At 38.3% G+C, this 144179-nt stretch overlaps 1 protein-coding gene across 1 annotated transcript; it reads right to left on the bottom strand.

Moving 5' to 3' along the window:
- Nucleotides 1-27831: 27831 nt before the first annotated feature.
- Nucleotides 27832-119009, bottom strand: SLC15A5 (solute carrier family 15 member 5). Its single transcript, XM_030841294.2, is given in 11 exon segments — nt 27832-27979; nt 33922-34030; nt 55986-56117; nt 65771-65872; nt 65875-65958; nt 73743-73929; nt 85401-85621; nt 94678-94847; nt 108797-109019; nt 118651-118922; nt 118924-119009. Coding segments are annotated over 11 exon segments (1734 nt in total).
- Between the last annotated feature and the right edge of the window lie 25170 nt (nt 119010-144179).

Here is a 144179-nt window from a genome sequence, read left to right as displayed (position 1 = left end):
AGTTGGAAGTGAAATATCATGAGAAGGTCTGAATAGAACAGAGCTACTAAAATAGCTGCAGTGCTGGGTACTGCTGCAGTGTTTGGAAGCAGTTCTTATATAAAAGTTAGGAATACAAATGATTTGGGGGGGTCCAGGATACCTTGATGGTAAATTTGGGATGATAATGGGAAAATGCAGGGAAAATGCTGAAAGAATTATCCAAATAGACTCTCCTGGAACAGAACTTGTACACGTACCATAACTCCTTGGAAAACAGCTACAGCATAAGGTGTGCTGTACAACCTTACCTGCTGGTCCTAGCTTGGAATAGAAAAGTAAGCAACCTAGGTTCTGTGACCTTTCCAGCTCCAAAATCATTGCTTAATTGCACTAAGCTTCCTACTCTGACATCCTAGATCGTGGAAGTGGTCTCTGACTTTTATTTTAGTTTTGCTTCCTGGAATCCATTTACCTACTTTTGGAGACTGTACCCCAGTTTTCCTCTGAGGACTACTCTATTCCTGATGTTCTATCCATGTGCTTCCTTCCTAGGAAGTCATCTCCATCTCCAGCTTCAGAGATGGGCAATGAGATAGAGCCCTGGGTAGCTGGAGAAGGATATTGCTGTGGTCACAGTGCTTGGTTCAAAAATGGGCACCTGCTCCTTTGGAATCTGTGAGATGTACTGAGACAATAGCTAGGACTTTTGAGAAAGAACTCTATCTAGCTTGTTTTCTGCAGCCATCAGATAACCATGAAATAAGACCCTGGCTGAGAATAAAGCTGACATGGAGGCGAGTAGAGACAGATAACAGAAAAAGAGACACTGAGTTCGGATGCTATCATGAGCTTTCCATAACATCATATCCAGGGACCAGGACTGGTTTCATGGGTGTATGTCCTATGTGGTTGCACAGGGTCTCGTGTTCAGAAGGGCCCTGTGCTGCGATTAATGCTCAGCTGTTGCTGTTCTCAAACATCTTAACATTTTATTATTGAACTTGCGTTTTGTAAAGGAAGTCTAATGGGGCAATGGGTCATGCAGGTGAGCAGAGTAGTACAGGTAACGTGTGTCTGCCACTCCCTGCTACCCCGTTTGCACAGAGCATTCACGATGACCCAGAAACACAGAATTCCAGTGAACCCCACCATGTGTGGATGCTCATTGAGACTCCAAGTGAGGACAAGGTGAGCCTGTCAGGTCTCTGGCAGGGTAAGAGGGATGCTGACGCTCCTGAGAAGCCATGCTTTCCCTTTGAATCAGAACTTGCTTCAAATGCAGAAAGAAGGCAACTGCATTGCAAGAAACACAAACGAACAAAGAACCCTGGCAGATCCTCTCTTTTTTGAGTGCTACTTCCCTGTAGGAGTCAACCATTTATGCTGAAAATAATGACATAGAAGGAAAAGGAAAGAAAGGACAACCTTCAGTTCCTTTTCCTTTCTGTCCTTCCACACTCATCAATAAATACATAGAGGAAAGAGAGTGTCGTAGAATGTGTGTGTATCAAGAAGTAAAGTAAAAACAGTTGAGTTAGTTTCTGCAGCATTTCTACTCTTCTGATAACAATAGTCTACATATGCATCTAAAGGGCATGAGAGATGAACTGTGCAATTTGGGTGATTCTGCACGTGAATTAAGTGTTCTTATATTTGCGTTTGAAACTGCCATTGTACAATAGAGAGATAAATGGTAAAATTCATGCTAATAATTTAACATTTTAATTTTTCTTTGCTCGGAATCACCTAAAATAGCAAAAACAATCAAAACCCAAAACCCCCAAACAACAAATCACCAGAAGTCAAAGAAAGAAGAAGGGGAAAAAGCTTAATGTTTTAGTATCTTTAGTGGCACTTTTTTCCTGCTTCTTAAACCAGGGTACCACATTTTCATTTTTCACCAGGCCCCTGCAAGGACTACTATATTAAAACACCAGACTGGGTGGCTCAAACTATAGAAATGTAATTTCTCATAGTTCTGGAGGCTACAGATCCAAGATGAAGGTGCTGTCAAGGTCGGTTTCCTCTGAGGCCTCTCTCCCTGGCTTGCAGACAGCCACCCTCTTGCTGCCTCTTCATTCGGTCCTCCCCCCTTGCATGTGTACCCTGGGTGTTTTCTTTTGTGTCCAAATTTCCTCTTCTTATAAGACCAGTCAGATTGGATTAGGACCCACCCATGTGACCTAATTTAACCTTACTTACCTCTTTAAAGACCCAATTTCCCAAACAGTCACATTCTGAGATACTGGCAGTTATGGATTCAACCTATGAATTTTGAGGTAATACAATTCAGTCCGTAACTAGACTTTTCAATGGCATAAGCCCATAACTTCTGGTTTCTTTATGTAATTTAGGTTGGCTTTATTTTTGTCACTTAGGATTTGAGTCTGAGACGGCTTCCCAATGCAACCTCTCTCCATGGACAAAATTTTTTTTTTTTTTTTTTTTTTTTTTTTTTTGCAGTACATGGGCCTCTCACTGTTGCGGCCTCTCCTGTTGCGGAGCACAGGCTCCGGACGCGCAGGCCCAGGGGCTATGGCTCACGGGCCCAGCCCCTCCGCAGCATGTGGGATCCTCCTGGGCTGGGGCACGAACCCACGTGCCCTGCATCGGCAGGCAGACTCTCAACCACTGTGCCACCAGGGAAGCCCCGACAAAATATTTTTAATGTTCTTAAGAAACTTGGAAATGAGGGAAGAGAGACAGATAAAGTTGTCACGAAGTACAACTAGATGCTTATGAAAATATACCTTCACACTATGTCCATGAAGCCTGAAAATATTAGTGGCAGTGGAGATAAGGTATCAGCCCTTTCATTTTCACAGAAAATAGAAAGGGAGCTTGAGGAAGTCCAATTAAATCCACAGAGCTTGGGAGCAAATACTAGGACCCACATCTATGCCTAGATCAGAATTCTTTCCATCCTTCTCCATGGTATTTACTTCAATTATCCATAGTACAGAGATAAAGGGCATAATTTTGATCCCTGAATTGACTCACCTGTGTGATAAAAAATTCACCTCCTAGGTGATCTTTGATTACAATTTTTTTTTTTTTGTCTGTGTTGGGTCTTTGTTGCTGTGCATAGGCTTTCTCTAGTTGCGGCGAGTGGGGGCTACTCTTCGTTGTGGTGCACAGGCTTCTCTTTGTGGTGGCTTCTCTTGTTGCGGAGCACGGGCTCTAGGTGCACAGGCTTCAGTAGTTGTGGCACATGGGCTCAGTAGTTGTGGCTCATGGGATTAGTTCCTCTGCAGCATGTCGGATCTTCCCAGACCAGGGACTGAACCTGTGTCTCCTGCACTGGCAGGTGGATGCTTAACCACTGCGCCACCAGGGAAGCCCCAGCTGCAAATTTTTTAAAGCAAAGTATTGTTTGAATGAAATATGCATCAATATATCAAGACCCCTGACTAAATTCAAACTGGCAAAATACATGTGATAAAAAACTGTTTTCTCATTTGTAAACAAATTCTTTTATAGAAATAATGCAAATAAATGCACTTTTCATTCAGGAAAAATTCACAAATGCTACAGTCTAAACTGGGATCTTTGTAGATGTGACTTCATTTCCAGTATGTGAGAGGTAATCAATAATTATAGAAGGAAACTTCTCTAAGGCAATATTGGGCTTCAGAACCAGGACTGAGTTTTGAAATTTAGAACACCCTCTACCTATCCCTGGAGGCCATTACAAATTCAGGGAATAGTCTCTGGTCTCAAGAATGAACAGGGAGCAGAAAAACACTATTTTATTTGCACAATTTTCTAAAGAGGAATCACGTACAGGGTGGATGGATAATTTTTATTTATTGAATGTACTCAGCATTTCTCATTGGTGTCTCTGAGCGGCAGAATTAAAATCAGTAGAAAGGCATAAAGAGATAGCCTCATCCACCAGAGGGCAGACAGTAGAAGCAAGAAGAACTACAGTCCTGTTCCTGTGGAACAAAAACCACATTCACAGAAAGATAGACAAGATGGAAAGGCAGAGGGCAATGTACCAGATGAAGATAAAACCCAGAAAAACAACTAAATGAAGTGGAGATAGGCAACCTTCCAGAAAAAGAATTCAGAATAATGATAGTGAAGATGATCCAGGACCTTGGAAAAAGAAAGGAGGCAAAGATCGAGAATATGCAAGAAATGTTTAACAAAGACATAGAAGAATTAAAGAACAAATAAACACAGATTAACAATACAATAACTGATATGAAAACTACACTAGAAGGAATCAATAGCAGAATACTGAGGCAGAAGAATGGATAAGTGACCTGGAAGACAGAATGGTGGAATTCACTGCTGTGGAACAGAATAAAGAAAAAAGAATGAAAACAAATGAAGACAGCCTAGGAGACCTCTGGGACAACATTAAACGCAACAACATTTGCATTATAGGGGTCCCAGAAGGAGAAGAGAGAGAGAAAGGACCAGAGAAAATATTTGAGATTATAGTTGAACACTTCCCTAACATGGGAAAGGAAATAGCCACCGAAGTCCAGGAAGTGCAGAGAGTCCCATACAGGATAAACCCAAGGAGAAACACGCTGAGACACATAGTAATCAAATTGGCAAAAATTAAAGACAAAGAAAAATTATTGAAAGCAGCAAGGGAAAAACGACAAATAACATACAAGGGAACTCCCATAAGGTTAACAGCTGATTTCTCAGCAGAAACTCTACAAGCCAGAAGGGAGTGGCATGATATACTTAAAGTGATGAAAAGGAAGAACCTACAACCAAGATTACTCTACCCCGCAAGGATCTCATTCAGATTCCACTGAGAAATCAAAAGCTTTACAGACAAGCAAAAGCTAAGAGAATTCAGCACCACCAAACCAGCTCTACAACAAATGCTAAAGGAACTTGTCTAAGTGGGAAACACAAGAGAAGAAGAGGACCTACAAAAACAAACACAAAACAATTAAGAAAATGGTCATAGGAACATACATATCAATAATTACCTTAAACGTGAATGGATTAAATGCTCCAACCAAAAGACACAGGCTTGCTAAATGGATACAAAAACAAGACGCATATATAGGCTGTCTACGAGAGACCCACTTCAAACTTAGGGACACATACAGACTGAAAGTGAGGGGATGAAAAAAGATATTCCATGCAAATGGAGATCAAAAGAAAGCTGGAGAAGCAATACTCATATCAGATAAAATAGACTTTAAAATAAAGAACATTACAAGAGACAAGGAAGGACACTACATAGTGATCAAGGGATCAATCCAAGAAGAAGATATAGCAATTATAAATATATATGCACCCAACATAGGAGCACCTCAATACATAAGGCAACTGCTAACAGCTATGAAAGAGGAAATCGACAGTAACACAATAATAGTGGGGGACTTTAACACCTCACTTACACCAATGGACAGATCATCCATAATGAAAATTAATAAGGAAACAGAAGCTTTAAATGACACAACAGACCCGATAGATTTAATTGATATTTATAGGACAATCCATCCAAAACCAGCAGATTACACTTTCTTATCAAGTGCACACGGAACATCCTCCAGGATAGATCACATCTTGGGTCACAAATCAGGCCTCAGTAAATTTAAGAAAATTGAAATGAAATCAAGCATCTTTTCTGACCACAATGCTATGAGATTAGAAATGAATTACAGGGAAAAAAATGTAAAAATCACAAACACATGGAGGCTAAACCATATGTTACTAAATAACCAAGAGATCACTGAAGAAATCAAAGAGGAAATGAAAAAATACCTAGAGACAAATGACAATGGAAACATGATGATCCAAAACCTATGGGATGCAGCAAAAGCAGTTCTAAGAGGGAATTTTATAGCTATACAAGCCTACCTCAAGAAACAAGAAAAATCTCAAATAAACAATCTAACCTTACACCTAAAGTAACTAGAGAAAGAAGAACAAACAAAACCCAAAGTTAGCAGAAGGAAAGATATCATAAAGACCAGAGCAGAAATAAATGAAATAGAAACAAAGAAAGCAATAGCAAAGATCAATAAAACTGAAAGCTGGTTCTTTGAGAAGATAAGCAAAATTGATAAACCATTAGCCAGACTCATCAAGAAAAAAAGGGGGAGGACTCAAATCAATAAAATTAGAAATGAAAAAGGTGAAGTTACAACAGACACCGCAGAAATACAAAGCATCCTAAGAGACTACTACAGGCAAATCTATGCCAATAAAATGGACAACCTGGAAGAAACGGAAAATTCTTAGAAATGTATAACCTTCCACGACTGAACCAGGAAGAAATAGAAAATATGAACAGACCAATCACAAATAATGAAGTTGAAACTGTGATTAAAAATCTCCCAAGAAACAAAAGTCCAGGACCAGATGGCTTCACAGGTGAATTCTATCAAACATTTAGAGAAGAGCTAACACCCATCCTTCTCAAACTCTTCCAAAAAACTGCAGAAGAAGGAACACTCCCAAACTCATTCTACAGGGCCACCATCACCCTGATACCAAAACCAGACAAAGATACTACAAAAAAAGAAAATTACAGACCAATAACACGGATGAATATAGATGTAAAAATCCTCAACAAAATGCTAGCAAACAAAATTTAACAACACATTAAAAGGATCATACATCATGATCAAATGGGATTTATCCCAGGGATGCAAGGATTCTTCAATATACGCAAATCAATCAATGTGATACACCATATTAACAAACTGAAGAATAAAAACCATATGATCACCTCAATAGATGCAGAAATAGCTTTTGACAAAATTCAACACCCATTTATGATAAAAACTCTCCAGAAAGTGGGCATAGAGGGAACCTACCTCAACATAATAAAGGCCATATACGACAAACCCACAGCAAACATCATTCTCAATGGTGAAAAACTGAAAGCATTTTCTCTAAGATCAGGAACAAGACAAGGATGTCCACTCTCACCACTATTATTCAACAGTTTTGGAAGTCCTAGCCATGGCAATCAGAGAAGAAAAAGAAATAAAAGGAATACAAATTGGAAAAGAAGAAGTAAAACTGTCACTGTTTGCAGGTGACATGATACTATACATAGAGAATCCTAAAGATGCCACCAGAAAACTACTAGAGCTCATCAATGAATTTGGTAAAGTTGCAGGATACAAAATTAATGCACAGAAATCTCTTGCATTCCTATACACTAATGATGAAAAATCTGAAAGAGAAATTAAGGAAACTCTCCCATTTACCATGGCAACAGAAAGAATAAAATACCTAGGAATAAACCTACTTAGGGAGACAAAAGACCTGTATACAGAAATCTATAAGACACTGATGAAAGAAATTAAAGGTGATACCAACAGATGGAGAGATATACCTTGTTCTTGGATTGGAAGAATCAATATTGTGAAAATGACTATACTACCCAAAGCCATCTACAGATTCAATGCAATCCCTATCAAATTACCAATGGCATTTTTTACGGAACTGGAACAAAAAATCTTAAAATTTGTATGGAGACACAAAAGACCCCGAATAACCAAAGCAATCTGGAGGGAAAAAAAATGGAGCTGGAGGAATCAGACTCCCTGACTTCAGACTATACTACAAAGCTACAGTAATCAAGACAATATTGTGTTGGCACAAAAACAGAAACATAGATCAATGGAACAAGATAGAAAGCCCAGGGATAAACCCACGTACCTATGGTCAACTAATCTATGACAAATGAGGCAAGGATATACAATGGAGAAAAGACAGTCTCTTCAATAAGTGGTGCTGGGAAAACTGGACAACTACATGTAAAAGAATGAAATTAGAACACTCCCTGACACCATACACAAAAATAAACTCAAGATGGATTAGAGACTTAAATGTAAGACCGGACACTATAAAACTGTTAGAGGAAAACATAGGCAGAACATTCTATGACCACAGCAAGATCTATTTTGACCCACCTCCTAGAGAAATGGAAATAAAAACAAAAATAAACAAATGGGACCTAATGAAACTTCAAAGCTTTTGCACAGCAAAGGAAACCATAAACAAGTCGAAAAGACAACCCTCAGAGTGTGAGAAAATATTTGCAGATGAATCAACGGACAAAGGATTAATCTCCAAAATATATAAACTGCTCATGCAGCTCAATATTAAAAAAACAAACAATCCAATCCAAAAATGGGCAGAAGACCTAAATAGACATTTCTCCAAAGAAGACATACAGATGTCCGAGAAGCACATGGAAAGCTGCTCAACATCACTAATTATTAGAGAAATGCAACTCAAAAGTACAATGAGGTACCACCTCATACCAGTTAGAGTGGGCATCATCAGAAAATCTACAAACAAGAAGTGCTGGAGAGGGTGTGGAGAAAAGGGAACCCTCTTACACTGTTGGTGGGAATGTAAATTGATACAACCACTACGTAGAACCGTATGGAGGTTCCTGAAAAAACTAAAAATAGAATTACCATATGATCCAGAAATCCCACTACTGGGCGTATACCCAGAGAAAACCATAATTCAAAAAGACACATGCACCCCAATGTTCATTGCAGGACTGTTTACAATAGCATGGTCATGGAAGCAACCTAAATGCCCTTTGACAGACGAATGGATAAAGAAGAAGTGGTACATATATACAATGGAATATTACTCAGCCATAAAAAGGAACGAAATTGGGTCATTTGTTGAGACGTGGATGGATCTAGAGACTGTCATGCAGAGTGAAGTAAGTCAGAAAGGGAAAAACAAATATCATATATTAACACATATATGTGGAACCTAGAAAAGTGGTACAGATGAACCGGTTTGCAGGGCAGAAATAGAGACATAGATGTAGAGAACAAACTTATGGACACCAAGGGGGGAAAGTGGCGGGGTGTGTGTGGTGGTGGTGTGATGAATTGGGAGATTGGGATTGACATGTATATACTGATGTGTATAAAATGCATGACCTATAAGAACCTGCTGCATAAAAAAATAAGTAAAATAAAATTAAAACTTTACAAAAAATAAAATAAGAAAAAAGAAAGGCATAAAGTTGCAAGATGGGAATGAAAAATGAGATTACGAGCAATGCTTGTAAAAATGCAAAGATATCTGTGTGAGAGGCAGTGGAGGAAGTGTGACCCAGACTCTCTCAAGCTCCCCTCTGTTCTTGTGTGACAGCACTGATGCCATGGCCCTCTTGAGAAAGCCCTTTCTAAAGTGTGGAGAAGTATATGGCATGTGGAGCTTGAGACAGTGACAGAGAACATGCAATTTTTGGAGAAATGACCGTTCAGTCAAAGTTGAGATTTTCGTCACTGCCCTAAATACCTAGGACTTTAAAATAATGTGACTGTGGGACTTCCCTGGAGGTCCAGTGGTTAAGATTTCGCCTTCCAATGCAGGGGGTGCAGGTTGTATCCCCAGTCGAGCAGCTAAGATCCCACATGCCTTGCGGCCAAAAAACCAAAACATAAAACAGAAGCAAAATTGTAACAAATTCAATGAAGACTTCAAATAATAGTAATAATAAATAACGTGGCTGCATTTTTGGGTTGGTTCTTGTTTTCCACAAATATACTAATACGTTCAGATGAATGTTCTCATTCGAAATAGTCACCTAATAGTACATGTATTACAATGCAATAGCCATTGCTCAAAGCATCTTTGCCATTACTTATTTTTGAGTATATTGAGAGCTAATAAACATGTCTGTGGAATTTTGGAAACTGCCAGAAGCCTGCAAGTACCATGTTTGGTAAATAAAACCTTGATTTAAGTGGATCATTTTTTTTCTCTTTCTTTCTCTTACAATTGATAATCAAACATGGAGGGTAAATATAAACTAATGGAATTGATTTTCTTGTATGGTTTATAAAATGATGCTGAAGGCTTAAGAAAGAGTTGGACAATGACAACACCATAAACAGAACCTTCCAAGGTGGCTATTCTGAAGGGTCCAACGTTCAAGTACATTTGGCTATGTTTGTAAACACACACTCACACACACACACAGCTTGTGTACAGGTGGCAGTGTTTTCAAGTGTCTTGGTTGTGTAGAAAATAAAGCTTTATTTATTTATTTATTTATTTATTTATTTTATTTTTTTTTTTGTGGTACGCGGGCCTCTCACTGCTGTGGCCTCTCCCGTTGCGGAGCACAGGCTCCGGATGTGCAGACTCAGCAGCCATGGCTCACGGGCCCAGCCACTCTGCGGCATGTGGGATCTTCCCGGACCGGGGCACGAACCTGCGTCCCCTGCATCAACAGGCGGACTCTCAACCACTGCGCCACCAGGGAAGCCCAATAAAGCTTTATTTTATATAATTCAACTAAATATGCATTCAAAGACACTATTACTCTCTGGTTATAAACAACACAATCTAAGTCAGTTCTGTGTTTTCCCTATTTCTGGTTTAAACTCCATTAAGTCATAGTTTCTCCTTTTTCTTGGGACTAATCTAAGCTCATAGCACAGTGTCATAGCAATAGTGGCGAGGCAGTACCTACTCCTTGGTCTTCACCTGTCCTGCGCTTGTCTCTCCTGAGATAGGCAATTCTCCCATTTGGTCCTCCACGCTGCTTTGTGCTTATGTGACCCCTCATCATGACCGCAAAGCGCATTTGGGGACACTTGTTTGCTCTCTCTCTCTCTCCTTTCTTTCAGAGCTATAACTTCTGCATCCTGAAAGTTGGGGAAGAGGGGGTGCTGGAGACTTGCAGATACCTTGGGCCCTCTGCCCCAGACATCCCATGAAGCCATTCATCTCTGCTGCTACCTTGCTTTAGTGCTATAAACAATAACAAAAAGCCCTGTACAGATACACCTGGCACACAACAAGGATCACTCTGAATGTTTGTTGATTGGCTGACTGAATGTATGCAGATGCTGTCTCCCAGACTTCCAGAAGAACTGAGTTCTTTTGGAGTCCCCAGATCATCCCAGAATTCTATTCTGTTCTCCATCTCTTTGAAACTAATCATGGGATGAGAGTGGAGAGAAGAGCGTGAGGCCCCTTCTATGAGACCTCTTAAAAATAATTCTAGATCTCCAAGGACTTCACTTGAGGAGCCTGCCAAGTGTCCCCCATTGTTTGGTTATATTATCCTCATCTTTCAGGGTTTAGATGATACCTACCCCTTGATTCTTCCCTAGACTGTATGCTCCATGAGGGTGTCTTCCTCACCTTTGTATTATCAGGTACTATCCTGGGCATATCAGCAGTCAATACATATCTTTGAAATAATGTGAACATGAATAGTTGAACTATTTGAACCAGGCTATTTTGACATTTCAGAGGGTTGCTGGTGTTTTCTAGATTTTGCTAGTTCAGTTATCTTAGAAGAATAGAAGTATTGTCTTAGCTCTGGCTGCATCTTTGCAAATCTTGAGATAGTGGGTTAAGAGGGAAAGGTTACTATTCCTAAGTAAACATCCCTTATACAGCCCCCAATTTAAGGAGATAATTGGGTTTTAAGATTCCATTTATCTAACTTTTCAGATAGATGGTTAAAAAAATTTTTCTGCAGACATTTAAGGTCCTATTAGAGTGCTCTGGGGCAACTTGAGATCTGACAAAGTCAGTAATCCCATGTAAAATTTTGGTTATATGACCAACAGTCCATTTCTTACTGTTCAGATTCTTCAGTGACCATAAATCACTTTGAAAGGAAGAGTAATCCTCATCAACTAGTACAGGGAAACCTCCAAAGGACACTTTGCACATTGAAGATTAGGAATGGCTGATAAATCTTTAATGGACAATTGGCTCCATTCTTCATGGGTTTATGAGAACACCAAACTAACTAAATTGAAATGTTCTGTATTCTGCTGAGAAGGGTCAACTTTTCTCTTCCTTTATTCCTCCCTCTCCCTCCTCCTCCCTTTTCTCCTTCTTTCATTTCTTCCTTCCTTCCCTCCTCCCTCCTTCCTTCCTCCCTTCCTTCTTTCCTTCCTTCCTTCCCTCCTTCCTTCTTCATTTCTTTTAATTTTTCTTATTACATTTCTAGCTACCATGTCTTTAGTAAACTAGTTTTGCATAGAAGTAATTCCACCTATGATCGGCACATGTGAGGGTGAGAAGAGTGCTTATTTCCACTTGTTTAAACCTCATCCATATCCAATTCAGCTGTACCTAGGAGCTAAATTTTTTTAGGGATGAAGAATAAAGTCCAAGGAAGATACTAGTTCTCTGGGATTTTCTCTGGACATATGCCTTCCTTGTATCAGATACCAAAGACAGAGAGCTATTATATATCCTCAAAGTCAAGACAAAAATTTAGCATATGTGTGTGATATTTGATCTTTATTAACTTGGGTTCATCACAAGGAGGCAGCACAACCAATAAGAAGGTGGGAATTAGAAGATGTTAGTTCTTTATCTTAGATTTGGAGCAGATTATTTAACTATAGTTTTGAAATCTGAAATTTCAGATAGGTTGCCTTTTCATTTTGTTGCTTTTTAGTTTTATGTAGTCTTACTTTATTTTTGTTTTTGTTGCTTGTGCTTTTGATGTCATATCCATGAAATTATTGCCAAGACCAATGTCATGAAGCATTTCCCCTATGTTTTATCCTAGGAATTTTACAGATTCAGGCCTTGTGTTTAAGTGTTTAATCCATTTTGAGTTGATTTTTGCATATGGGGTAAGATAAGCATCCAGCTTCATTCCTTTCTATGTGGACATCCAGTTTTTCCAACACCATTTGTTGAAGAGACTATCTTTTATCCATTGTGTGTTCTTGGCACCTTTGTTGAGGATCAGCTAACCCAATATGTGTGGATTTATTTCTGGGTTCTCTATTCCATTTCATTGGTCTGTGTGTCTGTCTTTATGTCAAAACCATACTGTTTTGGTTACTGTAGCTTTGTAATATATTTTGAAATCAGGAAGTGTGATTCCCCCAGCTTTGTTCTTTCTCAAGATTGATTGGGTATTCATGGTCTTTTGTGGTTCCAATGAATTTTAGATTTTTAAAAATTTCCGTAAAAATTGCCATTGGGATTTTGATATGGATTACATAGAATCTGCATATCACTTTAGGAAGTATGGACATTTTAAAAAATATTAAGTTTCCCCATCTATGAACATGGAATGTCTTTTATTTGTTTTTTACAAATAAATATATTTGTGTCTTTTAAAAAATTTCTTTCATCAATGATTTGTATTTTTAAGTGTACAACTTTTTCACCTCTTTGGTTAAGTTTATTCCTAAGTGTTTTATTCTTTTCTATGCTATAGTAAATGGGTTTTCTTAATTTTGGATAGTTCATTCTTAGTGTATAGAAATGCAGCTGATTTTTATATGTTGATGGTATATCCTGAAAATTTAATGAACTTGTTTATTAGTTCTAACAGTTTATTGTTGTTGTTGTTTTGTTTTGTTTTTTTATGGAGTCTTTGGGGTTTTCCATATATAAGATCATGCCATCTGCAAAGAAGGACAATTTTATTTCTTTCTGATTGGGATGACTTTTATTTCTCTCTTTAACCTATTTGTTCTGGCTAGGACATCCATTTATTTCTTTTTCTTACCTATTTGTTCTGGCTGGGACATCCAATACTATGTTGAATAGCAGTGGTGAGACTGGGCATCCTTGCTTTGTTCCTGATCATAGAGGAAAAGCTTTCAGTTCTTCACCACTGAGTTGATGTTAGCTGTGAGCTTTTCATATATGGTCTTATTTGTGATGAGGTAATTTCTTTCTATTCCTAGTTTGTTGAGAATTTTTATCATGAAGTGGTGTTGAATTTTGTCAAATACTTTTTCTGCATCTATTGAGATAATCGTGTGATTTTATCATTTATTTTGTTGATGTGTTGTATCAAATTAATTCATTTTCATATGTTGAACGATCCTTGCATCCCAGGGATAAATCCCATTTGGTTATGGTAATCCTTTTAATGTGCTGTTGGATTTGTTTTGCTAGTATTTTGTTGAGGATTTTGCATCTATTTTTATCAAGAATATTGGCCTATAATTTTCTTTTCTTGTTGTGTCTTCAACTAGCTTTGCTAGCAAAGTAATTTCAGCCTCCTGAAATGAGTTTGAAGTGTTCTCTCCTCTTTATGTATTTGGAAGAGTTTGAGGAGCATTGGTGTTAATTTTTCTTTGAATTTTTGGTGGAGTTCACTAGTGAAGCTATCTGGTCCTAAGCTTTTCTTTGTTAGGAGTTTTTTTTTTTTAATTTTTATTATTTTTTTACATTTTATTTATTGATTTATTTTTAAAAAATTTTTAAGTTACTAATTCAACCTCCTTACTAGTTATAGCTCTCTTCAGACTTTCTACTTCTGCATGAATTAGTCTTAGTAGGTTGTATGTTTCTAGAAATTTATCCATTTCCTCTAGGTTATCCAGTTTGCTGGTGTGTAATTGTACATAGTTGTCTTTTATGATCCTCTTTATTTTTGTGGCATCACTTGTATTGTCTCTTCATTCTGATTCTGTTTGAGTCTTCTCTTTTTTTTCTTAGTCTAACTAAGGTTTTGTCAATTTTTTTTTTACCTTTTCAAGAAATGAACTCTTTCATTGATTTTTTTCTATTGTTTTCTATTTTCTATTTCATTTGCTTCTGCTTTCATCTTTGTTATTTCCTTCCTTCTGCTAATTTTAAGCTTAGTTTTTTCTTATTTTTCTAATTCCCTGAGATGTAAAGTTAGATCATTTATTTGAGATTTTTCTTCTTTTCTAATGTAGGCATTTATTGCTATGAATTCCCTGTAAGTACTGCTTTTGCTGCATCCCGTAAGTTTTGGTATGTTGTGTTTTCATTTTTATTTGTCTTGAGGTATTTTCTAATTTTATTTTTAAATTTTTCTTTGATACAATAGTTGTTCAAGACTGTGTTGTTTAATTTTTACACATTTGTGAATTTTCCACTTTTCCTTCAGCCATTGGTATCTAGTTTAATTCCACTGTGATCAGAAAAGATATATGGCATAATTTCAATCTTCTTAAATTTGTTAAGACTTGTTTTGTGACCTAACATGGAAAAAGATCTATCTTGGGAAAAACCATGTGTGCTTGAGAAAAATGTGTATTTTTTACTGTTGGGTGCAATGTTTGGTATAGGTCCATTTGGTCTATAGCGTTATTCAAATCCTTTGTTTCCTTATTGATCTTCTGACTGGGATGTTCTATCCATTACTGGAAGTAGATTTTTGAAGTATTCTACTTTTATTGTATTCTTGTCTATTTCTCCCTCAGTTCTGTCAATATTTGCTTCATATATTTAGGTGTTCTGACGTTGGGTGTGTGTGTGTGTGTGTGTGTGTGTGTGTGTGTATACATATATATATATATTGTTATGTCTTCCTGTTGAATTGGCCATTTATCATTATGTAATGTCCTTCTTTGCCTTTTGTGACAGTTTTGGACTTAAAGTCTATTTTGTCTGATATAAGTATAGCCACATTTGCTCTGTTTTGGTTATCATTTGCATGGAATATCTTCTTTCATCCCCTCACTTTCAGTGTATGTGTATCAAACCTAAAGTGAGTTTCTTACAAATAGCATATAGTTGCTTTTTTTTTTTTATACATTCAGCCACTGTACGTCTTTTGATTGGGGAATTTAAGCCATTTACACTTAAAGTAATTACTGATTGGGAGGGATTTATTAATGCCATTTTATCTGTTTCCTGTTAGTCTTATAGGTCTTTTGTCCTGCATTTCTTTCCTTGGCATCTTCCTTCGTGTTTTACTGATTTTTGTGTGTATGTGTGTTGATATCTGTCTTTTGCACAGTTCAGATAGGAGAGTTAAATGGGGTTTGGTGAGAATCATCATATCTGCATTTTTCAAGCCCTTCATGGTGGGACTAACTTCTGCAATCTCTCCAGAAATGTAGTATTTCTTTTGGTTTACTGTTTTCCTATGTGGAGGCAGTTCTAATGTGTTCCACTGGCCTTTCCAACCATAATAATCCTCAATCTATAGGAGAGCGAGCCAATGTGGAAATTGTGCCAGCTGCTAAGTATGTCTATTCCAATTATGCATTCTGGAACTGGGTCAATAACCACAGGGTGAGTTTGGGAACACACTGGACCCACTGTGAATTAGACTTGAGCTAAAACTCCATTGATCACCCGGCCTTCATAAGTCCCTACTCTGACTTGTGGGCCATAGTGATGTTTTGGGTCTCCTGGAATCAGTGTCAGCTCAGAGCCAGTATCCAGTAGTTCCCCCAAAGTTTGATCATTTCCTTATCCCCAGTGTACAAGTACTCTGGTAAAAGGCAGTAGGTACCTTTTGGGGGGGCCTAGGAGGAAAATTAACAGTATATTTCTGTAGTGTACTGGGGTCCTTTCTCAAGGGAACCTGCCCCGCACCAACTTCATCCAAGTGGTTCTGGGTCTGTAAGGTGGCTCAAGCCTGGAAATGGTTCAGATGGCTGTGACTCTCTGTTTTTATGATTCAGATTAAACTTGTGTCCACTTGACCTAGAACTTTTCTGCCGATACACATTAAGTACGAATTTAGCATCTTATGTCTGGGAACACCATGATCAACTAGCCAGTGCCATAGGTCTGCATGAGTCAGGCTATCCTGATTGCTACTTTGACTCTGCTGTCCATTGTGGTAAGAAGGCTCCCCCTGCCTTTGGTGGTTGAGTGCTGTCGCTTGGCCTCTGTCACCCTGGGGTCCAATCACTCCCATTGCATTTAAGTTTCCTGATTCAGTGACTGCAGTTCCCAGTGTAAGGTCTGGCCTACACAGAAGAGTGATCACAGAGTTCTTCAAGGACGCTGGGGCTCCATCACTACCTTATTTCTCATAGTATTGGTGAAAGGTATGTCTTCCGGGCCCTTCTAGTGTGGGTGAGTAGGTCTTAAATGACAAATCCACACTAACATTCCAACCTTTCTCTCTAAGCCTTTGAATCCCTTCCTATACTTTAAACCAAGGCAGGTTGGGATTTTCCAGTTTGCTCACTGTGGGCCACTCTTTGGTCCATGTTTCAGCCAACCAACTGAACAAACTGTTAGAACCCTTTCTAACTTCCTGAGCTGTAATATTTAATGTATAATCTTGATTTAGTGAAACCATATTAATAAATTCTGCCTGATCCAACTTTGTATTTCTTCTACCTTTATCTCATATTCCTAATACTCATGCCCATACATGTTCCCTGTTTTCCTGACTGTATAAATTAGAAAACTCATGTAGTTCTTCTAGAGTGTAGTCCATTACCTCCCCTTTAGGAGTCTACTAGGACTTGAGTCCAGTTACAGGTCTAGAGGCGAAGAGGGGTGTAGGGGTGGGTCCTGAGGATACTCAGCATTGTCTTGCTTGGCAGCTGCCTCAGGGAAAGGCCTTAACAGTTTCCTCAGGCAATGCAGGGTGAATCCCCTCAGACTGAGATGGAAAGGTCTGGAGAGGCTAGTTCCACTGGGGGGTGGGGAGACCTCTTCCACTGACAAAGATTCATCAGAATTTAGAGGCTCCATGTCTCCAGCTCCCTCAGGGTCTTCCCAGATGACCCCATCCCAGCTTCCAGGATCAATGCCCAGACGTTAACAAATTGCATCGTAATTCATTCCCAGGATGATTCTGCATTGATTTTCAAATTGTCAGCCCTGCAGCTCCAGGAAACAAGAATCTCCCTCAGGACACACAAAGAAACTCTTAGGTTGTTTATGTGGTGCTTGAACTGGGAATTTAGACCCCTGAGTTCATCCTTTTCTTACACTACTTTGTCCAGCAACATTAGAAGCAACCAATGTCATTGTATTCATTCGTTTTAAAAAAATGAAAGTATCCTATGTAGTGCACAGAGTTACCTAGCTTCTTGATTCTTATAAGTGAGTGCCCAGTGAAGATGGTTTGCATATGTCTATTGCCAGATCATGCCGTGGACTTTCAGCCCTCTCTTTACTACCAGAAAAACTCATTAGCAACTTTAAATCTAATCACATTAGACAGCCAATTCCATAAACTCTGGAGCCAATTCAGAAAACTCATTCTTAATATTCTGTTCTTCTAGAACCACACTCAGTACCAAAACCTGTATTAGTCAGGGTTCTCCAGAGAAAAAGAACCATTAAGATATACATGTGAAGATTTATTATGAAGAATTGGCTCACACAAGTAGGAAGCCTGAGAAGTCCCATGACCTACTGTTTGCAAGTTGGAGACCCAGGACCAGTGGTATAATTCCAGTCCAAGTCTGAAGGCCCGATAACCAGGGGAGCAATGATGTAAGTCTCAGTCCAAGGGCAGGAGAGCAATGTCCCAGATCAGCAGGCAGGTAGGGAGGTTATGAATCATCCCTTCTTCTACTTTTTGTTCTATTCAGGCCCTCAGTAGATTGAATGATGTCCACCCCCATCGTGGGGGGACAATCTACTGAGTCTACTGATTCAAATACTAATCTCATCTGGAAACATCCTCATCGACATCCATAGAATAATGTTTAATCTGGGCACCCCATGGCCCAGTCAAGCTGACATGTAAAATTAACCATCACAGTTTCTTTCCATCTTATATAGTGTTTATCTGTATGAAGCTGTAACTCATTTATAGTTCAATTATGAGTACCAAGCAAGAGGAAACTTGTTAACTGTGTATCTGGAGAAATTCCAAATTCCATGAAGACTTGTTACAATGAATCAAGGGACTTTTTGTTCTCATAAATGAGATTTCTACTTCTCCATCTCTTCTAGTCCCCAAATTGGAAGAATTTAAGGTCTGGCATCAAGGTGATTGGTATTAATGCATAAACATTTTTTTAGAGTAAAACAAATAGGAAAGACTAAATGCTTTTTATTTTTCTAAGAGTGAGAAATAGAATATTAAATAATATATACTTGAGAGTAGTTTGGGGAATATAGAAGATATCCAATGAGTATTTGCTGATTGAAGAGGAGGAAAAAATAGCAGGTGACTGATTTATATTGACTATCATCATGTCTCAGGGTTTTTGCCACATTCATTATATATGTTGATGTACAAAGTCCTGTGAAGTATATGTTCTTACTCTATTTTGCAGATGTAGAAACTAAGCCTCAAGGAGATTAAATAGTATGTCAAAGGCTGCCCAGCTACTGCCTGATGGATACTTAGTTCAAATCCAATTTTTTTTTTCTTTTTTTTGCCGTACGCGGGCCTCTCACTGTTGTGGCCTCTCCCGTTGCGGAGCACAGGCTCCGGACGCGCAGGCTCAGCGGCTCCGCGGTATGTGGGATCTTCCCGGACCGGGGCACGAACCCGTGTCCCCTGAATCAGCAGGCGGACTCTCAACCATTGAGCCACCAGGGAAGCCCTCAAATCCAATTTTGTTTGATCACAAAGCCTATGTATTTTCTACCCTACCAGCATCTCCAATGTATAGCAAAGAATACCAGTGCTGAGAAGTATTCTCTGAGCAAAGGACTGAGTGACCACATGAATTTAGAAAACACTGAATAGCAAATCCATTTCTTAGCAATTCCCAATATATATAATAAAGCTTCTGAGAAGTCCTGAAGACATTGAACTAAATTGTTTGTTAAATCCAGCATTTGACTATGGAGGCTTCTTCCCTAATAATTCTTTGGCGAATCCATACTCCAGTGAGCCAGACTGAGTGTCAGAACTCCTGGAAGCTTTACCAGCTAAATAGGTGTTTCTCTGTTTGAAAATTGCATCACCTCTCTGGGCCTAGATTTCCTCATTTATAAAATAAAAATTTGGTTAGATGTTCCTTAATGTCCTTTTAAGTATAAACGTTTGATGACTTAGATTCATTTTTTAAAAAATAAAACAGTAATAAACATTTACTTGTTGCTTTACATATATTATCTTACTTAATCCTCATAAAAACCTTGAGGCCGTAACTGAAATACCCATTTTACAGTCGGGGTAACTGAGACTCAGTGAGGCAGCATATCTTGCCCCACAGGTTAGAACTCTGGCATTCTGGTGTTGATTTCCTATATTGCCTTCAAAGCTTTCCCTTTTAAAACACTTGCACTGTGGGCTATGAGTTTTTCTCTGGCTTCATCCAAAACCTTTGTATTATTCCGTTTTCTCTTTTCTTTATCCAAATCCTTATCCATTTTTGAAGATCCAGGTTATACCTCCTCAGTAAAACATGGTCCTATCACCCCAACCTATCAAGATTTCTTCCTTTTCTGGATCCTTATTTTACTTTCAATTAAGATAGAAACTAATTGTGTGCTGACCTATGACATCTTTCATAGTATTGTCTCAAGTTGCTATTAAAATATTTGTTTAATTTTACTTGTTCACATCTAATGTCTCCAACTAGATTTTTAAACATCGGATTCACTTCTGTATGAACAAAACCCATCATGCCTTGTGTAGATCACCAACAGGGTTTTAGAAATCTCCACTCAACTCCCTACAGACACGTCAAATTCATTATGTACAAACATGTTTACATCCTTTCCACCATCCCAGTCCCCCATCCTCCTGTATGTCTTTCTTTAGTCGAGTGGCATTAACAGTCACTTTGCTGCTTGAATCAGAAACCTGGTAATGATCTTGGACACGTTTTCCTTTGTCACCACCACATCCAATCAGTACAGCTTAAATGTGCGGGCTTCCGTGTTGGACTCTATGAATCCTGGTTCTAATTGTGGGGAAGATGGGTAAGTACCTTGGCTTCTCTCTGTTTCAGTTTCCTAACGTACAAAATAAAGACAGTAATAATTCCCAGATCATAGAGTTACTGTGAGAGCTACCTGAGATAATTAAATGCCCAGTGGAAATCCAATAAATGGTTTCTTCCTATCATTATGCCTTTGAATGTCCTATGTTCTTCCCCTTCCCATCCCCATCCTGCTATCCTAACCTCAGACCTCATTATCTCTTACCAATATTCACTTACACACAGTCACCATCCTGAGCTAACTTCTTTCTAGCCCCTACCAATGTATCCTCTACAATTTTTGACTGAGTGTTCTTTTTGAAACACCAATCTGTCGTACTATTCTGCCCTTGAATCTTGTGCTCCAGTCAAACAACTGCTCCTGTCAAAAGTCCAAACAGGGCTTCCCTGGTGGCACAGTGGTTGAGAGTCTACCTGCCGATGCAGGGGACACGGGTTCATGCCCCGGTCCGGGAGGATCCCACATGCCGCGGAGCGGCTGGGCCCGTGAGCCATGGCCGCTGAGCCTGCGCATCCGGAGCCTGTGCTCCGCAACAGGAGAGGCCACAGCAGTGAGAAGCCCGCGTACTGCAGAAAAAAAAAAAAAAAAAAAAAAAAAGTCCAAACAACTTGCAGTTTGCAGAATAAGCTGTTCCGTTTCACACTTTGCCATGGTGCTTATGCGTCGTCCTAACGTTACCTGAAATGCTTCCGCCTCTGCCCTTTGTTTATCTAACAGATATCTGTGCCTCTTTAGACTAAAAATGTCCACAGCAACATTTGGGGTCCCAAGTAAATTTCTGGAATTTTGCTATTTCTCACAAAGAGATGGAGCTGTTTTCCCTTCTTTAAATCTAAACAGGACTCTCTGACTGCCTCAGCAAATAGAACGCAGTAGAAGTGATGCTGCATAGCCCCTGGCTAGGTCACAAAAGACAATATTGTTTCTGCCTGGCTTTATATCTTTGCGGGGATACTTGCCCTGGGGTACCAGCCATCAAGCTTCAAAGAAGCCCAGAGTAGCCCATATAGAGAGACAACATAAAGCCCACATGGAGAAGCACAGTAGCGTCAGCTACTGACTGGAACCCTCCTTCTGTACATGTAAGTATATGTATATGTATGTGTAAGTACATATGTGGAGATGTAGATCTCCACAAAAATCTCTGTCTTCATGGACCACATCTCTATTATCTTGTGGCCACATGTAGGAAATAAAGATCCTGTAGTAAAAGAGATATCGTCGATGAAGCAAGAAGAGAGGAGAGTATCCTTTTAGCTAGACGAACTCATTAATGTGAAAAATCATTTACGATGTAGCATGGATCAGCAGAGAAAGCTGGAAGGAGAGAAGCCCTTGGATTTTTTCCACCTGCTCATCTAGCCAGTGAACTTCATGGACAGTTATGCAGTCAAGCTTTCTGGTAATTTAAGCCTTCTCTTGTGAGCTGCATATGGTGATCTGGGCCGGCCGTCTGGGATGTGACTCCTGCTTCGAGAGTAACGATAAAGTTTCCAGCACTCACTGTCATTGTGAGAGGCAGACTGTTGTCGAAGTGTTATTATTAATGAGAATTACTACTGGACAGCTTGAACTAGAGGATAATTTATTCTCCGTGAACTTCCAATTGCAGTAAAATGGTTCATTCACTGCCACACTTGTCCATCTTGTTTGTTCCTGTCTTTCAGGCGTGGTTGGCTGCAAAGAAGTAAGGCAGAACTGTACAAGCTGCATGAAGACAGAAGTCTGCACTTACGGAGATGCCGTAGAAGCTGGTCAGGAAGGTTTCACTCATGTAAGAGAGGCGTGGGAATGTGGTAAGAAGCATGGGGTCTGCTCTAGGGGGTCCTAATGAATTCATGGGAATCCAGGCACCTATGCTGTGCAGTGTATCACACGAAAATGGGAAATCAGTGTCTCCAGATGGCCTCTCACTGCTCTGGCTTCTGAAGCTCGCACTTCCTCTCTGGCATTTCTGACAGAGAGCTCTTTCTCTTATTTTAAAATTTAGCATATTCTCTCGACTTGCCTTCTCGTTTTGCTTCCAGAGATTGCTTTGGGAAAATGAAAACTGACATGATGACGACATGTGTGCTTTCTTGGTAGTTTCTTCAATGTTATGGTGACTTCCCCCTGATTTTTGCCAAATTTCCGCCGCCCGTTGATTCCATTTTTCTCCTTCTTATATCCCTGGTACCAGTGTTACCTTGCTCTTTGCGTAAATGTCATTAAATGTGCTCCTGACTTGCTGCTACCATGGTAATAGACACTTGTCATAGGCTCTTGACTCATTACTGTATTTATATGAGACTTGGTCACTTGTGGTTTAGCAAACTGAAGCAACAACCTGATTCCCAGCCAGTAAATGGATTCAAACCTGTCTAAGATGGGTGATAGATTAAGGTTTGGGTGCTATTATTATTTAGTAATTAGGAAAGTCTCTGAGTAGACTAGTGACAATGTATCACTTGGGGAAAAGATCTTGGCTGTCAAATAGCAACCATTCTACTGTAGACAACCTCAGTGGGACACAGAGCCAGAGAGAGAGAGCGCTGAGAGACAGAGAGAATGAGACAGAGAGACAGAGATAGGCAGAGAGAGACGGAGAGGCTGGGTCTTGACATCACGATCCCTGATTATCTTTGACACTTCCACTAAGCTCACTGGAGAGCAGGGCTGGAGGCATCCCAGGAATGTCTGTGGAGAGGCTAAGGAAGTGGAGAGACTAGTTGATCTAAGGCTCCATCTTGATCTAATGATGACTGTCATTTGAGGAACAGACAGCTTACCTTGTGATTTAAGGAACACCCTACAAGGATCCCTACAACAGTTTTTTTTTTTTGTTTTTTTTTTTTTGCGGTACGCGGGCCTCTCACTGTTGCGGCCTCTCCCGTTGCGGAGCACAGGCTCCGGACGCGCAGGCTCAGCGGCCATGGCTCACGGGCCCAGCCGCTCCGCGGCATGTGGGATCTTCCCGGACCGGGGCACGAACCCGCGTGCCCTGCATCGGCAGGCGGACTCTCAACCGCCGCGCCACCAGGGAAGCCCTCCTACAACAGTTTTGAGATAGAAGTACCCACTCACTACCATAGAGTCTGAACTTCTGCCCTTAGAGTCATGCCTTTGGGTGTAAGCAGGAGAACAGTAATTATTCACAAAACGGGAGGGAGGGGGCACTACCTAGGGGTGTTAAAAGTACCTGTTGTTTCCATCCAGCAACGACTGATGGAAGAAGTCACGGTCTTTTGTGCTGGGACAGAAAGAGACTGAAATCCCTTGGGCTAAGGCATTGTCTTTCATGGAATTGCCCCGAGAATACATAAAAATCTATTGTAGACAACAGCTTTACTGAGAGGCAGCTGTGCCCTGGAATCTGTAGTCAGGATCCCTAGGTCCAAACTTTTACTCTGTCCATGCTGCATGTATAACCTTTGGAAAATTATTTATTTTTATTTTTTGGCCACACCGCATGGCATGTGGGATCTTAGTTCCCCGACCAGGGATCGAACCCGTGCCCCCCGGCACTGGAAGCACAGAGTCTCAACCACTGGACCACCAGGGAAGTCCCTGGAAAGTTATTAACTCCTTTGTGCTTCATGTTTCGTACCTGTAAAATGGGGTCTACAATTGTACTTATAGAGTTACTGTGATGATTAATGGGTTAATATTAAATAAAAACACTTAGAACAGTGTCTTGTACTCAGCAAGTACTACAGGAGCCTTCACAAATCTTAATCACATTTTGGGGGGTGAATCTGTTTTTCTTAACCCGTTCTTTCCTAAGCAGTTTGGAATTGACTATAGCACATCTGAGGGCATTTTGTTGAAAGGGGAAGGAAAGGATGCTTTTGAGCCCAAGACCCTCTTTCCCGACCCCAGTGCGGTCAGTCTGGGCAGATCTTTTCAGTAGGGTGCTTCTGGCAGCCTAAAGTCCACATGAGGGTAGTGCCTGGCTCCACAGACAAAGCTGAGGGCAGGGAAAGAGATGTTAGAAACATGCTGTTTTGGGTAACCATTTTGTCAGAGTCTCTGACCCCAGTGTGGTCTTTCTTTTCATTCTTGTTCCCTTTTGGATTATTTAGAGAGTGTTTCACCTGAGTGGCTGGGGATGAGCCAGTGTTGGTGACATTATGAGTGTCATTTGTAGAAGGGGCTGGCTCTTTAGAGACAGAGGGACCGAGGTTCTAGTCCTGTGACATCCAGTATCTCTGTGACTCTTGATAATGTCTCAGAGCTGCAATGTCTCATGTACAAAATGGGCATGCCAAAATGTGCCTACTTCCCAGGATTGGTGCCAACCAAATGTGACGATACATGTGACAGCAACTTGTAAACTGTATAGGGTTGTTATTATGAGTGGGTCCTTTCATTTCCCTGTTCTCTACAAGCAGACCTGAATGTTAGCAGCACCTGTGTGCTGTCATCACTTGGCTGTTGATTTCATTTAAGAACCTTACCCATAAGCCTGTGACCGGTAATTGTATGTCAGCTTCTCTAGCAGTGGCGATGGGCTGTGCCCACCGCCGGACTGGTTCACGGTCCTAATGCTGAAGCTCTTTTCTCATCCAACAAGGGATCCTGACAGTTTTCAGAAGGGGTGGTTCTCCCTCCTTCAATCTGTAAATCACATAATAGTAGTGGGAAACTTTTTGGAATCATGAGCTGTATTTTGGTGATACTGTTACTCTGATAGTCGACAAAACACTTTCAGAAACCAAGAGAATTAGAGGTTGGCCAGAGTGGAATGAATGCTATGGAATGAATGATATATATCAAGATTACCTGAAGGGCATATGAGAGAGAAGGGATTAAACCGAGTAAAGAGATGAGGGGTAATATCCCAGAAGCTTGAAAAAATTTACCAACTCCCAGGAGCAGATTTCTGAGTGTTATTAAAAAAAGTCCCACTGATGGAAACATTTTCACTAGCAAATTTACATAATAAGAATATGGTTTTCTTAATTTTGTATACAGGCTCAATGCAGTGACTTTTGGCTGCATTGGACTGAAGCGTTACAAGAAAAAAAGAAAGAGGAAAGAGATGTGGACGTCAGTTATGGATAGACTCAGCTGGGGTTAGATCTGTGCTCTGCAGGTCACAGAAAACATTTTCAAGTACCTTGCCTTTCAGGTCTCCCTCGTGGACAGAAATAGAGCACCGAAGATGCTTCTTAGGGAAGACTCCATTTTCCCAATCTTTTACAACTGAAAAATGAAGCAAATGAGTAGCTGGGTACAGACCCTTGACACCAAGTGACTGGGAGTCAATGCAACACTGCAGGGACACAGAACTTTGCCAGCCAATGAGCACATTACGGGAGAAATACAGTACAGAACCCAGCAGTCTCCTACAGACAACGCATCTCTTTAAGTTAATTGGTGTTACAGAGAGGCTGAAATGCTCCGCTTATTTACAAAGCTACAGATTTATGTAAAGCAAAACCAATTACACTTAATGCCTAAACTATTCCAGGTGCTCAGCGATAATGTTGCTAAGCACTAGACAAGAAACTAGTGCATGAATGCATCCTGTTTCCAATGGAAGCGTGTGTAGTTCCCGCAATTTAGCTAATCATGAGTGTCAGCCCCGATGTGAGAATTCTAAGCTCTTTTGGTGTTCGCTTAGGGTCATCTTTATAATCCTGTAGCTCTCTTTTCATCTCTAAGGATGAGTGAAAGCATAATGAGCACCTTTTTCTATTAAGATGTAGAAATTAAGGAGAGGAAGGCAAATTTGGGGCGGTGGGGAGGGGGAACAACAAAATAAGGCAAACCCTTTTTCTAATGGTGAGAGGGACCGTTAGAGCTTCTGACTTGTACTGAGACGAGATGTTTAAAGGTTTCTTGATCTTTGGGGTGTTCATTAAACCCAAATCGCAAACTTGGCATTTAGCGTTTTGCAGCAAAGAAAGATTCTAAGGAAGATCAAGGACCGGCCTCAGTGTTTCGTCAGAGAACAAATGCTGAAAAAAGAAGGATTTGAAAAAGTTACGGGGCAAGAATTTTTGTCTGTAAGAGTTTGTCTTTTCATTTGTCCTCAGAACAAACAAAAAATAGTTTGAGTAAGAGAAACACCTGGTGCTTTACAGCTGTTCTTTTGCAATTAAAGATGCATATCACACCCAATCAAGATGTGTAAATCTTTTATTCTACAGATCTAAAATATTTTAGGTCACAAGGGAGGTGCTTAACTGCAGAATCATTTGCAATCAACTGATAAACACCCCTCTCCTATCCAGCTTGAACTGTCCCTTAAAGCAGTGGTGCTCAGATTTCAGGGAGCGTAAGAAGACTTGGGAAGTTTTGTTAGAACTGCCGATTCCTGGAAAAAGGTTTGGGTTAAAGCAGTCTATGGTAGGGGCCAGAAAGAGGTGCCTGAAGCAGGGGGTCCTTAACAAAACTTTGACAAGCACTGCTACAAAGATTTGGGACACTAGTTGTATTTGCCTTTTTTGTTGTTGTTGTTTAAATGAGTTTTTTTCACATTTGTTTGCTCATACGGGAAAAATCTCTTTTAGAAGATAATTTTCTGAGTGCGTCTGAACTGGTAGCAGTGGAGACTAAAAGACATCCTTTGGACTAGGGAATCTCTTTAAGCATTCCTGATTGATTTGGTCACTTGCCCTTCCCCCAACACTCATTTAACCTTCCTTAATTTTCTTCTTTCCTTCAATCGCAATAATTCCATCATTTCCATTTATTTTACAGTTTCTTCAGTATGCGAATATTCTCTTTTTGTTAAGGACCTCTATTTTAGTAGTGTTGCTCTTTGATTCAGAGAATATTTCCTTAATTCATAACTTGATAGTGTAATAGCAAGATGAAGTATAGTGAAATTGTGTATAGGTTTATTATTTACTCTGACATAGACAGTATATGATCACTATGCCTGACATGCAGTAAGTACTCAATAAATGCATTGAAAGAAAGAATGTTAACATACTGTTATTTTGATTCTAAGGACACATGAAAACTAAAAAATGTCATATAGGTTGCTTATAATGGCCAAACCATTGTAAAAAGTTTTAAAATATTGTGATGCATAGGAAATATTAACGTTTTGTTGTCATAGAGTAATTACTTAGACTTTGAAATTACTTCATTAATTCAAAGGCATAACATGTTAATGCAAAAGCGTAATAGTCATAATTATGACTAGAGGAGTCATAATTAGTCTTTGTAAAGGACACAGATAATATTCATAAGGCCACCCTCACACATATTAGCCCTAAAACGAAAACGCATAGTATCTAGCCAAAGAAAACAGTGAATACTCTGCTCATAAGACAGGTTGAGTCAAACAGAGTTTCACAGGGCTGTTTCCCAAAGATCAATACTCAAAGAAAATTCCTGTGTACTGCCATAAAATTTCAGAGACTTTTCATGGAGGGGAAATGTTTCTTCAAGATTACTTCCGCTGATGTTCTGGGCATTAAAATGATTTAGATTACAATATCTAAAAAAGAAAGAAAGAAAGCTTTTTTTAGGACCAGATGTAGAGGACCTGATAAATCATTTACCTTCCTCCTGTGCTTGTCTTACTTTTATTATAGGCCCATAGATACTGGCACAACAGTGATGATTATTTAAGAGCACCGCTCACCAGAACAGTCTTTATAAAACGACCAAAGGAGTTTTAGGACATATTAAGGTGCCTCACGAGGACCTTTAGATGGCGCTCTTTTACAACCTGCAGTGAGTCTGACAGTGAGAGAACTGGAAAGTCTGGAATTATCAACCTTGTAGATTTCATGGCGGCAGGACTCGAAAGATTCATCAGATGCACTGAGGGTTTGTAAATTCGGTGCTGAGACTGTGTGGAAAACACCACTGTCAAAGCAAAAAATCCATGAACATATTTCTAAAATGTGTGCCCTCTATCCTTGACTCAAGGAAAATCTTCTAAGTGCCAGGCAGCGTGCTAGGGTCCAGTGCTCACCCTAACGTACCGAATTCTCACTCTAACCCTGGAAGGGTGGAACCATCCCCATTTCACAGACAGAAATACTGAACTTCTAGGAGGTTAAATAAGTTGCTTAGGGTTTGTATGAGTAATAGTTGGCAGAGCCTGGGTTTGAAACCAGAAGTCTCTTATTCAGAGTCCTGGCCTTTTCCCTCTATGGCACGCTGCCTCTAAAGGCAACTTACTTCTTAAACATTTTTGAAGAAGTTCCAGGAGGAGAGGAATTTCAGACTGCTTTAGTCACTGCTGTATTCCTTGATCAGTGCCTGGTACATAGCAGATGTACAATAAATATTGGTTGAATGAACAAATGGTCAAGGGCCATAAGTTCAATTTTATCAAATGCACCTAAGTCTTTGAGGTCAGACATTTCTTCTTTTTTTGATTTGTGAAAGTTTCCAATGCTAGAGAGTTTTACCTTCTTTTCCTTCTTAATATATTGCTAGCGATAACTGTAAGAAAAGGATATGCTTGAATGACCGGTCATTTTTCTCTGATTCACGTCTCTTTCAATAATCATTGCAGGTTATGCACAAAAGATTACTGGTATCAGTAACAAAATAAGCACAATGATATCAACTTCGTAAGATGTGTTTTACAACATTGGAGGGACGGTGGTGTCAAGTTGTAATAACAAATACGCTTCTGCTCTCTCCCCCCATAAACATCTGTAAATACCCTTTATTTTAGCATTTGATGTAGGATACATAGTTATAGTAAGGACTGTAGAGGTGTTTGTATGATACTTTTCAGCAAGGAAAGACATTTCATCCACCTACTTCCTCCACCCCCAGCCTGGAGAGCCGCAGGTGTGTCATGTCACCACTGCCCTATTTCAGATTTGATTGAGGGGGACTCTAATACAGACAGAGGCAGAGGAAGGGGATTGTTTGTAATGGAAGGTACATCTGGACTGACATTCATGGAACAGTCCTAATTATACTCAGTTAAGTGATCTCCTACTGACCCCTACAAGATTAGTTTGGTTCTAGGACTTACACCAGGATTGTTGCACACTAATATAAACTGGATGGTAGAGTGCCCTCAGGTGCTAACACAAACCTAATTCCACCTGTATATTAGCGAGGCTGCTGTTTCATCATTAATCCACTGGTGTCAAGATCTTGGGGACAAGAATAACTTGGGACTGTCCTATTCTTGATAGATTTGTCACCAGTATCTGGCTCTGAACAAATACACCTTTGGGTTTGGTAAAAATTGGATTGTGATTGGAAGTATATTAAGATCAAACACCATCTGACTTATAAATAATATGTTTCAATAATGCTGTCCCTGGGATGTCTGTGTTTTCCCCTGTTTCTTTGCATCCTATTGTTCGTTAGGGTTTGACAGAAACAATCAGTATAGAAAATAAGCTGGAATCATGCACTTCTCACTGCAGACAGTCGATGCCTTGGATTCCAGATAGTTTTTTGGTTAACTCTTTTGATTTGGCCCCTTGGATCCCAGTGGGAAATAGATACCCAAGGCAATGTGTGCCTTTGAACTAATGTAGTTGGTTCTAGCTACTTAACCTCTGCAGGCAAATTTTTCAGATTCTCCTTTCTTGTGAAACATGACACACATTCTTTTCTTGTGGAGGCCGACCAACAGGTGGTGGTGGGTATAGTTAGCTGAACTGAAGGGACTGGTTTCCTCCCCCACGAGAGTTAAGGGGCCGTCAGGGAGCAGGAAAAGGGCTCCTCTATGGCACTTAGAGGCAGCAGAGTCTAGGAGGAAGTGTATGGGCTTTGGAGACAAAGTAGGGTTTGCATCCTACTTGTGTGAACTTAGTCAATTTACTTGGTTCGATTTTCACTTTAGTTTTCTTACTTATAAAGTGGAATGGTATGATCTCCATAACAGGGAGGGGGACAAACCTGCTGCTTAAGACAGAAATGCTCAACACATGGAAAATTAATTTCTTTCCTTCCTGCTTTGTTTCACCCTCTCTTTTTTACCTTCCCTCAAAAAGTATGCAGGAGAAAAGAAAGTATACAGGAGATGGAGAAGATTTGGTAAGACTCCAATTTCTTTCTGAATAAGCCCTACATTATCCCTTAGTTCCTTCCATCTTTGGTTCCTCCAATCTCTGGTTCTTTGTATTTTTTATTCTCGCCTCCTTCTCTGAACCCCAACTCTACCATCTCTCACTTTACAGTAACTCACTTGCTCGACAGTCACAGAAGAATCATACTTAAATATTCTGAGTACTAGATGCCAGCTCCTTGTAGACCAGTACTTTGTTTTCTTTGGTTTTATTTTTCTAGTGCTTGGAACAATGCTTAACATGTTGGTTAAATGAATGGATAAATGAATAAATGAGTCAGTCCCTGAGCTAGTAGGTTTTTGGTTCCAGCACTAGCTCTACCTGAATTCAGCCCACAATCATGGTCATCTTAACCATATCTCAGCATGAGTCTAGATAAAGAATAAAAAGAAGGGAGCATAAGGCAACATATGAAGCCATTATTATTACTGCTAACACTCTGGCAATTTACTCATCCTCACAGCAACCTTCTGACACAGTTATCATTCTTATTATTTCCTTTTTACAAAGTAGAAATTGAGACTTAGCAGGGTTAAACAGCTTAAAGTTTGTGCAGCTAAGTTGTGGGACTGGATTCAACTGGGCTGCCTCTAGAGACTGCCTTTTAAACTACTTCATGAAAGACAGGGTCAACTCTTACAGTGGGAGAGTAACTGAAATTGAGAAACAACGCAGGTTTGTGAGAATTAGTGGATGGGCACCACTCGTGTTTGGAGGTGATGGACAGAGGGGAGAAAGGTCTTGCCTTCAATTTCAGTTTTTGATGCCAACACATTTTGCTGCAAAGCTGGGGACATTTCTGTTGAATCCTTCTGCAAGAATCTGACTTTCTAATTTGGTTTTCAATCTAAGAATGAGACAGGCATTTTAGGGAAATTATGCATCCTGGAGGGTCACTTCGATAATATACACTTTGGAAGGTAAGAAATTTTAAAATTCAGGGAGCCATTAAAACTTTTGATTTTGTCATTAATTCTGTCTTGCATGAGGTTTAAGTGCCTCTCTTATACTGGACCGTAAGCTCCATGAGAGCAGGGACATAGGTGACACTAAACATATACTGATACTGACTTTATGTCCTTCTAATTTCTTACAGTGCCTATCACATGACTGATGTTCCAAAAGAGATTTAGTAGATGAACAAAAGAATAATTCAGGCAGGGAATAAGTGGCAATAGATGAGATACTAAATAGATGAATGAATGAAAAGAAGTGAGGAAAATAAAAATCTGTTTAGTTCCTGCTATGTGGCAGACATCACACTTGGTCCTTTATCAACAGAGACTCAGAGAGGTTAGAGAATTTGCTCAAAAGAACACAGCCATCCAAGAATACGTCAGTGAGAGGGAGACAGGCTGGCAGTGGATGGATGGTAGATAATATATATTAAGCCACTGAATGGTCTCAGGTGACTGACTGGCTAAATGATTTTGCACAGTTTGTTATTGACCTTGAAATGGTCACTGCTGATTTAAAGGCCTGAATGGAATCCAAATCTTAAGCATCATTAGATTTCTAGCTATTTGTTTAATGATATTTGCTTTTAATGATAATGACTCATTCATTCTTATTATTGATATGGTTATTTCTAACTCTAAAATGGTACTATATGGTGGAGAAAAAAATCTTGTTTTAGAATTGAGCAAAGAACTATTTTATTATAAGGACCAATGGAAAAAGTGAAGTCTATACTGGCACAAAAACAGAAATATAGATCAATGGAACAGGATAGAAAGCCCAGAGATAAGCCCACAAACATATGGTCACCTTATTTTTGATAAAGGAGGCAAGAATATACAGTGGAGAAAAGACAGCCTCTTCAATAAGTGGTGCTGGGAAAACTGGACAGCTACATGTAAAAGAATGAAATTAGAACACTCCCTAACACCATACACAAAATACACTCAAAATGGATTAAAGATCTAAATGTAAGTCCAGACACTATCAAACTCTTAGAGGAAAACATAGGAAGAACACTCTATGACATAAATCACAGCAAGATCCTTTTTGACCCACCTCCTAGAGAAATGGAAATAAAAACAGAAATAAACAAATGGGACCTAATGAAACTTAACAGCTTTTGCACAGCAAAGGAAACCATAAACAAGACAAAAAGACAACCCTCAGAATGGGAGAAAATATTTGCAAATGAAGCAACTGACAAAGGATTAATCTCCAAAATTTACAAGCAGCTCATGCAGCTCAATATCAAAAAAACGAACAACCCAATCCAAAATAGGACAGAAGACCTAAACAGACATTTCTCTGAAGAAGATATACAGACTGCCAACAAACACGTGAAAGAATGCTCTACATCACTAATCATTAGAGAAATGCAAATCAAAACCACAATGAGTTATCACCTCACACCTGTCAGAATGCCCATCATCAAAAAATCTACAAACAATAAATGCTGGAGAGGGTGTGGAGAAAAGGGAACCCTCTTGCACTGTTGGTGGGAATGTAAATTGATACAGCCACTATGGAGAACAGTATGGAGGTTCCTTAAAAAACTAAAAAAGAACTACCATACAACCCAGCAATCCCACTACTGGGCATATACCCTGAGAAAACCATAATTCAAAAAGAGTCATGTACCACAATGTTCATTGCAGCTCTATTTACCATAGCCAGGTCATGGAAGCAACCTAAGTGTCCATCGACAGATGAATGGATAAAGAAGATGTGGCACATATATACGATGGAATATTACTCAGCCATAAAAAGAAACGAAATTGAGTTATTTGTAGTGAGGTGGATGGACCTAGAGTCTGTCATACAGAGTGAAGTAAGTCAGAAAGAGAAAAATAAATACCGTATGCTAACACATATGTATGGAATCTAAAAAAAAAAAAAAAAGGTTCTGAAGAACCTAGGGGCAGGACAGGAATTAAGATGCAGATGCAGAGAATGGACTTGAGGACACGGGGAGGAGGAAGGGTAAGCTGGGACGAAGTGAGAGAGTGACATGGACATATATATACCACTGAATGTAAAATAGTTAGTGGGAAGCAGCTGCATAGCACAGGAAGATCAGCTCAGTGCTTTGTGACCACCTAGAGGGGTGGGATAGGGAAGGTGGGAGGGAGATGCAAGAAGGAGGAGATATGGGGATATATGTATACGTATAGCTGATTCACTTTGCTATACAGCAGAAACTAAACATTGTAAAGCAATTATACTCCAATAAATATGTTAAAAAAAAAGAGAGAAAAGAAAAAGTGAAGTCTAAATGGAAATTTCTTGCTCCGAATATCTGTTAAATTTCTCTAATATGCTAACTGGTCCAGTCATGGAATACAGGATTCCCATTGGCTCAGTGATGGCTCCCAGATCACTCTTTCATGGACTCAGAAATTGTTCATCTTACCACACACTTACTTACCTTTGTGAAACACTCCAGAATCCCAGGACGTTCAACAACGTTAATGATGCCAAGAAGAAGAAGAAACTTTCTAAATTGCCTTTGTTTAATGTGTTTGGAAACCAATTGCCTGTTTGGAACAAATGTAATTGTTATTCAACTGTGGAGTTGTAAGTTTCTGTGAATATTTTATCATGCCATAATTCATAGAGCTTTATTTGCTTGAATAATATCTACAAAGCAAAAAAGCACATCTGAAACTCAGAGTTAAAATTCATTTAATTCTGTAATTAACAGTAAAATAATAAGCAAGGCAGGCCAAATGTTTTGAAGGTCAAAAAAACTTGATTTGCATAACACAATATAGGTGTCAGAAGAGCTGGGTTCTTCTGGGTAACTGGGTAACCCTGATTATGCTGTAATCAGGTAACCCTGATTATGCTATTAATTTGCAGAAACCACATTTGTCTTTTTCATCCTTATATGTCTAATATCTAGAACAGTGCTTGGCACCCCCATAGGGATTGTTTGGTAAATATACATTGAATGTATGAAAAATATTTACCATCACCAGATAGCTGGTTGCATGTGCTAATTGTAAGACTAGTGAGATAATATATGTAGATGTCAGATATTACTTTATTTTGACAACTTAGATAAGATGATCCAGTGTTACCTTGTTATAATATCACAGACCCTGTCAGTCAAATACTTGCAGTCTCTGGTTGATGTGAAGATTTTCTTTTAACCTGATGAGTGATTCCTTCGGTTTAATACCCCTAAGTAAGGAATCCTCACTTCCTTTTGATGTCCAACTGAGTATATATGAAACTAATTAGGATTCAGGTAATTTCTTTTACTTTGCTCCTAAGTTGTGACTTTTGCTTTGGTCTTTGCTAGAACTCTCTTTTCATATCTACACCTACGTATCTATATCCATATTATCTCTATGTCTTACACACACATTCAGTTTTTCTTCAGTTGGTTTTGAGATATCATCAAATACATTACATGAAATATGATGTATTATATCATATATATTATACATGCAGCACTTATTTTTATGCAATACTTTAAAAACAGCAATGGAATCTTAGTATTAACAAATATATCACACATATATAGCATTACAGAAGTTTAAAAGATTGATTAAAAGGTGAAATCTATCTTCAGAGAGAGAACTTAAATTCAATTGCTGTTCTGAATGGGCAGAATATTTCCCCTCAAAATGTTATGCAGTATGAGAGCAGGAATGGATCATCTGTGAACAGTCAGATGCCAAGGTTCTGGGCATTTCCTTGCTTTTTTACAGGAGCGGCTCCTACATTGGGTTGTGAGCAATCTGTCTACATCCCAGTAGACTTGATCTTCAGTGTCATCTTTCGCACATGGGTTATGGGTTGCTTCCTGAACTAGAATATGGTTCTTGGCCTCTCCGTTGACAGTGTATACTTTTAAATGGGGTTTGAATTAAATGCTCTGTTCAAGGTTGATAGTCAGCAAGTGCATAAGCATGACAGCTGTGAATAATTGTGCCATTTCCCATTTAAAGCTGCTTCTCTTCTGTCATTTAACTTCCCAATGACTATTATTATGGACAACCATGAAAATTAGCTTGTGTCCACTATAGTCTAGGACCTATAATGAAATCTGGTACTGAGTTTAAAGCTATTTTGTAAGTTCTACTTCCCCATTTTATTAAGTTGTGTTCCGTTACAATAGAAATGTATGGTTTTATTGCTATATTGACATGCTGCCTTTATCTGATATTTAGGAGACATTTCCCTGAATGTTTCCCTCTATGTCTGTCTGTCGGGTATTGTGTAACCCTCTTAATGTGTGTGTGTGTGTACAGAAACTACACAGTTGATTGTACTTGAATGGGGGAGTCAGGGTAGAGAGGTCAAGGTACGCTGAGATAGCATCACACTTATTTTCAGGAAGAACTAAGCCATCCTGCTAAGCCTATTCAAACAGTCCTGTTTCCTTATTTCTCTTGAATTAATATCCCACTCATATTTTTGTCCTTTTCATTTCACATAAGCACTTTGCATGTCATGCGATTATACCATTTTATCACCGTGTTTCTCTGGCTAGAGTAAAAGGAGTTTGCACAGAGTATGCAAAGCCTCGGAATTAACATGGCATTAATTCTTCCCGGAGCATGCATTTTGGTCCATAACAAGTAATTGGAAAGACTATCTTTATTCTATAACGAAGTCAGCTGAGGGAGAAGAATATCAATTTTGTAAGATCTTTAAAGGTAATACATAATATTTCCAAGAAATTGTGCAATTACAGCGAATACCAGCCTATCAGGAGATGGCGCTAGATCCCCCGGGCATGACGGTGTGCTTGCGTCTCTGTCACTGGGGATGCCGGGGTGGGCACGCATGAGAAGCACTGTGACTTGGCATTATGTGCATGTGGGGTGACAGGAGGATGTCGTACTAGGAAAGTTAAAGGCAGTGGAAATTTACGAGTAACACAGGATATTTTGTGAGCGGAATTATTTTAAAAATAAAACGAAAGAGTGCCGTACCACCTGTTCAGACTCCTGATAATACTCCTCTATTGTTTCTTTATTTCTTTTTAAAAATTTTTATTGGGGTATAGTTGATTTACAATGTTGCATTAGTTTCAAATGTACAGCAAAGTGAATGTTATACTTATAGCCACTCTTTTTTAGATTCTTTTCCCATATAGGCCATTACAGAGTATCGAGTAGAGTTCCCTGTGCTATACAGTAGATCCTTATTAGTTATCTACTTTATATAGAGTAGTATTCTTTCTTTTTTTTTTTTTTTTCGCGGTACGTGAGCCTCTCACTTTTGTGGCCTCTCCCGTTTGCGGAGCACAGGCTCCGGACGCGCAGGCTCAGCGGCCGTGGCTCACGGGCCCAGCCGCTCCGCGGCACGTGGGATCTTCCCGAACTGGGGCACGAACCCGTGTCCCCTGCATCGGCAGGCGGACTCTCAGCCACTGCGCCGCCACCAGGGAAGCCCTAGTATTCTTTCTTAAATACCATTTTCGTGTTCAGCTTTCTTCCTAATGCTGAGCTCATTCCAGCGCCATATTTTGGGCTTCTTTAGCTATAATTTAACATTGACTGTATAGCTAATTTACATGGTGAGCTTTGTGGTAAAGAGAACCGTCACCAGAATTGATAACATTGGAACAAACACTAGCATCAAGTTGGAGAGAGAGATTCTTCATGAAGCTTAAATTTGTTTTATATGTATAGAGCGATTGTGTCTATGTAAAGAGATAGCATTGGGTATAAAAAGATATACCCGATGGAAATAGCATGGGCTTTGGAATCAGAGAGACTTTGAAGTCTCTGTTATTTAATAGCTTTGTTGTTGGGCATTTGCTCAACTGGACCCCTTCAACCTTGGTTTCTCCTCTCTAAAATGACAGCAGTACCTCTCTCACTGAGCTGTTATGAGAAGTAAAAGAGATAATAGAAGTCAAGGGTTAGGCACAGAGGAGGCACCCGTAAGAATTAGGCTATCACCTCTCCCCTCTTTAGAGATGCTCATATAAAATCACGTAGCCTCAGCTTGATCTTGGGCCCATTTCCTGTTAGATACTTCTTCATGTTCTGTGTGCCTTCTTTTTTTTTTTCTTTTTATCATTATCCCAGGACTGGTTGTAAAATGTTCCATTTAACATTGTCAGTTGACTCAGCTCTTAGGCACTATAACTTTATTTTAGGAGCTTATAAACTTTTATTGTCATCATTCACATTTGTGCCATTTTTCATCTGACATTTCTGGTACCTGGTTGAAATCGGGAGTATCCTTGCAAAAGGAGACAAAGTGAAGACTTTAGGTCTCGAATGGGACTAACTAGACTTCTCTAGATCTTAGCTGGGGTGGACAGGCAGGTTATCAACATGAGAAGAAAATAGCGACGTAAAGAGTCCAAGGAATGACAAAGTGCTATTTGTTAATGCTGACAGTGGGCCCCAGTTACGTACTTTAATTGTATAACCAGCTAGTTAGTAATGAGTGTTAGGCTGTTGAGGTAATAGAGCACTCACAAAATATTTGGCATTGCTCACAGTTTCCTCAAATATCTCTTGCTCAGCTAGGTTTATTTGTTCATTTGAAAATCATTTGTTAAGAAATTTTTATGTGCCAGGAAATGGGCATTCCAAGTTGCTTAAGAAAGGGAGCTCATGGGTTAGTAAGGGAGACACGCACACCTCGTTTTATTGCACTTCACAGATACTTCATGTTTTACAAACTGAAGGTTTGTGGCCACTCTTGTCAAGCAAGTCTATCAGTGCCATTTTCCCAAAGGAATTATTTTTTAATTACCGTATGTACATTGTTTTTTATACATAATGCTATTGCACACTTAATAGACTACAGTACAAGGAATGTACAGTGTAAACAAAACTTTTATATGCACTCGAAACCAAAAAAATTCACATGACTTGTTATTGCTTTATTTGTTTTACGAACCTGCAGTGTCTCCGACGTATGTCTGTAATTACTCTCAAGCATTAGACTTTATAGATACTAAATAAAATATTTCTATTTATCTTAAATGATCATGGTCATTTTAGAGATAAACAGACTATAGACTTATCTAAGCTAGTTCTTGTATGTTATTGACTAAAGGGTGAAGACACAGAGAGGTAAAGGGAATCATGGCTCAGCAGAACCCTCACTTCTTACCCTCACCACTGCACGAATACAGCCCCCTACTGGCGCTAACAGAACTACTAATTTTATGACTTTCCTTAGCATCTCAACAGTTTAAAAACATCTGGACAGCAGTCTTTGACATAGCTTACCCCAAATAACGTTTAAAATACCTAAGATGGCATTTCCACCTAAATCCTGGGATTGACCTATCGTGAGACTCAACCTATCATGAGACTCTTGCGGTAATTTACACTAAATTTAAGGCTTTTGGAACGGGATTGAAAAAATACATACGGTGACCCACACATGCTATGAGGCTATAAACAGCGCAAAGCTGCTGACGTGAAAGAGGAACATACTTTATTCCTGTCCCATCTTATGCCCTGGATTATAAGGCCTAACATTTCGTGTGCTGCCTTTCCGTCTTGAGTGTCACAGGGCCCCAAGGGCCTGACCACACATTTCCCTGCTTCCTTTGTCAGATATGTTCCCCACACGGGGATATCGTCCCCTCCTAGCTAGTTCCCTATTAGCCAGACCAGCTGCACTCCACTCGGTCCTCAGCCTAACAGATTTCACTTCCTTACCAGCTTTCAACATTATTCAGACCAGTAATCACATCCTCCTGTAGATCACCTCACTGCTTTGTTGCTACAGACCCTGCTTGTTCCCTCTCTTCCTCAATGCAACCCCACAGGGCCAGGCATGGCATGCTCTGGTCCCCTGGGCTGTGAGCACAGGTGATGAATAAACTGCTGTCAGTCTCATCTGCCCACGTATTCAGCCTTCTTATGCTATTTAGGGGGAGGATTCTTCCCTCCCCAATGGGGTGAATAGGAGGTGATCAGGAAGTGCCCCTACCACAGAAATCAAGGTCAATTCTAGACAGAATTATAGTATTTGATGTTGATCTAATGCATAGTTACTGTTTTGGGGAGGAGAAGTCCTCCCCTACATCTCTCTAACCAGTACCCAGCACCAAGTACCTCTGCTGCTAAACTATTGATACATGGGGGAGTGGAACTTCCATTAACCCTGAGACAAGAAGTAATGGGAGCACAGCACTGTAGTTCTCAGAAGGAAAGCATTACAGTTGAACGTGAGCGAGAGTCAAGTATGCTTGAGACTGCAAATTATAATCACACTGTCTGATCAGAGTGTTGGAGAACCAGAAAATGCTATAGATAACGTTCTCACTTTATCTCAGCAGTCTGCTTGTTGCAGTAACTTGGTTTTAATGGGGCACCTTAACAGAAGATTTTGGCAAAAATATGGAATGTGACCAGAGGTAAGGAAATTGGTATACATTCTCAGTTAGTAGATACTGCCTCTCAGTAAATCTCTACCTTGAAGATAAGTAAATAGAAAAAAGAAATCCATGTGAAGGAGGAAATGTGATGATAATATATATTATTACTGTTGCTTACAAAACACCCCAACACAAAATGACAAAGGTTAAAATAATAATAATAGTGAGAAACTCATAATAAAAATGAGAAACTCATAATAATAAAAATGAGAAACTCATAATAAAAATGAGAAACTCATAATAAAAATGAGAAACTCATAAAATAATAATAAAAATGAGAAACTCATAAAAATGAGAAACTTTGCCTCATAAGGCAAAGATGAAAATAAAATAGCAGAAAATACTGATTTCAGGAAAAATTGAATTCAAAGGAAAAACTATGTCAAAGGGACATCAAGGATCTTTTTATATTGGTAAAAAGCACAATTCAAATTGAAGATATGTCAATGAATATCCCTTAGGTAATGAAGCATAATAAAATCTGTTGGAAACACAGAAATAAATAACAGGTAGATAATTCTTGTGAATGATTACATACATCACACTTTGATCAATTTTTGATAGAATAGGCAAAAAGGAAAATAATGTAGAGAATTAGAATAATGTGATTGGCACTTTGCTGTACACCCAAAACTAACCCAATATTGTAAATCAACTATACTTCAATAAAAAAAGAATAATACAATTGGTAAGAATTTAATTAAGACCACCACATTGTTTAGTAGAACGAAAAAAGTTATAGAACTTATAGAAGTTTAGGTAATATCAACAACAAACCAAATTCCTATAAATTGAAGATTCTGCTCCTAAATAACTAGCTGGTCAAAGAGGAAATGAAAACCACAATCACAATGTATTTAGAAAATAAAGAAAATGAGAAAATTGCATTTACAAATTTAGGCATACAGATTTAAATCCTGTTAAGAGACAGATTTAAAGGCACACTGTTTTCATTTTTAGAGTAAGAATGAGTATACATGAATTAAACATTCAACACACAAAAAATCAGAAAATAACTTTTAAAAAATCTACGGAAAGTAAGAGGAAGGAAATAGAACAGAAAGTCAATATCTTAAAGTATATTAAATAGTTCTAAGAGCTGATTCATTGAAGGAAAATGTAACAACAGCAACAACAAAAACCCTGACAAATCCAATCAAAATACACAACAAAAGAATCAAAAGAGATAACAATGTTTAGTTATGAGTATGCTATGTTAGTGTCAAAAAATCTTATGCAAGGAGGATGATTATCTAGGAAAACATTAATTGCCAAAATAGAACTAAGAAGAGATGAAAAATCTTAATGGCGGCAAATAGCAGGAAAACGTTACAAAGAATGATTCTCAAAAGAGATATTAGGTCCTGAATGCACCTTTTAATTTTCATGGAAGGAGTGAATCTTTCCCCTGGATCTTCCAGAGCAAAAGATCATCAAGTACTGATGCTACTGAGGATTGTTTATCCCATGTATGTTAAGATGACTTCATATTGAAAAATCTATTAATTAAATATACCATAATGTCAGGAGCAGTAAGAAAAATCAAAAGGTGATCTCAAGAGCTGTTTAACAAGCATTCAATAAAATTTAACCTGATTTATTTAAATCTTAGAGAACAAGAAATAGAAATTTTCATTTTCTTATGGTAAAAAACATCATTTAAGATTATCTTTATAAACCTACAAATATGCTTAATAGAAAACTGAGAAAAATTCATATTAAGATCATGAGCAAGATAAAATGTGACTGTCTTCTGGTATTAACGTTGCCCTGGAAGTGCTGTGTACTGATGAGGATGTAAAACATAGGAGTTAATACTGAAAATAAGGATAAAAATTATATGTATCTTAAGATTAGAGAATACTGCTGTAAACTTAAAAGGATCAACTAAAATATTCTCAGAAATTTACTGAGAAAGTTTAAGAAGTTGGATGCAAGATGAAGACATAAGCATTAATAATCTCCTTATATGATAGTGATTATCTCATTGAGTTGTAATGAGGGAAAATGATTCAGTTCATAATAGCAAAAAGAAAAAGAGCATAAAATGCCTACAATAACTCTAACAAGAAATGTTAAGGATATATATGAAGAAAAGAATCTTACTGAAGTAAATTTTTAAACATTGAATAAATTTAAAATGTTATACACTTAGATGGAACACTATTGTAAAAGCTTTTATTTTTTTTCCTAAAAGCTAACAACTTCTACTTATTTTATTAAATAAAAACAGGATTTGGGGAAAGCTAAAAGAATGATTTTGAAATTCATATGGAGGTATAAACCATAGGTAATATGATTCTTGTATTTATTATATTTTTATAAATGAAGAATGACCATAAGAAGGATGATTAGTAATACCTGATATGTATTATATATCATAAAACTGTAATAATTAAAAAGAGGGTGATACTAAGCTAAAATCAAGAGGCAACTGAAAGGAACAAGATGCAAAGATAGCCCTGAAACAGTCCTAAGATCACCTGAGCACTAAGGCTATATTAAAGTACACATCACGGGACTTCCCTGGTGGTCCAGTGGTTAAGACTTCACCTTCCAATGTAGGGGGTGCAGCTTTGATCCCTGGTTGGGGAGCTAAGATCCCACATGCCTCGTGGCCAAAAAACCAAAACATAAAACACAAGCAATATTGTAACAAAAATTCAATAAAGACTTTAACAATGGTCCACATCAAAAAATATCTAAAAATAAATAAATAAATAAAAATAAAGTACACATCATTAATCAGATTCATTTCATTTATCCTATGGTTGTGGAATATTTTTGGTTTAACTAACCTTTCTCAACATACATCAAACTATGTTGTGCAACTTTTTTATTTGAATCAAATAAGTGTTATCTTTACTTAACATGAAAATTAAGTCCACATGAATGAGAAAATTCTATTCAAACTATTAATCTACTAAAATTCCATAACTATAGATAAATGCAATGAAATTAATCAGTGATAAAAGTTGATAGAATTGATTACATATATTAGCAAAACACATGTAAAAAAACTCATCTATAAAATTAAATGTTTAGTTAAAACTGGGAAAATATTAACAATAAATGCAATGATAATATCTCTAAAGTTTCAAGGTATAGAAAGCAATAAGAAAAAACACAAATAGACCAAAAGAAGAATGGGCAAAGAATATGAGATGTCATTTTATGAATGAAAAAAAGATAGCAATGTTCATAACATTAAAAATTTCAATTTCCTGTTCTTAAAAACACAAATTAAACTAACAATGGAATATAATTTTTGCTAATCAGATTAACAAAGATTAAAATAGTAATATTCTCAGGGCTGAAATTAATACATTGAGACAATATTATCCTACCACACTGGCAGCATAATTGATGTAGCCTTTTAGAAAACAATTTGGCTTTACTTCTCAGGAGTCTTTAAAATATTTAACTTCATTGAAAGCAATCACATATTCAGAATTCTATTCCACGGAGACAATAAGTTGATGTACTTTAATATTATATAAAACTTGCTCACCTTAGTACTATTTGTAGCATTAGAAAATGGGAAACAACCTAAACATTCCTCAAGAAGGGAAAGGCAAATTAAATTAAGATATATATTCATCCATGCAATGAAATATATCAAGTAATTGTTAAAAGTGAGCTCTTATTCTTTTGGAGAGACATGGAAATATGCTCTCAATATTTTTAAGGAAAGAACAAAAGGTGGGTACTTGATACAAATTTATTTATTGAGTTTTCAGCAGGATTAATTTGGACACTAATTTTGCTTAAAATATATACCCATATAAATTTAATACCTACACACACAAATAAAAAAAAATTTGGAAGAAAATTTACCCAAATAATAATTGCTATTATCTTTTCAAAGTCTTTTTTTCTCCCTTCTTTTATACTTTGGATTTATTTCATCATATATTACCTTTATGGCAGAAAATTACTATTTTAAAACCACTTAATCAAACATACTTTTGAAAAAATTTGACTTCTAAGAATCATTTCTGATTTATTATAAAAGATCAGAATTGGCTGGTTTTCAATCACAACTAACTCTTCTTCAGCAAAGTACAGGATAACAGCCTCAATGTTGTAACAAGTTATGTGCTATTTACAAACCTGTCCTAAGATTTTATTTTGGAAATTATAATACCCCAAGTGACAAAAACTGGTTGATTCTGAACCCTTCAGTGACATTTCACTGTATTCTCTATTGAAATCCTAGATTTGCCCAATACCTCAAGTATACATGGCATTATTTTAAGTGCTAAAGCATATTGTTTTTGATTCAAGGCAGACTTCGGCTATCTCTTTTTGGAGGAAGAGGCAGTATTTCCCCTTTTTACTAACTACTGTTTTATTCTGAAGGTAATGGAACTGTGAAAAATCTTTATTTTTTTATTTTTAATTTTTTTAATTGAAGTATAATTGATTTACAATGTTGTGTTAATGACTACTGACCAGCAAAGTGATTCAATTATACATATATATACATTCTTTTAATATTCTTTTCCATTATGGTTTATCATAGGATATTGAACATAGTTTCCTGTGCTCTACAGTAGGACCTTGTTGTTTATCCATTCTATATATAAAAGCCTACATCTGCTCACCCCAGCCTCCCACTCCATCCCTTCCCCACCACCCTTCCGCTTGGCAACCACAAGTCTGTTCTCAATGTCCATGATTCTGTTTCTGTTTCATAGATAGGTTCATGTGTGTCATATTTTAGCTTCCACATGTAAGTTATATGGTATTTGTCTTTCTCCTGACTTACTTCACTTGGTATGATAATCTCTAGTTGCATCCATGTTGCTGCAAATGGCATTATTTCATTCTTTTTTATGGCTGAGTAGTATTCCATTGTATATATAGATGTATCACATCTTCTTTATCCATTCATCTGTCGATGGACATTTAGGTTGTTTCCATGTCTTGGCTATTGTGAGTAGTGCTGCTATGAATATAGACGTGCATGTATCTTTTTGAATTATAGTTTTGTCCGTATATATGCCCAGGAGTGGGATTGCTGGATCATATGGTAATTCTATTTTTAGTTTTCTGAGGAACCCCCACACTGTTTTCCAAAGTGGCTGCACCAACTTACATTCCCACCAACAGTGTAGGAGGGTTCCCTTTTCTCTACACCCCCTCCAGTATTTATTATTTGTAGACTTTTTAATGATGGCCATTCTGACCTGTGTGAGGTGATACCTCACTGTAGTTTTGATGTGCATTTCTCTGATAATTAGTGATGTTGATCACCTTTTCCTGTGCCTATTGGCCATCTGTATGTCTTCTTTGGAGAAATGTCTGTTTAGGTCTTCTGCCCGTTTTTCAATTGGGTTGTTTGTTTTTTCGTTCTTGAGTTGTATGAGCTTTGTATATTTTGTAAATTAAGCCCTTGTCAGTCACATCATTTGCAAATATTTTCTCCCATTCTGCAGGTTGTCTTTTCGTTTTGTTTATGGTTTCCTTTGCTGTGCAAAAGCTAAGTTTGATTAGGTCCCATTTGTTTATTTTTGTTTTTATTGAAACTTTGAAAATCTTAAAATGTGCCTTTTGAAATTTTTCAAATGATAGTTGGACACAGGGAGAAATTATCTATCTCAAACTTTGTTAGACTTTTTTAAAAGTTATTTTACAATGGGGGTCATCTAGCAAACATCCAAAATTGTTGAGACAAAACTGAAATGGGTTTTATACCTTACTTGACTTTAGGCACATCTATCACTTCACTATGTGCGTTTTGCTTGGGAGCCAAGATGTATGCAATTAAAAAGATGTAACCATCATTTTCCAGGGTGGACGTGCTTCTGTGTCCAGGGAAATAAACCCTGTGCAGTGAAAAGAGCTTTGGAATCAGGGATCCACCTTGGCTATATGATCTGGGCAACTTGTATAGTTTTCTGAGCTCATTTTCTTCTTATTCATGGTGAGGCTACAAATATCTACCCCCAAAGAATTGTTGTGAAGATTTAATGAAATAATATCTTTGTGAAATGCATACAGCAAGGTCTGCATATAACTGACACTTAATAAATGTTAATTTCTTTCCTTCCTCCTTTCACTAACCTGATTTAAATGCTTCATTTGAGATTCATAGCTCTACTACCTGAGTTAATTTTTAAAACACATTAATTTTCATGATACCTGAAGGAAAAAATGCCTAACAACTATATTCTAACTTTGGCTTTTCTACCACTTTTTCATATTTATCTAATAACTACTCAAATTATTATTACCCTCAAATTACAGACAAGGAAACAGAGGCACAGAGAGGCTGAACTGTTTGCCTGAAGTCATGTAAAGGAGACAGAATGAATATTTGTTGAATGAATGGGTGATTGGAGATTGGGCCCCGGATCTGCACATGCTCAATACTTTGTTCTCATAACAATGTCTGCATCGAGACTAAAATTTGCATTTCTACTTCTTGGGAATTGTGGATAAAAATGAAATCAACTTGCTGTTTCCAGGAAGGGACACCGTGTCTTTCAAAATTGTTGAGAAATCTCTCTGCATTGTTCACCTGAACTGCAGGAGAACGGGCCTGGGTGATATTTGGGATAACAAGCTTTCTTATAAGGGTGATTTCATTCCCTTGAAGAGCATTGGGAGGTAAAAACCCATCAAGATAGTGTGTTCTCATGATGATTTCAATGAATTATCATGGAAATGAGTTTTAGAAGAGAGGCAATGCTTTGTGATAATAGCCCGATAATGCCATTAGCTCTGAACTGTAATTGTAATAGCATTAGTCAAATGAATAGATCTGATATTAATTTGAGTGTCAAATATTTCTGTAAGGTTCTTCTTGTTAATTAAACATCAGCCATGGTATTATTAATTCAGCATCTAGCCAGTTCTCGCACATAGTAGGAACCTAATGTGTTGTTGTGGACTGAATTAATAAATCAAGCTCTAAGTGGAGCTGTTTCAAAGAGTGAAATATTGAATTTAAATAACATCATCGATATAGCAGAAACTGATTTTTGCCCCAAATCTGCTTGCTTGTACAGTCTATCCTTTCATTTGCACCTGCAACTAGCTAATGGTGTAGATTTATTCATATCAAATTTGAGAAGAAAGTTTTTCTCATTTTTTGCATATTTATAGGGAAATAGCCTATAAGATTTATCCTGAATTACTTAAAATCAAGAATAGAGTTTGTGCCTTTCGTCTTGTGTCTTACGGTCTTTAGACCATTTTAAAATCTACCAGACAGTTTCATGCCTGCCTTGAGCACCTGAATAGCACTGGGCAAAATCATGCTTTAGGTGGTTTGAAATCACCCTTCATGATCACCGGTGTCAACTGGGTCCTCAACACTGCCACCCTTCTTAACATTTCTCTTCTAAGTCATCTTTTCTAGCTCTCGAAATAACAAATTCCGATCCCCCTGTCTTTCCTACTCTTTGTTCTCATCCTAAGCCCCCTTTGCTTTCATGAATGGTTTGCTGCCTACTTTATAAAGAAAGTTGGGAGCCTTGAAAGGAAGGCTCCAGAACATTTCTAACACCAGAACTACACATCTGCACCTGCACCCACGCTCTCCTTTCTTCTATTTCAGTGCAGGAAAGAAGTATCCACCCTCTGATAAGAAGTCAACCTCTCTTTGTCTCTTGCATTTTTAACTTCTCCATTTGTGCCAGATAATTTCATCAGTTAAATGTGATCAAGTATCTCTCAAAATTAAAAAAAATGTATCTCGAACCCACATCTCAGTTTCCCAGGTAAAACACAGGGCTCATGGTTAAATTTGAGTTTCAGAACAACCATGAATTACTTTTTAGAATAAGCATGTCCTAAATATCGCCCACATAATTTTGTAAAGTATAATTGATGCAAAGCACATCCATAATATTGCATGGGACATACTTATTCTAGAAAAATTTTTAGTTCGCCTGAAATTCAAACATAATTGGGTGTCTTACATTTTTAAGTGATAATCTGGTGAATCTACCCACAGCTTCCTCCAAACCACCACTTTATTTCTTAAATCTTCAGAGAAAGTTCTTCAAAAGAGTTGTTTAGATGTGAGGCCCTTATTTCCTCACTTACTAGATATTTTTGACCCTGCTGCAATCTGGTTTTCTTTCCCTCCTCACTGCTGAAATGACTCTTGCTAAGGTTACCAGTGATGGTCATGTTGCTGGATCTATGGATACTTCCATTCCTCACTCTACTTGATCTCACAGTAGCATTTAACACAACGTATCATCTCCTGTTTGAATCAGTCCTCTCTCTTCAGTATACACACACACACACACCACACGCACACGCACACGCACACACATGTATGTATGTATATATTTCCCTCCACCCTCTGACTGGCCTTTTCCTTCTCCGGCTGGCCATTTCTCCTCCATTTAACCTCTACTATTGAGGCTTTTCAGGTCTAGTTCCCGGGGTCCTTCTTCTCCTCGTTCTTAATATTCACACTAGATAATTTTATTCACTTCCATGGATTCAAACACTATTTTTGTGCCAAAGATTCTCATATTTATATATCTAACCCAGATCCTTTTTCTGAGATCCAGCTATTTCCATTCTGATGTCCCACAGGTAGGTCAAACTTAGTGTGTTAAAACATGAATGGCTGAAAAGTTTTTCAACCTCGTTGTCTTCTAGTGTTCTCCATTCAGTAAATAGAAGCTTTGCCCACCCAGTTGCTTTTGGCAGAATCTGGAATGCTTCCTTGATACCACTCCTCTCTTCTGCATCCTACCGCCTCCTGACTTTGCCAAAACCATCACTAAGCACTATTGATTCTACCTCTGAAATCAAGCTTATATCTATCCATTTCTCTCCATCTGCCTACTTCCTCACTAGTTCATCACCACTAGACTTGCCTGAGTTACTTCATTTGAACCCTTCCTGCTTCTCCCAAGCCATTCTTCTTTCCTTTTCAAATTACATTGCATCCACAGTGATCTTAAAACACAAATAGCTCATGTCACTTGCTTGATGCCTTTATAATTTCTTATTGCATACAGGTTAAAAAAAAAATCCCTGTAAACCAAAGGTCCTGCATGATTTTAATTCTGCTTTCTCAACCTGACTTCATGTAATACTCCCTGAATATTTTCAGGTTACTGATCTCTGAGTTCCTCTGATGCACCAGGTGACTTCTTACTTCCAGGCTTTGTTATATGTTCTTTCTACCAGACATTCTTCACTATTATGCTCAACAAGCCAAATACCACTCATCTTTCTAGTGTCAACTTCAACACCATTGGCAGGCACTCTTAGTATGAACATGGATGTGAATCTAACTCTATCTAGACATGTAAGTTTGCCATGCAAAGGGAGCACCGCTAATGGCATGGGTCCATGAGGCCAAGAAGAATCTCAGAACGTGGCTTTATTTCATCTAATCCCAATCTGGCCCTGGAATTGAAGCTGATAGGGCACCTGAGCTCTGCATTTATGGGACATATTCTTTTCTGAAGAATTATAAAAATGCCAAACCTGAACATCATGCCCATGCTAATCCTAGCTCACTTGGAAAATGTTGAGATCCCACTCAGATTACAATAACAATACAAATCATTATTTTTGTGCACCTTTACTGATCTGGTGCTTTATGTCTGTTTCCTCTGGTCCTCATAGGTATCTTGGAAATTGTTAGTGATACCATTTTAGAGAAGGAGAAATTGAGACTCAGACAGGTTAAGTAATGTGCAGTCAGGGGTGAAAAAACCTCCTTCTGTCCTTCTAGGTTCTTCTGGCTGGTCTAAGAATGAAATTGACATGAGACAGATTGACAGGAGAAAATCAAATTTAATTTTGTACTTACGGGGAACCCCACATACATGAGAGGTTCAAAGACAGAAAGATAACATGAGCTGTATATGCCAACCTGATGTAAGAAATGGGATAGGGGCCTGGAGCTTCCAAAGAAAGAGGGGAATTCACAGGATAATAAGAAAAAGAGCAGATGTTTCATAATTAGATGTTTGCCCTGCCATATAGATGGGGCCCACTTAGGTAAAATTTACCTCTGGTGAAAACTCTTTTTCCGGGAAACATTCCCAGTTTAAATTTTTCTAGGAAGTTAAGGGAGGGGCAGTAAAGTTTACCGACTTTAGCTCAAAATAATCCAAACTTTAGCTCAAATAAATCATATGCCAAACTGGCACATCTTGGGGAGGGCTGTTCTGAACCCCTAGTGCTCAAGACCTCACAGTTTATCAAGGGCTGAGTTGAGTTGGAACTCAGGTTGGTCTGACTCCAAGTTCCTCTGTTTCTACCTCCCATGAGCCAACAGCAATGGATGCTCCTGTCCACATGTAAAAAGCATTTTGGGCTTTGTCCTGATACTGTTATGAACCCTAAGACCTCCAGGCAGCTCTAAGGGTCTCTCTGGAGCCAAAGGTTGAGGGTGTAGAGTAAGTTGTTTCTGGGATATTTAAGTGCCCCATTGGACAAGGAGGTCTCTGCACCTGATTCTGATGGAGGATTGATAGCAGGTTTGCCCGTGGAGCATGGGGGGCAATGCCATGTTAGCCACGGGAAGAGCGGCACAAAACCAGTGGGCGGTCTAGTAGAATATGGCCTGGCTAAAGGTGAATCGCGGGGTAGCAGCCCACTTCTTTTCCCTTCTGGGTCTAAAAATCTGTCATCTCGAAAGCCATTTGTAGTTAGACCTGAGGCATTGATGTGAATTGGAAGAAACACACCTCTAAGAAAGTAGGCACGGACCTGTGAAATCCAGTTGAATAACCTTCCAGATGCATAAGTACTTTCTTCTTTCAAGTTTACTGCAACTGCAAATTCCTGTTTCAAGAACGACTCCTTGATTCATGCTGAGATGGCTGTCAGTGGTCTCAGGAATCATAGATATTTAAATGAGAATTTTAAAAGATCACTGTTCTAATTTAAAATGCTCTTGGTGGGAATTAAACAGCTAAATTCTCTGCTTCTTTCCTGAACTCTGAAGAGGAAGGACTAACGGGGACAAGAAGATGTCTACCTTGACCCCTTGATTCTGCCCAATTATCCAGTTTCTCTGAGACATTTTGCTTTGGATCTTTCAATCACCTACACATCCATAACTAAGATGTCACTTTTCACTGCATTCTATTTCGTTATATTTGTCAAAAGGTAAGCTCGCACTCACGTGTGTGAGAAAATTGATCTGGTTGCTAATGGCATAGAGTCGAAATAAGCAGTTTGACTGACTTCTTCCCTCCCTTTTATTAGCATTGCTACTTTTAGATAAACTATTCCTGAAATGATTAGTGTAGGAGGATGGGTTTAGTCTTGTATCTTCTTTAAAGCACTCAGAGTTAGAGATCCCAGAAGGATCAGTTTTCTCACTTGTACTGAAAATGTCATTCTAACAGTTATCTGTCTGCACAGTCAAGTTTTGAGAAATCTTTTGAGTTTACCGCATTCACACCATTCTCCATCATGGTGCTAAAAATGACTAATGCAGCTTGGAGACCGTGATAGCTGATCATCTTTTCCAATCATACACTAACACTCACACACGCACTCACATACACACATGCTCTGCTGACATAAATCCTTAAAGGTTTAAAATATCCTATATGCTAAATGGAATGTGGAGGCTTGTGAGATGCTTAAGCATAGAGCTATAGTGTTCTTTTCACTATGGTCGGTTCTGTCAAAGAAATTGGTCTGGTTGTTTGATTAAATAGACCCATCTTATTTCTAACCAAATGTGCCACTATGGCTTTATTTTATATTTAAAATAATCTCTGGCATTAAAATTTCAAATACATTACTTAATTTTATCCTCCCATCATCTCTGAGAAAACTGAAGTGCAGCATTCTCTTTTTTTACGTAAGAGGAAACAGAGTGATGATGACCTGCCCAAAGTCATGCAAAAAGTCAAAGGATCACCCTCTCTTAGGGGCCCTAATTAGTCACCATACGCCAGTTTACGGTCACTAAAACCAAATCATCTAAATGAACTTCATTTCCTTTCCTGACGAATGCTAATCTGATGGTTAAAGGGACTGTCACAAACTCAGATACATCCTATTCCTAGAAAAACGTGTGACAAAAATCTCCTGTGATGTCATTCTGGGAATGATGGAGAAGTGTGTGGGCTGAATGATAGTAATTAGGTGAAGTGGGAGATGATTATATCCAAAAGGGGAGGATTAGTTGATTGTCATTAACTTGCAGTGAGATCTCTAGGAATTTTCCACAAGGCTTTGGTTTTGGTCCTGTCCAGTTCAACAATTTTATCAATTACCTGGAAGAAGTCGAGGAACTTGCTTACTAAATTTGCAGATGACACAAAGCTGGTAAAGAAGTAAAGATTAGTAATTCACTGGATGACAGAGTCAAGTTTTTAAAATGTCTGTTATTTAGAATGATGGGTTGACATTTATTAAGGATAGAGATAAAGTCCCCCATTTAATTAGGAAAAGAAATTGTGATAAGATGACTGGAACTGAATTGAGAAAAACTGACAAAAATAAAAAAAAGCCTCAGGTTTTAATTTACCATAGGTGTGATGCAATTACTGAAAAAGTCACCACAGTCACTGTTGGCATTAAGAAAGAGAGGAGAGAGAAGGTTGATAGAAGTAACATATCTATCTTGATGTACCCATTTTGAGTATTGCGATTGATTCTGGAAACCATATTTTAAGAAAGATACTGACAACTTGTTTGTTTAACGGATGGAGGGGTTTTGATAGTGAAAAATCAGGGAATCATGCATGTAACATGAAAAAAACTGGAGTGGTTTGTCTATAAAATAGAAGCGGATCATAATAGCTGTCTTTATTGAGCACTTATTGTGCATATTAATTACTTAATCCTCTCAGCAACATGATGAATTATTTATTGTTGTTGTTTTTGGCATGAAAACTGAGGACACACAGCTAGACTACCTGGATTAGAATTCATATCGTTTGACTACAGGACCTACTCTTTTAAACATTGTACCACATTACTTCTCCAAATATTTATCAAATGTTTGAAGAGTTGATATGTGGATAGAAAACTAAGCTTATCCTGTGGAATACAGTTATCAACAGATGGGTAGACTTAGGTTACTTCTCAAAGTAGAGAATTTTTCTGGGCACTGGAAGATGATGGTACATCTTCTAGTTTTTGGTACAATGTTAGACTAGATTACCTCTAAGGTGATATCCAACTGTAAGATTCTAATTTATTGGGATGTGATTTGATGTAACACAGTATTACTATGAACAGAAAAAAAAGTTTTCAGAAGTAAATCAAATCAATCATCAGTAATTTAAATGGTGTTCTTTTGAACATAAGTTTAGAGAATCTCCCCTGCACATCCCATGTTGCTAAGATGTCCTTACCATGTGTTCTTAGTAAACCTCCTTTCATGGACACCAAACTCTGCCAAAATTATATAAACTTTTAAAAATCTATCTTTTACTATGTCTAGAATATTCTCAATAATATCCTACATGTAGACCTCCATCCAAGGAGATTTTATTGCAGAAGTAAAAAGCCCTTACACTGTGTGACCCTTAGTAGCTGTTTGATGTATTAAAATCAACATTGGCTGCAAATAAAGATCCTGCATGCCGCAACAAAGATCCCGTGTGCCACAACTGAGACCTGGCATAGCCAAAGTAAACTTAAATAAGTAAATAAATATTGAAGAAAAACACTGGCATTGGTTTCACGATGCTGGGAGGGTCAGAGCTCTGTCAGATTCTAGTGGTGGTGACTGAAGCACTTCATTTTCTTCTTTCTGTCTTAATTATTAAGTTTCAAAAAATGAGGATAGTAATATCAACTTTATAAGATTGCTGTAATAAACCCAGTAATGTATATAACAGGTCCTACCACACTATGCAGATTCTCAATAAAAATTTAGGTTTTCAGTGAAATGTACTTGCAAGAATAGTTGTGCATGATAGAGAAATTGCCTGGTCTTTCTTCCTGGTTCCTGGGAGATAAACTCTAAAACCATTGAATTTCCTAAGTGATTGAAGTATGTTTGTTATTCATGATTGGCCTCTTAAGCCCCACCTGATGGTTTATGTTAATGGCATGACTCAGAATGGGAGCTGGCCAGCCAGGAAGACCAACCATATGATTAGAGGTTTGGGGTTTTGAGCCACAGGATATCAGCCCGATCTCTTGAGAGAGAAAAGAGGCTGGAGATTGAGTTAAACTACATGACCAATGTTTCAGTCAATCTGCCTACATAATAAAGCCTCAATAAAAAGTCTGCACACCAAAGCTCAGGTAAGCTTCCCTGGGTGATAATACTCTGCGTATTGTCGCACACTGATGTGCCAGTTGGGTACCACATCTCTCAGGGTGAAAGAAGCTTCACTTTTGGGACCCTCCCAGACCTTGTTTTATGCCTCTCTCCCTTTATCACATTCCCATTTGTATTCTCTTGCTATAATAAAGCTGTAATCCTAAGTATTGTGCTTTCTAGCAAATTATCAGTTCTGAGGGGGAGTCTGTGGGGAATCTCCATATTTATAGCCAGCTTATCAGAAGTGATGGCAGCCCTGGGGACCTCCAAACTTGTGGCTGATGACTAAAGTGAGAACTGCCTTGTGGAGAACTTAACTTGAAGTTTGACCAGACTCTGGGTCAGTTGCTTAAGCATGTATATGAAAAATTTAGACTTATATAAAAGGTAAACTGATAGTAATGTTTGACTTCGCAGTCTTTCTAGAATATGTCAAATGTAATTTGATTATAGACCTTTTTTTAGCAAATTTTCAGAAACATCTTCATTGAGTAATGTTGAAGAAAATAAACATGTTCAACAACTAAGATGTTGAGGTAGAGATATAGGTTAGAATTTCCCAAGTTATCTTATAAAATCCTAATACCAGTGCTTTGTTCTTTGTTTGCATTTAAAGAATCTAATCATCAGAGATGTCAACAACTCCTGTAGTTCACACTTAATTGTGACAGTTTGGATTTGAGCCCTTTGAAAACTGGAACCATATCTCACATAATTCCATGTAGCACAGGGCCTAGCACATGGTAAGTATTCAATATATACTTTGGCTTAACTTTCTCAGTCAACTAAGAAAAGAACAGCGTTTGATCTTAACAATCAAGGATTGTAGATTTGTTCCCTAGAACTCTACTATACCTATCATTTAATTCAACACTCAATTTTATTGCTTCCCTACACCCCTGGAAATTTTGTGACGGTTTGGAAGTTTATTTTGCTTGCCATGGTGTTTCTAGCGCCCAATATGGTAATTGGAACAGAGTGGATCCTCCATAAATATTTTTGAATGGATACCCTAGTGTTAAAAGGAGTTTCTCATTCATAGAATTTATGTTTTCCATAGTGTGAATGTAGGCAAGTAAAATTTATTTGTAGAGAATACAAATGAATATTTCTTTACATTATTTTAAAAGTATAACTAAGTATTTTTGAAAGCAGAGAATAGGCATGCAGTATTTCCCATAAAATAAGCACAAGCAAATGTAATAAATTTTAAGCTGTATTAACCTCTCAGAGCAAATAAAGGAAAAAGTCTGTAGATTTTAAGAACAGCCAAAGACATTTCACTGTGACAGCTAATCTTTAATGTTATCCTGTTTGATTTTTCTACCAGCCCATATACGTGTAGTACTTTTTATGTTGCATGTGAATTTTTCAGATTGATTGTTTCTCCTTACCAAAATATCTACAGGGAAAATTTTCCAAGATCAGTTGTCATTCAACTCACAATTTCTCTTTGGTTGCACAGACACTATTTCTGGCTAAAGGATCATCCAGTTACCCTGTCCTCTTATATTTACACAGGACTTACCTTTTCTGAGGGTCACCTATGCCAGCTGTGACACATTATGGAATACAGCCCTGTTGAAAGACCTAGTAAGAATATAATGACCAGTTTGTTTTAAAATACACGAAAGAAAGACAGTAGACAGGGTCTCATGAGAAGTGACATTCTGTAATTACCTCCCCCTATCAAAAGAAAAACAATTCCTAGAAATTAATGAATACAGCAAGAGTCTATTTCCTATCTTAATTCTATCTTAATTGCAAAAGTGGATCAATTTGAAAAAAGACTACACTAGCAAAGCCCCTCTCTTAAGGTTTTGTCCCTCAATTCTCTAGTCATCAAATCAATATATATATAAGCATACCGTGAAACTGTTTTTACCTTCTGAGATGAGGTAGACCAGCTCCACCATCAGTGCCCCCATGAAACAACCAAAACCATTGAACAGTGTCAAACAATTCATAAAGTTTCCTCTGATGGTACCTGGAACAAATCTGTATGATATTACAGAGACTGAGAAGAAAAAAGGTCAGAATTTAGAACATTCTCTTTAAAATACTTTCATAGATACTCTTCAAATTAGTATTGATCATACCTCAAAGAAAGTTTACCAAAACAGCCAAAATTTCTGTTGGACTTTGTTAAAGTTACTATAGTAAGCTATATATGTTACAATTTACAGATGTCTACAAGGAATAAAAAATGGCAAAATATACTGCTGTAATGGTACAAGGAAAATTTGATTACTGGTGGTTGAGTGTCCCAATATATTCACCCAAATTTCACCTCAATTGGAATATTTCTTGTGAATTTTGGATTGAGCTAAGGCTTGTACTGGTTAATATCATGGCAATCTATCAATAAGGTCTATGATTCTGTACTTCTATATACATCATTAGGTTCCCTATAGAAATCTTGAATTTATCATAGAAAACTAGCATGGAGGTTAACAGCATGGGCTCTGGAGTTAGATAAGCTTATACTAAAATCTTGGGTCAGCTGTTTACTACCTCTGTGATTTTAAGTATGTTACTTAAACTTCCTAAGCCTCAGTGTTCTCCTCTATAAAATGAGAGTAAGACCATTACTCACTTGCTGAGGTGCTGTGACTGTTACTTGCTATAATATATGTAAAGTGCTTATTACAATGCTGAATAAGTTTAGCTATTTTTAACAGTATTAATTTTACCAAATCAAATAGCCCCTAACTACTTGTGTAAGGCACTGTGCAAAGCCCTTTATATGCATTTAAATTATCCCATTTAAGGAGAGACAGTAGCTTAAGCATTGGGTCTCCAAAATGGTTATCTTTTTCCCCCCATGTCATCGTTGGAGTAATAGTAATGATGGTGGTAAGAGGTTGAAAGAAAATCACGGAGCAAAGTTCTTTTTAATTTTCGCTTAAAAATAATTTTTTCAATATCAGAAATAAATGAACTAAGTATATATAATTTTGTACATTCCATATCAACATAACTATGTTAAAATATGCATGGCAATCTAAGGGATAAAGCTAAAATATGAAGCTGGAACATGAATACATGGGAGTTTATTGTACTCATCTCTCTTTTGTATATGAGTGGCAAAATATTGTAAGTAAACACATTAAATAGCATGAACAGTTTTAGCTTTGACTGGCTAAATTATTGGATTTTTACTCTTTTGAACTTTGCAAATTTGTCTACAATGAGAGCTAGTAGATAAACACTAAAGCTCTTTTAAAAAAGAGATGTGGTGATAGAAAACTGATATACCGTAAGCACTAAACTTTTAGTTTCCCTCTCTCTAAGAAGAATGAGATTTTATTACCTTCTCCCTTCCCTCTCAGGAAGACTTCACCCCTGGTTTCTCTGTACTTTTACCCCAGTAAAATTCTGCATTTGTCCAGCACTTTTTTTTTTTTTTTTTTTTTTTTTTGCGGTACGCGGGCCTCTCACTATTGCGGCCTCTCCCGTTGCGGAGCACAGGCTCCGGACGCGCAGGCTCAGCGGCCATGGCTCACGGGCCCACCCGCTCCGCGCCACGTGGGATCTTCCTGGACCAGGGCATGAACCCGTGTCCCCTGCATCGGCAGGCGGACTCTCAACCCCTGTGCCACCAGGGAAGCCCTGTCCAGCACTTTTAAATGAACTTACTGACTCCTAATGTCAATGTATTCATGTTCCTTCCTGTTTTCATTTAACATTTCTGTTTTGCTTTCTGTGTGTTCTCCACGTGTTTTTATTTATCATTTGATAAACATTTAAAGGAGTCTCTGTGCTCCAGATGTGCTGAGTTCTGGGGCCGAGGGTGGGAATAAAGCATCAGTACATCTTTCCTGGATTTTAAACCCTGGCAGGGCAGAAAGCAGAGATATGCACAATACTACGGGCGGTGCTAACTGGGCACTTAATACCACACATAGTTACTGGAGATGAAGGTAATGATGGTGAGAAATAAAATACTGTGAAGAAGGGCTTCAAATATCGGCAACAGGAGGCCGTGGGTACCAGAGCTCTCTTGTGCAGTGCAAACCACAGCAGGAGCCTGAGGCCAAGCTCGCAAGCTTTGTTCAGGAAGATCCAAGGGAGAGTACGAGGAAAATGCTGAAGAGGCTTTGGGAAGAAATGATTCATGGTTATAAAAAGGATGTGGCTTATGAACTTTCCTCTTTATAAATATGAGGAGACAAACCATGGGCAGAAAGACGAAGTAGGCCGATTTCTTTCACTGAGAAAAAGCAGAAACTCTACAAGCCCATTATTACTTTGCTAGTTAATTATTAATCCTGTGCTTTTCTCTTGCTAGAACTTCTGGTGCGGTATATAATTCATGAGCACACTTTGCCAGCTCTCTGCCTGCTGGTGAATCTCTCTTTGATGTCATTTTCATCGTTTTGAAAGCCTCCGGTTCCCTTTTATAGGACTTAGCACTTGAAGTCCTCCGATCTCCAATTCCAGGCGTCTACTTGCATGTTCCGATCTTTTTCAACTTTGGTGAGCACCAGATTGATATTTTACGCTCCATGATACTTCTTTTGGCATGTTGTAGTATAGATACGATCAACAAGTCTGCCACTATTCTAAAATTCTCATTTTACTGTGAAGACACTGTAGAAAATATTCAGTGTACGGGAAAGCTGGTCTTCTTGCCAAAGAGAGCTGAAATGTGTCTCCAGGTGGAGGGTGGTTAGTGTTTTGCAAAGATGCCCCATCACAGCATATGCGGAATCTACAAACTCTAGGGCCAGAACTGCCTTCCTGACGCACCTGGTGCTAGGAACTCTTTGCTGGAAATTTCTTTTACTCCAGTTGTTCTTAAACAGTTAAAATGTGTTTATTGCATTTGGTGAGGGGTTATTTTGAACATGTGGAGAAGCACCACAGAACTAGAAAATGGAACTTTATACTATTTCCATTTTCAGGTCATTTTTCCTTCCTCATCCCTAAAAAGCTTCAGCTTTGAAACTCATGTTACCCAATTATATCACCTAATATTTCTCTTTTGTGCTGTCAGCCACCAATCGCTAAGACATTTTCCTCTATTTTTCAAAGTCATCAGCTCCCCTCTAATGGTCACACTCTCCAGTTCCACTTCTGCCTTAATCCTCGGCAATTTTAACACACACATACATATAGATCATCCTCTCAACCTTCCATCCTGCCATCTCCTGGTTTCCCAGTTCCTGACCTCCTTTCCAATGTCCTTGTCCTCCACTTGACATCAGCCACTCACACCCATGGTCACGCCCTGAATCTTGCACTCCAGACCAGGGTTGTTGAACTACAGTCAGGTAAGGTCCAGCCTGCCACCTATTTATAAATAAAGTTTTATTGGAACAGAGCCACACGCATTCACTTTATATTGTCTCTGATTGCTTATACACCACAATGACAGAGTTGAGTAGTTGTAACAGAGAGTAGAGTGTAAAACCTAACCATTTACTATCTGACACTTTTAAGAAAATGTTTGCCAACCCATGCTCTAGAGTAATAATTGTCACCACTCCATAATCTCAACTTTGTGCCTTCCCCTCTGACTACCACCTTCCATCTTCCCAGCTTACTCTTGACTACTCAACCACCAGAATGCTTGTCCTCCTTCAGGGCCTCCACTCCATTACTCCTTTTATTATTTTCACCTCTTTCATGCCCTTCATGTTCTCACTACTCTTTTTACTCGAGTTAAGTTCCACTGGATGAGTTAAGTTCAACTGTCAGAGTCATATTCTTCCACATTCCCTCATTTCTTTGCCTGTCTCTTGCTTTCTGGAAATTGATTGGCAAAACAATTCTTTATCTGCTATCTCTGCTCCTATATCCATGCAGTCTAATGTGGCTGGAGAAAACCTTATAACCCCGTTGACCAACCCATTTTAAATTCCTGCCCACAAACCTCAAATGGCCTCCTTATGCTCCGTGGTAACTTCTATATTATCTCCCTGGTTCCTTCACTCCCCATTGTTCTAGACAACGACTACACGCCTTTCCCCTCTCTTCCAACCCTCAAGATGTCCTCCTTCATCCTCAGCTCATGGCTTGGCATCCTACTTCACTAAAGATATCGAATTAGCTGGAAGAGAATTTCCATAGAATCTCCACACCATGAGTTTCTGCATCTACACACTCTGACTTCCAAACTGTCCCCATTGATGAACTATGCTTGCTACTGTGTAAGCCAAATTCTCAACTTGTATTTTCCTGACACCATCAACTTTCCCTCTCTGTTGAATCATTCCCACCAGAATAATCTGTGATGCCATCATTTTTCTTCCTTAAAAGCAATACAAATAAAAAACCCTTTCTTAACCCCATTCCTTGTCAGCTACTGTTTCATTCCCCTGTTTCCCTTTGTAGCAAAGTTTTTCAAATGAATCGTCTCCAATTCTTCTTGTCCCGTTATCCCTTAAACTTATTCTGGTCAGGCTTTTGAACGTTCCCATTCTGGGCATACAAAAAAACTCTTGCCAAAATCACCCATAGCTCAGGGATTGTTTAATTCAATAGTCAATTCTCAGTCCTCAGCTTGTTTGATCCATCAGCATTTGACACAGTTGATCATTCCCTCCTCCTGGATACCTTTTCTTCATTTGACTTTTAAGATGTTGCATTCTTGGTTTTCTTCTTTTTTCAGGTTCTTTTCTATCTCCTTTGCAAATTTCTCATCTCCTGAATGTCTTCATAATGGAGTGCCTCAGGGCTCTCAGTTCTTGAATCCTCTTCTCTGTCTACACCGACTTCCTATGTACCCTGACTCCCTTGGTGATCTCAACTAGTCCCATTACTTTAAATACCACTGAAATGCTTATGACTGTCAAATTGCATCTGTCCCCTACTTCAGTACCAAATCATAGGCTTGGATATCCAATGCCCTTTTTGATATCTCTGTTTGACAGCTCATCCTCAACATGTCCAACATGAAACTCGTGATCTTCTCCTCAAGGCTTGCTGCACCGGTAGCCTGTTATCTCTCTATAGATGTCAACTCCATCCTTCCAATTGCTCAGGTGAACAACTTTGATGTCATCGCTAACTCCCCTCTTTCACTCTAGTGGTCTGTCTTCAAATATGACTAAACTTTGACTATTTCTCACTACCTATACTGCTTCTTCCTGTTCTGAGACACTCATTTGTCTTCCTTAGATTATTACCTCCATGTATCTATCCTTTTCCTCACTGTAGTATATTCTCTACAGCAGAGAGAGGGTTTTTCTTTTTTTTTAAGTGTGAGTAATATCATGTCACTCCTTTTCCCATGTCACTCAGAGCCCAAGTTGTAGTCTTTTTTTTTTTTTTTGCAGTACGCGGGCCTCTCACTGATGTGGCCTCTCCCCCCGCGGAGCACAGGCTCCGGACGCGCAGGCTCAGCGGCCATGGCTCACGGGCCCAGCCACTCCGCGGCATGTGGGATCCTCCCGGACCCGGGCACAAACCCGTGTCCCCTGCATCGGCAGGCGGACTCTCAACCACTGCACCACCAGGGAAGCCCCAAGTTGTAGTCTTTACAATGGCCACTTTGACTCATCTCTTACCAGTTTCTCTCTTCCTCACTCCTCCAACTGCATGAGACCCCTTGCACTTTCTTGCCAGACACACCTCCCATCTTTGCATTTCCTGACTGCTTTTCCAGCAATGATATTCTTTACATATATCCATGTGGATGACTCCCTCAACTCTTTCAAGTCTCTGCTCAAATGTCACCTCTCACTGGGGTCTATCCTGACCAGTCTTTTAATGCTGCAACCTGTTCTCTCCCTACTTGGCATTTCTGATTCCCCTCATCCTTTTCTATCTTTTCTTCTTTGCACTCATCAACTTCTAACATGCTCTGTGATGTATTTATTACATTTATTGTGTATTACCTTTCTCCCCTTGGTAGAATATAAGTCCTACAATGGCAGAAATATTTTCTTTCTTTTTTTTAAGCTGATGTGTCTTAAGTTCCTAGAGCAGTGTCAGGCATATTGTAGACACCCACACAGTATTATTTGAATAAACAAAAACAAGTTATGAGATAGCTGGGGTATGCACTGCCATGATTAAGACATAATTTGAAGTGTTTTTTTTTTTTTTCTTGCAGATCATCTTCAATGTCCACCATGATTTAGCGAGGTAAAAAATGTCCACTGAAATTTCGGAAGTGATCCACTGTGCTTGCTTTCTCAGTGCTAACAGTGTAGGACACTGTCAGTAATTTGAATAATATATTTTTATTATACTCAAATAGAAATGGCTATAGAGTTCATCCATTCATTAGTTTATTCAATCTAGTATATAAAATATACTTACTTATCACCTACCATATATGTGTACTTTTCAGAACACAGAAGAATACAGAGATGAAAAAGAAAGATCAGAAAATGTACTTCAAGACTGTACATTCTCATGGTGAGAGGCAGGCAATAAACACACACTTATAAATAAGAAAATTTTTGATTCTCACAAGTGTTATTTTAAAAAAAGTGGAACAGGGTAATGGACTGGAAGATGATGGGATGACCAGGGAATCCTCTCTGACGAGATGATCTTTGAGAAAACTCAATAATGAGGAGAAGCCAGCTGCTTGAAGAGGAAAGAAAAGAGATTCTAGACAGAAGAAGTTCAAAGGCCTTGGGGCAAAAATAAGTTTGACACCTTAGAAACACAGAATGAAGATCATCAAATTTCTAGTGAAGCGATCAGGGGAAAGAATGTTATAGAATGTGGTTGGAGCAGTACACGGAGGCTGAATCATGTGGAGTCTTACTCACCATTTAAGGAATTTATCTCCAAATCCCTATTGTGGAATTTTAAGCAGGGGAACGACAGGACTGATGTTTTAGAAGGAGCGGGATAGCTGTTAAGAGAATGGGCTCAGGCAGGAGAGGAAGCAGGGAGACAAGTTAGGAGGCTCAGAAAGAATTGGGATTAGAGGACTTCCCTGGCGGTCCAGTGGTTAAGACCCCATGCTCCCAGTGCAGGGGGCAAGGGTTCAATCCCTGGTTGGGAAAGAACTTGCATGCCTTGTAGCATGGCCAAAAAAAAAAAAAAAGGAATTGGGATTAGAGACCAGGTGGATAGCAAAGGACATAGTGAGTCAGAGCCAGATTTATTTGTCATTTTTTCATTTTAAAAAATTTTATTTTTAGTGAAGTACAGTTGATTTACAATGTTGTATTAATTTCTGCCATACAGCAAAGTTTATTCAGTTATACATATAAAGACATTTCTTAATGGTTTTTCTTCCATTATGGTTTATCTCAGGATATTGAATATAGTTGCCTGTGCTATATAGTAGGACCTTGTTGTTTATCCATCCTATATGTAATAATTTGCATCTGCTAACCCCAAACTTCCAGTCCTTTCCTCCCCCACCCCCTCCCCTCTGGCAACCACAGATCTGGTCTCTAGGTCTCTGAGTCTGTTTGTGTTTCATAGATCAATTCATTTGGAGACAGGGCCAGATTTAGATTATATTTCAGAGTAAAGACAAAGACTTGCTGTTGGATTGGAGGTGAGAAGTAAGGAGAAAAAAGGGACCTAAAACAACTGGTGAGAAAGACACGATTCTGCCCACACTGCCAGGTCTCCTGGTGCTCACATTGTGGTAGGTGTGGTAGAAAGAGTTATGAGCCGTACATCTGTGCTTGAGCCCTGAGTCTTGGACTATTAACTTAGTGAAAGATAGTAACAAAAATAACAGCATACATTACTGCTGCTAATACTGAGTGCTGTCTATATATTCGACACTCTGCTTTTTTCCTTTACGTGAAATATTTCACTTAGTCCTTACGATATCCCTTCCCCATTTTATAGATGATGAGAAAGGCTCAGAAATGCAGAATAATTTTGCCAAGGTCACACAACCAGTCAGTGGCTGAAGTGGGTTTGAATTCAGATCTGCCTGACTTTAAGACCATAGATATTAACAGCTATGCTGTACTGCCTTCCAGAAGAGTGATTCTTGATTTTACAGTTCAAAACACCCTTTCACATTTTATGTCATTTAATTCTCAAGAAGTAGGCTTCATTCCCATTGACTGTTACACTGATGCTGTGATATAAGGAAGGATTATAATTATTTCCATTTTAAAGATCTAAAAGGTGAAGCTTAGTGGTTAAATGAATTTTTAAGGTCACACATGTAGTAAGTGACAAAGCTGTAAATCAAAACAAAGTTTCTGGTCCCTACCCCATGAGCTCTATAGAGGATAAGTCAGTTGACTTAGTTTGACCTCAGTTTCCAGATGGGTAAATCAGGGATGGGTGGACTAAATGATTTATACTACATGATCTGCCTCTTTAAGTCTATGTGTGTAAGTGCCTCTCTGGCTTTTGTGTGTTGAACCACAATTGCTTAGCTGGCTGGGCATTTCCTGACTGTATTCACTCATCACCTTCATACATTACCTTTCTTCACATCTAACCTATAAAATTCTGGCTGACTACGTCCAACAATTTTCTGGAAACATCAAGGAAGTCACAAATATTTGTGTGGTGGCATTCTTTTATACTTCTGTTGTATTCCTTGTAGTGTTAAACAGTGATAGCCACATTTTAGAATCTCATAAAACCTTTTATTTCATGTGGAATGAAATGATTTAAAATTATAAAAAAGAAGTCTAACATATGTATGACTGTAATGACACAATTTTATTTTGACTTTTTTCAAAGAACTGCTTCAGCATCATATATATGTACGTGTGCATGTATATATATATATATAATATATATTTCTTTAAGGAATTTAAGAATAACTGAAGATAATAGAATCATTGAAGATTTTAAACAAGGGAAATGGTAGAATTGTCATTTAGGATAATTACTCAAAAGGTTGTGAATTGAGTAGCTAGAACAGGAGAGATGTTAAAGGTAGGAAGAGTTAGGAAGTTATCAAAATAATCTTGGTAAAGTCTAATTGGTGCTTGAGTTACCATCAGGATTCCCCATACAGGGAACAATAAGGAAGATAGAAATATAGGATGCAATAGATCACACTGATAAACACACACACACACTCACACAAATACACACACACACACATTTCTGTGCAAGAAGTCACAGAAATATTTTGATGAATTTTAAAGTGGCTAGTTTAATTAATATCAGCCATCTAGATATGCCAGAAAACACTGGATTTTTAATAAAGTTACTTTGAACCTGTCTTATGAAACACTAGTGATCCCACTTAATTTAGTGTAATTTAATTTAAAGACATTGAGTTGTCTGGAAAATTGACTCAAATTTTCATTGCTTTGCATACTTATATACTCTGAAAGTACATTAGAAATGTCATTCTTGGGAGGGAGTATATATGTGAGTTTATCTATGAATGAGAGGGAGCGGGGTGGGAACAGGGAAGGGAGAAGAGGAGAGTTTGCATCTGCATATGTCAGTGGTGTCTTCTAGATTTTAGCAAAGTTTTTTCCTCCTGTCGTGTATCTGACCAAATGATCACTGCCTTTAACCAAGTTAGTAAATCTTACGTTCCATTCTATCTATATTCAGGTAGAATTAATGATAGTCTGTATGTAGTAAAGGAAGGAAGAGTAATTATACATTTTTTAAAAATGAGGGTGATGCATAGGCTTGTTCTGAAGCATTGTGGGAAATCTCCAGGGTGGGACTAGATCTCCAGCTGCTTGAGGTGATGTGTTCTGTGTGAAGACTCAGTATGTTCTAACAGGTGGTGAAAAAATTGTTACTCACAGGCTGGGTTGACCAGAGTTTCAGCCACTCCAAGTAAAATGTATTGAAGAACCAGGTGGAAACAGGGCATGGAGGAAATGGTGGCAACTTTGCCTGAAAGGACTGCTCGACTGGATGGAAGTGCTTTCTGTGTATTTCAAAGAAGCCAGCTACCATCACAGACAATGCAGCAGAAAGATTGCCAGCAACTGAAGAAAAAGTGAAAAAGAAAAAAAAATTTTAAAGAGCCTCCAAATCAGTGTAATAGGCTATAGCATTTCTTACACATGGACAGTAGAGGATGTATCCTCAACATCTGTTGTCTTTGCTGATGTTCCGAGGATATCCAGATGCCAGCTAACTGTGTTGTGTGATTTTCCTGTGCTCAGGCTCTGGTCTCTCAGAAATGGCTACATTAGTTCCCTATTTCCTGACTTACTGGTTACATGGCCTCAGTTATTTAACCTCATTATCTCTTTCCTCAGCTCTAAGATGGGGTTGAAGACACTTACTTTGTAGGATGGCTATGAGATTTAAAGACAATGTACAGTTATTATTGTAACGGTTCCTGGTAGCAATTAGTAGCAATTATTATTGAAGCTAAAGCAATGGTTTTGAACTTTTATCCTCAGATAAGTTATATTATTCTGATAACTTTTTTAGATATATCTGAATCAAAAATGATTTGGGAAAATTTTAAATAAAATGATCTCTTTATAAGATTTTAATTATTATTGAAAAACAGTTTTGAAATAACCTGTAAGCATCATCAGTCCTCAGTTTTCTGACATTTCTCTAATCTTTTCAGAAAAAGTAAAGCAGCTATTACAGAATTAAAGACTAGAAACTTTGGCTTAGGAAAAAAATATTAAAGGTGAATTAACTAGGAAACAGATATAAATGGAAGCAATTATTCAGATAGTGGTTCATCTTTTCTCTTTTACTTTTAAGGAATTATCTAGGAATTTTTGGTTGAAAATGAGTAGAGATTTTGTTACAATTTTGGTACAGTTTATATCTACTGCAACCATTCCATTTCTCAATTTATCATTCCTATTACTGGACTTAGTCCCATTGTTAGAGCAGAGGCAATCTTTAGCTTGATGGAATTTACTTGAAATTTAGAGACAGTCACCTTTTGCTAACTTGCATAAAAGTTCAGATAAGGCAAAGCTTTCAATTCAGAAAAATCAATCTAATGTTTAAATAGCTTAGTGTTTGTTTTGGTTGATAGAGAAACTGGTAGGTAAATTTTTTGATTGTATCTCAGCATTTAAATGTATCCATAAAATCTGCCCTTTACTGAGACCTCAAGAAATAGAAGGTGTAAAAAGGGAGGAAATCTGAATAACAGAAAATTTGAGGAATTTTAAAATTTATTATTACTTTAAATTAGGTTCCACGAAGGCCCATTCATTAATGAAGTAGAGATTTTGGCTCTGTTAACAGTTCATATTTAAAAAAGGAATTTTAATATTATCTACCTTTAAGATAAAATTCATCACAGGATTTATCTAGATTACTTGGCACATTAAGACTCACCAGAAAGAGACCTGAAATGTCAATTCAATTTAATATTTACTCTGTTACCGCTATATGTAAAGCAGTTTGCTGGGGCAGTTGGGACCAGATTTGGCCCGTGAGTGTAGTGGTTGGCCAAACCTTGGTTTAGTCATCAGGTTTTATGGCTTACTGATGAATTTTAGCTCTGACTTGATGCGGAATTGTGGCATTTTTACCTGGGCCTCTGTTTCCTGTACATAGGCGTGAAATGTGAGAGAGAAGTCTCTTGGCCTCTTGCTCTGTCCTTGAAACTCAAAGTATAGTCCCTGATCAACAGCTTAGGGATCACCTGGAAGCTTGCTAGACATACAGAATCTCAAGCTTCATCCTAGAAGGACTGAATCCGATCTGCATTCAACAAGATCCAAGAAGACTTCTACACACGTTAAACTTCTCTAGCATAGAGCACTCTGAGACCTGGTCTAGGAAAACCCGATGAAAGATAGTTCTCCAATTTCAAGCAAAGCACAAATATTTAACTCATTTACCTAGAGATTTTAGGGCAAAGTGTATTTTACCTGAAGCATCTAGGTAACTACATTTGCTTTTTATTTGCTGCTGCACTCTGGTGCAAGTGAAAAATGGCTTTTTAAAAATTCATAACAAAGTTGGATTCCAACCTAAATTTAATCTGCTCCATTTTTATTCCTAACTTCTATTAGATCATAACTCGTCCAAAGCAGAGTGCAGTTTATCAGAATGTACACATTTTACACCTCTAGCAGATCTGTATTTACAAGATAAAGCACATGGTTCCAAAGGAGATATTATATTCAGATAAATAATGTATGTTTTAATATTGGCTGTGTGATTGTAGACAGGTCTATAAAAGTCTTAAAGCTCTTATAGTTTGTTCTATTATCCCACCATGTAATAATTTTCCAAACTAGACCACAATGAAATTTTTAAAAGTCAGAATTTATTCAAACATTTCGGTTGTACTTGCCATTTCCTATTGAAGCAGAATCTAATACTACAATATAGATACGTTAAGATTCTTCCATTATTGGTTAAATTTACCTCACTGAGAAAACTATGGGTTTTTTATGTGTAGTTTGATGTATGAGTCTCTGATGTGTAACACAACAGTAAGTATGGAATTCTACTGAGTCCTTGAGAAATTGCCCTTGGATCCATGATTTTGGAAAATTCTGAGAATATGAAATTAGCTAATGTAAGAATATACTGGTGTCCATAAAACAGTCTTATAGAGACAGCTGTGATTTTATCATCATACATATCTGCTGCCTTTGTGGAAGATCCTTCTCACCCACTATTAGAATGGCATATGTTTTTTGCTTTATTGTTTCTCCTACTAGTGGTATGTTGCTGTATTTGAATTGAGCTATCCATATTCTGTCTTTCGTTTCTCTTTAGACCACTGGGAACTCATTTCAGGAGATTCGGCTTCAGTTTGTGTTTAAACTTCTGAATCTGGAACAGGTAACTCATTTACATGGAGATCAGTTATACAAGTGTATCTGTAAGGCATAAATGATTGCTTCAGATGGTTTACTAGATGGTCGCCTCAAATTTAATTCCAGTGTTCATGTCAACTTTAAAAGTAAGAACCTGAGAACATTAACGTGCTTTCGTTAAACAAGTGAACAACCGAATGAACGAGTTATTCAGGCTAGATATTTGCATGTTACTTCTTTTAGTGTTTATACACTTCCTCTTGCCAGGTATTTTGCGATGGGTATGCACTGTGATGTTTCTTGGGAAAATGTCACAGTTCTAAAAACTATAATAGAGAAAAAGTAGTTTTGATGAAATAATCCTACTTTCAATGAAGGTGATTGGATCTCTGACTTGGTTTTTAATTTATCAAGCATTTTGATTCCAACCAAAAAGAAATTCTATATCGCTGCCAATTATTAGGACTAGTAGAAGTTAATGGTTATACAAGAAGGAACCAACACCTTGGCTGTACCTATATCATAAAAGACTTTAAGTTAGAATTTGAATTTTCAAGTTTTATTTTAAAGAGGAAGGTCTGGCAGATATTTGAATATACTTCATCTGCATTTCAATATCAATGCTACTTAAAAGCCCAGATAGTTGCTACCTGCTGTGTTGTACACGTTTGCTTTGTATAAGGCTTAATAACAATCTTAATTAGGCTAATCTTAGTCAGATTAATACTTGTGTGTGTCAGCGCTAGCTACTAAACGCTACATACTGCAGGGCTTTAGTTAATGGTAAGGAAAGGAAATACTCATGGTGTAAACATTTTTGAACTGAAAAAGGCTAAAACAAAGGATATCCAACGATGACAGAGGATAAATCACAATATCACTGATTCTAGATTTTTAGTGTACTAAGACTGACTTTTAAACAGACAAATCTGTCACATGTAACATTAGGAAAATACAGTCTTGATGAAACACTCTGAGCGTATCAAACCTTTGCCTTTCACAGTTCTGGAAGGTTTGGAGATTTTTTTATTGTTGGTACTTTGGTACACTTGTTGTTTTCTTTAGCTGATAAACTCAAGAATGTCCTATCTTGAATAAGAAACTCCTCTTTCGTTGCACTGTTTATGAGCTAGATGAAGGAAAGTGAGCTCATTTTTTTCCCTTTATTAAATTTCTAGTTTGACCAACTGAATGAGATTTCTCTATCCCTCACTCTTGGCCGGGGCTGTGATTATCCATGTCAAACACTAGGCATCGTCATTGTCTATACCATCTGCCTCCTTAAACATGATGGGGAACGACTGAATGTGAAAGGGAGTGGGGGACTCCAGGAGCAACTACTCATTGTGATGACAAAATTTTTCATTCACTTCATAGCCTTAATTGGAAATCGCAGTCAGGATTCCAAATTAACACTGATAACTTCTATAATCTAAGAACTATGTATGGCTGGTAAGTGGAATAATGATGATGATGATGATGATGTTGCAATGGGCTTAGAATTAGAAGGTCTGAATTCAAATAAGACATTATCTTTGAGACCCTTGACCTAGTAAATGATGAATTATCATGAAGTTAAGTGGGGTATGTATATGAAGGTGCCTAGGTTCCAATTAGGAATTCATAAATATTTGTATGTTCATAATTTATATACTTATATACTTCACTCACATTTTCAAGGCACTTGGGTTCAAAGTGAAAGTAAATTTTAATGTTAGATTAATTCAGTTATGTAAATTACTATCAAAAAGTACCCTAGGTTTATGTTTATATGTCCTGATAAAACTTATTCATCTTCCATAATCACAAGCAGAATATGGAAAACTTAAGCAAACATTTAGTTAAAAAGATGCATACCTCTTTATATTCCCATAGCAAAATGTTATGCAAATAAGTGAACAAGTATGTAAATGAACAAATGAATGGAGTCTGGCTTAGAAACAACTGAATTCAGTATTCTGTATGCAGAAGAACATAGCTCAGTTTTTTTAGATGAATCTAGTTTCTTTCTTTTTCCTGCCCAATAAGTCTGTTACCACTCTTCATAGGGAATATTTAGTTCATTAACATCAAACAATATGTTAGATAACTCTGTCTAACTTTCCTCTATCCAGAAAAGCACACACACTTCTTTAAGAATAAACATGATTTCAAATATGCAAGAGTGGAGAATTGTCCAAGAGAAAGTTGCTCATATTTCAAGGGAATTTAAGATTTCTTATTCTCAGGATTTTTTTTTTTTTTTTTTTTGGCTGCACAGCATGGCTTTTGGGATCTTAGTTCTCCAACCAGGGATTGAACCTGAGCCCTCACCTGGTCAGCAGTGAAAGTGTGGAGTGCTAACCACTGAACTGCCAGGGAATTCCCAGGAAGGATTTTTTTTTTTTTTTTTTTTTTTTTTGGCGGTACACAGGCCTCTCACTGTTGTGGCCTCTCCCCCCGCGGAGCACAGGCTCTGGACGCGCAGGCTCAGCGGCCATGGCCCACGGGCGCCGTCGCTCCGCGGCATGTGGGATCTTCCCGGACCAGGGCACGAACCCGTGTCCCCTGCATCAGCAGGCGGACTCTCAACCACTGCGCCACCAGGGAAGCCCCCAGGAAGGATTTTTAAAGTAGTTCTTTCAGTCATGTTGTATACCATATTTCTCTGAAGTAGCCCAATTAAAAAAAATTTTTAGTACTAAAGCATAATTTGGAAGCATAGACTCAATTTTCATGATTCTGTACAGGACTGCCAAAGTGTCTGGTATTTTGCAATGTAAATTTACCCCCATTTTCTTCTGCATTCAGTATATTAATAGTACACTTGCTGTGGGTAGGTATGATGTCTTTTCTTTTGTATCCTCAAATAGTGTCGGGCATTCACTAATACTGATTTGGATTTCACTGGCAGACAAAAAAAACACTTTTTAAGATTTAAGGACTGTCAAAACCTATTAAGATTTATAGTTTGCCTAAACCTATGGCAATAAATAATGTCAGGGTTACTGGCTTATGGAATAAATCAAAACAGAATATGCACTAAAGACCTCTACAGTTGAAGATAAAATAAACTAGGGAGAGTTTAGTCACTTGAGTTCTTTCCAAAAACAAATCTACTTTGTGATGTGATCTTGTTGATGGCTTTGGCTTACATACCCTAAAATGTAATTTATAAACAGAGGAACAGCAAAATATATAATAATGGGTTACTAGAAGACTGCTTGGTCTTCACAGATCTCTACAAAGGAGGAATTAAGAATAACAACTGGTTAACCAAGAGAAAAGAATCAGTTGCTTGACCTTGGCTATTTCAATGACGTTATTTCTCAAGTAGATGATAAGACATAAAGTTGCCATTGCATGCTATTTCTTTTTTTTTTTTTCGGTACGTGGGCCTCTCACTGTTGTGGCCTCTCCTGTTGCGGAGCACAGGCTCTGGACGCTCAGGCTCAGCGGCCATGGCTCACGGGCCCAGCCGTTCCGCGGCATGTGGGATCTTCCCGGACCAGGGCACGAACCTGTGTCCCCTGCATCGGCAGGCGGACTCTCAACCACTGCGCCACCAGGGAAGACCCATGCTATTTCTTAAGCGTTTCAAACTCCCTTTGTTTTGTGTTTATACTCACCAAACAATGAGACCTGCCCCTTGCAAATGATGACTCAATATTAGTTAACATTTATAGAGTTTTCACTCTGTGTCCCAATTGGGCTCCAGGTACTGGTGTCACCCTGAATGATTTCAAAAGTCTTACAGAACAAAGGGACCCAAAATTTATCTCAGGCATGCCCCTCAATAAAAAAAAATAAGTGAACTAGAAGACAAGAAAGGTTAAGTGGCTTTTCCAATTCACTCAGGAGCAGCTCAGTACAGAGCAGGGGCTGAGACCTCCATTTCTGGTCGTTAGATTGAGCCTGGTTTTCCTGTACCATCGTTTGTCATCTTGTTCCACGGCAGCACCTGAGGGACCACAGCGAGGCAGAGGAGAGTGTGACCAGAATGCTCCTCCTCTCCCATTTCATTGGCAGAAATTTTATTTTACAGTCTATTGATTGTGTTCTGAGTAAGAAGTCCTACATTTTTTTTCACTTTAAAAAATGGGAGTAGACCAAAGAATCCGCCTGCCAATGCAGGGGACACGGGTTTGATCCCTGGTCCAGGAAGATCCCGCGTGCTGCGGAGCAACTAAGCCCATGTGCCACAACTACTGAGGCCCGCGCTCCTAGAGCCCGTGCTCCACAACAAGAGAAGCCACCGCAATGAGAAGCCCGTGTACAGCAACGAAGAGTAGCCCCCGCTCGCTGCAACTAGAGAAAGCCCACGCGCAGCAATGAAGACCCAATGTAGCCAAAAATAAATAAAATAAAATAAATTAATTTTAAAAAATAGGAGTAGACCGTAACAACAGCAAGGCTGTAATTATATGAGGTAATGGATGTGTTAACTAACCTTATTGTGATAAATATTTTGCAATATAGACTTGCATCAATTCATGACACTGTGCACCTTAAACTTATACAGTATGTCAATTATATCTCAATAAAGCTGGAAAAAATGTTTGAAAACTACTGTTATACACTTTACTATTGGAAGAAGTACTACATTAAAGCTGTGAATACGACTGACTTTTAATAAATTTTTCTGCTGGTTCAGAAGTTAAAGCCTCCCAAATGTAGCTCAGCATTATTTTTTAGGTCCATTACCTGTGTTAATTTTTAAGAACATTCTCAGCATCGACTTAAGAGTAGAGACTGCTTTACTTGAAAAAGAAGAGGCCATTTGGTGGCATTGGAAGTTGCACCAAGTCTTTATGTGTATCTTCTGAGGAAGCATAAAAGGATGAAAAGAAAATGGGACACTGATGTCTATGTAGAGATTTGAGAAGCTGGACATAATCACTCTCAAATTCACCTTCTTCCCAATTTGTCAAAATCAGACTACCCCAGAGCATAAGCTAGCTTAGATCCTAGTACAGTGTTTTTTTATTTTAAAAGTTGTAAACCATTCACTTGAAATGGTAAGCTGTACTTACTAATGCATGCCAACAGAAATGGGCCATCTCTCTTAGAGGGATATAGGCAGGTGCTGAAATACTCCATTAAAGGAGCTAAAAGTAGTAGTGGTAGGATGCTGACGACATTCATTACTGCAACTGGCAGAAGAAATCCACCCAAATTCAGGTTGGAATTCATGGTCTGCAGATAATATCCTGAAGGAATCTGTATTTGAAGCGGGAAAGAGCCATTCAGTAAGACTTTTAAATTTTAAATTTTAAAGTAACTTTGGAGGAAGTGTCCCGTGGCAGATTCCTTGTCCCTTGCCAGTACTCTGTGACAGATGAGCTGGATGTTCCCCGGGTCTCCAAGGTCATGATTATGAACTGACAAAGGAGAGTAGGAACTGTGTCTAGTCTATTGACAATTCTACTGATTCTTTATGGACGAATATTTTGTCCTCTAGTCTATCTTCTTAATTTTCCTTGGAAAAGTAAAAGTGACCCTAATTTTGTGCTTGGGATGACACATAAGAAATCATGTAATAAATTTTGCATATAAGCAAATAAGCTTTTTGTTTTTCCCAACAATAAAGCAAAAGCCAGTAGAAAGTATTAAGACTTTCATTTTCACCTGGATTAAAAAATAGTTTGGGGCTAGACTAGATCCTTTAAATACCATCAAGTTTGATGGCGAAATAGGTAAGAATGATTTTTCCCTAAGAGGGGACCCAGTGAGGAAACACATTACTTGTTGTAGGCTGTCTTTATAGGCTACCTGGATTGGCCTTGTTTTTAACATAAGCCAAGTAAGACGAGAAAAGGGAGAGAAAACATACTTGTGTCTATATTCTGCTTTTAAACTAATCGTGTGGCACTAGAGGACCAAAAAGGGAACTCCAAGAAAAAAGTTGCACAATAAAGTAGCAGAAATGAAAACGAAAACAAAACACTAACAACACCTCTACCTCACTGGAAACCATCAAGGTAGTGTTAGAATTTTTTTAAAAAAACCTAATACTAACTAAAACTCTAACATTAACTTGGAGTCTCTTCAAGTATTCCTAACCTCTCATTAGGTCACGACATCAGAACTAAAGTACAATGTCACAGGAAAAGGGGCATCTCCTCACTTTTATAGTTCATGAGCTGTGTTGCAATAATCACATCTTTGTCATTATCATTAGTAGCACAGAGTATTTCTTTCCTTCCCAGGGGCACACAAAGCTACTGAGTGGCTTGGCGAGAAAGTCAACCCAAGTCTTGTCCTTGAGGAATGGATTCTCCATTTTTTCTTACAGTGTGTGAACTACATTAGGAGTCCTGCCTTACCTCCATCCTGGGAGAGCAACCCAGCTCAAACATCCAGATAACAGCTTCTTGTTTGAAACCTTCACTAACTCCTTCTCTATTATCAATTGTGCAATTCAAGGAGGTATAAGGAGAAGCAGAGTCATAAGTCAGTATAGCTGCTAACCAGCCCACCAGTTGTAAAATCAGCCTATTGCTATGTTAACTGCCTAAATCCAGGAATGGACCACATTTTCACTGAGATTCTTTCTATCTGTATAAAATATGTCCTGGTGATAATTTATCTTCCAATCTTTAATTTGACCCTTGGGATTGTAAACAGGATTGTTTTGGTTGGGTACAGATGGCAAGAGGGAAGGGAGTATTAGCTAGTTCTGCCCTAGTTCAATCAAAATATTAAGCATGTATCCCCAGTCAGAGGAAAATGAATGATGGTTTTTAAAATAGTGCTGGCAGCAGAACTACTCTAAGACTGAAAGGATCTCAGTACAACTTGAAAGTTTCTGTTACTGATTTCAAGTGAGAATTATTGTTAACAGGAATAAAGTTATTGTCGGCATGAATCACAGACACAGAAACCTGTTAACTTAATAATGTGGCAAATGTACTATTAATCTTTAGTGAAGCAATATTAATATATTGCATAATCTAAAAAAAGGCCCCGATAGCTTGAAATCATTTCTGCTTCTGCCTCAAGTTCTGAAATCATCTCCTTTAAAAATTTTAAATACTTTTATTTCATACAAGCCTCTGAGAATTCAGGAATAACTGCTGTCAATAAAGATTCATTTTCACCTTTGAATGGCCAGTAATGTCAAATGGCAACATCATTGGCCTTAATATCAACATATTTTAAATGTATGTCTTGGAACTGAAGGTCAATAATGGCTACTAAATTTAAAATATGGAATTCGATGATGTTTTATTCTTGGTATTTTGATCGCCTTTATACTGGTGATTATTTCATCTGGAGGTAAAAATCTTATTCCAGCCTATCCCAATGGAAGTTACCTCTGCCTCCCTTGAGAAGTACATTCTAAACATTTTCTTTGAAGTTTCTGGTATAACATTACTGTATATGATTTTGGAACCTGTATAGTCTGTACCAGGGATTTTTAACCCAGCTGCAAGAGAGGCATACTGGGTAACAGCAAAGTGTGGGCATTGATACCAGCCTGGGGTAGGGATAGCCCCTCTGCCATATGCTAGTAGGGTAACCAAGAACCAATTGCAAGTCACTTAATGTCTCTGAGACGCAGATTTAGAATAGTAAAATCTGCCCTGTAGGCTTGCTTTGGGGGTTAAATTAGACACTGTGAAGTCATCTTTTAGAGGCTCCGACACATATAGGTGGTCAATAAGTATTAGTATTTGTTCTTTGCAATAAACTAGGCATCTAGATTTGGTGATATGCTTAAAAATTAGCTTATCAAAATTTATTCTAATTTATGTTAAATTTAAAAATATGTAACAGTTTGCAGAGAAGACTCGAACTTAGTTAAAAAAAAAATCAGGGGTCACTACATTATGAAGGTAAGAATCAGTATGTGCTATTTGCACAGAAGGTTCGAGGCATCCCATGGAACCACTAGTAATTTTGTACTCATGATTAATTTCTCCATTCTAAGATGTTTTCATGATATTTTAAAAAATTTTAATACATTTATTTAACCCAATAAAGTAAAAATATTTTAGCACGATCAATATAAAAATTATTAATGAGATATTTACATTGTTCTTTTTTCATATTGAGCCTTCAAAATCTGGTATTTTACACGTATAGTATGTTTCGTTTTACAAGGCACATTCCAAATGCTCAAGAGCAACGTGGCTACCATATTGAACAGTACAGTTCTAGAACAATATGGGAGACAGTGATTAAAGTGTGTGGGATGCAAATGGTGATATGTTTTAAAAGTTCACCTGTAGATATGCACCTCTTATCTGCTCACCTACGTTACCCTAGAACTAAATAGGCATCATGCTTTTACTTGTGTGTCAAAGCTGTGGCTTAGAGTGTCTATCCAAGCTTACAAAACTACCATCTTTCTCCTCCCCTTCTGAGGTTAAAAGAATACACCCACTACCAAAGCTTGAAGTCTAACCATCAACAGTTAGCAAAAGACCTTAGCTGGTTGAGGGCTCTTATGATTAAAAGTTAGGGACGCCCATCACAACTCCAGCATTATGTAGAAGCTAATAAATAGCAGTTGTTACGTTTACTTATTGCAGGAACAAGCACCCAAAGTTTAACGTGGATTCTCTTAGTTCAGTTATGTTAAAATAATCCAAATAGTTTCCAGGCAGTTACTCTATCATCTGAAACTGCTGTGTCTGAATACTGCTGGCATATGTTAGAAACAGCTAACCTGGATTTACAAACTGTTTCTACCCTGTAGTGATAAATATGTTCAAATGAGTTTCTTGGAATGGAAGGGGGAAGTTAACATGAGAATAGACTCTACCAGATCAGACTTCGGCCTCAGTGAAAGTATTTCCCAACACCAAGTCTCTCTGATACCATTGCTGACAGTTTGGTTTTTTTTGGCAACATGAAGTTAAATATTAACTCTTGTGAAGAAAGAGTTTTTGGAGTTGAGGTTTTAGAAAAAGCTGATTCATTTGGCTTGGCTTTACTTATATTTTCTGTGTGAATATAATGTAATATTTTCTGTGGCCTTTTTCTTTAAGAATTTGAAAACCCACTTAGTAGAAGAGGATGGGTGTTGATCTCTAGCATGGGTGACAAACCAATCTCCAGCACGTGAATCAGACTGCGTACTTGGAAGAAGTCAGAGGTGCACATCCCCAGTTTCTTTCAGAATCTTGGATGTAGCCCCTCTAGATTTTTATTTTTTATATACAGCAGGTTCTTATTAGTCATCAATTTTATACACATCAGTATCTACATGTCAATCCCAATCTCCCGATTCATCACACCACCACCACCACCACCACCCCTGCCGCTTTCCCCTCTTGATGTTCGTAAGATCCATCCATGTCTCTACAAATTACCCAATTTCATTCCTTTTTATGGCTGAGTAATATTCCATTGTATATATGTACCACATCTTCTTTATCCATTCGTCTGTTGATGGACACTTAGGTTGCTTCCATGACCTGGCTCTTGTAAGTAGTGCTTCAATGAACATTGGGGTGCATGTGTCTTTTTGAATTATGGTTTTCTCTGGGTATATGCCTAGTAGTGGGATTGTTGGGTCATATGGTAATTCTATTTTTAGTTTTTTAAGGAACCTCCATACTGTTCTCCATAGTGGCTGTATCAATTTACATTCCCACCAACAGTGCAAGAGGGTTCCCTTTTCTCCACACCCTCTCCAGCATTTGTTGCTTGTAGATTTTCTGATGATGCACATTCTAATTGGTGTGAGGTGATACCTCATTGTAGTTTTGATTTGCATTTCTCTAATAATCAGTGATGTTGAGCAGCTTTTCATGTGCCTCTTGGCCATTTGTTTGTCTTCTTTGGAGAAATGTCTATTTAGGTCTTCTTCTGCCCATTTTTTGATTGGGTTGTTTGTTTTAATATTGAGCTGCATGAGCTCTTTATATATTTGGAGATTAAACCTTTGTCCATTCATTCCTTTGCAAATATTTTCTCCTATACTGAGGGTTGTCTTTTCATCTTGTATACAGTTGCCTTTGCTGTGCAAAAACTTTTAAGTTTCATTAGGCCCATTTTTTAATTTTCGTTTTTATTTCCTTTACTCTAGGAGGTGGGTCAAAAAAGATCTTGCTGTGATTAATGTCAAAGAGTGTTCTTCCTATGTTTTCCTCTAAGAATTTTATAGTGTCCAATCTTAACATTTAGGTTGTTAATCCATTTTGAGTATATTTTTGTGTATGGTGTTAGGGAGTGTTCTAATTTCATTCTTTTACATGTAGCTGTCCAGTTTTCCCAGTACCACTTACTGAAGAGGCTGTCTTTTCTCCACTGTGTATCCTTGCCTCCTTTGTCATAGACTAGTTGACCATAGGTGCATGGGTTTATCTCTGGGCTTTCTATCCTGTTCCATTGATTTATATTTCGGTTTTTGTGCTGGTACCATATTGTCTTGATTACTGTAGCTTTATAGTATAGTCTGAAGTCAGGGACCCTGATTCCTCCAGCTCCATTTTTTTCCCTCAAGATTGCTTTGGATATTTGGGTTCTTTTGTGTCTCCATACAAAATTTAAGATTGTTTTAGTTCTGTAAAAAATGTCACTGGTAATTTCCTAGGGATTGCACTGAATCTGTAGATTGCTTTGGGTAGTATAGTCATTTTCATGATATTGACTCTTCCAATCCAAGAACATGGTATATCTCTCCATCTGTTTGTGTCATCTTCGATTTGTTTCATCAGTGTCTTACAGTTTTTCTGAGTACAGGTATTTTACCTCCTTAGGTATGTTTATTCCTAGGTATTTTATTCTTTTTGTTGCAATGGTGAATGGGAATGTTTCCTTAATTTCTCTTTCTGATCTTTCATTGTTAGTGTACAGGAATGCAAGAGATTTCTGTGCATTAATTTTGTATCCTGCAACTTTACATAATATTATGTCATGTGCAAACAGTGACAGTTTTACTTCTTCTTTTCCAATTTGTATTCCTTTCATTTCCTTTTCTTCTGTGATTGCCGTGGCTAGGACTTCCAAAACTGTGTTGAATAACAGTGGCAAGTGTGGACATCCTTGTCTTGTTCCTGATCTTAGAGGGAATGCTTTCAGTTTTTCACCATTGAGAGTGATGTTTGCTGTGGGTTTGTCTTTTATGATTTGTCATATATGGTTATTATGCGGAGGTAGGTTCCCTCTATGCCCACTTTCTGGAGAGTTTTTATCATAAATGGGTGTTGAATTTTGTCAAAAGATTTTTCTGCATCTATTGAGATGATCATATGGTTTTTATTCTTCAATTTGTTAATATGGTGTACCACATTGATTGATTTGTGTATATTGAAGAATCCTTGCATCCCTGGGATAAATCACACTTAATCATGGTGTGTGATCCTTTTAACGTGTTGTTGGATTCTGTTTGCTAGTATTTTGTTGAGGATTTTTGCATCTATATTCATCAGTGATATAGGTCTGTAATTTTCTTTTTTTGTAGTATCTTTGTCTGATTTTGTTATCAGGGTGGTGGTGGCCTCATAGAATGAGTTTGGGAGTGTTCCTTTCTCTGCAATATTTTAGAAAAGTTTGAGAAGGATGGGTGCTAGCTCTTATCTAAATGTTTGATAGAATTCAGCTGTGAAACCATCGGGGTCCTGGACTTTTGTTTGTTGGAAGATTTTTAATCACAGTTTCAACTTCATTACTTGTGATTGGTCTGTTATATTTTCTGTTTCTTCTTGGTTCAGTCTTGGAAGGTTATACCTTTATAAGACTGTGTCCATTTCTTCCAGGTTGTCAATTTTATTAGCACAGAGTTGCTCTCATGATGCTTTATATTTCTGTGGTGTCCATTGTAACTTCTTTTTCATTTCTAATTTTATTGATTTGAGTCCTCTTCCTCTTTTTCTTGATGAGCCTGGCTAAAGGTTTATGAGTTTTGTTTATCTTCTCAAAGAACAAACTTTTAGTTTTATTGATCTTTGCTATTGTTTTCTTCATTTCTATTTCATTTATTTCTGCTCTGATCTTTATGATTTCTTACCTTCTACTGACTTTGGGTTTTCTTTGTTTTTCTTTCTCTAGTTCCTTTAGGTGTAAGGTTAGATTGTTTATTTGAGATTTTTCTTGAGGTAGGATTGTATTGCTGTAAACTTCCCTCTTAGAACTGCTTTTGCTGCATCCCATAGGTTTTGGATCATCATGTTTTCAATGTCATTTGTCTCTAGGTATTTTCTGATTTCTTCTTTGATTTCTTCAGTGATCTCTTGGTTATTTAGTAACACATTGTTTAGCCTCCATGTTTTTGTGTTTTTTACATTTTTTCCCCTGTAATTGATTTCTAATCTCATAGTGCTGTGGTCAGAAAAGATGCTTGGTATGATTTCAGTTTTCTTAAATTTACCGAGGCTTGATTTGTGACCCAAGATGTGATCAATCCTGGAGCATGTTCCGTGGGCACTTGAGAAAAAAGTGTAATCTGCTGTTTTTGGATGGAATGTCCTATAAATATCAATTAAATCTATCTGGTCTATTGTGTCATTTAACGTTTGTGTTTCCTTATTCATTTTCTGTTTGGATGATCTGTCCATTGGTGTAAGTGAGGTGTTAAAGCCCCCCACTATTATTGTGTTACTGTCGATTTCCTCTTTTAGAGCTGTTAGCATTTGCCTTATGTATTGAGGTGCTCCTACATTGGGTGTATATATATTTATAATTGGTATATCTTCTTCTTGGATTGATCCCTTGATCATTATGTAGTGTCCTTGCATGCCTCTTATAACATTCTTTATTTTAAAGTCTATTTTATCTGATATTAGTATTGCTACTCCAGCTTTCTTTTGATTTCCATTTGCATGGAATATCTTTTTCCACCCCCTCACTTTCAGTCTGTATGTGTCCCTAGGTCTGAAGTGGGTCTCTTGTAGACAGCTTGTATATGGATCTTGTTTTTGTATCCATTCAGCAAGCCTGTGTCTTTTGGTTGGAGCACTTAATCCATTCACATTTAAGGTAATTATTGATATGTATGTTCCTATTACCATTTTCTTAACTGTTTTGTGTTTGTTTTTGTAGGTCCTTTTCTTCTCTTGTGTTTCCCATTTAGAGACATTCCTTTAGCATTTGTTGTAGAGGTGGTTTGGTGGTGCTGAATTTTCTTAGCTTTTGCTTGTCTGTAAAGCTTTTGATTTCTCAGTGGAATCTGAATGAGATCCTTGCTGGGTAGAGTAATCTTGGTTGTTCTTCCCTTTCATCACTTTAAGTATATCGTGCCACTGTCTCCTGGCTTGTAGAGTTTCTGCTGAGAAATTAGCTCTTAACCTTATGGGAGTTCCCTTGTATTTGTCGTTTTTCCCTTGTTTCTTTTAATAATTTTTCTTCGTCTTTAATTTTTGTCAATTTCATTACTATGTGTTTCGGCATGTTTCTCCTTGGGTTTATCCTGCCTGGGACTCTTTGCACATCCTGGACTTGGGTGGCTATTTCCTTTCCCATGTTAGGGAAATTTTCGACTATAATCTCTTCAAATATTTTCTTGGGTCCTTTCTCTCTCTCTTCTCCTTCTGGGACCCCTATAATGCGAATGTTGTTGTGTTTAATGTTGTCCCAGAGGTCTCTTAGGCTGCCTTAATTTCTTTTCATTCTTTTTTCTTTATTCTGTTCTGCAGCAGTGAATTCTACCATTCTGTCTTCCAGGTCACATATCCGTTCTTCTGCCTCAGTTATTCTGCTATTGATTCCTTCTAGTGTAGTTTTCAATTCAGTTATTGTATTGTTCATTTCTGTTTGTTTGTTCTTTAATTCTTCTAGATGTTTGTTCTTTAATTCTTCTAGGTCTTTGTTAAACATTTCTTGCATCTTCTCGATCTTTGCCTCCATTCTTTTTCTGAAGTCCTGGATCATCTTCACTATCATTATTCTGAATTCTTTTTCTTAAAGTTTGCCTGTCTCCACTTTATTTAGTTGTTTTCCTGGGGTTTTATCATGTTCCTTCATCTTGTACATAGTCCTCTGCCTTTTCATTTTGTCTATCTTTCTGTGAATGTGGTTTTTGTTCCACAGGTTTCAGGATTGTAGTTTTTCATGCTTCTGCTCTCTGCCCTCTGGTGGATGGGTCTATCTAAGAGGCTTGTGCAAGCTTCCTGACTGAGGGACTGGTGGTGGGTATAGCTGGATGTTGCTCTGGTGGGCAGAGCTCAGTAAAACTTTAATCCACTTGTCTGCTGATGGGTGGGGCTGAGTTGCCTCCCTGTTGGTTGTTTGGCCTGAGGCAACCCAGCACTCAGGCCTACAGTTTCTTTGGTGGGGCTAATGGTGGACTCCGGGAGGGCTCACGCCAAGGAGTACTTCCCAGAACTTCTGCTGCCAGTGTCCCTGTCCCCTCAGTTAGTCACAGCCACCCCCGCCACTTCAGGAGACCATCCAACACTAGCAGGTAGGTCTGGTTCAGTCTCCTATGGGGTCACTGCTCCTTCCCCCTGGGTCCTGATGCACACACTATTTTGTGTGTGCCCTCCAAGAGTGGAACCTCTGTTTCCCCTAGTCCTGTGAAAGTTCTGCAATCAAATCCCACTAGCCTTCAAAGTCTGATTCTCTGGGAATTCTTCCTGTTGCCAGACCCCCAGGTTGGGAAGCCTGATGTGGGGCTCAGAACCTTCACTCCAGCGGGTGGACTTCTGTGGTATAAGTGTTCTCCAGTTTGTGAGTCACCCACCCAGCAGTTATGGGATTTGATTTTATTGTGATTGAGCCCCTCCTACCATCTCATTGAGACTTCTCCTTTATCTTTGGATGTGGGGTATCTTTATTGGTGAGTCCCAGTGTCTTCCTGTTGATGATTACTCAGCAGCTAGTTGTGATTCTGATGCTCTTGCAAGAGGGAGTGTGTTTTCATGCTATTAATGACATATATACAGGTAGTAATTTTGTGTTTTTGTTCCATCTACTATTGTGGAGTCAAGAGAGAGGTTGAATCTGCTAAGTCAGCCTAGCTTTCATGCATTGTTTAGAACAAGGGTCAGCAAACTTTTGTGTAAAAGGCCAGATAGACAGTATTTCCACATGTGGATTCTGTTGCAAGTACTCAGCTCTGCTGTTTCCATGCATAAGCAGACATACTATGACAAACAAACAGGAGTGGTTGTGTTCCAATAAAACTTTATTTATGGATTCTGAATTTTTTTTCTTTTAAAGAAGAAGTTTTTATTCTGTTTGGTTAGAAGGACAGGATCCTCTAACCAAACAGAAGTTCTATACTTATCCTTTTCTAACAATTGTACTTTCTTCCTTTTTTTTTTTTGAATTTAATTTTATTTATTTCTGGCTGCACTGGGTCTTTGTTGCTGTTCACGGGCTACTTTCTTTTTTTTAATTGAAGTATAGTTGATTTACATTGTTGTGTTAATTTCAGGTGTGCCACAAAGTGATTCATATATTCATATATATATATATATATATATATATATATATATGTGTGTATATATATATATATGTGTGTGTGTGTATATATATATATATTCTTTTTCGGATTCTTTTCCCTTAAAGCTATTACAAAATATTGAGTATAGTTCCTTGTGCTATACAGTAGGTCCTTGTTGGTTACCTATTTTATATATAGTAGTGTGTATACCAAACTCCTAATTTATCCTCCCCACCCCCCACCTTCCCCTTTGGTAATCATAAATTTGTTTTCTATGTCTGTGGATACGGACACTGAATTTTGAATTTCATATAATTGTCTTTTGCTACAAAACATTTTTCTTCTTTTGATTTTTTTAAACCATAGAAAAATGTAAAAACCTTCTTACCTTGAAGGACACATGAAAAAGACAGTGGGCTGATTTGGCCTGCAGGTAATAATTTGCTGACCCCTGGTTTAGAGAAGCAAGCATTGTACTAAGAATAAGAAGGTAGATTCTGCTTTTCCTTCACTACTATTCACTGTATGACCTCCTTATCCCCTTCAAAATCACTTAATTTTTCTGAGCCTCAGTTTCCTCTTCAACAAATGAAGTAGTTGAATAAGTTAATCTCTAAGTTTTTTCCCAGCTCTATTATTCTATGATTTAAGAATATAGCTCACTCATTAGCCATCTAATTCCAAGGTAGAGGTTAGTAATGCAGAGTCCCAAATTTCTTCAAAGACTTTTATAATCATTTATATTTCTTCATAAGTAAGTGACTCTTTGACCATTACTACATTAAAATTGTATTAAAATCACATATACTTATAAACAGTACTTTGGACTTAGTATTTTCCCCTTGATTTCCTCATAGCATAGGGACTGATTCACCAAGGGAACTAAGAATTGGTAGGGAAAGAATCGTTTGCTGATTAGTATTTATACTTAAGAGTACAGTGGGGGGTGGTACTCAAATCAGCCATTTTAGCTACTTGTTAGTACCAGTTTTTAAAGGCTTGGTCAAGGAGGAAGGCAAAACCTTTGGAAGGGGGTAGTTGGGTAATTATCCACAGATCTCATATTTGTGCATTACTCTTAGGCCTTATGACAAATTCTCTGAAGTATTGTCTGCACCTACTGACAGACATTCATAGTTCTATAGGAGAAACATTACACCCAGGTCCTCCTCAGGTATGCCTCTGTCTGACCCCACTTAGCTTTTAAAATTAGAGCCTGTAATGTATTTATATGATAACAGCCTAATGAAGTATATGGGAAGCACTTGTTGGGGTGAAAAGAAACGTTCACTTGTTATGTTAACATGCAGTCATTTGGTTGTTGCTAGGGGTAGTATTAATTACCTTTCCTCACCTGCATAAGGCACATTCTGTAGAGGAGCTGAAAAATGAAGAGAGGGAGAAGGGTGAAGAAAAATTTTGTGTCTTCCACATGGAGCTCACTGTAGCGGCTGCCATTTTTTTCCTTGGCATGGTCTAACCAGCTTGTCACACCTCCACCAAGGTGGCAATACTGCAGACAGCATGTTTTTAGTGCATTAACAAACACCCCAAAGGTTGTCAGGAGGGAGCAACCTGCAAGCAATTGGAAATATTACATATTAGTAAAGGAACTGTTCTTCAAGTTTCCAAAATGTCAATCAGAAAGATGGCAATTGTAAGGATGAAAGGCAGTAAAGTGATTGAGAAGATTTTAGCACCCAAGGGGTTGAATTCAAAGGAGTAAGCTTCTGACAAGGGCTCTGGCATCCTGGTGACCAGCCCAAGATGGTGCCTGACAGATGATGTAAAAAATGAAAAAGCTAAGATCAGTGGAAGCATATTAAAAAGGGAAGAAAGGTGACAAAATAAAGCACCAAAGTAAAAGATTTCAGAGTCTCTCAGAAGCCTCTAACTTGAACACATTAATGACTAAGACAACCTGAAGTTTCATTTACAGCCTTAACACAAAGAACTAGTACTAGTTTTTAATATAAATTGCCATATAAATAATCCGCACTTTCCGTGTTAGGTAGGAGGCGGTCTCTTATCTTGACATGTAGATGAAAGGAAATATTTTCTCTGCTTTGACTTTATCCTTGAATTTCAGACATAAGGTTAAACTTTGAACTCTTCAAATGACTTTATGTATGTTGATAGTGTCACTAAAAGTTCAGATTAGATTAGTTGGCTTTTGACTTTTCCAGTAGTTTCCTCTGGGTTTATATGGCTGTTGCTTTAGCATCAGCAGTATTTTATTGCGTTAGATGTTTGCAATCACTTACTGCTAGTGATTTGCAATCTCATTGTTGCTTCTTTTATGATCTTTCAGATTTCACCTTTTCTTCGACTCCATTAGGACTTCCTGATACAATGACAGATAAGAGATCCCGGTTTGGTTAGCAGTTCAGCTGTGCCAATCATGATACAACTTCTCATAGCACTCCTTTTGACCAGATAAACCCTTTCACAAATTACCAAGACACCAAACCATGGCTGCAGGATAAACGATAAAATAAATATAAAAATGTTGGAGTTTCTCCAAAGAAAGCTGCTGTAGAAACTCAGATAATAGTTTGATCATCATTTTAATTATGTTCAAGTTTCCTATAGTAAAATGCTAGGTGAAATGCCTTCTAACGAAGTTCATTTAAATGCCACAGAGTATTGGTTTTTATATTTAAATAAAGGGTATTTATTAATATTTCTTTTTATGGTTATAGAGTGATGATAGTGATTTGATCTGGTCTTTTCTTTAAGAGTTGTAATAGACCTATTATGTCAGTCTTTGATTAATTGAGGAAGCTGGGAGCCTAGTAATGGAATATGGAGCCTTTCGCCTCTAAGTCACTGAATCCAATCCAGCCCAAATTGGTAGTGACCAAGAGTGATTACAGCAGAGGCCTCTGTGAAGTGTGTTGAGGTCAAGTGGAAGTAGGTCGGGATAATTGCTGGCAGGAGATAGGCTCATATCTACAGTCACTACTGCCTCTTAGTCACTGTGGCCAGACCAGAACTGAGAAGGCCAAGAGAACAGAAGCACCTGTGAGTGACCAAGGTCTTTGTTTCCTTAACAAGGAAGTCATCGGGACATCCCTTTACTATTGGAGAAAGAACTTCTCTATTAGGAGACTATTCCCAGCTGTTTCAATTAGTTTACTTAAGATTTTGGTAAGATGAAAACTGAGAATGTCTTGATGAACAGTCTAGAGACTGAATTTGAACAGGTCTGGGCTAGGCGGCTTAACTTCCTGACATTTCCTTCTCGTCTTATCTCTGTTGCTCATCAACCTGTTCTCTGCTCAACTCTTGCGAAACAATGCCATGTAGACAGGAGGGTCATTACTGGCATTGATCCAACTTCCTCTGTGCTTTCAAAAAGACTTCATTATTAAACAATAACTATTTGCAGGATGAAGGGTTATTTCAAGAGGTATTCTCCCCAATTTCCTTCCTATGTTTTAAATTCAGGACTTTATTGAATGTAATATGTTTTAAACTCACTAGTTCTTTTCCATATAAACAAATCACTATTTGTCACAAGATAAATTTGCATCTGCTTTTATGCATGATAAATTGATACCTCCAGTCTTATTAAGTACTTAAATACCACTATCATAGTAGGTAGTATCATATCAAAGGTAGTTCGGATTAGCACTTCTGAAACCAGCTGTGTTAAAAGATAAGTTTTTTTAAAAAAATTCTCAACTATCATGGTCAATACATTTGTGAGATACGATAAAATGGAATACCTAAAAAATAAAATAAAAACAAAGATACAAAATATAAAACCTGATCTTTTGATTATTAGATTCAACAGACATATGATGTAACTTTCCGTAATATTTCTACATGTTTTCTCTCAGTGTCTTTATTTTCTATGTTGCACACCAGTTTATGATCAGCACTACCCCATGGACCAAGTTTTGAGTAGCGCTGCCTTGAATACACACTTTGAAAAATTAATTTATTTAAACAAGTAAAATTGTACCTGATATGGTGATATGAAGCAGCAAAAACAAAATGGTGAAGAACAAGAAATGATTAGGTATGAATGAAGTCTAAAATTTTAGCCCTCCAAGTGTGCATAATTGATGCCAAACAAATATAAATGCAATCATTCATTCATTTAACATATTTATTACGTACCTACTAGGTGTCAGGGACTTTTCTAGGCCTTAACAATATAGTAGTGAACAAGATCTAGAGATCCCTGAGGAGACACTAAACAAGCAGGGAAATATTAGGTGAGTTCAATGATGAAAACAAAATGAGGTGATAAGATAGAGACTGATTGTGGGTAGGGTGTAGAGGACACCTAAAGAGTTGAAATTTGAACTGAGGATTGAATAGACTGGAAATAGGCAAAAAGACCTGGAGGAAGCATATATCAGGCATGTCATGAAGTAGAAATGAGAAGGGAGAAGCTCAGGAACAGGAAAGGCCAATGAGGCAGTAGCTCAGGTAGAATGTTGGAAGGAGATGAGGTCTAAGATTTGATTAGGGTCAGACTTTACAGGCCAAAAATAAGGAGCTTGGGGGGGGCTTCCCTGGTGGCGCAGTGGTTGAGAATCCGCCTGCCGATGCAGGGAACACGGGTTCGTGCCCCCATCCGGGAAGATCCCACATGCCGCAGAGCGGCTGGGCCCGTGAGCCATGGCCGCTGAGCCTGCGCGTCCGGAGCCTGTGCTCCGCAACGGGAGAGGCCACAACAGTGAGAGGCCCGCGTAATGCAAAAACAAACAAACAAACAAAAAAAATAAGGAGCTTGGAGTTTATTCTCCATGTTATGGGAAACCATTAAGAAATTTTATGCAGAGTGGACATATGATGTATATTTTTAAAAAGTTACTCTGGAACTCTAGTAGTTGTATGCATAATGGATTTTAAGGAACGAGAGGAAGCTGGAATACAGGTAAGAAGTCGTGATGACTTGGACATAAAACAGCAAGAAGAGAAGTGAACAGAATGGGATGTGTTGTTAGAGAATCAGTAGGATCTTCCAATGTGGGGAGGGGTTGAAGAAATGAGAAGATTTGAGGATGCTACTTTCCTTCCCCTTAAACCACTGGGTTTTGGTGACTTACATGAAGATGGAGAAGACAAGAATGGAATCCGTTTGCAGTTGGGTGAATCAAGAGTTGAGTTTTGGTCAGGTTAAATTTGAGATGACTGCTAGGTAACAAAATCAAAATGTTGAATAGGAAGTTGGATATATGAGTTTCAAGGTGAGGAAAGAGGTCAAATGAAATTGAGCGTTTGGTGTATAGTTGGCATTAAAAGCTGTGGGACTAGAGGTTACTTAAGGAAAGAGGGTGCGAAGAGTGGGGTCCCTAGAATAAATCGGAGGGCTCCCCATTAGGAGACTGTGAGAGGAGAAAAGGTACCCAAGAGCGGACAATGAACTACATGGGTTGTAAGTCAGAGAGAAGAGGAAGTAATAAACCTAAATTGATCAGATGGACTGAGAGGGAGCCAGTAAGTTAGAGCAGTCAAGAAAAGGAGCTATATGGTAATCTGTCTACCCAAAGGGAGCGCCCATTGTCCCATCCAAAGGTAGTTATCCCGAGTATTAGGAGGGATGTTCCCGTGAAAACCTCTACATCTAAACATCACACCACCTTCCTGGATTAATCTATTAGACTTAATAGAAAACTCATGCCTTCTGTACAAATAATTTTGTGTGTCTTGTAGACTCAGCCTTAAAAAGAAAAATCCATTGTCATTATAATCCCCAGATTGGTTTTCTGCACGAGGAGCAGAAATGGGAAGCTGAAAAAAAAACCTGAAGTGAAACTTCAAGCTCCAGTTTAAACGTGCATGGCAAACACACCAGGCGTGCACATTTTAAAATAAAATAGATGAGCTATTTTAAATGCTTTGTTGAAAAACTTAAAGACTGTAGCCACTACTATTTAAAAAAGAAATACTTTAGAAAGCAATATTTCTATTCTTTGTACCTTTAAGTTCTTAGCTCTGACGTTCTGCTCCTCTGACCTTGATCTAATCATGAATATCTATGCTACCTAATTATAATAAAAAAAAGCCTACATTGCCCTGTAGATGGTAGATGCACATTTTTTTCTTCTTTGGTCACCTGCCAGTTCTCAAAATTATAGCAGTGGGAAGAAATGCAAATGAAGGCCATGCTTGACAGCTAAACATAATGGAACGCATGGTCCACATTTGAAAAGTTACCTTAAAATAAAAGGTAGCATATAAAAAATCATTTCTTTAAGGTCACCTATGGCTTTGAATTACAGCTTTGAGGAATTTCCAATTTAGTCATCAGAGAGGAAGAAGCCAAAATAAGGATTATATACTTTTCTAGAGGCAAGACAGAATTTTACTTCATCATAATTGGGTGATCGTATAACTTGGAAATAGAAAACAAAACAAAGCAAAACAACTCCAAAATATTCATTTGATATAGTATTGTGTAAAGTAAACCACTGGTGAACATTTTATATTATAATTTTACTAGCAGCTAATACAGTTTCTTTCTTGTAAATGTCCAAAGGAAGGTTACCTTATCACATGTTAAAATATGTAACATATGGACTAGAGTAGGCTGGCAGTAAACAGAGGTGTTCAGATAGATTTGTATTACTTGAAGAATTGTAGTTCTTTCTTCAGATGAATATATTTTCAAATAGGAGATTAGGAAGCAAATGGTTGGATGCCAAATAGTTATTTAGAAAATTTGAATATGAAAATTATGTATACATAATTAGTCACAAAAAATCAGAATTATTTGATAATTACACACTTTAGAATACGTCAAAGTGGTCTTTTGGTAAGTTTATTTATTCCTCTTTTTTGCCTTTTTGGGGCTGACAGAGAGGATCTCTCAGACCCTTTTTGCATAATGAACCCATTCCACAGACTACCAGGAGCCTGTGTACTGCCTGGCTGTGATCCACAGAGCACAGAGCTCTGAGGAACAAAGCAGAGGCTTCTGGGGATGATGTTTTCCCTGTTTCACTGCTTCAGTATGTGGTGTAATAAAACGAGCTCTAGCCTGAGAAAAGGTAGGCCTGGGTTCTGGTTCCACTTCAGCCACTGCCTGTGACATGTTGGGCAAGTCATTTAATTCAAGTATGTCTCATTTTTTGTACTCAGTTTAACAATATCAAACACTGAGCATTTACCATATTCCAAGTATGTACACAGCACAGGAATTTCTAACTATATTCAGAAATAGATGATTTCAACACAACACGTTAGGTGAAATGGTAAAGATAGCTCAGGGGGCTTCCCTGGTGGCGCAGTGGTTGAGAGTCCGCCGGCCGATGCAGGGGACACGGGTTCGTGCCCCATTCCGGGAAGATCCCACATGCCGCGGAGCGGCTGGGCCCGTGAGCCATGGCCGCTGAGCCTGCGCGTCCGGAGCCTGTGCTCCGCAACGGGAGAGGCCACAACAGTGAGAGGCCCGCATACCGCAAAAAAAAAAAAAGATAGCTCAGGATGGTACAGGAGCAGGGGCATAGGACATGGAGTCTAGTCTGTAAAAGGAAATATGGGGCCCTTCTTGCCCACCTCACTGGTATGTGGAGAAATGAAGTAACAACAGTGAATTTTTAAAAATATAACTTATTGCACTGCTGTTACTGGTAGTTGTATAGGTAAGTGGTAGAAACAGTGGTAGCAGTCAAAGTACTACTAAAAGTAAAATGTGTTATTTAGAAATTAAGGTCAGAGTTAAACAAGATAGATGAATATGAATACAGGTAGACTGACTAACCAAAGGGACAGAATAGAAACTCTAGAAATGCAAGTGGCCATATACAAAGGACGTGGCATCTCAGATTAGCGGGGAAAATACAAACTTTTTAATGAGTGAGGTTGGATAATGTGACAGTCATATGGGAAAAAGATAAAATTGAGTTCACTCATAAAACTTATTCTAATATAATTTCCAAATGGGTCACAGATGTAAAGGTATATATATATACCAAAAGAAAATATGAATGAATTCCTTTATAATCTGGGAATGAGGAAAACTTTTTCACCATGAATCAAAATCTAGAAGCAATAAGGGAGAAGATTGATAAATTGGATTACAAACAAAAACCACACAAAAGACAAAACAAATAAACAAACAATAAGTGTTGTGCATGGATAACAACACAAGAAGCAAAATTAAAAGATATATGACAGATGGGAATAATATTCGCAACTTTTATCGTAAACAAAGAATTAATATCTTCAGTGTACAGAAATCTAAAAATTGAAAAAAATTGGAGAGATTGTAGGGAAATAGTCATTGTCATACATTTTTGGTGGAAATACAATATGGTACAACCACTACAGAAGGGAATTTGGCGACATATAGCAAAATTATCTGTGGATTTACTTTTTGATTTAGTAATCCAATTTGTAGGAATCTATCCTAAAGATCTGCTGGGGAAAAAATGCTAAGAGAGGTATGCACCAAGCTGTTCTTTAGAACCTATTTAATGTGGCAGAAGTAAAGAAGCGAACCAAACATCCATCAATATAAGACTGGTAAAATAAACAGTGGAGTACTATCCAGCTAGAAAAAGAATGAGGAATATGGTTATATACAGTTATGAAGCAATTCCTAGGTTATATTAAATGAAAAAAGCAGGTGAGAAAAGTGTGAATAAAATGCTACTGTTTATAGGAGAAGGGGGGAAATACATACATATACATAGAGATATATACACATATATACAATTTTAGTATTTTTCTTTATTTAAAAAATTGAAGGATGAAAAAAAAATGGAAGAATGATTCTTTAAAAATATGTAAAAGGACACCTAAAGGAATAGAGGGGATATAGGAATACAAGTAGACCTTGTTTGTGCATGAATTTTAGATCCATAAAATTATTTAAGATTTAAAACAAAATAAAAATTTTAAAATGCTTCCAAGTATTTAAAATTTTCAAATTTTAAAAATACCTCAGGATTTTTGAAGAATGAATGAAATAGATGAAGGAAATTAAGAGGTATAAACTTCCAGTTACAAAATAAATGAGTCACAGGGATGAAATATACAGTGTGGACAATGTAGTCAGTAGCAATGTAATATCTTTGTATGGTGACAGAAATGGTCAAAAGGTATAAACTTCCAGTTATAAGATAAATAAGTACAAGGGATGTAATGTACAACATGATTAATATAATGAACACAACTGTATGTTATAGACGAAAGTTGTTAAGAGAGTCAATCCTAAGAGTTCTCATCACAAGGAAAAAATTTTTTTTAATTTTTTTCTTGTAGTTTGTATCTGTATGAGGTCATGGACCATCTTTAAACTTGTGGTGATCATTTTATAACGTATGGAAGTCAAATCATTATGTTGTGCACTTTAAATTTATATAATGCCGTATGCCAATTATATCTCACTAAAACTGGAAGAAAGAAAAACCTGATGTATGCAGATATGTAATTAAAAAGTCCAACAGGCAAGGCTTCACAGTGTAGCTCAACAAGGTCTCCAAAGACCTGTGGGTCCTTCAAAGATACAGGAAGTATTGTTACTGTGATTTAAGGGGGATCAGTGCTGGATGTTAAACAATGTATGCTTATGACAGGGTTATATGAGCTATTTAACAGTTTTCACATTTAGCTTTGAGTGGGCTAGACTGAGTATAATATAATATAGAAATACTTTGGATAGGAGACTTGTGGGTTCAGAGCTACTAAGATTCTGTGCTTTTTCCCAATTTATTAGGAATGGTCTGGGTCCAGATTTTAGTAACTATTGTCTAAATCTTTACATGCAAAAAGTGAATTTTAACACTATTTCCTATTGTTGATATGGTATGAAATGAGATACAGGATGTAAAGTGCTTAACACAAAATAAGAATCATATTACACTCTATCAACAACTAAAAAAAAAACTAACCTCACCAATGGAACAAATGCACTTAATTGTATTTACAGTTAGTGGCATAACCAAACAGAGAGGAACTATACCAAGTGACTTTAGAATATAATCATCTTAGTGTACATTCCTAGGGATTATAACATAAAGAAAAAAACTAAGAAGAATTTTGAGACTGTCAATAATCATTGTGAACTGGGATTTTGGCATGGGAAGAAGTAGAAAAAGACTTGAGTTTGATAAGGTTAAGGAAAAATCCTGTAGTTCCAGTTTTGATTATGGTGTTCGTATAGTCCAAAATGTATGTTATCTTAGAGAAAAAGAAAAGGACATTTTCTAGGTCTGAGCATTGAAAGACCTAGAAACCATGATGGACTAAGTAGCGATGAGCATCTCCATCACCAAGACTGTAGTCTCTAAATACCAGTATATATACAAGAAAAGGAAACAGTTCTTTAAGAAAGAGATGATTCAAAGTTCAGGGAAGAGAATGATGACCATAGAATATCTTGGCATACCAGAAAGCAAGGAAGCATTCAAAGACAACACAGGCTTGTCTGAAGGACTCAGGCCCAACATGAAGAGTACCTCACTGCCCAAACATGGAACAGTTTGATCAAAGAAGATAGAGATTATTGACATTCTTGAAGAATCTGTTGCTCTCAAGTATAATAACTGACAGACTCTGCAAATTTTCTGAGTTGAAAGAGAAGTTATAGGGGATCCAAGAGGAAGAAGATGTGTTGAGAAAACCATAGGAACCAAATAAATCCATGTAAAGTGTTATTTGCTTACATTTTCCTGGCTGATAAATCAGGTTATAGTGCATCATACAAAGGGTTATCAGAGCCATAAGTGTAGACATAAAAGGATTAAGTAAGACCAGGGCCCAGGCCGCCAAGTGCTGGATATAAGACAGTCCCAGAAAGACAACAGTTGCATTTAGGCTCATGATCCAATAAAACCTGGGATACCAAAACAAAAATAAAATTACCATTGAGTTACTTAATATAACAATTGCTAATTTTAATGATTTTAATAAATATAAGTTACAACTTAGCAGCATGTTAGCTGAACTAGATTTTGCAAATGTTGTTTATCAGCTTTCTTTTTTTAATTTCATTTAAAAATTTTTTATACAATTTTTAAAGGTTACTCTCCATTTATAGTTATTACAAAATATTGGCTATGTTCCCCAAGTTGTACAACTCATCCTTGAGCCTATCTTACACTCAGTAGTTTATACCTCCCACTCCCCTACCCCTATATTCCCCCAACCGCACAAGCACTAGTTTGTTCTCTATATCTGTGAGTCTGCTTCTTTTCTGTCATATTCATTAGTTTGCTGTATTTTTTAGATTCTACACATAAGTGATATCATACAGTATTTGTGTTCCTGTATCTGACTTATTTCACTTGACAAAATACCCTCCAAGTCCATCCATGTTGCTGCAAATGGCAAAGTTTCATTCTTTTTTATGGCTGAGTAGTATTCCATTGTGTGTGTGTGTGTGTGTGTGTGTGTGTGTGTGTGTGTGTGTTACCACATCTCCCTTATTCATTCCTCTGTTGATGGACACTTAGGTTGTTTCCATATCTTGACAACTGTAAATAATGCTGCCATGAATATTGGGGTACATGAATATTTTCAAATTAGTGGGTTTTTTTTTTTTCAGGTATATACTCAGGAGTGGGATTGCTGGGTCACATGGTAGTTCTATTTTTAGTTTTTTGAGAAACCTCCATACTGTTTTCTACAGTGGCTGTACCAACTTACATTCCCACCTGCAGTGCACAAGGGTTCTCTTTTCTCCACACCCTCACCAACATTTATTTGTGTTCTGTTTGATGATAGCCATTCTGACAGGTGTGAGGTGATATCTCATTGTGGTTTTGATTTGCATTTCCTTGATGATTAGCGATGTTGAGCATCTTTTCATATGCCTGTTGGCCATCTACATTTCTGTTCTTAGCTTTCTTAATAAGCGCATACACATCAGCTATGTCTAATCAGTTTCATTATCTATGTTTCCTTTCTATTTAGAATAGGTATAGGAAGAATGTGTTCTCTTTTCTCTAAAGCAGAAGTTGACAAACTTTTCTGTAAAGCGTCTGATAATATTTTAGGCTTTACAAATCATATGGTCTCTACAGCAACAAGTCAACTCTGTTGTGACTCTAGAGAAGCCATAAATAATACCTCATTGAATATGCCTCATGAACCTGGAAAAGATTACATGGTTAAAGAGTTGAAACTTATTTATTCCACTTTTCAAAGTATGGGAAAACTCAGGAATACTCAAGTTATACCTAGACCATGGCATGGGTAAACCAAAGAAATTAGTGTCATTTGAATAAAGCTTCCAATGTCTCCTCCTAACAAACAATATTAAAAATAAGTACCTATCCCAGTAGTATGGTTTGCAAGTTCTGGGGGAATAATCTCTAACTCTCAACCTTTCATTGGGTCTAAATTCTGCTGCTGGAGTCCCATTGCAAAGGGGGTGTCTTACAGCTACTGAAAGTGGGGTCTGGCTGCTCACCGCTCAAAAGCCAATAAAGAGGCAAGTTTGGTGGAAAGGAAAGTTTGCTTTAATTTGGATGCCTGAAACTGGGGCAGGGGGAGGGCGGACTCCCGTCCAAAGGCTTACTCCCCTCCACTGACAGCCAGTGGGCAAGAGCTCTTATTGACGGAAGGAGGGGACTACATGTAGAAACAGTACAGTTAGTTTGGACAGTCATCTTGAAATTGGTCATACAGTGGTCTGACGAGCATCATCTTGATTGTCTTAAGTACAGTTAATCTTCAGTTCCGGGGTCAGTTTGTTCCCATTTCCTTGAGTCCAATTCTTGGAATTGTGGCAGCTTATATTACGGCTACAGTCTGGTCATCATGTAGTTAACTTCTTCCACCTGGCACAGGTTTCAGTATCTACAAGACAGCTCACAAGATGTGGCTTAGAATATTATCTACAGCCCTTGAGGAGGAACTAAAGGTCCTTGACTATGCTTAGGGACTAAACGATTATTGTTTTGTCCTGTTTGACTGATTTTCTTTGCTTCTGCATTTTCTTACTTCTCTGATTAAATTCATTCTTTGGCTAAAGTTTTTCCACAGACAAAGGGCAGGCACAGGACATGGGGGACGAGGACCAAAGGGTCCTATTCCATTTCATTAACATTAGCTTAAAAAATTATTGAAGTAATATTGAATATAATAAAATTTACCCATTTAAAAATATGGTTTTATGGACTACTATATTTAAAATAGATAACCAACAAGGACCTCCTGCATAGCACAGGGAACTCTGCTCAATATTCTGTGATAACCTAAATGGGAAAAGAATTTGAAAAAGAATAGATACATGTACAACTGAATCACTTTGTTGTACACCTGAAACTAACACAACACTGTTAATCAACTATGCTCCAATGTAAAATAAAAATTAAAATCAAATAAAAAATTTTAAAATATGGTTTTATGAGTTTTGGTCAATGTTTTAGTTGTACAAACACTAATAGATCTATATTAGAACACTTATCACTAAAATATGAAGGGCTTACCTAATTAGATCAGGCCCACCCAGGATACCAGGATAATCTCCCCTTTGATTAACTCAAAAGCAACTGATTAGAGAACTTAATTACATTGCAAAATCCCTTCACCTTTGCCATATAACATAAGGAGGGGGTGATATCCTATCATCTTTGCCATGTTCTATTCAGTAGAGACAGGTCACAGGTTGTTCCCATACTCAGGGACATGGATCTGCCAAGAGTGTGACCCACCGGGGGTCATCCTATGGCATTTCCCATACATCTCCCTCCCTCCCTCCCTCCCTCCCTCCCTTCCCTCCCTCCCTCCCTTCTTTCTTTCTTTCTTTCTTTCTTTCTTTCTTTCTTTCTTTCTTTCTTTCTTTCTTTCTTCCTTTCTTTCTTTCTCCCTCTCTCTCTCTCTCTCTCTCTCTCTCTCTCTCTTTTCTTTCTTTCATCCTTTAAGTAAAGGAAGCAGAGGGAACAGGTAAGACTGGCTATGAGAAGGGGATATTGAAGGTTTGAGAAGAAAGGAAAAGGTTAGAAACAGTCATATGAAGGAGGAGGAGAGAGAATGATTGCATACTGTACACCTGAAGGATGATGGTAAGGATTCACTTGAGGTTGGCCATGTATTTAGTGCCAGCATAGCATGATTTTACATTTTTCTCCAGAACTGTTTGGCTCTGTAAGTACAGTAATAGAACAAGTAAAGAGTTGAATTTTAACCAGGATTGCTTCCTTCATTCCTCAGGGGAGTACTGCTAAGTGTGGGGAAAGAGAGAGAGGAATAGTGGATGTGGAATTAGATTGTTAGTTGAAGACCAGCCTCCTGACTCTACTAATTCCACTTGCTGATTTACGGTGGGGATTGGCTCCTTGCTGTGCTCAGCTGACATTACCCAGGAGGGTGGATTGGTGCCTGCTGCTGGGCAGAGGATTGAAGACCAGTTCCTTACTTGGTCCCACCAACATACCACTCAAGCTGGGGAATCAGAGTGTCCCCGCCTGCTTTGTATGTGTGTAGGTGTGTGTGTGTGTGTGCGCGTGTGTGTGTACGTACAATAGATTCCTCTTTCCTGCTGAAACTATGGAGCCAGAGTAGGAGGGTGGGGCAGTTTTTCCACAGTGTTTGCCTGAAGTAGGGCAGGTATTATCAAAAAGATATTTTATGTTAGGCTACCCTTTCCCTGGTACTTTACCTAAGGGCAGCAGGCTTTTCTTGGAGCTGCCCTCTCCCCACCATGCCTGTGGGCAGTTCCAAGCTTCTCCACTGTTGGCAAAAAGAAAACCCAGAAAACTCATTGCTCTCCTCTCTCAAGTTCCAAGATCTCTAGCTAGAGTCTGTTATCTTTCCACCTTTCAGAATCTTCCTATGTTTGTTTGTTGTGTTATGTCCAGGGTTTTTTAGATGTAAAAAAAGGAGGACCTGGAAGGAATGGGGCTACTCTCATGGTCTGTCCTTGAATCCCTCTATGATTTTTCAACTGGGTAGTTTATCTTCCTATTATTGATTTGTAAAAGTTCTTTATATATTCAGGCTGCATGTCTTTTGTCAGATATATGTTATACAAATGTTTTCTCCCAATCTGTGGTTTGCCTCATCATTTTCTTAGTTAAATCTTTTGATAACAGCAACTGCTTTTAATTTTAATAAATTTCATCAGTGTTTTTAATTGGTTCATGCTTCTTGTGTCCTATTTAAAGAATACTTTCTATATGTAGGTCACAAGTATTTTTTCCTTTTTTTAAAAGCAGTTTTATGCCTTTAGATCTCTATGTTAGGTCAATGATCGGCTTTTAATTAAATTTCTAGTCAGGTGTCATGAGTAACTTTTTCTATTTGATATCCAGTTATTCTAGCACAATTTATTGAAAAGATGATCCTTTCCCCATTGAATTTTTTGGCACCTTTGTTGAAAATCAATTGACCTTATAAACGTGGTTCTTTTTTCTGAATTTCAGTTCTGTTCTACTAATCTATCCTTATGCCAAAACCATACTATCTTTATTACTGTTGCTTTTTCTCTTGTTTTTTAAAACAATTTTATTGAGATATAAGTGAGCTACAATAAACTGCATGTGCTTAAAATGTACAATTTAAGTTTTGAATATGTATGCACCCAATAAGTGATCACCCCTTTCAAAATCATGAACCTCCACTCTCCATAACTGACCTAGAAAAGGAATCAAATGTCAAACATGGCCATGCTGAGCAAGCTGATTGACTGTAATCCACTGATCGCAATTTATTTATCACAGTGCAGCGTGGGTACAAAGTTAGAATTTTCTAGGACAATGCGGTAGAGTCCCTAGGCTCAGCCTCAGGTCATCCTTTCGTGCAGTTGCAAGCTGCACACTTGAACTGTGGCTGTAACAGCCAAGGGAGGCTGGAATTGCAGAGCAATGTTACAGTCCTTTCCATCTTTAAGAACCCCTTTTTTCAAATGCTAAGTATTGCTGAGAAAAAGTCCAAGAGGACACTGTGCGACTCTTCAGCACACCACAGGGGGATGTAAACAGAATTGCTCTAAAGAGGGTCAAGGAAAATTACAATTCTTCCAAGACTTACATCTTGTGAAATATAGTTATAAACCAAAGAATTATAGTGCTGAATATCTCTGTATAGGGAGAGAGTTCACATAAAGTACTAAATGTGTTTTAACAAATGCCACCCAACCTATTTGATTGTGTAATTTTCTGGAAGAATTACCTAGTACAATCATGTTTTATATAATCTTTGCTGATCCATGGACAGGACAAGCCATAGATAATTAAGGGTGAAACTGTATATGTCTCAACTGTAAAAAACTAAAAGAAATAAAAATCCACAGTCTTCAAACTCACCATTAAGACTCCTTTCATCTCATAGCTCACCAGCAAATTGAATATATAAAGCACCTCTCACACAGAAAGTCAGAGAGCAAAGCACTAAAGCAAAACAAATACCAGTGATTAAGGAAAATTGAAAGCAGCAGTAAAAATATGTTTCTTTAGTTTACTTTTAAATACAGACTGGGAACTGCAAATAATTGGGGGTATATATAAGTGGTAATTTTTTTTTTTTTTTTTTGGTCTTCATGATTCTATGGTGTTGAATACAAATAAGGGGGAAAAAACCCTATTGCTGCAAAATTCAGAAAACCTTTTGAGATTATGTATTTTAAACATTCACCTTAATTTATTTAGTAATAGTTTTTAAAGTCACTCAAATATTCTGTCACTTCTTAGACTGACCAATTTTGACATGCTTCAGACTTATTTTAAGTGATTATAAGAGAAATAGTTTGAAATGGGCTTTCCCACCTACTTGAGAAGGTATTAAAGAGGGGAGAAAAACTTCTGGGTCTTCATAGCCTTAGTGGACAATTTTAAGAGTTCAAACAGGGCTTCCCTGGTGGCGCAGTGGTTGAGAGTCCGCCTGCTGATGCAGCGGACTCGGGTTCGTGCTCCGGTCCAGGAGGGTCCCACGTGCCGTGTCCGGAGCCTGTGCTCCGCAACGGGAGAGGCCACAGCAGTGAGAGGCCCACGTACCGCAGAAAAAAAAAAAAAAAAAAGAGTTAAAACAGAATATTTTATTCTGCCTTGAAAAATATTGAGATAATTCACCAGGGGATTTGTGGTTCTTCAATGGGCCAAAATTGAACTGTTTAGAAGAGTCAATGAAACACTGGGGCGCTGATTTCATGGTGGATGGCTGTTGTCAATCATTGCTTCTTTTAGCATAACCACTGGCCCACTGAAGTACTTCAAAGAATATTCTAGCTGACATGAATTTGGAGAAAGAAGGACCAGAAGGAAATCTTGCATTTCCTACTTTTTTAAAAAAAATTTATTGGAGTACAATGATTGCGTTAGTTTCAGGTATACAGCATAGTGATTCAGTTATACATGTGCATATACTCATTCTTTTTGAGAGTCTTTTCCCATATAGGTTATTACAGAGTACTGAGTAGAGTTCCCTGTGCTATACCGTAGGCCCTTGTTGATGATTTTATATATAGTAGTGTGTGTATGTTACTCCCAAGCTCCTAATTTATCCCTCCTTCCACATTTCCCCTTTGGCAACCATAAGTTTGTTTTCGAAATCTGTGAGTCTGTTTCCGTTTTGTAAATCAGGTCATTTATATCATTTTTTCCTACTTTTTATCTATAAATATTTTTCAACAATGCTATTAAAGAAAAGACGGCTTAATAAATGAAGATAATTGATTTTGCTGAATCGACAGCATGATTAAAGTAAAAGGTTTACTTTTAATTAAGAAACTGGGGGGGAATGCTTCACTCTCTTTCTCCTGCCCTCCCTGCCTGTGTCACTCCTTTAACTTGCTCTCGTTCCCTTTCTGTCTTTGTTCCCCTGTCTTCTGCCAAATCCCAATTTTAACAGTTGTTTATGTTGTTGAAGAGAAAACCACAGGCCCCAAATGGCGTCACTTGTGCTAAAGCCCATGATACCAAACCTAGGCTTAGATACAGGACTTAATTGCAGTTTCGAGCTTCTCCAGAAATGTAATCTTAATCAACCAGTCTGGAGTTTTCTGGTCGGCATCAATGAGGTCATCTGTCATGTGGGCCCTCTCCATCCCCCAGAAGAAGAGGCAATCTACGTGGTAAAACCCTTGCCTTTCCCTCCCCACCCCACCTCCCCAAAAAGAAGATACCCTGGCCTAAAAATAATGCTTCCTTTTCTTTTGCGAATAGCTCCCTTGCCCTACCCTTCTTCCTATAAAAACCTTCCATTTTGTACAACCCTTCAGAGCACCCTTGTAGTTGCTGGATGGGATGCTGTCCAATTCATGAATCGCCTAATAAAGCCCATTAGGTCTTCAAATTTCTGCCGTTGAATTTTGTTCTTTTTAACAATGTGTATCATTTTCTCATTTCCTGAGTTTGAGATCTTTGAACCACTGCGTGTTTATTGATAAAAATAAGTCCCTGCTGATGCACCTACCAAGCTTAAAAGCTACCAAGCAGGGCTTAAAAAAAGGCAGCAGGGCTGCAGGATCAGTAAGAAATTTCTTCTTTTTTTTTTCTTTCCCCGATACTTTTTAGTTTACATGGTTATATGTTGGAGAGGTATTCTGAGTGTATTTTCTGAAAGTTTACAATTCTGGCCAAGATAATGAAGGAGGTGCCTGTTGTAATTGGGGTGAGTGGGTAGCATTTGTTAAACTTGGCTAGAGCCCATGAAAATAGACTTTTGGAAGGTCTAGTGATTTTTTAGAAAGCTACTTACAAGCTATTCCTCAGTATATGCAACTTAGAGGATATTCTGAGTGCAAGCATACCTCAGAGATACTATGGGTCCGGTTCTAGGCCACCGAGGTATAACAGGTTGCACAAAGTTTTCGGTTTCCCAGTATATATAAAAGTTATGTTTACACTCTATTGTAATGTACTAAATGTGCAATAGCATTATGTCTAAAAAGATAACGTGCATGTCTTAATTAAAAATACTTTATTGCAAAAAATGCTAACCATCATCTGAGCCTTCAGCGCATGGTGGTAGTAACATCAAAGATCACTGATCACAGGTCACCATGATTGTGTACGGCCCCGGGCGTCCCCGGAGTCCCGACCAGCAGGACAAATCCTTGTGAGTCTGAGGAGGAACCTGTGGGGGTTGAAAAAAAGGGGGAAGGGCAGGAGACGCGAAAGAATGGAGGCAAGACAAAATCCTGATCAAGCCTCAAACTTTTATTGCTGCGGTAGCTGTATTTATACACTGCAGAGAAAGGGGGGCGGGATTCAGAACGAGGGAAGTACTTGGCTAATCATCATTGGTGCTGCGTGCGCGGGCTTTCATTTTAGGCGCGAACTTCTATCTCATAAATCAGGAAGAGAAGCAGGGTGTCGGCCATCTTCTAATGGCGAAAACTTCTTGGCTCCCAACATTTCCTCCCTTTTTATTTCTTTTAAGGAGGTGGGCATTAACCGAGTGAGGGAGTAGTGACCTGAATCCTCCCGTGGACAAGGTATGTGTGTCCACACTCATCGGCTCTTGGTATCTTTTGGGGAGGAGAGGCAGAGCCAAAGATAATCTTAGCTACTAAAAGCCAAAAACAATGTTTAGATACCAACCTCTATCATAATTCAGGTATACTCACAGGGAATAACAGAGATTACCTTGTATATACATATATACACGTTTTCCCTTGTGCATGCTTTGCTGCCACACTCAACTCGGTACCCATACCCTCCATCAAAGAGGGGGGTAGGCATGTCTCTGTTTCATGCCGCTCCAGTGGAGGGGCAGCCAGAATCATCCTTTGGTTCTGCTTCTGTAATGGCGAGGCGATGGTAATGTATCAGGTTAAATTTTGAGGCAAGTGGGGAGTGCTTTCAGCCTGTCCAACAACCAGCAAAGATGACAGGATCAGGGTCACAACGGATAACTCATGTCGTCTCTGCCGCTCTTTCAATATTAGGAGAGTCTCCATCTTTTTCTTATCCTCAGGTCACGACTGCCGAAGGGCGGCCAGTCCTCCGGGGACCTAATCAAGCTGCACTTTCGAGTAAGTCTCGCGGCGGCTCAGTGGGTGCCTGGCCAGGCGTTCGTAAGCGTGCTACCTCCGTCAGGATCCGTTCCTCAGGCCCCACGTTGGGCGCCAATTTGTGTACGGCCCCGGGCGTCCCCGGGAGTCCCGACCAGCAGGACAAATCCTTGTGAGTCTGAGGAGGAACCTGTGGGGGTTGAAAAAAAGGGGGAAGGGCAGGAGACGCGAAAGAATGGAGGCAAGACAAAATCCTGATCAAGCCTCAAACTTTTATTGCTGCGGTAGCTGTATTTATACACTGCAGAGAAAGGGGGGCGGGATTCAGAACGAGGGAAGTACTTGGCTAATCATCATTGGTGCTGCGTGCGCGGGCTTTCATTTTAGGCGCGAACTTCTATCTCATAAATCAGGAAGAGAAGCAGGGTGTCGGCCATCTTCTAATGGCGAAAACTTCTTGGCTCCCAACACATGATAAATATAATAATAATGAAGTTTGCATAGTGTGAGAATTACCAGATGCTTCACAGAGACATGAAGTGAGCAAATGCTTTTGGAAAAATGCCACTGATAGACTTGCTGGACATGGAGTTGCCGCAAACTTTCCTGTAAATTTTACAAAATTTAAAATTTATAAAATTAAAAATTTTATCACTGTGAAGCACAATAAAGCAAAGCAATTTAACGAGATATGCCTGTATTAATGAGTACTAGTAAGACTATTCCATGAACTGTTTTGATTTTGTTAGCTGAAATTATGATTTTACTATTGCAGAATTACGTAAATTCATATTTTGTTTCTCTTCTCAAGGATTAGGTAGAATTTCTCAAACAGGTAGATTTCTAAGTGTGGTAAAAATTGTGAGGAATCATCAAAAATTTCTGAAGCATCCTGGTATGAAATAGGTGCTTCCCTCAATGTTTAGCTCCATTTCTTTTCAAGAATATTTCTAGACCACGTTTGGAATCCACTTTCCTTATGTCTCTGGAACTGTTTTCAAAATTCTGAAGCACTTGCTAAAAATGCCCGTTTGTTCCCCAGCTATGCTCCCAGGAAATTCTGATCTAGGAGGTTGGGGTTGGGCATGGGAAACATTTTTTAACAAAGCCCTCAAGTGATTCTTAAAATCATGCAATGCTGCTTGAGAGCAGTGGTTCTCAAACCTTACTACTTAGGCAGCTTAAAAAAAATCCTAGTCTCTGGTGCCCATCTCAAATCAACATAATCAGAACTTCCGGTGGTAGGGCTCAGGCATCAGTATTTTTTAAGGGTCCTCAGGTGGCTTTCTTGGACATCTAGGATTGAGAATCGCTGCTCTCAAACAACACTCAAGTAAATATTAAAACAGCTTTGGAAAAAAGGCTGTGGGATAATAATTTTTTTACTTCTAGTGTTTTCCCAAGATAAAAGATACTAAATTTGAGCAAGTTTTTAAAAATCAGAACACTTTAGTATGAGACAGATATTATGTAGAGTCAAACTGAGTACCAGATATTCAAAATTTCTGGGATGGAATAAGTCAGTCTCTAGACTTTTTCAAGAAATTTATACCAATCTACTATTTGAGCTTTTAAATAATGTATAATTCACTCTGGTAACTGGTTAGTGACAGACTATGATATGCAGATGGCATGCAAATTATCAGGTGAAATAAATAGAGACACGAGGAAGCAAGATTTAAGGTTAATTGTGGTAGGATTTAAAATTATGGTCATGAACAGACTTAATTATTCACCATTCATTTTGTTTCCAGAAAAGATTCTGCACAGGTGTATTTACCTAGATGATCGCCAGTATGGTAACTCTTATTGTACATGTCAGATTTTGGAAAATGCTGAAAGAGCCAGGTTCCGATCTGGACGATGGCACAAGGAGATGTTGGCAGATTATTATGCCTCTTGATTTCAGGGAGTTTAGCTTTATTCTTTCAGTTAGGTACATAGTCGAGGAAGATCCAGTACCAGATGGTGATGTTGGCTGGGAGGGGTTTTCTCACCTACATTTGGCAGCTCTACTCGGAAGTGGTGCTTTCAGTGCTTTAGACTTCCAGTCTATACTATTTCACATGATCATTGGGAAGCTTTAGGTGGTAGAGATGCAATGACACATCTCATTAAGCGTCCCGTAACTATGAACAGCTGACATCTGTGCTGAAACCAGAACTGGATGCAGCCTTCAAGTGGTTATAGGTTCAAGTGTTGTGTTGCTTTTTTTTTTTTTTCAGTTTATAAGTGATTTAATAAGCATAGCACTGCTGTCGTTAAACCAGAAAAATATATGTAGTAGAGACTTGAATTAGAATATATTACTAGGGCTTCCCTGGTGGCGCAGTGGTTGGGGGTCCGCCTGCCGATGCAGGGGACACAGGTTCGTGCCCCGGTCCGGGAGGATCCTACATGCTGCGGAGCAGCTGGGCCCGTGAGCCATGGCCGCTGAGCCTGCGCGTCCAGAGCCTAAAAAAAAAAAAGAATATATTACTAAAGACTTGAATTCAAAAATTTGAAAAGTAGTAAGTCTTTCTGTAGGGAGAGATTAGTGGTCAAAAGTTAGCTGTGTTGCTTTTTTAAAGACACTGATGAAATTCATTATATTAACCAAGCTTGTAATTTCTAGAGGCATTTTTGACTTGGAGAAATAGATTATAAATCAGTGGGCTGCTCATTTTAAAGATGGCCTTCTCCTAAATGGCCTTCCTCTTTCCCAGAAGTTGGACAATGATTTTAGCTGATGACTTATTTATTCGTCATTTAATAACAACAGTCATAGTTACCCTGACTTGAATGCCTATAATGTGCTAGGATACTTTGTGTAAGAACCCCACAACAGCCCTCCAAGTTATCCCCATTCTGTGCTTTGAGAGGTGAAGGAACTTGCCGAAAACCATAAGACTCCTAAGTGACAGAGCCAGGATCCTGCCAGCTATCTGGCTGCCCAGCAGGGACTCTGTTCATCTTGCCACCAACCCCTGCGTTATGTACAAGAATAGAATGAACAGTCATTTCTATAAAGTGCAACAAGCAGCTGTTCATAAAAGTTTAGTATTTGAACTGAGAAAACAACAACAACCGTATTCAGCCTTCAAGGGGCTTATTATTTCTACAGTCTCTTATCACATTAAAGAATAACACCCTGGTTCTTTATACACATTTCTCGGTGCTTAACTTTAAAAAATATTGCATGATTCCTTTATCAGAGATTTTAATGAAATCAGGAAATAATAAGTAACCCAATCGAAATGTGTTCATCCTAAATTTGGCCTGGCTACAGAAATTCATTTTCACCTCATTCCTCATCCCCGCCTTTCCAATGTCCTAAAGCACGAACCCATTGGGTGTTCCCTCCGTTTCCCCAAGGAAATATTTCATTCATATAATGTCTCCTTTGTAATCAACACTGAGAAATGTCACTTTGATTAAACACAACTCTGAATGACTAAGGCGACAGTACAATAAATTCTCCAGAGCTATCTTTCAGAACAACTGATTGCTCTTTAGTCTTAATCCTCCAGAGTCTTATTTAATCAAAATGATGTTGCTAATTAAGGATTAAAACCTCCGAATAGAATAAAAAAGAAAGATTTTTCTTTCTCCTTTGGGCAGGTCAAGGAGGCAGAATTTGCTGTAAGGAAGTAAAAAGTCCCTTCCACCTTTGGTAAAACTGCATTATTCTCTGACGTTTGGACTTAATCCAAAATAGGCCTGAGTGCTTTGTCATATTAATATAGTCGGGGGATGGGGGGGGAAAGAAGGAAAGAAAGAAGGAAACAAAAGAAAGCAGAAAGAAAAACAGAAAGAAAAAGGAACTGTCTTAGATAGCTATATGTACCTAGATAATATTTATTCTAAATTTTTTTCGTTTAATGCTTTTAATATGAATTTTCTTTAAACATTTTGTCTGATGCTGTCTGTGCATTGCTTTTATCCATTGCTAACTTTGATGGAATGGCAGAATATTTTAGAAAAATGATACTAACCCATTTCACAGAGAAGAGGAAGCAAAAGACAATATATCTCCAATATATTTGACATCAACTGGTGAATGCCAATAAGAACCACAGAGTTCTCTACTAAATGCTGAAATACTCTATCTTGAGATCAAAATCTCAATTTCTCCTTGACTTTGCATTTGATAATAAAAATTGGTTCCTTGAAAACACATAAAACTGTATAAGAACTCACTAAGAGAGACAAAGCTGTATAGAAATGTAGTTTGATTTCCATGGAATACAAATTCTTTCAGGTGCTGGGGGTGAAGTGGATGTTAAATAGAGATGCTGGTTGGTGTTTTAACGAATTGTAAAATACTTCTTCCATCCTTTTCATCTTTCTGAATTTATAATCTCTGCCGTGTTAGTCTATTACAATGTAGACATAACTAATAATAGCTACTGTTTATTGATTACCACTATGTGCCACATTCTCTGCCAGTAATACACATATTATTACCTCTAATAAAACCCAGGAAGAGGTATTATTATAACCCTTCAGAAATGGTTAAACTCAAAGAAGAAATGACTTGACCAAGGTCAGGCAGCTGTGTGAAGTAGAATTGAGATTTCCACCAAGGCCTGTTTGTTTCCAAAGCCACATTCTATTCACTATGACATGCCATCTCACACTTGTTTACTTGAAGGATCAAGTCATCAGTGTGTTTCAAGAAGGTGCTGGTAAACTGTGTTGGCCTATACCTGACTCATAGGCTCCCAGAATACTGGCTGAATCATTGTCAAAGGTATTGTCCCATTGTCACCCAGCCCAATCAATGACAAAGGCTGAACAACCATCATCAAAACGGGACCAGAGAGCAAGCAATGAGAAATGCTCAAAGGGGGAGGAATGTCTGTTCCCGAGAATGCCTGTTTTCTCTCCTAGCCAGTGCTGCTTACCAGTTAAAAAAGGACACTTGTTTCTGGGATCCATACTCCTGAAGGCTGTAAGCGCCCAGTGGACAGACAATGGTCCTTATTCCTCCTGTGCCGAGGCAGATGGCCACCAGTGCTACGTGAAACAGCCTGGTCTGTTCCTTTTTTGGTATGTTGTCAATCATATGGTGAGTGCCCATGTAGAAACCCTCCAACGGAAAAGCAGCCACAGATAACAAAGCAGAGCCTATAGATAGAGAAAAAAAAAAAAAGGAATAAATGTGTATAGACCACTGACTCACCAAACCACATCAGAAATAAGGTTTTTCCTCTGAACGTTGCCTCGTTATGCAATTGTCTCATTAAAATATTAATCATGGCAATTCTGGAGGTAATACGATTTTCCTAAATGTAAATATTTCCCTCAGTATATGTTTTTGTTTGTTTGTTTGTTTGGTTTTTTCTGCTGTACGTGGGCCTCTCACGGTTGTGGCCTCTCCCGTTGCAAAGCACAGGCTCCGGACGCGCAGGCTCAGCGGCCATGGCTCACGGGCCCAGCCACTCCGCGGCATGTGGGATCTTCCCGGACCGGGGCACGAACCCGTGTCCCCTGCATCGGCAGGCGGACTCTTAACCACTGCGCCACCAGGGAAGCCCAGTATATGTTTTTAATTAATCCAAAGTCCTAGTTTTTTTCCCCTCAGACTTGAACTATCTCTCAGAGGACATACAAGCAAATCGTGTCCATTTTGACAAAGTTAAAACAATTCAGAAATACCTGATGTGAGACACTAAAGATGTTTGCAGTCCCACCCCCAGAGAAAAACCACCGTTCACAAGGGTTATTTGTTGTTAATCAACAGAGTGAGAAAAACCGCGATGATCTCAGACATCTCAGAAGCCTGTTAAAGAAAACGTTTTAAGAAGAACGTTATTGTAGTTAGAGAAGAACATAGCCTCTCTTTTCCTTTTCTACTTCGCTTTTTCCTTTTAAATCCCTTTTATTTCTCTCATTTCTCCTGTAGTGGCGTGGAGCCTCCTTTGCCACACACATAGGTGAGAAGGCTGGGGATGGGTGTGAGGTGAGTAATGCAGTACAGGTGGGAAGGAGGGAGGAGAGAATGACAAAGGAAGGTTGAAATCACTTTGCTGTACACCTGAAACTAACACGACATTGTAAATCAACCAGACTTCAATCAAACCCAAAAACAAACCAACAAAAAGAAGATTAAGCTGCCTTCTCACTTCCGTCTTGCAGGGATCAAACTTGAAGACTTTCCTTGTCTAATAATTACCACTCAATTCCATACTTTTGCTAAGCTATTTATAGTTTGCAAAACATCTTTGTGTACTACATTGTTTGATCTTGGAAAAACTTTGTGATGACAGAGGACAGATTTTTTTTTTTTAATTCTGATTTTTCAAAAAAAAAGAAAAAAAAAGAAACAGGTTTGTTGAGGCTAAGTGACCCAATGTTACGGAGTAACCCAGTTGTGATCTCCCTCTTCTTGAAATTCCTGTTATCACATGATCAGATCAATTTTTTTGGGGGGGGGTCAATTTGATTAGGGAAAAATGGCTTCTCCATGTTAGTTTTCAACTCCGTTTTATTAACTTGGCATTCACACTTTTTTGGTATAAATTTTTATATAGTCATTTTATGTGGTTAGTTTTCTCAATTAGACTATAAGGGTATTAAAGGCAAAAACTGGGCCTAATGTTTCCATCTCCCATACAGTGGCTTTTGCAATGTGAAGAATGCATGCCCTTAATAGTTGTTTGGTAACAGATTGATTTACCATGAGGGTGGGCCCTTTACTGAGTTTGAAATGTTTCCTGTTAAGGTGAGCCAGATGTGCAGCTAACTTCTCCCTCTCTCTCTCTGCCACTCAGTCTTTATCTCTGGAAGTGTCACGTGAGGCCTGGCTAGGCTAAGGTTATCCAAAGAGGATGGACAGAGAACTGCTTCTTGCAGCAGCCATCTATTTAAAGACAAATTCTTTTAGTGGTAACTTTGTGTAAATTTGAAAGGCACTTTACTTCCATCTTTTGAAAAATGTCATAATACACTGATTGCAGTAGGTAAAAACTTTATTTCTATCTACTTTAAAATTGATGTAATAAAAATACAAGTCATTGACATATAAGATAAAAAGATTCCTTGTTGATGTGTGCTATTGTGCAGTGCACAGTCCGCACACCTGTACTTGGTAGCTCTGTATAAAGCACCATGATGTGTCATATCTCTTGCTAGGTGGTGGGGGTCTGCTGGTTCCTCCCATCAGGAGCGAATGCATCCATCGGAGAAGGCACACATGCAGGTGGACAATTATAATGGGGCAAATGCAATCACTTGGGTATGATCAGAGCGTGGCTGAGCACAGAGGAGCTAGCAACGAACACTACGTGAATCTTTTTTTTTTTTTTAACATCTTTATTGGAGTATAACTGCTTTCCAATGGTGTGTTAGTTTCTGCTTTATAACAAAGTGAATCAGCTGTATGTATACATATATCCCCATATCTCTTCCCTCTTGGGTCTCCCTCCCTCCCACCCTCCCTATCCCACCCCTCTAGGTGGTCGCAAAGCACCGAGCTGATCTCCCTGTGCTATGCGGCTGCTTCCCACTAGCTATCTACCTTATGTTTGGTAGTGTATATATGTCCATGCCTCTCTCTCGCTTTGTCACAGCTTACCCTTCCCCCTCCCCATATCCACAAGTCCATTCTCTAGTAGGTCTGTGTCTTTATTCCTGTCTTACCCCTAGGTTCTTCATGACATTTTTTTCCTTAAATTCCATATATATGTGTTAGCATACGGTATTTGTATTTCTCTTTCTGACTTACTTCACTCTGTATGACAGACTCTAGGTCTATCCACCTCATTACAAATAGCTCAATTTCGTTTCTTTTTATGGCTGAGTAATATTCCATTGTATATATAGGCCACATCTTCTTTATCCATTCATCCGATGATGGGCACTTAGGTTGTTTCCATCTCTGGGCTATTGTAAATAGAGCTGCAATGAACATTTTGGTACATGACTCTTTTTGAATTATGGTTTTCTCAGGGTATATGCCCAGTAGTGGGATTGCTGGGTCATATGGTAGTTCTATTTGTAGTTTTTTAAGGAACCTCCATACTGTTCTCCACAGTGGCTGTATCAATTTACATTCCCACCAGCAGTGCAAGAGGGTTCCCTTTTCTCCACACCCTCTCCAGCATTTATTGTTTCTAGATTTTTTGATGATGGCCATTCTGACTGGTGTGAGATGATATCTCATTGTGGTTTTGATTTGCATTTCTCTAATGATTAATGATGTTGAGCATTCTTTCATGTGTTTGTTGGCAGTCTATATATCTTCTTTGGAGAAATGTCTGTTTAGATCTTCTGCCCATTTTTGGATTGGGTTGCTTGGTTTTTTGTTATTGAGCTGCATGAGCTGCTTATAAATTTTGGAGATTAATCCTTTGTCAGTTGCTTCATTTGCAAATATTTTCTCCCATTCTGAGGGTTGTCTTTTGGTCTTGTTTATGGTTTCCTTTGCTGTGCAAAAGCTTTGAAGTTTCATTAGGTCCCATTTGTTTATTTTTATTTCCATTTCTCTACAAGGTGGGTCAAAAAGGATCTTGCTGTGATTTATGTCATAGAGTGTTCTGCCTGTGTTTTCCTCTAAGAGTTTGATAGTTTCTGGGCTTACATTTAGGTCTTTAATCCATTTTGAGCTTATTTTTGTGTATGGTGTTAGGGAGTGATCTAATCTCATACTTTTATATGTACCTGTCCAGTTTTCCCAGCACCACTTATTGAAGAGGCTGTCCTTTCTCCACTGTACATTCCTGCCTCCTTTATCAAAGATAAGGTGACCATATGTGCGTGGGTTTATCTCTGGGCTTTCTATCCTGTTCCATTGATCTATCTTTCTGTTTTTGTGCCAGTACCACACTGTCTTGATTACTGTAGCTTTGTAGTATAGTCTGAAGTCAAGGAGCCTGATTCCTCCAGCTCCGTTTTTCATTCTCAAGATTGCTTTGGCTATTCAGTGTCTTTTGTGTTTCCATACAAATTGTGAAAGTTTTTGTTCTAGTTCTGTGAAAAATGCCAGTGGTAGTTTGATAGGGATTGCATTGAATCTGTAGATTGCTTTGGGTAGTAGAGTCATTTTCACAATGTTGATTCTTCCAATCCAAGAACATGGTATATCTCTCCATCTATTTGTATCATCTTTAATTTCTTTCATCAGTGTCATAGTTTTCTACATACAGGTCTTTTGTCTCCTTAGGTAGGTTTCTTCTTAGGTATTTTATTCTTTTTGTCGCCATGGTAAATGGGAGTGTTTCCTTAATTTCTCTTTCATATTTTTCATCATTAGTGTATAGGAATGCAAGAGATTTCTGTGCATTAATTTTGTATCCTGCTAATTTACCAAATTCATTGATTAGCTCTAGTAGTTTTCTGGTAGCATCTTTAGGATTCTCTATGTATAGTATCATGTCATCTGCAAACAGTGACAGCTTTACTTCTTTTCTGATTTGGATACCTTTTACTTCCTTTTCTTCTCTGATTGCTGTGGCTAAAACTTCCAAAACTATGTTGAATAAGAGTGGTGACAGTGGGCAACCTTGTGTTTTTCCTTATCTTAGTGGAAATGCTTTCAGTTTTTCACCATTGAGGACAATGTTGGCTGTGGGTTTGTCATATATGGCCTTTATTATGTTGAAGGAAAGTTCCCTCTATGCCTACTTTTTATCATAAATGGTTTTTATCATAAATGGGTGTTGAATTTTGTTGAAAGCTTTCTCTGCATCTAATGAGATGATCATATGTTTTTTCTCCTTCAATTTGTTAATATGGTGTATCACATTGATTGATTTGCATATATTGAAGAATCCTTGCATTCCTGGAATAAACCCCACTTGGTCATGGTGTATGATCCATTTAATGTGCTGTTGGATTCTGCTTGCTAGTATTTTGTTGAGGATTTTTGCATCTATGTTCATCAGTGATATTGGCCTGTAGTTTTCTTTCTTTGTGACATCCTTGTCTGGTTTTGGTATCAGGGTGATGGTGGCCTCGTAGAATTAGTTTGGGAGTGTTCCTCCCTCTGCTATATTTTGGAAGAGTTTGAGAAGGATAGGTGTTAACTCTTCTCTAAATGTTTGATAGAATTCGCCTGTGAAGCCATGTGGTCCTGGGCTTTTGTTTGTTGGAAGATTTTTAATCACAGTTTCAATTTCAGTGCTTGTGATTGGTCTGTTCATATTTTCTATTTCTTCCTGATTCAGTCTTGGTAGGTTGTGCATTTCTAAGAATTTGTCCATTTCTTCCAGGCTGTCCATTTTATTGGCATTTCATTCTTTTTTCTTTATTCTGCTCTGCAGTAGTTATTTCCACTATTTTATCTTCCAGGTCACTTATCCGTTCTTCTGCCTCAGCTACTCTGCTATTGATCCCATCTAGAGTACTTTTAATTTCATTTATTGTGTTGTTCATCGTTGTTTGTTTCATCTTTAGTTCTTCTAGGTCCTTGTGAAATATTTCTTGCATTTTGTCTGTTCTATTTCCAAGATTTTGGATCATCTTTACTATCATTATTCTGAATTCTTTTTCAGGTAGACTGCCTATTTCCTCTTCATTTGTTAGGTCTGGTGGGTTTTTATCTTGCTCCTTCATCTGCTGTTTTTCTGTCTTCTCATTTTGCTTATCTTACTGTGTTTGGGGTCTCCTTTTTGCAGGCTGCAGGTTCGTAGTTCCTGTTGTTTTTCGTGTCTGTCCCCAGTGGCTAAGGTTGGTTCAGTGGGTTGTGTAGGCTTCCTGGTGGAGGGGACTAGTGCCTGTGTTCTGGTGGATGAGGCTGGATCTTGTCTTTCTGGTGGGCAGGTCCACGTCTGGTGGTGTGTTTTGGGGTGTCTGTGGACTTGTTATGATTTTAGGCAGCCTCTCTGCCAATGGGTGGGGTTGTGTTCCTGTCTTGCTAGTTGTTTGGCATAGGATGTCCAGCACTGTAGCTTGCTGGTCATTGAGTGAAGCTGGGTGCTGGTGTTGAGATGGAGATCTCTGGGAGATTTTCACCATTTGATATTATGTGGAGCTGGGAGGTCTCTTGTGGACCAGTGTCCTGAAGTTGGCTCTCCCTCCTCAGAGGCACAGCACTGACTCCTGGCTGCTGCACCAAGAGCCTTTCATCTACACGGCTCAGAATAAAAGGGAGAAAAAGTAGAAAGAATGAATTAGTAGAAGGAGAAAGAAAGAAAGAAAGAAAGAAAGAAAGAAAGAAAGAAAGAAAGAAAGAAAGGAAGAAAGGAAGGAAGGAAGGAGGGAGGAAGGAAGGAGGGAAGGAAGGAAAAAAAGAAAGGAGAAAAGTAAAATAAAGTAATGTAAAATATAATAAAGTTATTAAAATAAAAAAATAATTATTAAGAGAAAAAAATTTAAAAAACGGACGGATAGAACCCTAGGACAAATGGTAGAAGCAAAGCTATACAGACAAAATCACACACAGAAGCATACACATACACACTCACAAAAAGAGGAAAAGGGGAAAAAATAATAAATCTTGTTCTCAAGTCCACCTCCTTAATTTGGGATGATTCGTTGTCTATTCATGTATTCCACAGATGCAGGGTACATCAAGTTGATTGTGGTGCTTTAATCCGCTGCTCCTGAAGCTGCTGGGAGAGATTTCCCTTTCTCTTCTTTGTTCGTACAGCTCCCAGGGGCTCAGCTTTGGATTTGGCTCCGCCTCTGCGTGTAGGTCGCCGGAGGGCGTCTGTTCTTAGCTCAGACAGGACGGGGTTAAAGGCGCAGCTGCTTCGGGGGCTCTAGCTCAATCAGGCCGGGGGGAGGGAGGAGCACGGAGGGCGGGGCAGGCCTGCAGCGGCAGAGGCCGGCATGACGTTGCACCAGCCTGAGGCGCGCTGTGCGTTCTCCTGGGGGAGTTGACCCTGGATCCCGGGACCCTGGCAGTGGCGGGCTGCACAGGCTCCCCGGAAGGGGGCTGTGGAGAGTGACCTGTGCTCGCACACAGGCTTCTTGGTGGCGGCAGCAGCAGCCTTAGCGTCTCATGCCCGTCTCTGGGGTCCGCGCTTTTAGCCGCGGCTCGCGCCCGTCTCTGGAGCTCCTTTAAGCAGCGCTCTTAATCTCCTCTCCTCGCGCAGCAGGAAACAAAGAGGTAAGAAAAAGTCTCTTGCCTCTTCGGCAGCTCCAGACTTTTCCCCGGACTCCCTCCCGGCTAGCCGTGGCGCACTAACCCCCTGCAGGCTGTGTTCACACCGCCAACCCCAGGCCTCTCCCTGGGATCCGACCGAAGCCCGAGCCTCAGCTCCCAGCCCCGCCCGCCCCGGCGGGTGAGCAGACAAGCCTCTCGGCCTGGTGAGTGCCTGTCGGCCCTGATTCTCTGTGCGGGAATCTCCCCGCTTTGCCCCCAGCACCCCTGCTGCTGCGCTCTCCTCCGCGGCTCCGAAGCTTCGCCCCTCCGCCACCCGCAGTCTCCGCCCGCGAAGGGGCTTCCTAGTGTGTGGAAATCTTTCCTCCTTCACAGCTCCCTCCCGCTGGTGCAGGTACCGTCCCTATCCTTTTGTCTCTGTTTTTTCTTTTTTCTTTTGCCCTACCCAGGTACATGGGGGGGTTCTTGCCTTTTGGGAGGTCTGAGGTCTTCTGCCAGCGTTCAGTAGGTGTTCTGTAGGAGTAGTTCCACGTGTAGATGTATTTCTGGTGTATCTGTGGGGGGGGAAGGTGATCTCCGCGTCTTACTCTTCCGCCATTTTCCCGGAAGCCTCCCACTACATGAATCTTGAAGGAAGGGCCAGGAGTTTTCATGTCTCGGATATGGGATGGAAAGGTAAAGGAAAATGACAATTTCAGGCAGAGAAAAGAGCAGATGTAACATTAGAAAAGTAGGGAAGCCCGTGAGGAGAAGTTCCGCCTGATTGGGGTCGTGTACTGAGACAGAAGTTTGGAGAGGTAAATTTGGGACAGGTTCTAAAGGTTCTTATAAACTAAATTGGCTTTTACATTTTAGATAATAGAGCCAATGTATAGATTTATTCTTTTAGGAAGTCAGTGTTTTTTGGTAGAAACAGCACTGGGGTCACACTGATGACTGACAGCCAGTAAGCAGGCCACTGTAATGGTCAAGAAGATGAAGGCTGCATTTTTGAGCTAAGGTTGTAGCAATACAGACAGAAGACACATTTTTGATGGAACCTCTGATACTTAGTGACTGGTTGGAATTTTATGACATCCATGAGTGGGGGACACCAGGAAACAACTTTGAGTAGGAAACTGAATGGTCGTGGAATTGACTTGCCTTCTGTTTGCCAAATTCTAAGTTGGGACTTCAGTCCTAGTCTGATGACTTACACAGGAATTTAGACTGATGGGAATCACCATGTTAAACAAGAAGTTACCTAATGCCACTGACATGACCTGTTACCAAGTGAAGAAGAGTAAATCATGCTTCAATGTCTCCTCATCAGAAAACATTCCCTGACACAGAAGAGCCACCTTGTCACTCTCTAGTCCATCCTGTCCCCTTCCTCAGCTTTTTTTTCATCATCACACATTACCACCCAACATAATAGCTATTTATTACTTGATTTTCCCTCTCCCCACATCAGAAAGTCAACTTCATAAGAAAAGAGACTGCTTTCTTCTCTGTTGGGTTCCAGATCCTGGAACAATGTCTAGCACAGAGTAGTCAATGATAAACACTTATGGAATGGTGAACAAATATTTGCCATGCAGTGACTTAGTTTTTATTTCATGGAACTGAAACAGTGAAGAAGCGTACAAGTTTGAATCACGCTCTGATCGATTCAGTGAATGGTACTTTACCATCTGATTGGAATTGTGTGTAGGTTGAGTAGCTGATACCCATCACTTCCTCATTCACCTCCCCTGTCCCCCAAAACTGCATTTCTGCTGCACTGGTCAGTTTTGATGAACTGCCTACCTAAGTTCCTCAGCTCAGAACTTGGAGTTAATTTCCATCATATTTGTGACCTTACATAGTTGATGAGTTTTTATGGTTTTATGTTCTTTCCTGGATTGACACTTCTCCATCACCTAGACCAACATCCTGAGATTTTCTGTTCTCTCTCTAACCTCTCACTGTGATTGTCAGTCCTGTTTATTGAAGCATTTCACAAATGTGTTCATATCTTCAGTAACTCCTTCTTGTCTAGAAGAGCAACCTGAACTTCCCAGGCTAAATTTCTAGACTGTTCATCAACTTGATCTCTATTTCATATCAGACAAATTTGATATTTCCCCAACATTGCTTGCAATCACGTCACTCCCAAACTTTTGTAGATCTATTTCTTTTTTGTTATGTAAAGAAGCACAGTGTAGCGTTAAATTCATTCATTTTTTAGCATGTAGCCATACTTCATAATATGGAAATCATGTCTTCAAGTGCAATCTTAATTATTATATGACTAATTAAAAGACCACCTTTTGATGAAAACGTTTCTACATGTACTTCAAAACAACTTTTTAGCACACTTCACTTTAGTTGTGAAGCAAATGAACTTCATATTTCACATAGAATTTGTCACAAATTTTGGCTTGTGGTAGGAAGGGGGGAAAGGAGGGAATTCTGCAGAGTATAGAAAACAGACATTTAAAGAGATAATTATTATAAAATATAATCAGTGCAATGATAAAAGTATCAAAGCATCCTCTCACACACACACACACACACACACTTAGTAGTATCCCTCAAATAATACAGAGAATAAACTAAATTGAAGCAACATTCTTAGCTCATTTATTACATCTTATGCTAAAACAAAGTGGGTATAGCATAAATCAAACGTTCTAATAAAAATCCACTAAAATAAGTTGTAAAACAATCCAGTCAGAAGTGGACACTCACCTAGAAAATGCAGAAATAAGCAAACCTGTACCAGTTTGTTTCTTCCTAGACATACATCAGCAAGCCATCCTGCAAACACCGGGGTAAGGATTGACGTTCCAATAAAACACAAGTTCAAAATGGCGGCTTGGTAATTGTGATAGCCAAGCTTGACGGTGCAAAAAGGGATCATATTGCAGACGACTTCAAAGAAAGTGAACCTCTCACACAGCTCCACCAGAAGCAAACAGATTCCAACTTGAAATTTTTTCAGAGTATGATGAAGACAAATAACCAATATGTCTTACAGTTTTCTCCTTCTCAATTCTGTGATTTAAGGGTACTTTCTCATCGGTGTTTTTAAAGCCTGTAACAGACATGACTACCCTCCTTGAAGACTACTTATGCTAGTGGTTTAAACTTGGTGATTTTTCCCCCACTCCTCTAATGAAAAAATAAATAAGATCTTTGCTTTGAATTTCACAACTCCATGCTAAGTTTCATACGTTTTTTTTGCACATTAGTGTTGTTCATTTTGCTGATCGAAGAGCACAAGAAAAGAGACATGAGTATTTAAACCATGGTAGCTCAGTGTAGCCAAATCTGATTTGTTCGTCTAATTACTTAGAGGCTAAATTAGGCTCTTCCTGCAAATTTATATTGAATTACATGAATCCAGTTGAATACGTGTGGAAACTCATCTGCCTCACACTGATAAAGTTTAAATACGGAGGCAGAAGAAGCAGTTTTTCAGGAGAATTTGAGCACTAGATCAAGAAATAATTTGAGTCTAATAATTTCTGATACTTTAATTAAACAAGCCAGAACAGTACCAAGAGATAAAGCGCGAAAGGAAATCTGTTTTGAGGGGGCAGGATATCTTATCATTATTACATTTCTTGTTATTTTTGGTTGGAATTCTGATAAGAAAGCTAATTAGGTAACAGAAGTGCTAGTACATTTAGGTAACAAGCAGAGTTTGCAAGAAAGTAATTTAAGTGCACTAATGAAAAGAGAAAATATTAAACAAAACCCGTCTTCCTTTAAGTTGACCCCAGGCTTGTAGAACAGCCTCTCGGAGGAAATCAGTGAAAGGCACTATTTGACTCATTATTACTCAGCAACAGGGGTACAGCAACTATCCTACACATGCTTTGGGGAATATTGGATCAGGTATCACCCTGACCCTTCAGCTGGGTGAATGGATGTTAACATTCTGTTTCGGAAAGCAGAAGAGCACAAATTAAGCTGAAAAAGCAGCCGTATGATAATTCATTCTTTTTTATGACTGACTGATTTCCATTGTGTATATATTATATATAGCACATCTTCTTTATCCATTCATCTGTCGATGGACACTTAGGTTGCTTCCGTGTCTTGTCTATTGTAAATAGTGCTTCCATGAACATTGGGATGCAGGTATCTTTTCAAATAGGGTTTTTGTCATTTCTGAACATACACCAAGGAGTGGGGTTGCTGGATCATATGGTAACTCTATTTTACTTTTTTAAGGAACCCATATTGTTTTCCATAGTGGCTGCACCAATTTTCATTCCCACCAACAGTGTAGCAGTTCCTTTTCCTCATACCCTCTCCAGCATTTAATATTTGTAGACTTTTTGGTGATGGTCATTCTGACCAGTGTGAGGTGATAGCTCATTGTAGTTTTGATTTGCAGTTCTCTAATAATTAGCAGTGTTGAACATCTTTTCATGTGCGTTTTGGCTATCTGTATGTCTTCTTTGGGAAAATGTCTAGTTAGATCTTCTGCCCAAGTCAGAGAAAGACAATTGTATGATATCACTTATATGTGGAATCTAAAAAAATAATACAAATGAATTTATTCACAAAACAGAAATACACTCACATAGGAACAAACTTATGGTTACCAAAGGGGAAATAAGAGATAAATTTACCAAAGGGATAAATTAGGAGCTTAGGACTAACAGATACACACTACTATATATAAAATAAACAACAAGGTTTTACTGTATAGCACAGCTATATTCAATAACTTGTAATAACCTATAATAGAAAAGAATCTGTAAAAATACATATGTATAACTGAATAACTTTGCTGTACACCTGAAACACAATTTTATAAAAATATATATACTAAAATTTAAAAAAAAAAGCAGCCGTAAAAGGGAACATTTTAACAGTTAGGGGTTTAGCAGCAAGGACATAGGAAGACAAGGGAATGGAATTATTGGGTCAAAGTCATAATAATTCAAAACATAGGGGGTGAGTATAGGAATGTTATTTTCATGTTGGAGTCGAAAGCAAAAGACTGATAAAAGCTTTTGATGCTAATTCTTATCTTTAACCTAAGAGATTGGGTGCAAAACACTTTGTGTTGACCTCTTCTAAGAGTCTCGTAATGGCGGCTATTTTCATCCACTCAGCATCACTTCTCCCCCCTTTGGTAACAATGCCCTGTTTTTCCTTTTTATAGAGTGATCATGCAATTTATTATCGAAACTTGGACACGTTTGTGAGTGAAAGTGATGCTACTTATAGTTATTCCTAAAAAACAGATACACACTGGGATTGTCTAGGGCAAACCCCAGCCTGTAGCCATCCTACCTTTGGGGAATGACATCCATCTATACTTGAGATCTCGGTGGGGCTTTCTCCTGGCCAAGGGGATCAGCACATGGTCTAAGATAGTACTTTTGCTGTTTCTCCACAGGCATTTTTATCATAAGTGGAATGACAAGATTAGAAATGGTGGAAGCTGAGTCAGATGGCCTTACCAAAAAGAGATTGCCCACGTGGCCCTGATGGAGAACTCAGCGCCACCATGGTCCTTATCCTTTAAGGAGACACGATTAGTTTTTCCTTCTATAAAAGACTCAATTTCCAATCAATTTTGGTTTAACTTATCCCCATTAGGTTTCTGTGACTTACAAAGAGTCTTCAGTGATACTTTGTTTTTATTTGCTGCAAATGGAAGGGAAAGTTGGTCCCCAGCCACTGGCTGATATATTTAGCCAGTATCTGACAAAGGTCTCTTGGAGTGTGATTTCCCAAGCAGGGCAGCACCGCCTCTTCCCGGGGCCTGGTGATGATTGTGTTTGACTTCTGTGCATCCTTGCCCAAGAACATGACACACGTGGTGGGCACCTGTCGTGCGAGGGTGGTTATTCAGGGACAGCAACAGTATTTGCTGAGTAGTGTTGAAACAACAGCAAAGCACCTCTTTCTTATTGGTATTTCTCAATACCAAGCTCAGAATGAGCTTAAAGGACAAGTTCCAACTTCACTTGAGAAGGATATACTTGGCAGGATTCACTTGGCAGGATATACTGCATACCATCTTCATCAACACACATGAGCCCTTAAGTGAGAACTTAGGCATACTTTAGCTTTATGCAACCCTATCCTACCCCCAACACCCTCGGGCTTGTTCTCTGCCCCTCCCACTCCGTGCCACCCTTAATAAAGTGATATTTTTCCTCCATTATAGAAACAGGTATGCACATTAGATACAATTTGGAAAATGTCTCAAAATAGAAGAAAAAAACAAACAGTGAATGTTTTTGAAGCATTTCTTTTGATGTTGTCCCCTCATGGCTAGTTTTTATTAGTAGGCTTTAAATATTTAAATTGTATAAAATTACTGTATGTTTTCTACCCCTTTTGTAAGTAATGTTATAAGCACTTTAACATGCCATTGTGAACTTTTTATAAACATGAATTTTTGTGGTTGCGTTAATAGATAGATACATGGCTCACTTAACTATTCCTCCATTTTGGGTTAGTTACATTTGTCTCAGATCAGTTATAAGTCAGTCTTTCTTTAACTTTGGACCATGAAACCACATTTAAAAGAAAAGACAGCTTTATCAGCAATACTTTAATGAATATTTGTGCTTAAAGCTTCCCATTCCCGGATTATATCTTTAGGCTGGTTTTTCAGAAACAATATTACTGGGTTAAAGTGTGGGAAAGTTTTTAGACATCTTGATATATAATGTCAAATTACAATGCAAATTTCAGGCATTTTTTAAAATTAAAAAGCCTGTATTATTTTTGGAATGTAAAAACTATACTTATCACTAGAATTTTTCATTGGAAAGACAAAAGTCATGTCAACATGTGGGGTAATAATGTTGACCATACTTGTAGGTACTGAAATATGTATCTTATTTATTAGAAAAAATTAGTCAGAAGCTTATTTGATGACCTAATGACTACCCATGATTTTTACTGAGCACCCAGAACCTGAATGCTTCTGATCCCATAAGGGTTGCATTGGGAACATACCAGAAATGTAAGCCCTGCTTTTTTTTTTTTTTTTTTTGCGGTACGCGGGCCTCTCACTGTTGTGGCCTCTCCCGTTGCGGAGCACAGGCTCCGGACGCGCAGGCTCAGCGGCCATGGCTCACGGGCCTAGCCTCTCCGCGGCATGTGGGATCTTCTCAGACCGGGGCACGAATCCGTGTCCCCTGCATCGGCAGGCGGACTCTCAACCGCTGCGCCACCAGGGAAGCCCAAGCCCTACTTTTAAGGAGGCTATTTTTAACAATGTAGGATTAAAAAGCATTTCTATAAAATATATCCAAGTTGATTATGAATTTTGAGAAAACTGTAGTGTCTTCCAAAATGATTTTACAGCGTGTTGCAGTAATACTTTCACATTTTATGTGTACTTACAGGATAATTTTCATAGGTCCTCTAAACACTTAATAAATTTTTTTTTTTTTAGACAATGTTTTTCAAATAAATTTATTTATTTATTTTGGCTGCATTGGGTCTTCGTTACTGTGCATGGGCTTTCTCTCTAGTTGCAGAGAGCGGTGGCTACTCTTAGTTGCGGTGCGCAGGCTTCTCACTGCGGTGGCTTCTCTTGTGGCGGAGCACGGGCTCTAGGGAGACGGGCTTCAGTAGTTACGGTTCGTGGGCTCTAGAGTGCAGGCTCATTAGTTGTGGCGCACGGGCTTAGTTGCTCCGTGGTATGTGGGATCCTGGACGAGGGCTCAAACCCGTGTCCCTGCATTGGCAGGCGGATTCTTAACCACTGCGCCACCAGGGAAGTCCCTTAATAAGTGTTTTTAAGGGAAGATTTTTCTAGCTCAATAATTCTCCGTAAATGTTATGCACAAAGGTCAGTGGAAGATATTTGTTCTTTTAGGCCTATCGATTCCATTTAATTCCATTGACTATGAGGTTTCGTAGCTGATTTGAAAACAATGTCAAGAACATGGGGATTGGTCTTACTATAATTTAACTATTAAAAACCGTGCATCAAAGACTTGTTGGAGAGCAATTTGTGCTTCGTCATCTGGTTGTAAAGTGGAACTGGAAATGTACACGTTGGGCTATGGACTCGTTTTGGGAAACGACCTTCTCTGTGTTAACCCCTACTCCTCTATTATAAAGAGGCTCCGGCGGTTGTATAATATCTATACCTCGATCCTTCTGTCAAGTGTGGAGGAGATTTACTTCCGCCCCCCACAGATCATAGCTCATACAGTCCCAAGAACATAGAAAATGTACCATCATTCTCCTTTCTCTGAGGATAACTAAGAATGAAGGCCATTGCACTCCTAAGGGGTTTTTCCTCTACTGTGCAATGATTATTATGAATCTTGCTGTTGCGTTGAAGTCTACATAGAAGGTGTATTTGTATAAAGTAAGTAAGGCGGGAATGAGTTATAGCATCTACACTGTAATAGTTAATCTTCTGTGCCAACTTGGTTGAGCCACTATACCCAGATATTTGGTCAAACATTATTCTGGATGTTTGTGTGACGATGTTTTTGGATGTGATTTATTAATACATTTAAATCAGTAACTTTGAGTAAAGCAGCTTGCTTCATCCAATCAACTGAAGACCTGAGTAGAGCAAAAGGCTAATTCCCCCGGAGGAAGAAGAATTCTCTAGCAGGTTGCCTTTGAACTTCACCTGCAGCATCGGCTCTTCCAGATTTTCCAGCAGACTACCTATGGACTCGAACTCTAAATCTTTTCTGAGTCTCCAGCCCGCCAGCCCCCTCGATCAGATTTTAGACCCAATAGATCTCCCTAATCATGAGAGCCAATTCCTTAAAATGAGACTCTTACTATATATTTGCACTTCCTATTGGTTCTCTTTCTCTGGAGAATCCTGACTTCTACAGACACCACCCATAGTGCCCCTGTTTTTCTTCCTGCTTTGACCAAGAACGAAAGAGAAAGACAAGCTTAAGAATAGGGAATCGATAGCTCTCAGTTCTGTATGTTTAACTGAGACATTCTCCTGGGTTCCTGGTAAATGCGTGGACCTCTCCATCTAGATTTCTGCTGAAAAGGCAAACTCGTCACATTCTAAGCTTAACTCATTATCTTCTTTCCAGGTCCTTGGTCTCTTGCTCGACTTTCTAGTTCATGACTCAAATATTCAAACTAGACTATGTCTTCGACTCTTTATTTCTTCCTTATCTACCTTTTCCCAGAAAGTTTTTATTGAGTACCTACCATGTGGCAGGTACTATCCTCGACTTTGGGGGCAGGGAGTGCTGTCAATCCAACCTGTTAAATATTTCACAAATCCTTGTTTTTCCTTCACCATTTCTGATTTATGTTAGCTTGAGCTCTTAACCTTTCTCCTTGCACCACTGCTCCAACATTGCCTCCTTCTACGTCAAACCTCAGTCATTTGTACATCACTGTCATCAGTTTGTGTACTCTCTTGCCCCTCTGACTGTCCTGAGTTTTGCCATATTGATACTAATTACTTAATAGTCATTTAAAATGATTTACTTTCAAAAATAAAGTAAGCCCATTTAACAAGGAAATTTAAAATGATTACCGTAAATGGAATCACTTGCCATAAATAGAAGGTAAAAGTAAATATTATAATGCTAATTAAAAATAACAGTTAACATTTATTAAGTGCTTTTTGGGTCATGCTCTGTTCTAAGCATTCATTCACTCATCTTTGAAACCATCTTAGGCGGTAAATACTATTTTTATGAAACCTCTATTATAGTAATGGAAACTAAGGCACAGAATGTAAATAACTTATTCAAGATAATTAATATATAGGAGAGCAGGGACTTGAACCTATGTGACCTGACTCCAGAGCCTACAGTCATAAGATGCTTTTTCTTTTATGTGATAAAAAATGATTGGGATATAATGCATAAGCAACCACTTTTCACAGGATTCCATGTTATTTAACGCTCAATCCACATATCACCTAAAATCATTTCCAATTCCAAGATATTGGAAAACACTCCTGTATTTAAATCTCCATAAAGGCCCTGGAGATTTTTTTTAATCTGAATTTGATCTTCTGCTTAAGGTTTGAGAACAACTCCTTTAGACTATGGAATCACATTACAAATTCTTTCCCGGCACATAGAGCCCTTTATGATCAAGTTCCTGACTTGTAACAAGAATCTCCCCTTGCAGTTCTGCCACGGAGCTGGATCCCATACTCACAGTTGCACAGCTATGGTGTGCTCTTTTATCTCTTCATGCTTTTTCACATGCTATTTCTTTTGCCTGGAATACTTTCATTTTCCATTCACTCAGGGAACCTCTTCATTTTTTAAACTCCAGCATAAGTATCACACTCTCAGTAAAAGTTCTTTTGATTCTCTGGCCATCATTAAAATGTCTACAAATAACAAATGCTGGAGAGGGTGTGGAGAAAAGGGAACCCTGCTACACTGCTGGTGGGAATGTAAATTAGTGCAGCCACTGTGGAGAACAGTATGGAGGTTTCTTTAAAAACTAAAAATAGAACTACCATATGATCCAGCAGTCTCACTCCTGGGCAGAAAAAATACATATCCAGACAAAATTCTAATATGAAAAGATACATGCACCCCAATGTTCATAGCAGCACTGTTTACAGTAGCCAAGATATGGAAATAAACTAAATGTCCATTTACAGACAGATGAATAAAGATGTGGTATATATATACAATGGAATACTACTCAGCCATAAAAAAGAATGTAATAATGCCATTTGCAGCAACATGGATGGACCTAGAGATTATCATACTAAGTGAAGTTAAGTCAGAAAGAGAAAGACAAATACCATATGATATCACTCATATGTGGAATCTAAAATATGATACAAATGAATTTATTTACAAAACAGAAACAGACTCATAGACATAGAAAACAAATTTATGGTTACCAAAGGGAAAAGGGGGAGGGGTAAATTAGGAGTTTTGGATTAACAGACACAAACTACTATATATAAAATAGATAAACAACAAAGTCCTACTGTATAGCACAGGGAACTATATTTAATATCCTATAATAAACCATAATGGAAAAGAATATGAAAAAGAATATTTGTATGTATAACTGAATCAGTTTGCTGTATACCAGAAACTGACACAACATTGTGAATCAACTATACTGCAATAAAAACAAATTTTTCAAAGTTCTTTTGCTTCTCAAAGATAGTCTTCTCTGTGTTCTTAAGACATCGTGTACATCTCTCTTAATACATAGTTTTCAATTAGTTTGCATTTTCTTCACTGACCATGTGTTGAGAGTAGGGGCGGTTTCACGTTTATCTTTATACCCCACTGCCTAGAACAGTGCCTGGAATGTTATTTCAGTTTGTGTCTAGTGTTTGAGAGTGGCTGTGATATACCCAGACACAAATAACATTCACTCGCACAGAACTCTACAAGAAGTGTTGCTCATTTCGTTTTGTGTGTGTGTGTGTGTGTGTGGTACGCGGGCCTCTCACCGTTGTGGCCTCTCCCGTTGCGGAGCACAGGCTCCGGACGCACAGGCTCAGCAGCCATGGCTCACGGGCCTAGCCGCTCCGCGGCATGTGGGATCTTGCCGGACCGGGGCACGAACCCGTGTCGCCTGCATCGGCAGGCGGACTCTCAACCACTGTGCCACCAGGGAAGCCCTATTTTGGTTTTTTAAATAGCTGAATAGCCTTTATGTTATTTTATTTTTGTATTTGTTCCACTCGCTCCATATCCTTTTATTTTATTTTATTTAAAAAAATTTTATTGTAGTATAGTTGTTTTACAATGTTGTGTTAGTTTCTACTGTACAGAAATGTGAATCAACTGTACGTATACATATATCTCCTCTTTTTTGGATTTCCTTCCCATTTACCTCACCACAGAGCATTAAATAGAGTTCCTTGTGCTTTACAGTAAGTTCTCATTAGTTATCTACTTTATACATAGTATCAATAGTGTATATATGTCAATCCCCATCTCCCAATTTATCCCACCCCCCTGCTTTCCTCCTTGGTATCCATACATTTGTTCTCTACATCTGTGTCTCTATTCCCGCTTTGCAAATAAGATCATCTATACCATTTTTTTAGATTCCACATATATGCGTTAACATACGATATTTGTTTTTCTCTTTCTAACTTACTTCACTCTGTATGACAGTCTCTAGGTCCATCCACGTATTTTGATTTTAATTTTAATGTTTTGAATCACTTCTTTTTTTATTTCTTGGAGTAAACTAAACAATTTGGCTGTTATTTTTAACACTAGATTATATCTTCACTAAAAGAAAAAAGTAAGCAGATGAATCACATACTATGTTAATCAGTGTGAAGGTAAAACTAATTTCTTGTCATTCACCTCAGTTTGGGGTTTTGCCTGCACCAATTTTAGGGAAGATACGTAGAAGGAAATCATTAACCTTTATAGTACTGGCCTTGAAAACTTAAAATGTTGATGAATGTTAAAGCACCCACTTTTAAACCAATCATTCCCTTAGAATATGAGCTTGGTCATAAACTAACAGATGTGTTTTGAAAGAATGATGGCTTAAGGAAGGCATCTTACCATAGGGTGAGGGAGGATTGGAGATGTGGGTACAGGGGTAGGACTGGTGGCCTCTAATTTTTAAAATTCATCATTTTAGATCAACTAGCACCTAATGTCAAAATTATACAATTTTAAATCCGGAAGAGGACATTTTGGCCAAGCTCCTTGGTTTACAGTGTTTTACACCTGAAGGTCTGAGAGGTGAAGTGATTTGCCTAAGCTAACTTAACTAATTAACAGCCTGTCCTGCAATAAAATTCATGCCCCTTTGTTGCCAGTCCAATTTTATTTCTATAGCATTGTAGTTGGGTAAAAAATCTGTCTTAGAGCTCTGAAGGTTGAGTGTCTTGAAAATTAGAAATTGACCTGGACCTGTAAAGTTTATGCTTAATGAAGTCCATAATATTGTAGAAATGCTTTTAGACCCAGTTCTCCTACTAACTACACACATTTGTACAATAAACTTAACTTCTCAGGACCTCAGTTTCCTTATATGGTGACCAACGGCTTTGGATTACATGATATTTAAGGCGCTGTCTAGTTTTCTGATTCTAATTTCCCTTGCTAAAAACCCTGGAAATTTACAAGAAATATATCCTTTTCACAGTAGTAATAGAATTGCCTTTCTATAAATTTTACTTTTCATATATGTAAACTCTGCACAGGGCATAAGTAAGATTTAACTATTTTAAAAGATGCAATTACCATGGTTATAGCTAGATTTCTATCTTGGTAGTACTGTCCCTGTGGATCCAATTTGAGAGGTGGGAAGGTAAAAAGCAAAGGAAGAGCTACTTATCTCTCTCTCACTCCCTGGACCCAAGAGTTAAAAAATTATCCCTGTCCTTTCAAAATTTATGCAGGAGAAAAAACAGAAAATTTAAAACTATATAATTATAAATGGCACTTTGATTCTGATTTGTTTCTTCAAACTCTGCAAATTTTATTCTGGGGACTTTATTCAAACACATGTAATTACCTAAGCTAAGCAGTTTTTCATACTTTCAAAGCTCTTGCATTATTGCACCTGTATGACGGCTTTATAATTCAGTAGTAATTGAACAGCAATTATTTTTCATGATGCATGTACGTTTTTATATCAGATTGTTGGCAGATTTTCTTTATGACGATGTCGTGTTCACTAATGAGGAAATTAGAGCGAGTTATCTCATAGAGTGAGATGTCTTTTTCTGACGCTTTTCCTAGCTCTTGATATTGGATTTGAGAAAGTTTTTGAATTGCAAAGCAGCATATACAAATGGGAACAATGTTATCTCTGAATCCATGGAGCACAGGGGCTGTGGTGTAATATTTTATAGGGCTAGTAAGATCCTGTCTATCTTGTCCATGTGATGGACTCTGATACTAAGCTTATACATGCATCTATGTATGTATTTACATTGTAAAAATCTCAAGAGAACAAAGACCAAACCTTTTAAGCTTTTCACAGTGCTTTGCCCAATATACATCCTCAAATGACAGACTGACAACTAACCTACTCAGTAGTGTGCATAGGAAAAGAGAGCAGAGGGTTGACATGATTTTCCAATGAACTGAGGCACGGAAATCAATCCATCTAGGCCATTTAAGACCAATGAAAATTCAACACTTATTAGGCACATGTTGTGTATCAGGCACTCTGCTAGAATGCTAGGGATTCACAGGTGAATAAAGTCATCTTTAATTTTCAATTTCCTCCAGCAAGTATATTATAGATATGCTTTATACATATACATATAACTATGATAAGATTACTTCCTTCATTCAAAAAATATTTATTTTATATCTGTTGTGTGCTAGAAAGCTGCAATAAGTAGGGGGAGCCCAGAGAAAAAGACAGAGATTTGGCCTTCAAGAAATTCATAGTCTGATGGTAGAGACCAAATAAAAATACAATTAGGAAACAGTGACAGTTATTTTCATAGAAATAGGCACAGGGCATCATGGAATAACAGGTGAAGTGCACCTGAAGGAGATTGTACAGAAGAGACTTTCTGGAAGAGGTAATGCCTCTGTGAAATCTCGAGGTGCAAAGGGTGATCCAGGTCAAGAAGGGAGGGAAGTACATTCTGGGAAGAGGGTGGAGTGGGCCACCGCAGTCCAGTGTGAAACCAAATTGAGAGTCTGAGAACTGCAGATATTTTGATAGTACGAGGGCACAGCGTGAAGAGAAGGAGGGGTGAGAGATGAGTGAGATGGGGCAAAATCGTGGAGGGTCTTGTGTCATGATATAGAGCTTCGATTTTACGCTGAACTCAGGAGAAAGCCATCAGAATTTCCAGCTGTGGGTTGATGGAGGCAGAACTATATTCTAAAGAGCCGCAAAGGGCATCTTTCCAGCAGCAATGGGAAGAATGCATAGGAGGCCATAGAAACCGGCTAGTAGAGGCGTGATCCGGGTGATAATGATGACAGCCTATTTATGGGTGTTTTAATGAGGGTAGAAGGCAGGGTACGGATTAGTGAGTCATGAAGGAGGAAAACATTACAAAAATTTCTGATGGATTTAAATATCTGTGCTAGGGGAGGGAAAATCAATCTTGACTCTCAGGTTTCTGGCTGGAGAAATTCCACAGTGCTATTTGCTGATACACAGATGAGTGGAAGGGTTCTGTAGCGGGAGGGTATGTGGGAATGAAGAAGATAATGGACTAAGTTTTGATATATTGCTTTTGAGAAGCCTGAGGGACATACTGAAATAGACGTCCAGAGTATTCATATCTGAAGCGGAGGAGACAAACCTGGACCAGAGCTATAGATTAAGAGTCATGTATTTACCGAGGCTAAAAGGAACCATAAGAGTGGTTGAAGCCATTCAAGGAGGGTGGGGAGAGTAAAACAAAGGCAGAACAAGACAGGTAGAAGGATTTCAATATTTAGGTCAGAAAAAGAGTTGCTTATGTGGGAATGTAGGAAGGAAATGGGAGTGGCAGCCGGGGTGGGATTGCCCAGGAGATTTTGGAAGAACTGAAGAGTCAAATGTCAAGTTAGATAAGAAATAAACTGTACCTATGTAATTTAATAATAAACAAGGTATTGGTATTTTTGATGAGGAACCAGTTTCATTGGCACATTAAGTGCTGTACTGAACGTGTTTTCAAAGGGCTCAGAGCATGTTCCTTAATGCCTATATAAGACACCTGTATAAGAGGAGGGATTTATTCCCCTGAGGTGAGGGGACGATCAGATGATATTTGAGTTGGCTGTGAAGAAAGTGGGAATTTGCCTTGTGGAAAAGGTGAAAAAGTGAACTCTACATAGAGAAACAGTGTGAGCAAAACCCTGCAGCCTGGTAAACATGGAGTATTTGGGTCCCTGTGTGGCTGGGTATTCCTGGACTGTCACCCTTCTCAGGCCTCCAATTTTCCACATGTGCACAACCCCCGTCCCCCAACTGATCAAACTGAAGTAGAATCCAATTGGTAAGGGAGCTTCAGAAACAGAGTTTTCAGAGGTCAATCTCCAGTGATACAGAGCAAAGTAGGCAAAAGGCCCGAATGAACCTAAGAAAAAGTAATACTGGAAATGGATAGGAAGAGATAAACGAATAGACATGTCCTAGATATTGATGCCTGAGTGTGCTGATTGGATGGAATGGGCCACGGATACTGGCCCCAGAGGGATGTATGGAAGGGAACTTCATCCCCTCCCTCCCCAGGTCCCCACACACACTTGGGTGAATGACATTTAACTGGGATGGAAAATACGGAAGAAAAAGTACATTTAGCTTGAATTGGGGCATATGGTTGAAGTTACCAAGAAACATTCAGATATTCAGGTACAGAAATATGGACATGAGAATATGAGCCATGATGATGGTGACCTGGGAATCATCAATGTGTGGATAATCATTGGAGCCAACAGAATGGATGAGGTCATCCAGAAAAGGTGTGTATAGTGGGAAGAGAAGACCACCAAAGACTCAACCCTGTGGGGACTTGACAGTTCTGGATTAGATAGTGATCATATCTGTTTTCCTCAATCTAGATTCTAATGTCATTTTCTCCAAGGGTATCTATGTTAGGTAGGCAAGTGAAGTGGAAAACTGAGCTTATTCTGAATATTAGTAAGCCTTCTAATATTTCTTTTAAAAAGAACTTCTACTACTCAGAGAAAAAGGAGTTTGGATGGTCTAATGTTTTGTTTCCTTTTGCATTTTTATTCTTTTTAACCACAACAAAAACCACACTGATGATTTGGGTTGACTCACTTCATTTCATCATCTAATTTCCAAATTCCTCCTTTTGGGGCTTTTGCTTATAGTCATACCCAGTTAATCTTTTTTTTTAAAAAAAAAACCTACTTTATACCTTACTTTGGCCACCTCTACTGAGAGAAATCAGTGACTATTTCCTGAATCTCTTTGTGCTGTGCCAACAGTCCTCATTTAACACCCAGATAGCACAGAACATTTAGTTGTTGCTTTCCCTTACATTTGCAATTCATTCTCTGTGTCAATTCATGTGGTGGATATTATAAAAATCATTTTAAACCTAGTTTAACTTTTCTTTTTTAACGTTTGGCTTATTCATAATTTTATGAGCTATAAATTTTATTGCATTGTGAATTGCCTTTCCCATCTGCAGATAACTCTGAGGAAGTCCTTGGAGAAATTGCTTAGGATGTAGTAAAAAATGAAGAGAAAGGGACTTCTGTTGTGATGTGGTACATGTTAGGCCAAAATGTATCCTTGAGTAGAAAATGACCAGGGGGGAAAGACTTGGGGTCTGTAAATCCACTTTTATTTGAAGTGTCCACTCTAGCTGAACAGGTAAACTCTGCCCATGACATGCAAAATGAATATGAAATTTAATGCAATTGCATGGTTTGCTGAAACAGGAGCTCTAACAAATCCATATAAGGTCCTTCTCAGCTAAAGATGTTCTTCAGTGTGAATTATCCAGTTACGCTGTCAACAAGAACTAAAATAAAGTGAACGCGCAAGTTCCTGTTTTTCTTGTGAAATACTGACTTAGTACGGAGAAAGGCTGGGGTTACTATGGTTGTACCAAATGCTTATGGAATGTTTTAGGATTCCCACACTCATATTTTATTATTAAGGCAAAGGCAGAAATATGCAGAAGAAAAATTATATTGATTGGTTTCATGTTGGGCTTGTTTATATTGACAAAGTCTAAATGACTCAAAGGATATTAAAGAATGGCTACAATGAATTGGGGGTTCAAGTTCTTCTGGTTTGTTGATTCAGCACAAATATAATGTTATCCATTCTCTAGCTATTTAAACTTATTGTTTTTATATTTCCAATAATGTGAAAGTATTCCCCTTGAGAGTTTGGAAAGGTCAATATCAGAGTTAAGAAGTAGAAGATACTGCATTTGAGGACTACTCGTTGGATTAAAACTTCACTCTTTTAATTTTGCTGTCTGGGGTACATATTTCCACTATGTCCATACACACCAAACATGTCCTCATCGTAGGGCCTTTTCCTCAGCCCTTTCCTCTGTCTAGAATGCTTTTCCCCCAGATAACCACGGATCCACCTTCCTCACCTCCATCAGGGCTTTGCTCTGATACCATCTTCTCAATTAGGCCTACGCTGAGCTTCCTCTTTAAAATTGCTTACTGGTCCCCACTCTACACTCTGGGGACCAACTTGTCCTGGTTTGCCTGGAACTTTCCTGGTTTTAACATTGCAAGTCCCACATCCTAGGAACCCCCTCATCTAATATGCCTTACTCTGCTCAAGTTGTTAATTTATCTATCTATCCATCTACCCATTCCTCTTCATATACACCACATACACATTTAATTGAACGTTTCCCTATAGTAGAATTGAATTTTATAACAGCAGGATTTTTGCTCTTCCCCTCCCCCCCCACAGAAACATTCAAGGGCCTCAAAATAGTGCTCAATAAATACCTATTAAATGAATGAAAAAAATTATATGTCAGGGCAGATTAGTAAAAATTAGAAATAGAAAGGCCATGTTAGAGTCTCATCTGTCTGAACAGCTACCAAAATGATGTTTTGATTTTTATCATTTTTCTCGCTCATACAGGTAAGCGCTGAATGAGTCAGAGATTCCAAATGGCAGGAAACGTAATGCCTTATATACTGGTCATTTGAATGGAAAATTGAGATTTATATAATGAAAATGCTGATTTATATCAGAATTGTGCTGCAGGATGATCAGATTGGATAGTAAGTTTCAGTCATGCTTCAGTCTGTTAGAGACACTGATAGAAAAATAAAGAAAAGAGGAAGACACGATGGGCCTAACAGAGCATTCGAAAACTAGCTTGGCATCTTATTTGGAAGAAGGCAAGGCACAGTGGGTACTAGAACATTTAGATTCAAATTCAATCAACCAAAACGTACACGTGTAGGTACTTCTACGTGTAGCATACAGATATATGTTATTTAGTAAAAAAAAAAACAAAAATGGAAAACCAAATATGATAGATCTGGATGTGTTATTAAATGACATCAAACCAAGTACTACAAGTAGAAATAAGGATGCGAGCCCAGGAAGGTGGCGTGGTTTACCAGGATTACTTAGGAACTCAGGATGACTCCCTACAGCTCTTTATGATGGTTTCTTTCAGCCTCTGTCCTGGCTAAGTCTCTTGTTACCTTTCATTATCCTCCCTTCCCCTTTCTCATTTAAGCTTCTGAGGCTTCTTTCACTAGCCTTCACATCCAGTCAATGGCTGTACCCACTTTGCTTTCAGATATTTTTCAGATTGTCTCCTCTTTTCTACCCTTAGTGTTCCTTATTCAGTGTTCCCTCGCGATGCCTAGCTGTAATTACTGTAAGAGACTTCCCACAGATCATCCTGTCTCCACTTTGGTGACGTTATAATCCCCTCTCTATTCAGCTGCCGTGATCCTCTGTTTACTGTGTCACTCCCCAGAATGAAGCCCTTGCTCCTTGAGAAGACACAGTGCTCACCGTAATCTGGCCTCTCTCTGTTTCTCAACCTTCAGCAACTCTCTCTGCTTCATCAACACCAAACTACTTACAGTTCCCACCACAACTCTGGCCTTAGTTTCTTTCCTCTGGCCCATGTTGTCTCCTATTTCATGAATACTGTCTTCTCCAGTTGGCTAAGTTTTATTTGTATTTCAAGATTATGTCAGGTTTCCTGACCTCTAGGAAGCTGTCCCTACACTTCAGTCCATGGAAAATGACATGCTTTTTCTCTGTGCTTCTGTAACACTGTGCTTCAAGATATCACCTATCATTTCTATTTATATCTCTTTTCCCCACTTTGTCCTTCTATCTTGCAGACATGGATGGAGTATTATTCTTTTTCAAACTGATAGCATCTGGCAAAGTACTTGGTGATAAAACTATTTTTTGAATGATTGAATAAATGAATGAACAAATGCTTATATGACCTCACTGTTACCAGCATTGCACCAATGGACATACCCAAGTCATTTACTGATCAGCAGACAACTTCCTTTAACTCTTTTCAAGGTATCTCTTTTGTTTCTCTCATGGAGAATTCTCTTTTACTTCAACATCTGACAAATGAGTCACACCTCAGCTGTAATGAAATTTTCCTTCCACTGCCAATCCTCTGTTCCTGATGGAAGGATCCATGTTAAAACTTTTTATTTTATTCCCTTTGGACTATTGTAATGGTCTTTTGGCCGGTGTCCCAGCACACGTAATTAACAGACTTCAGTTGATATGAAATGTTGCTGCTAGAATCCAACCCAACACTGGATCAAATAAGCACATAACTGTGTTTTTCGTGTCATCAAAATTAGAGATGGAAAATTATTATTAGTTCCACATAGACCCTGTTCCTCTGGGGAGTTGAGGCAAAATTGCTCCCCTCTGGTGTTTTGTCCACTGAGTTTAAGTGAATCAAGCAACAGGTCGTCTACTATTTCCCTTGGGAGATTCTTTCACTGTCAAATAGAAGTGATTAAAAAAAAGAAGAAAAAAAGAGAAGAAAAAAACCTCTTCAACCTATATTAGGTTTTCTTGACTGTTTTCTTTCTAGCCTCTGCTCAGTGGAATTCTGAAGCATCTATACATGATGGAGTGTATTCTTTGGCCAAAAGGTTTATTTTCCTCTGTGATTCTCGTTGAAGGCATTGCCTTTATAATGACCCATTTAATCCCAGTCACTTGGAAATGAGTTAAATGCTACCTCCTTCACACAATCTAAATTGGTTTAACATCTTTCAGTGCAAGTTATTTGTGTAATCCCTGCACGTGCTAATATATACACCTCAATCTGATGACATAGACATCAGGTCCAAACAAATGATTTCAGGGGCCTAGGAGCGAATTACTGTATTGATCTATTAAACAGACCTAAAATGCTTGTTTGGATTTGGAAGTCATTTGCAATCAGCAGCATTTTAGTGAAAGACATAGGCTGTGAAGGACTTAGAAGGAGGAGGCAAAAGCCATGTTGCTTGACTACCCCTAGGGATTGGTATTCCAAGAAGTTTTCCAAAAGGCTTTCACTACTGACAGGCTTTACTGTGGCTTGATGTCAGTTTCTCCATTAAGATCATCCTTGATATTAGATTATGGTGTCAGGGAGGAAGAAATTTTACTCTGCCTCTCTAGGTTCTTCTGATTGGTCTAAAGATTAAATTGATATGAGACAGATTAACAAGAGAAAATCAAAGGTTTAATAACATGTATATACCTGAGACCGACCCAAGAAAACTAACTCACCAGAGTGGCAGAAGACTTCACCTTGAGTACCATTTTCAGCTAAAGACAGAAGAGGATGTTGGGGGCAGTGGTTTGGGACCTCAAAGGGGAGGAAGGCAATTCACATGGAGATGGAAAAGCAGGTGTTTTCAAATGTTCCATGGGCCATGCAGAGATCATGGGACACAGAGACGAATTTTAACAAACAGGCTTTGCTAGATTCCTCCCTGTCTATGCACCTAGTTCATACTATAGTTGTCCATGGTGACATCTCCCTTCCTGTAACAGGTCCTCTGTTTGCATTCTTTTAGGCAGTTAGAGGGAAGATCAACATTTCTTCCTGAGTCTTTTGGGCCTTAAAAATAATCGGCCTAAATTAATCCTCATGCCAAAGAAACACAATTTGGGGTGCCAAAATTTCGTCCCCTACAGTGGGGAGAGGGGAGAATTTTCCTATTCTACTTTTTCACAGTTACATACTACATTGATTAGGGAGGATTTAACACAAGGGAAAGAAAACTTGCTGGGATTTGAAGCCAGATGGACTTCCATTCAAATACCGATTCTTCTACCTTGTAGCTGTGAAACATTGAAAAAGTTATTTGCCTTTCAAAATCCCTGATTTCTCATTTATAAATTGGGAATAATAATATGATACTCATATGACTGCTGTGGGGATTAAATGAAATAATGTATGTAGTATGAGTTGGCATATGGTAGACACTCAATAAAATTTTGGTTTATGTCTCCCCTTCTCTTTTCTGAAGAAGACTATTCTACTACACAAATCAATGAGGGTGTGTTGGAAAATGTAGATGAACGTCTGGTATGAATTTAACATGCATTTTATGGAGATAGGAAATCAAGGTATACTGTATGCTTAATTATTAATAAAATACCATAAATGACAATAAATAAAAAGTTCTATGTAAGTTCAAGATGCTACTGCCACTAATATTTTTATCCACTTAGTGATTGGTCACATCCCTTAAGAGCTCTCCCTTGACCTATAAAATGCTTTAAACTTTTTTTCCAAAGTGTCTTTCTATATTCTCAAATATTATTTGGGGCACCTCAATCTTGCCTGTTTGTGTCAATAGTATACGAATGTATCATTCTAAAAAGTTATTTCATATATTCTGGAAGCCTTTTTTCTCCCTCTTGTTTACAATCAATTTGTCAATAATATTCTTGAAGTTCTTAGAGCAAGCAAAGTGTGATGTGTGTGTGTGTGTGTGTGTGTGTTATGTGTGGGCAGAAGTATTGAGCGAAAAGTGAAAGAAGCTTTAAGCCATTTGAATGGATCCAGTCTCCCAAGCTTCCATCATTTTCCAGGCTAACTTTTGAGGTCCCAAAGCTTTATCATTTGTCTTGTATTACTGTACATCTTACTTTGTTGCCTAAGTAACAAAGGCAGTGGAGTCTTTGGATTCAGGATGTAGATGTGATATGAAGGTTGAACAGGAGGATGCCAGCCTAGCCCTGGCTAAACCTGCAGGAAGCCAGCTTGATCGAGGTCCTGTAGGAACCCAGGAGAAGATGAGGTGCTACAAAGATTGCAGTCTTGAACAGATTAGCTGTAAAAAAGTTGGTGTTGACAAGGATTTCTAGATTGTGTTTCAAGCTATGTTATGATTCAGTAAAAATAATCCAGTCTTTTTTTGCTCTCTGATTTGTTTTTCCAAAAATATGTTCTTTGTTGCCTTAGCATTTGAGCTGTGTATTATGTTTTGAGAGATTTTCTAATTTTTAAAAATAACTGTTTATGAGACAGATCAAAATCAAACGTGGTTGAAAAAAATAGTTCCTAAAGGCAGATGTTTAACTTATTTCTATCTAGAACTAGGCTCTAGTCCCATTAAAAGAAGTGCCAGAGCAGTATTAATTTGGTTATTTTTACATAAATCTGCATTAATATCCAAGAGACCCTACTCCAGATGTGCAAAATAAAGTAGCATTAATTAATTAGTGCTACCTTTGTCAACTATATTCAAGCCCAAGATTCAAAGCAGGAGGTGGCTGGAAAACACAACAGGTATTTAAACCAATCAGTGCTGATTCATGCTTGGAGGAGACAAAAAAAAAAATCTCCCAGATCTGCTCTTCTTTTTTTTTTTTAAATAGATCTTTATTGGAGTATAATTGCTTCACAATACTCTGTTAGTTTCTGTTGCACGACAAAGCGAATCAGCCATATGCACACACATGTCCCCATATGCCCTCCCTCCCATCCTCCCTATCCCACCCCTCTAGGTGGTCACAAAGCACCGAGCCGATCTCCCTTTGCTATGCTGCTGCTTCCCACCAGCCAACTGTTTTACATTCCGTAGTGTATATATGTCGATGCTACTCTCACTTCGTCCCAGCTTTGCCCTCCCACACCATGTCCTCAAGCCCATTTTCTATGTCTACCTCTTTATTCCTGCCCTGCAACTAGGTTCATCAGTACCATTTAAATTTTTTTTAGATTCCATATGTATGCGTTAGCATATGGTATTTGTTTTTCTGTTTCTGACTTACTTCACTTTGTAAGATAGACTCTAGGTCCATCCACCTCACTACTAATAACTCAATTTCGTTTCTTTTTATGGCTGAGTAACATTCCATTGTATATATGTGCCACATATTCTTTATCCATTCATCTGTCAATGGATATTTACTTAGGTTCCATGTCCTGGCCATTGTAAATAGTGCTGCGATGAACACTGTGGTACATCTCTTTTTGAATTATTGTTTTCTCAGGGTATATGCCCAGTAGTGGGATTGCTGGGTCATATGGTAGTTCTATTTTTAGTTTTTTAAGGAACCTCCGTACTGTTTTCCATAGTGGTTGTATCAATTTACATTCCCACCAACAGTGCGGGAGGGTTCCCTTTTCTCCACACCCTTTCCAGCATTTATTGTTTCTAGATTTTTTGATAATGACCATTCTGACCACTGTGAGGTGATACCTCATTGTAGTTTTGATTTGCATTTCTCTAATAATTAGTGATGTTGAGCATCTTTTCATGTGCCTCTTGGCCATCTGTATATCTTCCTTGGTGAAATTTCTATTTAGGCCTTCCGCCCATTTTTTAACTGGATTGTTTGTTATTTTGATATTGGGCTCCATGGGCTGTTTGTATATTTTGGAGATTAATCCTTTGTCTGTTGTTTCATTTGCAAATATTTTCTCCCATTCTGAGGGTTGTCTTTTCGTCTTGTTTATGGTTTCCTTTGCTGTGCAAAAGCTTTTAAGTTTCATTAGGTCCCATTTGTTTATTTTTGTTTTTATTTCCATTTCTCTAGGAGGTAAGTCAAAAAGGATCTTGTTGTGATTTATGTCATAGAGTGTTCTGCCTATGTTTTCCTCTAAGAGTTTTATAGTGTCCAGTCTTACATTTAGGTCTTTAATCCATTTTGAGTTTATTTTTGTGTATGGTGTTAGGGAGTGTTCTAATTTCATTCTTTTACATGTAGCTGTCCAGTTTTCCCAGCACCACTTACTGAAGAGGCTGTCTTTTCTCCACTGTGTATCCTTGCCTCCTTTGTCATAGACTAGTTGACCATAGGTGCATGGGTTTATCTCTGGGCTTTCTATCCTGTTCCATTGATTTATATTTCGGTTTTTGTGCTGGTACCATATTGTCTTGATTACTGTAGCTTTGTAGTATAGTCTGAAGTCAGGGCGTCTGATTCCTCCAGCTCCATTTTTTTCCCTCAAGATTGCTTTGGCTATTTGGGGTCTTTTGTGTCTCCATACAAAATTTAAGATTGTTCTAGTTCTGTAAAAAATGTCACTGGTAATTTGCTAGGGATTGCACTGAATCTGTAGATTGCTTTGGGTAGTATAGTCATTTTCACAATATTGATTCTTCCAATCCAAGAACATGGTATATCTCTCCATCTGTTGGTATCATCTTTGATTTCTTTCATCAGTGTCTTACAGTTTTTCTGAGTACAGGTATTTTACCTCCTAAGGTATGTTTATTCCTAGGTATTTTATTCTTTTTGTTGTAATGGTGAATGGGAATGTTTCCTTAATTTCTCTTTCTTTCATTGTTAATGTATAGGAATGCAAAAGATTTCTGTGCATTAAATTTGTACCCTTACCAAATTCATTGGTTAATTCTACTAGTTTTCTGGTGGCATCTTTAGGACTTTCCATGTATAGTATCATGTCATTGGCAAGCAGTGTCAGCTTTACTTCTTCTTTTCCAATTTGTATTCCTTTTATTTCTTTTTCTTCTCTGATTGCTATGGCTAGGACTTCCAAAACTATGTTGAATAAGAGGGGCGAGAGTGGACATCCTTGTGTTGTTCCTGATCTTAGTGGAAATGCTTTTAGTTTTTCACCATCGAGAACGATGTTGGTTGCAGGTTTGTCATATATGGCCTTTATTATGTTTAGGTAGTTTCCCTCTATGCCTATTTTCTGGGAGTTTTTTCATTAATGAGTGTTGAATTTTGTCAAAAGTTTTCTCTGCATCTATTGAGATGATCATATGGTTTTTATTCTTCAATTTGTTAATATGATGTGTCACATTGATTGATTTGCATATATTGAAGAATCCTTGCATCCCTGGGATACATCCCACTTGATCATGGTGTACGATCCTTTTAATGTGCTGTTGGATTCTGTTTGCTAGCATTCTTTTCAGAATTTTTGCATCTATGTTCATCAGTTATATTGGTCTATAATTTTCTTTTTTTGTGATATCTTTTTCTGGTTTCAGTATCAGGGTGATGGTAGCTTTGTAGAATGAATATTGGGAGTGTTTCTCCCTCTGCAATTTTTTGGAAGAGTTTGAGAAGGATAGGTGTTAGCTCTTCTGTAAATGTTTGATAGAATTTGCCTGTGAAGCCATCTGGTCCTGGACTTCTGTTTGTTGGAAGATTTTTAATTATGGTTTCAATTTCATTAGTTGTGATAGGTCTGTTTATATTTTCTAATTCTTCCTGGTTCAGTCTTGGAAAATTGTACCTTTCCAAGAATTTGTCCATTTCTTCATGGTTGTCCATTTTATTGGCATATAGTTGTTTGTAGTAGTCTCTTATAATCCTTTGTATTTCTGCAGTGTCAGGTGTGATTTCTCCTTTTTCACTTCTAATTTTATTGATTTGTATCTTCTCCCTTTTTTTCTTGATGAGTCTGGCTAAGGGTTTATCAATTTCTTTTATCTTCTCAAAGAAGCAGCTTTTAATTTTATTGATCTTTGCTGTTGTTTTCTTCATTTCTACTTCATTTATTTCTGCTCCAGTCTTTATGATTTCTTTCCTTCTACTGACTTTGGGTTTTCTTTGTTCTTCTTTCTTTAGTTGTTTTAAGTGTAGCGTTATATAGTTTATTTGAGATTTTTCTTGTTTCTTGAGGTGAGATTGTATTGCTATAAACTTCCCTCTTAGAACTTCTTTTGCTAAATTCCGTAGGTTTTGGGTCGTCATGTTTTTGTTGTCATTTGTTTCTACGTATTTTTAAGTTTCTTCTTTGATTTCTGCCATGATCTCTTGGTTATTTAGTAGTGTACTGTTTAGCCTCCATATATTTGTGTTTTTTACAGTTTTTTTTCCTGTATTTTATTTCCAATCTCATAGCATTGTGGTCAGAAAAGATGCTTGATAATATTTCAATTTTTAAAAATTTTCCGAGGCTTGATTCATGACCCAAGATGTGATCTATCCTGGAGAATGTTCCATGTGCAATTGAGAAGAAAGTGTATTCTGCCACTTTCGGGTGGAATGTTCTATAAACATCAATTAAATCTATCTGGTCTATTGTGTCATTTAAAGCTTGTGTTTCCTTATTTATTTTCTGTTTGGATGATCTGTCCATTGGTGTAAATGGTGTGTGAAAGTCTCCTATTATTATTGTGTTACTGTCGATTTCTCCTTTCATGGTTGTTAGCATTTGCCTTATGTGTTGAGGTACTCTGTGTTGGGTGCATAAACATTTATAATTGTTTTATCTTCTTCTTGGATTGATCCTTCAATTATTATGTAGTGTCCCTCCTTATCTCTTGTAAGAGTCTTTGTTTTAAAGTCTATTTTATCTGATACAAGTATTGCTACTCCAGCTTTCTTTTGATTTCCATTGGAATGGAATATCTTTTTCTATCCCTTCACTTTCAGTGTGTATGTGTCCCTAGGTCTGAAGTAGGTCTGTTGTAGACAGCTTGTATATGGGTCTTGCTTTTGTATCCATTCAGCCAGTCTGTGTCCTTTGGTTAGGACACTTAATCCATTTACATTCAAGGTTATTATTGATATGTATGTTCCTATTACCATTTTGTTAATTGTTTAGGGTTTATTTTTGTGTGTCCTTTTCTTCTTTTGTGTTTCCCAGTTAGAGAAGTTTATTTAACATTTGTTGTAAAGCTGGTTTGGTGGTACTGAATTCTCTTAGCTTTTGCTTGTCTGAAAAGCGTTTGACTTCTCCATCGAATCTGAATGAGATCCTTGCTAGGTAGAGTAATCTTGGTTGTAGGTTTTTCTCTTTCATCACTTTAAGTATGTCCCGCCACTGCCTTCTGGCCTGCATAGTTTCTGCTGAAAAATCAGCTGATAACCTTATGGGGATCCTTTATATGTTATTTTTTGTTTTTCCCTTGCTGCTTTTAATATTTTTTCTTTGAATTTAATTTTTGTTAGGTTGATTAATATGTATCTTTGTGTGTTTTCCCCAGGGCTTATCCTGTATGGGACTCTCTGTGCTTCCTTGACTTGGGTGACTATTTACTTTCTCAGGTAAGTTTTCTACTATAATCTCTTCAAATATTTTCTCAGACCCTTTCTTTTTCTCTTCTTCTTCTGGGACCCCTGTAATTTGAATGCTGGTGCATTTAGTGTCCCAGAAGTCTCTGAGATTGTCTTCAATTCTTTTCATTCTTTTTTCTTTATTCTGCTCCTTGGCAGTTATTTCCACCATTTTGTCTTCCAGCTCGCGTATTCATTCTTCTGTGTCAGTTATTCTGTTATTGATTCATTCTAGTGTAATTTTCATTTCAGTTATTGTGTTGTTCATATGTGTGTTGTTCTTTAGTTCTTCTATATCTTTGTTAAACATTTCTTGTATTTTCTCAATCTTTGCCTCCATTCTATTTCTGAGATTCTGGATCATCTTTACTATCATTACTCTGAATTCTTTTTCAGGTAGATTA

Source organism: Globicephala melas, chromosome 10, assembly GCF_963455315.2.
Source record: "Globicephala melas chromosome 10, mGloMel1.2, whole genome shotgun sequence".
Classification (NCBI taxonomy): domain Eukaryota; kingdom Metazoa; phylum Chordata; class Mammalia; order Artiodactyla; family Delphinidae; genus Globicephala; species Globicephala melas.
The sequence above is the reverse complement of the archived record's forward strand: the minus strand, read 5'-3'. Positions and strand labels throughout refer to the sequence as shown.